At 42.9% G+C, this 107,447-nt stretch overlaps 2 protein-coding genes and 1 long non-coding RNA gene across 3 annotated transcripts in view; all 3 read right to left on the bottom strand.

Annotated features, from left to right (window-relative positions):
* The window catches only part of LOC111264365 (uncharacterized), a 55,966-nt gene extending 19,341 nt beyond the window's left edge, over positions 1-36,625 (bottom strand). The window contains exons 1-2 of the mRNA XM_022840206.2: positions 33,429-36,625; positions 18,727-18,868 (exon numbers count right to left, since the gene is read on the bottom strand). Coding sequence (XP_022695941.1) covers positions 18,727-18,868; positions 33,429-33,450 — 164 coding nt within the window. The 5' untranslated portion in view covers positions 33,451-36,625. The remainder of the gene's footprint in view (positions 1-18,726; positions 18,869-33,428) is intronic.
* A 13,463-nt stretch (positions 36,626-50,088) lies between these two features.
* LOC147752960 (uncharacterized) lies at positions 50,089-58,367 on the bottom strand. The gene is made up of 2 exons (XM_086970061.1): positions 57,626-58,367; positions 50,089-53,082 (listed from the first exon to the last, which is right to left on the bottom strand). Exons 1-2 carry the CDS (start codon positions 57,803-57,805, stop codon positions 53,035-53,037), a joined length of 228 nt encoding a protein of 75 aa, XP_086826187.1. The 5' UTR covers positions 57,806-58,367; the 3' UTR covers positions 50,089-53,034.
* A 9,634-nt stretch (positions 58,368-68,001) lies between these two features.
* Positions 68,002-106,661, bottom strand: LOC111264371 (uncharacterized). The gene is made up of 3 exons (XR_002682827.2): positions 106,412-106,661; positions 96,323-96,638; positions 68,002-68,308 (listed from the first exon to the last, which is right to left on the bottom strand). It is a non-coding gene; the product is annotated as an uncharacterized LOC111264371 (long non-coding RNA).
* Between the last annotated feature and the right edge of the window lie 786 nt (positions 106,662-107,447).

The following is a 107,447-nucleotide window of genomic DNA, read 5'->3' as shown; positions in this document are numbered from 1 at the left end:
AAAAAAATAGGTGAATACAACGGTGGGTGTGCTCAATACGAATCCTGTGTCTGTTTACTTGGCGCCTCACGAGCTGCTCATCCAGACACGTACAACCAGCAGATGTCATAGTTGTACCTGATGACACTGATGTTTCAAAAACGCATTGAGGCGTCTTTTCTACGACAGTTTATAATCTAGCATACGTTATTTGCCCAGTGAAGGCTGTCAAAAAGCCAATTAGTTCGGAGACATAACTATTACTTATGACATAGCTTTTTTTTCTAGCTTTTCCTCGTCGTCCTGGTGACAGCGTACAGGGTAACGTAGTTGCTTGCTCGTCTTAAAAACATGCTTTAGTCTAAGTTAGAACCCGGGTATAGACACACTTCGATTCGCGCTGGAACCCAACCAGCCGTTTCATGGGAGGCCTAAGAGCGATAGCGGAGGCCTACTTATTCAAGGCCGCCATTTACTCCAAATCATAGGCGTGTCCTTCAGGATGGCAAGGTGTTTCAATATTTATTTGACATGATGCCAACGCTGTGCCGCGTGTGCTGAACCCATTTACAAATGCCTGCCATTTCTACATCTACAAACGGGCTATTTGTCGACGTATAGTTGAATTCAATTTGCTCGATTCAGTGGTGACAGCTACGGTTATTTGCCTTCGTTCTGGTAGTTCATCGACCGTACGTAACGTCGAGTGCATTCTAAAGTCTAAAGCCGCACTAACTGAATCATTGGCTTGGTTCTTCTTCCGCCCAAACTGAAGCGTGTTTCTATTTCGAATCGTTGTCCTTTATGTGGCCACTTTAAAAAATGCCATTGTGCCTGCTGTTGGTGTTGTTGCATGGTAGATAGACAGTGATTTCTTTCCTTGCACGCTGGATAGCGATACATGTACATTGTGTAATGATCTTCATTTTTTCTTTCTCCCGTTTTTACTCAAGCCAATATTATCTCAGTAGGTTGCCTGCGGCAATTAAATATTATCTACGCACGCCTCGATGGTTCATCATGATCAGATTATTTAGTAGTTGTGCCATGCGACTCCATGCTAATTTAGTTAGCGGTACAAAATGAGCGAGTTGGACCAATCATCAGTAGAAACAGGTCGTCCAAAGGCCACTAACACTTGTCGTTCGTTACGTAGCATTGGGTGGTTTGTTGATTATAGCTGGCGTATACTTCAGATAAGAGTCAGGACCAATGTGCAGCTGGCCGGCTTGCGTTGTTCCAGGCGAATTACCCCGGTGCTGGAGAAACTAGAAACCAATCGGCTTCAGAACGCGGCCGTTGCCACAGAGGAAGCTGTGGCTTCGCTCACGTCGGTATAATCACGGCGAATTATCGCCGACCGTCAGCGCAGGAACAGCAGCGGCAGCCGACCAACGTTAAGTGACGCGAGTCCTGGTAGCGACGATTAGAGCACGACTCTATAAGGGTTGCATTCGTAACATAATTTTGAAGGTGTTTATGAGGTGGCGTGCGAGACGCTCCCCGTTTCACTGTTGGATTCTGTGTGTTATTGTGCAGAACTGGGATGGGACCGAGGTGACAGCGTAAAATAGTCCTGGCCTAAAAGTACCAGATGATCATTTTGCATGTAAGCGGCTGACACGAACAAGGCCAGCCGGTGACGACAAGAGAAGATCACGAGTATACCAGCCGCAAAGCGTTATATAAAGTCACTTTTAGCGTCAAGTCGTTAAGCAATTGCTTGCCTTAAAGGGGCGCCGTACTTAAATGGCCTAATTCAATATTTCCTTGCCGGAAAAAAACGAAGTTCGGGTAGACAGAACTATTACTGTCAGGAGTACTAACATATACGCTATGTATTACATATATATATGTAATAGACACCACTGGCACATCAAGCACACACAAGCAGTAGTCGCATAATATTTTTAGGGTATTACCAGGTGTCTGAGGATGGATAGTGCTGACGTAGTAGCTACCTTCATATATACAGTTTGGCTTATCGTGGACCACTGAAAATCTACTGTCGCCGCCATACATAGCTATAAAACACCCGAAAAGCGGACCATGAAAGATGTCGTGTCTTGCACGTTTCACTGCTCTGTTCTCCTTGATTTGTATTGAGCATCCAGAAACTGCATGATGAATAACTGTTGCTTGTGAGACAGAGGGAGAAGAGAAATGGACGAGGCAGGATTTTGTTGGAAGGTGGTCCGGAAGTCAACCCATAGTTCGAACAAGACTCTTACCTAGTTGAAAAAGTGTGTTAGAGAGTCTTCATTTCTCATCTGCTAAAATAGTAAAACATAAACAATAATAGTTGCAGTGAAAAACGGATTCAACTAAGGCACACATTTGCCACAGGGCATTTTAAGACCATTTTCTAAGCCAATAAAATTATTTGAATAGCCACAGTAATCGTTGTTGTAACTATTGCATTTTAGATAAACATTACTGCCATCGTATTGCAGGAATTATAGGGATAGTATAAGAATTTCCATATGATAAATGTGTTTGATACTACGATCCGTGCTTTTGGTCTTCGTCTAATGCGAAAAAAGGGACGAATAGAGAAGACTGATTTGTGTGTCCCGTTGCCTTTAGGTCAGAAATGACAGGTTATCGTCATCGTTGCGCCGATGCCCAATTTTTTAAAAAATATTTAAACAAATAAAGGTTTTGTTGAGAATATCACAATAGCAGTTGAAATGGTAGCTGTATTTGTGTGTAAAAATAATGAAATGGAGCAGGTAGACACTAGGCGAAGGCGAAGTGTCACTTAATTACGCCGATCGAAGCGTTCTTTGAAGTGATTGTGGCCATAGCGATATTATCCGAGCTGAAGAAGCGTTCTCTATTGCTACTCTCGGTGCTTGTATTACTATGGCAGCGGACTAAGCAGACTTCGAGTAAAGCATTTACGTGTCCGATGTTGCTTCCGTATAATTAAGCCCACTTGAGCTAAATTCACTGCGTATGATCATCGTTAAGACACTTCCACTAGCAATCATCATTGATTATTTTGTCTATTTTTTAAGTGTTCTGTGCTTCATATACAATACCCATCGATACAAATATAGCCTATATCTTATAGCACATCACCGGCTAGCTACCGGTTGTTATAACCCACATTTAAGCGATAGAATCATGGGTCAACGCTTGGTTTCTTTTCAGTAAATGATATACTTGTTGACTAACTGCTTATGCGAATAGGAAAGCCTAAGCCTGATTTAGGTGTGCCTTCCAATTAAAGTGATATACTACAAGACGTATCTGCGTCTTGGGAATCGATTGAAAACGTCAAACTGTTTGTCGAACTCGCAACTGGCGCGTATCAAAGCTCAGCAGCTTTTCTCGTATGTACACAAAATTTAGAAGAAAGAAAAAACGAGTGAATTTCAATTGTGGTACGGGCTACGAAACATTTTATGTGCGCAACTTACCGGTCGCTAGCGATACTTTTTCCCACTAAAACACCCACAACCTCTCACTCCATCGGGCAATATCTAACTTTTCAGCAGTCCCGTGCTCTGCTCCCATGCTAGACTCTGTTTCTGCGACTTCCGTTGGCCCGAGAAGGGTGTCAGCCATGATCCGCCAACTGCCGGGAACTTAAGAGTCCCTTAATGTTTCCCAATCTCGAGTGACTTTCAGCTTCAGCTCGAGCAGGAAAGAGGCAATGGGTAGTAACCGCAGCAACGGCAGCCCATTACAACCTCGTAACTAAATCTGGTAGTAAGTAGTTCAGTTGCGAGGAAGGTCTGAGAAGATTTGAAGGCAGAGTGCGTTAGAAAGTATACAAGTACGAAGAACTGCTTATAGCAGCAATAAAGCACCAGGTCTTACTAGCAGGCCCTCGCTACCTTTACGCCGTTTTGCCCCAGTCATATCGCCTTAGGCGATGTGGCGTCGCCGTCGCAGCAGTCGCCGTCGCAGCAGTCGCCATCAAATTGTCCCGAGAGAATTTCCTTCCTTTCCTTCCTTCCTACGTATGCATTACCATAGAACGACGTAAATTGATGATTATATACATAGATAAGTATATGAGTATGTCTACGTTCATTACTGGGTATATTGAAGATGTACATATATAATAGGTATATAGTAGTACTTGTAACGGCGTTCGACACTAAATGGCCGCAAGCTATATTTGCTGCTGGAACATTAGTTATATGCCCCAAGCATTGGATTCTCGGAAGCAATGAAGAACCACAAGCATTTACATGCGGTTTCATGAAAGTGAAATTAAGAAGGATCGAGCATAGTTAACCATACAATCGTTCTAATAATTACCCATAATAATAAATAATTTTTTAAAGATGTCTCAAAGCGAATTTATAATAAACGTATACAAAGGAGGCGTGTGATATCATCACCGAGGCCCGATAAATGTTACAGGATGTCGTCTCTTGACTCCTGGTCGGGATGATCTTTCCTATTACTTTGATTAAAAATATCACAATGCATAGATATAATTTGACTAGCTAGTCTACCTCAGGACGACCAGGCTCGCTCTATTTTCTGAATTTTTTTTAGTCAACTCTCTCTCGAAATATCTTTAGACTTATGTGTCATTAAAAACGCTATACAATAAGTGTGTTAATGAAGTAAAGCTGATTGATTATCAAAAATGTACGTCCGCAGTTTGACGCAGGCTGATACATGTTGTTTTTACATATCGATGCTGACTATACGTGTAACGTCTGTGACTGTTTTTTTCTCACGTCATATGATTAATAATACAACGCAACTAAAAATGCAGTCTAAAACGCAAATTCGGCGATAAAAGCCAGTGAGCGAACAACCGAGATTCTATTGGCTTGTGAATGTATGTGTTTACGTGTCGATATAGACAGTAGCTCAGCTAAATTAAGATGATTAGGACAGAACGATCGTGTTGTAGCATAGCATTTCGATGTAACAGATTCGAATGTTTCGCCTGCCCCATAGGCCTGCCACTGATCGAACCCTGCTAGAGACCTAACAGCCAAACAGGCCTGTGCGCAGGTGCACGTTGGGGCCCAGTCGCTGAATCCGGTCTAGTCTATACGCAACGCTTGCTATGTAGAAAGCTAGATAGACAGATGGTCGTTCATAGATACGCTAGATATCAGCGAGTATCACCACAGGGTGGCGTAGCTCAGATCAGGGTTAGGATATAGCAACCTTACGCAACGGTTTGTTGTGTCTACACAGCTTCCGTTGCGTCCACCATTATCGCAACGTTGGCAAGATTCTCATCGATATTCACGAACTGATTCTGTCTAATTGTGGACTATCTAATCTTGGGCCTGCTGTGGCTAGGGATACAGATCGCCCATTCAGGAAAGCAGGATTTAGTCTCGCCTATCGCTTCCATGAAATCCTAACTAACATTAGGGTTGCTATCTAAGGTACGCCAAGCACTTCCTGAAATCTCATCGTTCCTTTCCGTAAATCCTCTAACAAAACGCATTTGCGAAAAAAATAGCATCTCGGCAGTTTTTGTAAGCTACCTTAACTGCTAGGTTTATGCGGACGATGCAATTCTCCTCAGTTCTTTGCTTGCTGTAATAAACAGGTTCCGTTTTCAGAGAATCCCAATCTGGTAATTTTCCCAGGCGCCAGCGGCACGCACGACATAATCCTAGGCACGAAACAGGAATCACAATACGGTCTGATGGATCCTGTTTAATAATATCAATGGATAGTCTCATAAAGCGCTACGGCCAATGGTGAATATATAGCTGATGTCGTACGCGCAAAGACCTGCAACTAGTCAGTATAATAGCGTAATTGGTTGGTATAATAGCGAGGAGAATCAATACCTATGCGATCGTTACGTCGAAGTTGAGCTTTCGAGTAAACCTCCCGCACCGACAATCCGCAAAAGTGAACTCAACTTTTTTAAGGAACTTGTAAGATTAGGTGGCCCAAACACAAGCGCATGTGCGAAGTTCCTTGATCTGAGTTACGCTGGATCGGTCGCTTGAGAACTGCGATGCTGCTAACCTCGCCATGCTGCTTTCCTACCGACGTCTGTGATAATAGAGCTTTTGATACATCCACAAGGGTTCACCATATCGACGCACCACGAAAAATAGTAAAAGGAATTGGCCCTTGTGTGGTACGCATCTGTACGCAGCCGACTGTTTCGAGTCGATCCTGGTTTTTTCGGCGCAGTGTATAGTGGATATAATGCTTACAGTCATCTAATCGGCTACCTAATAATTAACCGTTACCTATTATGTCTCTCTGGAGACACTGAATATTAGAAAATACTTTACCCTCCTCTTCTGTTCTAACATATGTCCCGCGTTCGTTATATGTTAGAATCAAAAAAACGCAGGGAATTAGCTTTTTATTTATATAACTGTATGGAGATTTATATAGGTAACGGTAGCGAAGCTCCTTCACTGAGACATATAATAATAACTAACCTAAAAAAAGTGATAAAAAGAGGAAAACTCGATATTTTGGCAGAGCCCTCACAGAATTGCCGCCCATGACTTCAACAACGATATTAAAAACAAATTTCAAGCAGTATCAAGGGAACTGTATAAGTAATTATTAGTGTATTTAAAAAATGAATAATAACGTATGCAAGAGTACAAAACTGATAAAGAAAAATGACAAACACAATTTCATTAGATAGAATATTTGGCATTAACGATGTATCGGTGTATTCCACCTTAGTTGTGCCAGCTCTGTTTGTTGAACGTAGAACTGAAACATATAACAGAAGTCGGGACCATATGGATCAGTTATGCAACGATAAGGAACAGACATTAAAATATGTTAGAATATTGAACAGTGGTTTAGGTCCCTGTGAGATTGGCCTGGTGGAAGGGTTTCGCGGGTAATGAGCAGTAGGGCGATATCAAGTCGGGACTCAACGGCGACTGACTGAAAAAAGATCATTATGAATCATCATGCCACCTTTAGGCCATGTCGTAACTCTGCATCCTATGTAATGTTATTTGTCAAGACAATAATCTTATTTATGAGCAGCAAAGAAAAAAGTCTATCTAACGATAAACACATATACAAACACAACAATACATTAACAGTATACATATGCACCTCTGACTACCTTTAATATGGCCCTTGAGTTTTGAGTGTCAAACAAAGCGGTGTTCGGTCAGCAGTCATTACGAAGCTATTTGATGATTTAATCTTCACGGTATGCACCCTCCCGATTTAGATTTTCGGCATGTATTAATAATTATTCAGTATTTATGACGTTAAAGAGAAGACAATTTTTCTCGTATTTGTATTAGTTTGGATAGCATAGTCTGGATGCAGTGAAAGCGTCACCCAGGAACTTCGTCCATCAAAAATACGATCCTCGTGCGCACCTCACTGTATGGCCGGTAAATAACTATATACCTTCTGGCCTCCAAAACTTTTCCTCTTACGTTCGGACTGTGAAGCGTAATCTATCTGCCAGAGATTATTTCCTAGGTTGAGAAACGGGTAACGCGGCTAGCGACTATACCGCCGGCGGTGACTATGACCGGTGTAACTTGCGGAGTACAGGCGATTTGAGGTAGTCTTAGAACTATAATGGACATTTCTATCACGGACGTTGAGGCAATGACAGAAAGCCACGCGTGATGTAATATGATTGCCGAGAGTGGCAACGTTTGATATAGGTATATCACCGTTGCCATCAGCCGCCATTGGGCCTCGCATAGTGTACACGTGTTTGGTCTACGTAATCAAAAAATTCCCAATGTGACGCCACACCTATTTCCACAATGACACTTGTAGACTTTCTATGTGAAAACTGTTTTTGCTCAATGATATCTAGGAATAACAAAAGGAAAGTGAAGGAGTTCATCGCAGAGTTGCATGGAATCTCTTGGAAACTGTAGCGGAACCATTGTCCATTATAGATTCTCTAAAACATTCAGAAACACACAGTTGATTGCATATTTTATGAGTTACGTGCAGTACTGTGATAGAGCTTACGAAACGTTTACTTTTTTGTTACTCCCTTGCGATAGACCCTTTGGTTAATTGCCAATTTCTACAAGCTCCTTCTTCTGTGCGCCTTGCAGTTGCCCTCCAAGTCCCCAACCAACGATCCTCTTCCCGGATACGTATATATAGACTAATATGATAAGAAAGTTGAATCTGACACGAATACTTTTCTTCGTCCTTAATCACATAAATCAAATAACAAAATAATTACTCCGTGAGTCACCTCGACGAAGAAGGTGGCAGAAAAGTCAACTGCAGGTTTCGGCTGTGATGTGTGTCCGGAAGATTGGTTAATTTTCCGCTTGTACCTTATTCACCGCTCCTTAAAATGCCGCGAAACATAGACTTGTTACTACGCGCCTAGGTTTGACCCGTGATTCAGCATATAACTCGAGAATAGTACAACGATAATTTAGTCTCATACTGTATTTTGTAGGATTCAACGAAAAACTATCAATCGGGCTTCCAATAAGAATATCGTTGATCAAAATGTTATCGATATTTCGACAACAATTTCTGATTGCCGTGTATGATGCGCATGAATGATAACCTGATGCAGGTATATATGGAGACTGTCGGCACTGACATCTTACCTAAGGCCCGCCTAAGGACTAACACGCGGAGACGATTGCCGTCTGAAGTAGCTGCGGTTATGTGCCAGCTCTCCCACGCGTGAACTTACTGAAGTAGCCAATACGTTGAATATTCGTTTTATGCTTGTTGCTGCGCGCTTCGCTGTTGCTATTGTTGCTAGTGGCAATTTTCGAGGACGAGTGGCCTCGTGGGAGTGAAGGCAATAATTTAGGATATCTGCGAGGCATCGTTCTGGTATTCCGATGCCTGTTTGTCATCGGCGGCAATCTGTCTGTCTTAAGCAGAAAGCAGCTAGCAGCAGTTATCTAAAGCCGTCAGAAGCGACCCAGGGATGACGCCCAGATGCCTGCTAGTAACTGTTTGTCAGCCTTCGTTCGGCGTGAAAACGAAATAACTACGCTTTCCTACACTATAGACAATAGCAGCAGTAAAAGCCCCACGAACACGGTAATACTCGTCACTCAGCGATGTCTACTTTCCGACAAATAAATATTGTCTCCTTCTGCAACGACCGTATATATCCGACTGTAATGTTACGCTATTTGCTGGTTGCATACAAGTGTGAGAAATATTATTACTGTCGTTATTACTATACAACAAACGAAAGAGTAAACATATCGGAAAGCTCAATTTTTCAGCATCTTCATCGACTCTGTTATTATTGGATACTACGAGCATTTGCATGGAGGACTCGTTGCTACTACATAACACTATCGCAGCTACAGTAGAAAGTGCCACAGCATTCATCAAACTACATAACAAGCTCTCAGTGAATGAAGCGAATGAGTTCGATTTTTCATGCAGAAAAGCATAGAAGTCGCTAGCTGATGTCAATCCGAGCAGAAATCAGTTCGTCTCTATGTAACCGATACTCTCTCTCTCTCTCTCTCTCTCTCTCTCTCTCTCTCTCTCCCTATCTCTCTCTCTCTCTCTCTCCCTCCCTCCCTCTCTCTCTGTCTATATATACATATATATATACACACACCTAACTTTACCAATGGTCTGTAATGACACAACTGTGAAAAATTTGTAGTAGCAGCAGTGGCGGAAGAAGCCCCTAAAGGGCCACATACCGTCTGCCAGTCCGATTCTTATCCGTTTTGCTACTCACTTGCAACTATAATAAATATGCTGTGAACATATTGGCCGGCCCTATCTGGAATAAAGATAAGTGGTACTAGTAAAGGTCGCTACGTTCGCTTGACCGACCATATAGCCACCCTCCATGTCCAGGTGCTATGTTTACTCGGATCAATATCGACATCGAGCCATACCGCTTCGTCGCCTAGCTGATGAACAGCACGCAGCGTGTGCTCAACTTTCCAACGAACAGTGTCAAGTTATTGTTAAGTTATTTGGACCAGTATGTTGAATGAGACAAGTAGATGATCGGTCAGAACCGTATTACTGCCGCTACCACGTCACATGTCAGCGATGGGCAATAGTTTCAATTAAAAAAAGTAGCTAATGACCCACTGTGAACAGGGAAGAGAGCGAGTTTTGTTGGCTGCAGTTAACAAATAACTGCAACCTTGGTAGTTTCCTCTCGTGACCAGAAGCGCCCGAACGTTGGGAAGGCTCGCAGGCGCGTATGGGACGGGCGAAGCATCTATAATGGCCAAGTTACCGCCGACAATAATGAACTTCCATGGCCAGTGGCTGGCACCGTGCAGTTGTGTCGGCGCAATGCTAATCGGCTCAGAATTGTCGTTGGCGTAGATAGGACATAGCACCATCCCTTGTTTCCGCTAGCTGCACTCGGTGAATGGCGTTCTTTCGATGAGGACCAGGTATGTGCATATAATGTATATGAGAGTAACTTATCGAAATCGGTAACAAGTGACTATCGACAGGCGGTCGCTAGAAATGTGGCTGATGCTGACGGCTGCCCGGACAAATAATATTCGTCTCTGGAGGCTGGTCGTTATCAAAATGTTTTTCAATTTCACATCTGCTTGTGTGTTCCATAGGCACACACGGATGCATCGAAGGATGCACATGTGAATACACGTCCTCATCATCAGCTACAATGTGATAGAAGATTTTAAAGTAGGGAACTATATACCTGGTCAATAGTGAGGATCAACTCAAGCTCTGTTACTAGTCAACAACCGGTAGAAGCTCGTAAAAGGAAATCGACACACAGATCTGTCTCGTTCGGTTGTCACTTGAGAACGGTTCAAGTGGCATTCGTTCATATTTACTATATTTACTAGTTGCTCTCAGCAGTTCCAACACGAATTGACAGAATTCCGGCATCTAACGGTTGCTGCGGGAAATATTGAAGTAGGCATATTGCAATAAAATAGCCGTGCCATACGTTTGCAACTGGGACACTCGAATGACACTGTTATAACTGATATAATACTATTTTATCAGCTTAGTACATAGAATAATATTACGGTGCGGTGTGTTGAAGGAGCCATTAATCAGTGTTTAGCGGGCCTATTCAACTTACCGAAAATTTCTAATTGTATCTCTTCTGTATCCGAGCACTCTCGTCATGTCTGTAATCGGTACTAACAGGTCTCCACATAAACTACAACCGTAAATTTTGTCTGCCGGCTCATCAAATTCTCTCTCCAGATCCAATTGATCATTGAACAAATCATATGTAACGCACTGAATTGCGTGATTTCTCGTATCAACGGAGCTCGAAAGACGACTAATCGGCTATATATACAATATGGTACCCCTATAGGTTTAGCCATTGCCCTTAACAATTAAAGTAATTATGCATCGTTTGACAACCTCGATTTATATTTCCCTGCAGGTTTTTTAAAACTCAGATACTGTTCATCATGTGAATCGCTTCTAGTGTCATCGCATTGCACGTGCGTATCTGAGAAAAAAACTCCAGATGAACTTTACGAGTTCTACGAATTTTACTAATAAAAAGTGACTAACTTGAATCGAAGTACAGAAAACCCAATCGAATAGTGAATATGTACGAAAAACTGCTGGATATTTTCCAGAAAACAGCCCCATCGAGAATGCTAGGCGTGTCTTCAACTAAACACGTCGTAGCTCAGATGATCTACACGGCCTAATCTTAAAATCCGAGCTCGGATTCTAAGATTTCGGATCAAGCACAAACAACTAAGCCTCGCTGCTTTTGGTGCGTTTGTCGATCTACTGAAGTCACGCTGATACCCAGCTCTGACCTTTTGTGCTCAAAGTCGGAAACTAAGTACTTTACGTTGGCGTAGCAAAGGGATGTGCGTTGTTTTCACCGACAGCTGCAATAGCACTACAATATGACATCACGGGCCACTGTAAGGCTACTGAGGCAACCACTACCGATGATGCGGGCGCTATCTTTTTACCATACCAAAGCCGTCTAGCAGCCTCAGCAACTGCTGCCGTTGGCAACGCCGCTGTTTTTGCATCGTTCGAAACGGTTTTTTTTTAACGGAAATGCAGGCCATGGCTATGCGACCGGTCGTAAACGTGAAAAGGCAGTCAGAGCAATTCGAAATTCCTGCAAGCTCCACGCCACGAACGCCACAAGTAGAGGGTCTTCCCTTCCCGCGGTACATCCGTCGGATCTCGTTCGGTCGGCGACCTGGCGCTGGGGGAATTTCAACGGGAATCGTCGAAACAAAGAAACTAAAGCCCTGACCAAAAATGACCTCGCAAACCTTCTACCGCTGTTTTCCTCTTCCACGTAAAATAAAGTGACTCTTTCCACCACCACTACATGCGTGCACTCCTTCTTTTTTTTAAATTTTTTTCTATTTTTTGTTTAGTCTTTCATTCCACTTTTGACCTCTGTTACTATCCGTTTCCTGCTCTCTGTCTTCTTCGCGTGTTTTCTCCTGCTTGCTAAACTCATTTTATCCATAACCCTTTTCCCTGAACAACTTTGTGCTGAAGTTGCCCGCAACCACTTCGAGCCTTGCAGCGGCGGCGCAGACGCTCGAAAGAGCCTCGGGACCTCAAGCTTCACTAGGGCGAGCTGAAAATGCGTGTAAAACCTGTCGTGCACGGCCGCGGCGGAATCGAGACTACGGAAATACTACCTGAGCTATGGACGAATCATTGCTGGCGAATGATGAGGTGGGACGCTACGAGCTGGATATTCTTCCGAAACATTGAAGGCTTCCTAAACTGCGTCCGAGTGAAGCGACGAAAGACGAACGAGGAAACGAGAAACGCGAGGCCAGCCACGTCCAACGGTCTGCACAAATCGTAGTAAAACATCACGACTCAACCTGTCCAGGTTTTTTACTTTTCGTCCAGTGAACAACAAAAAAGACTGGAGAAGTGGCGCGGAGCAGGTGCCTGGCCTACCGCTGCTGCAGGAAGCAGCGTTGGAAGTTTTTAATAGATACGCAAATGTGAAACGCTTATTGGGAAGAAAGAAGATAACGTTAAAAGTATGGACAGTTGTATTTTGCATCAGTCAGCATCACGGATACATGTTTATCGTTAATGTAGTATTGTTGTTAGTATACTAGTTGGTGTTCACTCTCAGATCGTTAAGCCGAGGAAACTACGCAGTCGTCTATTTGAATATATGCAAATTATTCATATTATGTCGCTCGCTGGACGGAATTAGATAAACGACTTCGCGTCCGTGAGACGCTGTCATGCAAACGTAATTTACTATTGTATGTACATGATTGAACTTAATAAACCGAATGTGAGCGTCATTTTACTTCAGACAACATCACCCAACTGAGAGTCTGAACAATCTGCTTAACCCGCTACATATTCGGTGTATCACGAAGGACGTACATCGCTTTAAGTTCCTGTTCGACCCTGTGGAACGCCGAAAAAACACGGTCGAATCATTTTTGAGCGCTGTACAAAATCTAGTTAATCGTTTTGGAAAACCAGGAGCCGCGGATACATCGAATACGTTTCGCATTGTGACCTCAACCGTGAAAGCAAGTTCAGCAGCCTTGTGGGGCGTATCTATAGCCATGAGCACCACAAAATGTATGTCATTCCAAGAACTGCCTTTAGGTTAGAGGGTCATTTCCATACGGTCAGCCGTCTGGTCGTTTGCTAAACGCCTGGAACAGCTTTCTGCGAGCCAAAAAAATGCATATTAAGCATAGTTCAAATATTCATTCATAATAAATGGAGGTCATAAATATAGGACTAAGTAGTTATTCTCTGATTGCATCGAAGGCTCAGTTTAAACTCAAGCTCAAATTGGCATGTGGTTCCTTGTCCTGTCTCCGAGTCGTAATGTTAATGACGCTAGAACAAAAGCGCGATTAGACGGCGTAGGCCGAACAGGAAGGTACACAAAATCGAACTTTGCATATCGGATAACCCTGTCAGAAATGGCGTGGGGCGGCGTCCAGACCAGAACAACAGTGTATGATGAATGATACCACAGCTTGCTTCTGCTGCATCTAGCACACATGCCTCCGCATCATCTAAGCGGTTAAGGGCACGCCCCGGTAGAATAGGACCGGGCAATCATCAATTAGATTGTTCTCTTCATCTAACGTCATATGGAACACTGCACGATGCATAGTCCAGCGTGTTGCCATTTTTCAAATTCAGGTTTTTCTCAGTGTTAACGTAGATGATATCAGCTAATAATCGACTGTTTTGAACGCGTGATAGATTTAATTTATTTTCTATAATTTAAGTTTAGCACAAGTTTTCAAAGCTGTGAACGAATCGAGACTGTCGTTCGCTATATTTTTCATTGCACCAACGAAATACAGTATTATAACAAAGAAATATCCGGCCATCATGTACTAGAACATAGTATCTGAATTTTTTTTTTTTCAGTCAATATAACTCGATCTGGCATCAATCGAATTGTGTTGGTGTTTCTCGATTGTGTGGATTTTAGTAGATAACAACAATTTTATTAGGCAACTGACTGTATGATAGAAACGTGAAAAATGCTGTAAAGATATGTCTTCATATTCTAATTAATACATTCTCTACCTAAATGTCTCAATTAATCTGTCAGACCCGATTCTTCAGGCTAAAAAACATTTCCATCTTTAATAGGGGATTCGATTCACAACCTTCGTTTGACTCACAGTCGAGCTATAAAGGTTAGGAATCTACTAGTGCTTGACGTTCCTAGCTGAATACTTAGTAGAGCCCGCAGCTCGATTGCATGACAAGAGGTAGCTTATTTATCAGTCCATTTGAAATTTTTCGATGTGCACGACTTCCTGGCAGGCCCACGGTCAGTCGACGTAATCGCAACAATAAGACAAGGTAGATTTTTTTTAGTATTTGTTAGGTTCCCGTGGCAACGTGATCGACTTGTCCGACAATGTGGCCCTTCGGAAAAGTCTTTCACGATCATTGTAGTCATCGAGGTCGTGACCAACGGCATTGCTGCAGTGATTGTCGCCCCGGCAACTTCTAGTTGCTATGGCCCGCAACTGCACTCCTTACCGGTCAGTACTTGACCCACATTTCAGACTTCGTCGTGCTCTGTTGGCAGGTCCACACAAGATATGCCTTCCAAAATAACCATGTTCCTCTCCACGGTTCTCTTCGAATTATCTCCACCGACCTTACAATTTCCAATGGCCTCTTAACACTCGCACTCCTTGTCGTCTCCACCTGCTGTGTCCCTACTTTTCGGTTAGATATCGCTCCTCGAGCAATATTCACTTTGCCCTTTTTCCCACCAGTCTCCAGTTGCCTCTGGCTAATCAAACCAAGAATCCTTCCTATATTAAATTTTCACGGCCTCGTCGGCGTAGACGTGTACACTTCCCATGCACGGCCTTGGAAAGTAGTGAACGTGCCGCTGCAACTGTTACCAACCCGTTATCGCTGTAGCTCGCCGGCACTCGTTCGTACAGAAGCGTTCAATGAATATATCAACGGCTAGCCAGCGTAAACTTGGCGCCCAGGAAGGTCCCTCAGCATTGCCGCGACCTCACTAGCCAGCAGCCTTCGTACATATGATACAATATAGGGTAACTGAAAAGTGGGTGGCGATAATTGTTGTAATGTAGGCCAGCAGAATGAAAACTGCGAACAACAGGAAGCAGAAAACACAGGAATTATAAACAACGAGGAACTAAGAAAGGCAGCAAGTAAGAGACAGCTCTGCTATTATTACGGTAAAGGCCGTAGCAACAATAGTAGCAGCGGGCGTCAGCGTCATTGGTGGCTGCTGTTGACCTTGGCCAAGGCCGACAAAAGCTGCATTGACGGAAAAGGCACAACTATTCACTCTTGTGAAACATGCAAAGGCGCTCTGAGAAGTTGTGATCTACCGAGTTGAGTGAGCACTGACTTTAGGTGTTCCGGCTTGTCCTCGTGCGGCCACTACTGCAGCAACAGCGAACAGAGAAAGCATCTGCCGACACCGCTATCGTGCCATAGTGAATCGACAGGAACCGTAGTATCGGCAAAACGACCAGAACTATAAGAGCTACGGGACTCGAACGATGGACGGCTCAACGGTAAAGGAAAAAGGGTATTGAAGAAGTATTGTCGACGGCGGCACGGTAGATGTAGGCGGCACAAAGTAGTTGTATTGTAGGTCTGTGGCGGCCCGCTGAACAGCACAGATGGGTATGGGAAATGCGGAGCTAGCAAAAGTCAGTGTAGATGATAGCGTAGAGCTAGTGAGAACGGTGGAGAGCGAACAGCTACGTATAAAAGGCTGTACACCGACGAAAAAGCCGACTGAGGGTTAGTTGATAGAATCAAAGCCGAGAACGCAATACCCCGGATCAGTATAGGTAGGTTAGATATATAGTGGGAGCAAGGAACAGAGAAACGTCTCTGGTACAGCCGATTCACTATCTAACCTTTGGAAAGGCTCTTTGGTGTGCTGAGGAATGTGCCCCAGCTATTTATACACGAAGGTACTTGGGTATGTTGACCAGTTGTATGCCGAAGGTGACGTCGGGCGCTAAAACGAACGACACGTCGTCCGTGCCCCCTGCGCCACTTTCGGTGATATAGAAGGGGATGGGAACAAAGGGGCGAAGACCAGCTAGATATGAAAGAAAAAATAAATCCAGAACGATTCCCGTCTAGCTTCTCCTGATCTGTTTGTGCGAAGAAAATCTTACATACATTCGAGATATTTAAAAAGGCGTCCTCTTGCTGCAGAGGGCGAAGGGGGAGCGAGCATGAACACTGGATGCGCCGTAGCGGTATAGAGGCCAAAACGATTCGACTTTTCTGCTGCTCGAATAGTACGTCTATGGCAGAGCGGCAAAAGCTAAAGTCTGAGTAGACCAAATACTGCTCACTATTTTCTTAGTTATTCGATTCTTGAACGTTCCTTTATTTGTTATTTCGTAACCCTCCTCGCTCTGTGCCTCAGCTTCCAAATGATTGAGGACGTCGTGTTGCCTTTATTGTACTTTGATAGTACATAGGAACAAAATACGGTGTCATGACATAAATCCTCTGACGAGGCTGATCTTATCATTAATTTAAAATACCGACGGCAATTAGTACCAAATGCCTACCGTCTTTATTACCATGGATTTACGAGTCACGAAAGTTTGTATTGCAATTGTAGTCTTTTAACGGACCATTGTATGGAACAACAATAAGGCGCTGAACAAGCATCGAAGTCGTGTACATAGATGTATGCTATAGATGGAGGTCTTTTTCCTCATAGTATTTTGTATCCAGTAGAAGATTATTGTAAGGTTTATGGTTCGCACGGGTACGCAGTGATAACATGTTTGCATAAAATTTAATTTCCGATGACCTTTGCAGCGATAAGCTCCTCAAGAAGGCAAGCAACAAGTATATCTGCTATTCACATTACATATATCTATGGTTTAGAGGATGTCCATAGACGGTTCGACGAATTCATCTCTAGCGAAAAAATTGGATCTTGCCCGTACAAGTGTGTAGAATAACATGCTCAATAGTAATGGCAGCGGCAACAGCAGCCGATGTATGACTGTGTGCGAGGTGTTCGCCCTTTACTGATGGTAGGCCCATTATTTAGGCTTATAAGCGAATATACTTAGGATTACGGACGACGATAACGACTAAAGACGAAGTACGTCCGGAACGAACGCGAACGCCGCGCAAGGATAGGGGTGCGGGAGGGGGACGGGAAAGAAATGGAGGGAAGTTGGGAATGGGAATGTTGCACAGCTCAAGTGAGCCGGAGGTCGCTGCTACTACAACTCGAAGACTGCTGACGGCGAATGGAAAGGACCAGACAGATGACCAAATGTGGGAGATGGACAGTTATGGAAAAATGTTGCTACTGTGTGCTCTGGGGTTATGGCCATAAAGCTGGAACAGAAGCCGTAGGAGCACTGACAGTAGCAATGGTAGCGGACAACGGAAAAAGCTGCTTAGCCAAATTGACAAGTAGAGAGTCTGGTGCCTTCGTACACCTGCTCCGGCCACCAGATTGGGAAGCTGTATTCTCTCTCTGTTCTCCTCCCTTCCTATAGGGGAAAACCAAAAGGAAAGTGAATAGGACATAATTCTGGTAAAAGTAGCAGCTATAGTTGTACTACATTATTACTAGTGTGCTTCTGCCGTTGCCACCATTTGTGGAAAATTACCCTCCGGAGTGTGTGGACATCCATAAAACTGGCATGAATTGCAAAATTTAGTTGGAATCAATGCCCTCGAGCACAATCGGAAAAAATAGTACATTAAGTAATGTTGACAATAATTCAAGGTTCATCCTATTGAAAATTCTCAGTTCCACGCTCTCAAATACACCTGAAGAAGTTCGCATAGTGAAAATAAACATCCCGTCGCTGTACATATAGGAAACGATACGGCCTGCTGTGTACATTTAACTCCTGTATCTAATACGTATATTATCCTCTCTGATGTTAGCACGTATAGGCTGAGCTCGCATGATTAAATGAACGAAGAGTTGGCAGCTTTCAACATCAAACACATCTCTATGAATTAAAAGTCCAATATTCACTCAAGCTAGCAAAAGAAAACGTATATTCTTAAAAAATTATGTGTATTTTTCCGTAAATATGGAGTCGATATAAAATGCTTTCCTGAAATGAAAACCAAGTCGATGTTTTCCGGTTTCGAACTATGTGCTTACTTCTGATTGTCATTGATACACTTAACAACCTTCTAAATTATATAGGCCAAGCTTTTGCCGAGTCTCATTCATGCCTAGTCCTAAACCTTTCTACATTCAAACCATCATATGCATACAATACTCATTTACTATTCGTGAAGTTAAATTTCTACTGTAATTTGCAGCAAAAGAAAAAGAAAAAGAAAATCGCTACTTACGAGCAAAGCACACTCACGTCGCCTCCTGTAAAGTCCTGGCTATGTTGCTGGATCATCTGAAAGATCCTGTCGCGACACTGTTGGGCCGCCGCACTACGACAGGACTGGGCATCGGCCAGACTAGCGGCTGTGGCCGCAAGGGCTAAACACGATCAGGTCGACATGAGGTAACGGAAGATTAAGGTAAAAGAAAGACGGCAGGAAGAGACAAATCCAAAGAACAGCATCTTAGTTGAGGGGTTTCGCATTTTATCTTAAAGCATGAACATCTAATTTAAACTGACGAAGAATACAAATGCTTCTATACATCTGTGCGTAGATCTGCTAATGGGGATGTGGAACAGCGCTAAATTGTGACGGTGTTCTTGGTTACGATGGTCTTAAAACGGCAGGAAGCCATTGGTTGAGCATAAGTTGAAAGTCGGTGTTTATAGAAAGGCATTGTCCAATTGACCACATTCGGAAGACAGCTGCTTCCGTTCCAGTAGGTTGTTCTAGTTTACTTGCGGAACGTCTAAAATGGAACTAGACCTATAAATCAGCCAACGTTGTTAGTTTGCAACATTTGGCTTAGATCATACAATGTAAAGGCTGATCTCATATCGTAAGACTATTATTATAAACATGAGTAAAATGTTTTTACAGAACATGAAGAGCGAATGCGTCCAACTTAACACAGTACCTTTTTCAAATCCCCCAATGGCCACGCTCATGATCCGCCTATTTTTTGTACCCATCGTATATCTGGATATTCTCTAGGCATCTTCTAAGAACGTCCAACTCTTGTACAGACACGCACTGCGTATCTAATCCGTGAAGTTTAATTTGTCATACCTATACGATTCTGTAGGTAAACTTTCCTCGAACACTCAGAACTAGTGTTCTAACTAATAACTAGTAGATATTTTGCACAATGCCTGCTGTTTAGCATAGTCTACGCTATAACGAATTATATTTGCTGAAATAATATAAGATTTCTTAACAAATTCATTTAATAATTAGTTAAATATAAAATGCATAGCTTATACTTTTACCGCAGATATTAAAAAAATATTAACATTCAGCCGTCAGCGTATCAAATTGGTAAAAACAGGCCACTGTTTGACATGGCGACGTTTATCGTTAGGTTAGTACTACTATGAGCACGACCTGAATGCATATGGCGGCTATCATTCGATATTTCCTAAACAGCATCGGCGGAATACTAGTAGTCGTATTTTTCAGATCAGTCACGATCGACCGACATTTGTCAATCGGTGACTTGTTAGAGTTGCTTGTGATTGTCTCCCGCACCGGCTATGAGCACATTGCTCAGAGTCTTGCAGGTTAGACCATTATATTTCATGCACAAAAACTTCTTCCGCCTTTTACTCACGAGCCTAAATAATTCTAAAGATATTAGTAGCGGTATATTGAAAAGGGTCATGCAACCTAACCGAATATTCAAGTGATCCGATATAGCTTATAAGACAGGGTCTTGTGCCTAGGAAATATTTGTAGTGCTCATGATAACAGAAACCGTTTACTGAATTTCATTTTAAAAATAATAGGTCCAGCAAATTTATAGAAATGTTGGTATTGGCGTCAGCCCACAAGGTTCAGTACAGAGACGACCCAGGTTACGAGCCATGCTGTGTCACACTAACGCATAGAGTAAGTACAACATTTTTGTCAGCAATAGAGATTAAGCAGATGCCGCTACACGTCTACGAACTTTTGCTGCCGATTGCAGAAACCCACTGCTATAGGCATTTAGGTTTCAGAACGACCTGTGCAGCTCAGCCGAATTACTTCGCTGAGACTCGTTCGAAAAAGAACCCTAACGGACTCAGTCGCAAGCTAGCAATAAATTACCTTCTGGACATAAGCATTTACAAGGGTGTAATGATAAGACACAATGAGACAAATAGGGTCTCCGGTGAATAGCAAAAGCTAGTTGGCGAAGAACGTCAAGGTCGTGAGGTGCACAACAGCATTACCGTTGCCACCGTTTCTATTCAACGAGCAAAGGAAGAAAGGGCAGCAGATGTATATAGAGAAGACTTTGTCCCCCTCATTTAGGCTAGCTATCCTAGTAGTTCCATGGTACTAAAAAGCAAAGCGTGCGCTTTGCCCATTGGCCTAGCTACCGTTATAGTTCTAATAATAACAAAACGATGTTGATGACGAGATCATTATGATGAATGAGCAGATTGATGATAATAATAATATCACAGCGTAACGGTGCCTATTTTGTTTGCTCGACTGTACAATTTCTAGGACAACAGAAGAGGGCGAACGCAGACGCCGGTAACGCAGTCGATGGCAACAGGCGCCTGCCAGCGAAAGTTTAAGTCCACATCATGACTCGGAAGTGCCACTATTACAGGCTATCGTTTGACTACGGACGGCTGACAAGATTGTAATGGACGGTCTCGAAAACGTCACTATTTCTCGTGCCACCGAAAATTATTTTCGTCTGTCCAGTTCAGTAGAGCCCGAAGGTTACCGGCCATTTAAAAAGTAGAAGACAGAGTGCAAGTTACACATATTCATAGTGTGTGTAGTGTGCAGGTTAAGCTAGCGACAAAGATAGCCAATACTAGCACGGGAAAAACGCACTCGTCCCACGAATCTTGATGTTACTAGAAGCGGAACTATTCGTACTGTCTGGATAAAAGGCAGGGCATCTGGATGTGAGTAAAAAACGGGGAAACACATAATGCAAAATTAAACATATCTAGTTGAAGATTTTGGAGGGAGTGAAAATCATCCTCAAGGCGCAATTGCGAATATTGGCCGTCATTTGGCGACGACGACGGAGACGATGTTGAGTGTTTGGTTCTCGAACTGACGTGACTCAGCGCAGTGAAATGCATCTCCGTGTTTCAGTTTGAAGACCGAGTCCCTAATCAGGTGGCGCTTCGGGAGTTCAGGAGCAAAATTGGGCTTCGTACCATTGTAAACAGTGAGCCTTTGTTTCCTAATATAAGGGACATTAAGGTTGTTTTCTCTTACTGGTACACTGTATCAGCTAACATTACTTATACACTGTTAATATATATATATATATTAGACAAAATGCAGAAAGTAGCGATTCACCAGGACGCTGCCCCAGTGCGAAAACCCCTCAGAAAAACTCATGCGCGAACCTGTGCATGTTCCTAAAATGCGTGTGTAGAAGTCATAACCAAGGTCTTTGAACATGACCCGCCTGAGTTAAGTTTAACGGCCTGTGTCAGATAGAAAATTATTCATTGTCCAGGTTCACTCCAGGACCCTGCTCAGCGCCCATCGGTGTATATTTAGAGATTTCTGACGAATGTGGAGCGTATGTTAGTTGTGAACTTGCTAGTACACAGTTTTAGTCTTTTTGTAGTTTTATAACAGTAAACCTGTTTTCCGATGTGAGCGCTGTAGGGTGGTACATATCGGTTTTTAACAATATGTAGATTAGTGAAGAGAGCCGACGCTTAAATTTGCTCGTAAAGTATTACGATATTTCAAGTACTAAAAGCAGTACGCTTACCTATTCTAGGAGCTTTTGAATTATTAACTCCTAGAAATGCTCCAGAAATGAAAGTTGTGAAATCAGTTTCAAGTTCTAGAACGCTTGGGTTATTCGAAAATCAGTAGTGTGCCAGCTGTATTTCTACACTCAATTACTGCTTTTTTTTTCTTATTCCTTTTATAGCAGTCTATCATACATGATGTTAAATGTAGCGTTTTTATCGCCTTTTTTTTTGTGAATCTTTAGCTCAGCTAATAGAACACTGTGAACTTACGGAAAAGCTTACGAGTAAAAAGTACACTTTAAGCAGAAACAGAGCTAAAGCAAGCAGCAAGAACGCGTATGCCAGCCCGTTTACCAAACTCGCTTGGTCCTATCACAGCACTAGTCTACTTGAACTTCTCTAGGTTTGCTGGTACAATGGCTCTAGCGGTAAGGACAGCTGCTAAAGGAGTCTTTGGACGTGATCCGAATGTTGGAATGGACCATATAAACAGTCCTGTTTTTTAGCGCTTTATACGTAGCGCTTCGACACTGTCATAGCTTCTACCGTCGTCGCGCCCACCGATCGAAGAACATCGCCGGCGAAGGCCTTTCGTGGAGACCCATGAATCGTCATTCCTATGCCTCCGCCATTTTAGTACGCTGACTTTCCAATCGCCAATAGCAATATCCGCAACGACGTCAACGACAGCGAAGGCGACACCTCGTAGCAGTGACAAGAGCAGCAACAGCAGTCCCCGCAGCAAGGATAGGGGAAAGCAACGTAGCGGACGCAAAGAAGAAAAAAACGAAGGAGTAAAGAGGAAGCTGTTCTAGCACAAGTCGGGTACCGCTCTAAAGGTATGTGCACTACCTAAAGCTGAGCCGAGACAAAATTGCGAACGCAGGTACACGGACCGACTCCAGTCTCAACTGGGTTTTTGATGAAGGAAAAAGCGAAAGGGAGATGTCGTCTCGGTCGAGGGATCTTAATGCTCTTTCGCAATCTCATTGGCCGTGATCGAGTTCCTTATCGAAACTGTTCTTTTAAAGCCAGTTTTAATTCGGGGATATGCGCGCGTTCTCTCGCATAGCATGCTTACTCGGTAATAATGTTATAATGATATAATAATAGCAAGAGTGTTTTACTGATCAATAGCGTTGTGACGACATGCATCCGACCAAGCTAGGAAAGGGTATGACTTTTAATGTCTTGCTTATAAACATTTCAAGCTGTTAAACACTTGTAAGCGCATAATGGCGAAGGTTGCCATTTACCAAACTCGCTCTCATTGGATTACTGCAATAGCTCTCATTCAAAAAAGCCGCTTCGGTTACAACCTGTATAAGATTGAAGCAAAGATGAACTGCTCAGTAATAAACAACTTCAGCAGCAGACGGTTACGCATCCCACCGAGCATTTGATGTGCATTATTATTATTACCCTTATTTTTTTTAGACAGTGATCATTGCTTACGTATGAGCGGAGCTCTGCATATCAACACGTAAATGACTCAACGTTAGTTTGTTTTCCGCTGGGTAAATGAAAAATGTCGTTAGCTGAATGTTTTTATCTTATTTTCTGTCCACTTGCTGTGCTCCCTGGTAGATATTGTGTCACCTCATGACCCCGAACTCGAAATTTTACCTTCAAAGGTAAACGTGCTTAGACGAAAAATATAGGACTATCTGTGTTCCGTGTCCATCTTGCGCCATATTGCCGACAATTAGTAGGCGATATTGCTAAAATATGTACCAGAAAATGATTTGAAGCGCGACTTTTCGTTTGCGTCGTGTTTATTCTAGTTAGTTAGTAGACCGACGCAGACGTTCTCGGAATCCTTTGAAGTTCACACATCTACTGTTATTATTACAGCTACGAAGTGCCGCTACTGAACCATCTAGTGCGTTTCCACTTCTGCAAACGAACGTGCGGGATCGCACACTGAAAAACCCTGTGAGCGTTGCCCATGTTAGCGATCAACCAGGCGGGCGTACGTAACAGCAGCGTAAAGCCGTATGATTCGTTAGATCCAGTCGGAATCTAACACTAAGTTATTACAGTTTACTAAGCGCTACTTGCGACAGACAACAACGCGACATCATTCGTAGCCACGGTACCATCAAAAGGTAAACCGTTGCACATCATCCGTATCCGCACATTATACAATAGCTGCCTATTACTGCCATAATATCGTTTCGTAACGTGAACGATTCCTTTTGTCTGAAAGTGTTAGTGGGCGGAAAGTGAATTTCTACGTGATGCGACGCCGCCTGTCAGCTTTACCGATGATACCACGGAAGCAGTTTCAATGGCAAAGGCAAAAATAACACGTTGAGTTTGGCCTCGAACGATGGACTCCCTAATTTTTCGACGTTCTGGGAATTTACCCATAGCTTCTCTAGCTATCCCATAGTTCCAGATCAAAGCGTAGAGCCGAACACAAAGCTTCGCGTAAGCTACCTGCTACTATTAATATTCACCTCGTGTACCTGTGTCATTCTACAATAGTTGGTCTTTGACGGTGTACCCAACTGGTAGACCGATAATCTAGGGAGAATCCTAGGGCTGAAAATTCTCTGAGAAAGAGGACTAATAGGAAAAGAAATAGTACCGGACAAAGGACACCGCTGGACTGAACTGACGTCGACGTCCAGGACAAACCTGACAGTTGTAACAGAAGCTTAACAAAAGGGCTTACGCCGCGGTCAGCGGTGACAGTTGGAAGCAGCGCTTGATCGCGTGACTCCAATTGCAGGAAGTGTTGTGATAGTTGGCTCGTATGGCTCCCATAGAAGTCGACGAAGTCTCTTTACATCGGTCGAGTGGTCGGTACAGAAAAAAATCATGTCTCTTCTTTAAAATTCAGAAAGTACAAGATAGATGAAGATGGAGAGAAGAACAACGACTAACCTATCCACTTATACTTTCCTACGTGACTGAGGCTCTAATAAGCCAAACAGGGATTGCATCCAATCAGTACCGCCTTCAGATACTGCCCGCTTGTCAAAGCGGGTGTGGGTGCATTCTAATGATAACAATATATCTTTTATTTTTGTGGTAATAATCAGATTCATGTGGCTTTCATCGACTTGCTAAGACTTTAATTTAGATTAAATCAAGGAGTTCTCGCCTATTTATCTGATTGGCATTGCCTGATATATAGCACTTTTTCTGGTCATCTGGTAATGGAAACATTATATAATCTCTTCATTAAATGTGGGCGAACTGAGGCCGCTGTGGCAAACCACACTGAGAAATCAATCAAGGCTTTCGAATGAGCTATAGAAAACGACCAGTATTTTGAACCTCGTGGATGTTATCCATAGAGCTTGCCTCAACTTCTAAATGACGAAGAAAATGGGTAAAAGCTGTTACCTTAGTCGTTCTGCGAAACTGGTATCTGCACTGGTTTTGAATAGATATACTTGCCATCCTGGGGACGAAGTCTTTGTTGACCACGGTCAATCGATGATGTCTTTAAGGCATGCGGATTCCTATGCACACAAGTTCAAGTATAAATGCATACTCATTGCTACAGTCACATACCGATTCAATCAAGGGACTATACACTGAGAATCATTTGATGCTACAATTTGCTCGGGCCTCACCCCTTTGCTCGGAATAATTTATGGTAACACGTGGCATCGATATTGCGTGCAATCCAATTTGGATCTACCATATTACTTAGCAAAATTTTGCTCACTGTGAATTATAGGATTAAATCGGTTCCATCTAGCGTCGTTTCATACTGAAGTACCGCCAGCACTATGGTTAGTCGGCCGAACCGGCTTTGCATAGACATAGACCAAGTTGATCGACCGGTGTACGCCCTGTTTAGTTGTTTTTCTGTCGGCGATTTTTCCTGAAAGGGCGAAACGTCTCCGTCATCCTTACGTGCACGTGTTCCGCGTCGATTGCTTTGGCTGAATGCCAACGCATTTATTGTTACGACTTCCCCCTGTGGATCGGATATAAGATCAGTAAGTAGTGTCCAATAAACTACCATCCAGCCAAAACATTCGTAGTTGGCTCGAGAATCTTTTGCTTTGTTGACGGTTCGTTATTCGCCGGTATCTGGAGACAAAACGATTTCCACTAACACGAAAAGGCTGGTTTCACTGCGCTATCATCGTATCGTTGCCGTGCAACGTTATCGCCTTGCGGAACTAGACCAGAGCAATTTGACGATCGCTGACCTTAATAGAGTTCAAGGTCATTACAAGTCAGACGCACTCGATGCGACTCTACAGCTTTTGCATTTATAAAGAATTTACACAGTAACCCAGTCATGACGGTTGTCATGTTTTTTCCGGATCTCACACTCGTGCCTGTGGTATCGCGGGAGGAATCTCCCTGAATCAGAAGTCTTCGGACACACAGAGCTTGACGCTTACGGTGTCTACTGATACGGATTGATCGTCAGCCGTCCTTCTCCACCAGTCACGCGTTCCCAATACAGACGAAACAGGCAAACAAGCGGGGAGTTTTAATAATTTATAATGAAAAATCTTCGACGTGTCGCTGCTATACAGTTGTATGGTTCCCTTCCGCGTTTGTTCTTATCGGCATCGTAGCCCAACACGCGACAAGGTTGCCTGAGTTGTATCATCGTCATGCAAGTCTATTGTCTCTATACACACGCATACAGACACTAATAGAAGAAGATTAAGAAGGAAAAACACCATCATCGCCGTATTTACTAACTGAGGCTGTAACGCAAGCGAAATATAATACGTTATTCTATAGAAAATATTTTTGACTGCCTTCCTTTTTCAAGGATGATCTGCACTTTGCCAAATGCTTGCCCATACTTAGGTTCTAGTAAATGATTTCGTTTAAAATAAAACGCGACCATCGCATATTTATAGTGGAGAGGAGAAGCTCTCTGAAACCTATCGACGGTTTGTAATTATTGAAGCTCTATCAAATAATAGTTTATCTGAAGGCTCTATGTCCGGGCAGACATTGCGGCATAGATACTCCGTACTACTATTTACCATCCTACCTGCAGCACAACGCATACGACACTGCAAAAGTAAAATGGTAAACGTCTCATTAACGGATTAAGGTGACAAATGGGCGTAACGTAAGAGGCGAACGTAGCTTTTCTGCGCCTGCTCATGCACCGCCAGGTCTCTTGTTTATTGTCTCTCAAGAACAATTAAGAGGCCGCTATTGCCATTCCATGGCAAGCAGTGCGCGCATAGAGTCCTCTTGGCTCGGGCAGCTGTGTACTCGTTTCATTCGGAGCTTCCTCTGCTGGCTGCTTCAAGCCTTCGCTACCCCATATCTATACAGTATGATAAAGGACGCAAATATCCTCCAAAGTTATTGTAATGGTATAATGTTGTAATTATCTATATTACTATATTTTGCCATTGTAGTATCTCTACTCTTTCCAGCTCGTGCAAGCACGGCTTCGTCAGCATATATGTATGTTAGACCTTTGCTCCCCTATCGCTTGCATTGGTCACATTTAAGCAGCATACACATATTGCGTTTCAGTCCATACCTTTCTTGTAAGGTCCTATTTCAATCATTGCGTCTATGAGTTCAATAATTGCAGATCTTGCCATTACAGAGCTATTATATACAATGGCCGGTCTCGAAAGACACAGCTACAGTTTATTTTGTTTGGCTTTTTGGGGTATCGCTATGTTCTCATAAATGTTCCCCTGCTGAACATTTTTCCCAGTGTTGAATAATGGGTTCTTATCCATCTATGTAATTGTCGCTGCAGTAGCTTGGAACTGATTTCAAACTGTCAACAACTCGCTGCCGCCAAAAGGACATCCGCTTAAGTAAATCGAATAACATCGTATGTCCTGCCATTAATGCTTACTTCGTCGGCCAGTATTACGCTAAGGCAGTAACTGCATAACTTTGTATGGGCCTTCTATCCTCCCCCCCGCTGTCTCCTTTCTCTGACTTTAGCAGGATTGCCGCTCTCGCCGGCCGCGAGAAGAAACGTCTTGTCGCAGCTGACGCTGTAGTCACTGTTATTGTTGCTTGTACTGATGTTGTTCTTCGTATAATTGCCATGGCAAACAAACGAATGCACTGCCACGTTTCCTTGAAAACTGCAATTCACCATCTGAAAAGCTATAGCAAGAGGAGGAAAAGACCGCGCCAGTATGGCCATAGTAACCGCTAAAGCGGACCGAGCGCAGCCTGTCACGCTGCTGTCGTCATCGGCAGGCGTTAAATCGCGCGATGCGGAATGACGCGAGTTGGCGGACAGTGCTGCCGTTAAGGAGCGATAATCCTAAAAAAGTCATACGATGGAATCACCCGTCAGCGGCTAGAAATTGAACTGGAAAGGAGAGACTGATGGCCAAATTTTGTTAGCACATCAACATGAACATGAGTAGCACTCAACAAGTCCCGGTTCTAGGTATCGTTGTTCTATAAATCAAAGATTGTTCCGATTCTGTGCACAGACACCTATACAACGCACAGATATGACAGTCGGATACGGGATTCATGTGTATCTTTGAGGCTATCGTACTATTGTACCTTGACGTCAATTTTCTATTTATAATTATTACAAGAAGCATGGATTAGCTCTGGACCATAAAAGGGAACACGAAATTAATGAAGTTGACCGTTCGCCGAACATTTTCGCCGGAGTTTCCATGATTCTGCAGAAAGTAACGTACTCTATCTAAGAGGGCAGTTACAACGGATGATAGCATTACATAAGCGAAGTACTGTGACGGTCGATTAAAAATAGGTAGAAAAAAATTGGGTTCGATTGATGTTTATAAATCAGTGCGGCGACCAACGACGTTTGCGATGACGGCACGGTTTGTCTACAATTGTTTGCCAGAAAACATTCGGAATCAACTGCACGGTCTCTTAAAGCAAACAAGTAAACGATGGAACAGCTTTGCTTTACAAGTCTATCTCGTAATTTTTATTGAACGGACTGCTTTTCTAGATAACAAACCATTAAGAAGTCGTCACTTCGACCATATCGTCACCTCTAGAAACGCTGTGTTTTCCCAATTCAATTGTAACTTGAATAGCTGAACGGAACTTTCGGTCGATTTATCTGTATAATCGAACCGTCGTCATGGCGTCATGTAAGTCGTGGCGATGTATTTCTGTTCTTTTTTAATTTGAAATTATTAAAGTTTCATTGTTTACGTAACTATGCTTATTTCTGATAGTTGCACAAAATATAGAATTCCGCCTTTAGCTCTGCCATTGATAACAACCTTCAAATACGATCAGGGTTGGAAAATTAGATTCGGATCTCATAGAACTAATTCGGTTTTAAATTTGCCTCATTTTAAGAAACAGTTCTATTGCCAATTGCTCAAAAACGTTCGCTGCCGAGTTAGTCTCTGTCTGTTGTATATATAAAAAATCCGCCATGGTGATTATGTACGTAGAGAAGACTGGCAATCAACAATTTAATTGCCCTCAGGCAAGTGGAATTTCCTTTAGCTCTCATTGTTTAACATGCTACTTATTCACAGAGCACATAACGCTCTGGGTCCATAGAGTTGTTGACTATTCCGTCGTATGGGATTGCGTGCGTAGTGCGCTCTGCACAACGTCAGTCTTCGTCGTCGCCCGGGTCGCTCGTATTCGGCAAAGCCCAGAGAATAGATGTTTATTAATTCCGGATTTCTGTTTATTTTGCGCTTTATTAGCAGCAATCTTTCAGAAGGCACTGTTCGAAATTGTTTGCAATTCTATGTAAACTTACTTTCAAGCTCACCCGCTCATTGACTCGACTTCATAAATTTAGCTGAAATCAAACGATGTTATACCCAAGCGAATTCTCGTATCACCGAGTCGTGGTAGACAGTCTTACGCTACACAAACACGACAAAACACTACTTTCATGGGCTTCTCGACCCAGTTCTACAGTATCCAGATTGAACAAAGATAGTCGATTATCCAATCGGAGCAGCGTTCCGTATTGGATACAAGTCGCTTTCCTAATTAGTATTTCCGTTAAAGTCTTCATGTGCCGTTTTCTCTATTCGGGCTTGTCAATTCTAGCTGTTGCTAGTTAGCAGATGTTGTTATAGGCTATGATCGACCGAGTGGCATCTGACGATCAGAGTGAGGAACGTGTGATTACAATAGCTCGTATCATTTGTTGTAGCTTTCGGCGTTCATTTGGGATAGAAGCAAACGGACTTTCGCCGACTGTCGACCTGCTACTGTCGCGCGATTTGTTGGTGGCTGCTGGGTTGGAGGTGGAAACCCGCAGCTAGATGTTCATATCTTAACGGTGATCGCGACCTCGGCTATACGGCCTTGCTGTGCTAACGAAGCGCGTCATTTTTGCCAAGTGCAAGTCATCGACGTTTTGGACAACGGGACCACATATCGGCTAAGCGGCTACCTCGCCGAAGCCTCGCCCGGATCGGAGCCGCTACGAATGCAGCTACAATAGATCTGCAAGGGTTTGCTTTATCATCTATGGCGAGACAGCAGTTACATTACTGCAGTCATAACAAGGCAGCATGCGGCCAGGTGTGGACGCTAAGTCATATGAGAGAACAGTGCGGGTGAGTCGTGTTTAGAAAAATACGATATCCATGCTGTTACGTGCAAAAGGTATTGCGACCGTCTATCAGAGTAGAGACGAAGTTCTTGAAGGCATACGTACTATAACGTGTGACCAGCTCGTTCTAAATCGAAAATGCATGCAGTCGTTAACAAGATTTAGGTGACGAGAGCGAGCTTCAAGGGTGCCACCAATGAAACGTACGGATATACTACATTCAGCAAACGTTCAACGCCAACACACAGACTGTTACACGAAGTATGACTGCTTCGTTTTAGGTACAGTCTGAAATGGTGACAGTATGGCCTAGAATAGCGTTGTCAACTCTTTAACTCATATGTGCAATTGACTTATCACAATGCCAAGATCAATATGGTATCAGACAAACGAAACATGTTCAGGCGATGAACATAGTCGTGTATGGCCGAGACAAACAGAGACAGCGTGAGTCCAACACGCACATACATTTCTACACCTAATTTCTGCATGCATGCTAATCTATGCACGCAGTAAATTGTCTGCACCTATTTGATACGTGGAGCTATGATGATAGATAAACTCGTCAGAGTTCGCAAGGTTATAGGCCGTATAAAGGGTACCCTGTCACATAGGTAGCGGCGACCTTGTTCCACACTGTGCTTTAATGATTAGCTAATTGAGTGTGATAGTATGCTTAGATGCTTAATCCGCTAAGTCATTGGGGTGTGCTTTCAACGGGGGTAGCTCCACTCGACCGAGACATCGTTCTGGAAAAGCGTAATCGGCTCGAGAAGAAAATTCAATAGAGACCACATTTGAGGGACTCAACAGTCTATGATAATTAGAAGCTCAAAGGTTTAAACAATAATTAAGGAAACGAGGACGGCTTTAAAACACCATTCGAATCTATGAGCTTCGTCATACGGGTTCGGCCGAATAAACATTGTGCCGATTTGACAAAATAACTAAGAATAAGTGCTTGATTCACAGATAGTCAATACTGAGACCTATCTAATCCCGTGTTCTTCATGAGATTATCGGATATCCTGGCCGATGGGATTAGCGAGTGGTTAATTTCAGTACCTTTCCAAGATATATCATACGCCTGGCAACTACCGCCGAGACCTAAAGCTCGGCAGTGAGTGTTTTTCCGTTCACAAATTTATTTGAATAGCTGTTCTTGCCGCGTATTTTGCTATCTGAATATTAAGCTTCAATATTTTTATATGCTGTTTGCCTAAATATCAACAGATGGCCTGAATATGACCAGTATGACCATCGGCTTGAGGAGGCCTTGACCTTATCTCTTATATTTATCCAACAAGGACTTTGCGTTGATTGGAAACAAATCGTTATACGTGTGACACTGTTAGCCTCTGTAACTGGTCTTTAGCTGTGCTAGAGAATATATATATATATTATATGCTATTTAGCTATGACTCTGCTAATAAGCCCACACCAACTGTTCAAAGACAAATGGCCCTTACATACAAAATTAAAAATGATCTGCCAGGTTTATTAATAATTCCAATAATGACCGTAGGTCTGGAGAAGGATATTTACTATTATAGATCGGGCTAAAAAAATCTTTCCACTTTGCCCAGTCTCGTGTGGCACTTAGAGATGGATGATGATAAGTTCATTAGTTTCCAAATTGAGCAAAAAACACATACTCTTGTTCTTTTTCTAATGTTTTATCTTTTTCAATCTGTTCTTATCATCTTACTGATAAGCAATCTCGTTGTTCCCTAGGCGGCGATGATAAAAATTTATACCATAAGGGCTGCGGCTTACAATTATATTGATAAATTTACTCATATAGTACAAATCTGATATTCAACCAATAATTCTATTTTTAGCGAAAAGCGAGTATAGTAGGAGATAGATAGCATAATTGTGATTGATTGGCCACACTATACTGGGAGCGTTATTTCAAAACAAATGATTGTGCATCTAAGCTTAGATTTCCTAGACTAGGTAATCTAGGCTTTCAAATGATTTGTAAAATGGCGCATCGTCCAGAACTCTATAAATCCTCGCAAATTTACAATACTGTAGGGGCCGACAATAGCTTGGGAACTGCCGATAAGGAGCGCTTGTACACAAGTATGTAAAAATGATTGTAATAGAACCAACATTGCGCCAGCTAGAGGGCCGAAAGCCCGTAATCAAAATTACTTCAATTTAGGAGCGACTGCTTGCTTCTTAGAGCCCTGTTCTATCTTATCCCTTAGCCCTTTACGGGCCATTTTTGAATCCCTGTTCTCTATATGGCACCTGTCTTTTGGGTCATACCATAGAAGTGGCAGGGGCAAACGAATGCGGCAAACTGAAGCTTTCTGAGAAACTAGGGCAATTTAGCAAAGCCTTTTCGCAGACTGCCGGTAGATCCCTGATGCGTGGATTCTTCCATTCTGACGCATCAAAGTTTAGAACGAGTTCTCTTATTGAAGCTTGCTTGTTGTTCAGTTCCCCTTTGCTACGTGAGAGTAAGGCCACTTGAGCACTAAGTGGGAGAAGCGGGCCAAATTCTCTCTTCAACAACGAAAAGCTCGTTTTACACGCTGCGGTTCGGCCAGTGGTCGTTAGCGGGCTAAAGGCAAAAGAGCATGAAGCCAGCCTTTCTCTGGAGCTCGTGTGAGCAAACTGATATATATATATATATATATATATATAGCAATAAGGTTAAACGGTTGTTAACAACAATCCGGACTCACCTAATGCGATGACAAAGCACATCTTCGCAGGAGGACACCGATCAGTTGCCTCAAGATATAATCTTATTTTCTAGTTTGATCGTTTGACGTCGTCAAATTGTTCGTTCGATGTAACGACACAGAAAATTCCCTATGCACTGTGCTTGCTATTTTCAATGAAATTAGGTCGTAATTCTGCCTGTGAAGATGGCAACAGAGGACACGGTAGGAACGAGTTTGTGATAACTTTGGCAGATGAACTCTGCGCTGGCGACGAGCGTAGGTGAGACGTAGCAGTATAACTTGTTCCTCGTGCTACTGCTCCGAGCACAGTCGACGATACAGTATTTCCCGTTACGTTCCCGTGATTATCGACGCTTTATTATCTCGATAAGCCGATACATGGTCGAACACGGCCGATCACAACATCGATTGTCGCGCGGTGCGCACTATAGCTCAACGTGTATCACACTGAGTTCGGCTTTTCGAGAACTACTAGTTAGTATCAGCACTGCTTGGATGACTATAATGCAGTGACGCTGCAATGGAACTTGTCGATGGAGACGATCCGCGCGCTGTGGCGGGCAGGTGGGCGAGCGCTCCTTTCAGACGATCGGATGCGAGGACTGCTGCGCTGGCGTGTTCAAGGAGCCGACACGGCGCAGTCTGGGTGCGTGCGCGCTAGTGATGCAGCGTCGGCGACAACAGTGATGATATTCGTGTATGTTGATCGCGCGGATTCCATGGATACGCACGGCCGCGGCCGCCATCAGCGTTGCCGCTATGCTGTAGGAGCAGTTACGGCAGCTTGTCATCTTATATAGGAAAGAGAGAAGGCAGAAGCACCACAACATAGTGAGTAAACGCCCATGGAAAGTCAACATACCTCGACATAAAACAACAACCGGGGCAGTAATACGTCAGTGACGACAGGTGCGGCGGAACTACGCAGGCAGTTGGTTACCATTCCCGACCAGTAGCTGCTGTGCGGCCAGTGTGTCAACTGGTGCCCGTCACACACTGTCCACAGGCCGCAGAAACAGTGGCCTCGGCCTTATTGGTACAAGGGAGAAGACTTCACCATCAACAAAAGTAGCCGTTCTATTACCTGTGCTGTTGCGTATGCTGCCCTAGTCGTGCTTGCCGCCGCGTTTCTGGACCACACATAATAGAAGGCGAAAGCAATTTTGCTCATTCGAAACTGCCTCTGGACGGTGCTGTCCGCGCAACGAAATCTTCAGACTGTTCGCGCTCACAACGCAACGAAGAAAAGGCATCGTATGGCATAGTATAGACGAGCTCGCAGAGAACAAACGCTTAAATCATATAATGCTGAGCAAATGCTGAATTTTTGCGTGCGGGAAACAAAAATGTGTCGAATGGAGTTTCTGGCGGCCTCGGCAAGTCAATTCCAGCTGATAACTACAAGGGAAGATAAATATGATTGTGAACGGGAAAAAACAAAGGCAATTATTCCTAGTTTTTAGATCAACAAATAAATACCGAGCCAGCTGCGACAATAATGAAAACGCTAAATGAGCATTTTTTACGTGACAGGATAATGTGATATACTGAAACTAGTTAAGTTTAGGTCCGACACATGTACATGGATGCAGAAAAAATCAACTGCTAGCCTTTTTCACAGCAGAGTTCATAGAGGATAGCATCGAAAGGAAATAGCTTCAAAAATAAACCTACAAGTTTTTTGATTAGCAAAGTTCTTTGAACTTGCAAGGAAATGAAATCGTCGGTCTTCTCTGCTCACCTATACACTAATTTTCTACTAATTATAAGTTAATTCAGGATATCTGTGAGTACTATAAAAGTGCCTTTCATAATTTGTGGATAAGATTAAAAAAAAAAATTGGAAACACGTACAATGGTGGATTAGAACACAGTCCCACATATAAGGCCTGATTATAGCCACAGCCAGCAGTGTTATCGTCGTATAAGATTATGACCTTTTTGACATCGATGAAAAGAGGACCGGTGATGCTAGTAGAAAAGTAAAAGCGTTGAGAAACCCCTGGATGTCGAAGAGTTCGTTACTTATAACAAGTTTGTTATTTAAAAAGTTATTAATTAGTATAGCGAATTACTATTATATAAAACAGCACTTATTGATTATATGTTGCTCGTTAAGACCACAAAGGAAACGCAATACGTAAAAACTGCAAAGAACATGATGTCACCGCAAACGATCAGTACATACAGGTGTACTGCTGATGTCGTGTCGCACATAATCCTAAAGAAACCCTGTATGGAAGCTATTAGTGGATAACAACAACCAGGACAACTCGAGTGAACTAAATACGATTTGTCATAAAAATCTACACATTTTACTTTTTGATGAACATGTACAGTATACATAATTTCTTACAATGTCCTGAGGCGTACGTAAACACATATAAACTGAAACTCTGTGCCTACTTGTTTCACTGTTTGTTGCATGAAAATATTAGTACGTCTACGTGTTGTGTGCTAGCTGCTCGAGACCGGTGGCTTTGTCCTGCGACAGTTTTGCTTACGGCCTACTTGTCGACCAAATTGTTCAAGGTCACAGGTACTGCATATCTTTGTCCTATTTCCAATGAGGAACTTCAGCGGACTCTATACTATCTGACAGAAAAGAGATGTTGATCAGCGACCATGAATACCTTTCGGCTCTTGATAGTTCTCTGGTTTTAGGAATCTCGGCCTCACGAGCAGTGAGTTAATATGAAAAAAAATATCAATAGATAATTTGCTGTTAAAGATATAGTGCACATAGAAAGAAATGGTCATATATTATGCAAGACGGAGATAATTGGGTTAAGTTTAACTTAATTTGTCATTCAACTAGCTGTTAGTGGCTTCACTTATGGTGATTTCCGTCACAGTAAAGCGCGGATATTGAGTTTAATACATAAATCCTTTAGAAACTTTTCTATGGCGATACTGCCGCAAACGCGTTCTTCATGAAAGGGACAGATGATGATAACAATGCCTATTATGAAAATGACGTTATATATATATATATATAGCTTTCCTCAGAAACAATGTCGATGTCTGTCTGTGTCTTGAATGCGCCATTTTTAGTGTAATGTGGAACTAATATACATTGTTTACTTATTTTTTTTATCTGTATCAATTTTTACGTAACAAGTTCCGTATCCGATCGGTGTTACAGTTAAAATTGTCTAGACTATATTGATTCTAATAAAATTCCACCGAAGCTATCGCAATTAATTTACTTCAATGGAACAAACAAACTCTATGTAACGTGCAGAGATTCTGTAGAACCTATTGTATCCGAGCGTAGACGTCAGCTTTTTGTCAGCTGTTAGGTGCCAAACAAAAAACACCAGTGCCATATGTTCGATCTCACAAACGGCTAGCTTGGCATGCAAAATTTCAGAAATATTTTTATAGGATAGATTTGCCCCGGGCAAGCTTTTTTGTACATTCGATAAGGAAACTACTGCTCTGCAATAATCTCATCTAATTCTAATTCTGGTAGATAAAGGGACGCAAGTATAGAAAATCAGATATTTCGAAAGACAAATGAGCTAGAGCATTCAACTATTCTAGTTGTGTTCACCATTAAAAGCTGTTGCATAGCGTACAACTAATCCTGTCCTTCGTCAGCAAAAGTCGCTTTCGTCAAACCACGAATATTGTTGGGATCGCCGTAAATCGGTTTAGCGACGGCCAAAAAAGGACGAGATGCCATACTAAACTTACTACGAGACACCTAACCGCTCTAAATCGCTCAAGGATTTAAGAGTCACCCCGATAACATCATGTCAAGAGAACAGCTCATATGCATACGTATCTGTACAATTGTCAAGTCCCGCTAAATTAAGATAACACACTACTGTCATCGTTGTGTCCGTTTTCATGTCCTTTCTTTTTTATAGGAGGACCCGTGCGAAGTCAACGAAGATTTCAAAATTCTTCTAGCATTTTTCGTTTTTCTACCGGCATCGGTGACTCCTGATGCGACTAGGAATAGCAAAAATTCAAAAATACGTTTTCCTTCGTTTACTAGAAAACAACGGCAAAAAAGCAAAAGCAACTGGTGGCAAATTTCACTCAACCAAACTCCTGGCCCTACTTAAATCCGGTAAGACGTCGGTCGAGTAACCTTTTGCTATATCGCAACCCTCGATGCAAAGCATGCCGCCGGCCAGGGACCCAGGGGAAAGATTCAAGAATACCCTGAGGAAGTCGGCAGCGAAAGAAATCGAGTAGCCACGAGGGGATTGAGAACGTATCAACACACGAAAAAAGTAGCATTGAAACATACGTCATGGAAACTATATCACTCAGAAGGCATCCAATTTCGCAAGATGAAGGCAGCAGGTTGGGAAGCAAACGGACTGCCAGACGTGAACGACACCTCCCTAAGAAGTAAAAATGGGAGTAAATCCAAAAGTCCGGCGGCAAAAGTGAGGATTGATCTAACAGATCTGGAGCAAAAAGCCGAATAATAAGTTTGCATAGGAGAGCGCACGCCGAATAAGCAAGATACGAAACTTAAACAGTTAGGGCCCATTGTTTCTAGATGCGAGTGCCACTCATCGCGTACGAGACGGTAAAAAGACCAGGTTCACCCTGAAGGTCAGCCAGTTTTTTGGAGCTTAACTTTACTCGCACGCTACGGTGAAATGAAAGCGGTCGCATCAGTTTTGGCTGTTTACATTCGTAGGCGAAGAATAGTGCAGCTCATTGGAGTGCTTTCTTACGGGAACGAACCTCTTGCTAACACATATAGTACGCCAACGTCATGCCAATGTTACCACCGCTACTAGTTCGCCACTATGATTACTTCTTGCGTAAGCATCTGCGTCTCGAACGTTGCAGAAGAAAATTTGGTACGTCCGGTAACAGCGTCTTTCTTGGATCGTTGCTGTTGTTTGCGTTGATACAACTGCGACGTGATACTGTAGCTACGCAGGTTAGAGGACGTCGTCTGGACGGTCGCACGCTTAGAAGGCTATCCAGGCCCGCCTTCTTCTACAACGCGGTCCTTATCCTCTGTCCCAAAAAATGTCGCAGTTGATGCAGTTGTGGCTGATGTGACTCCAGCTGCAGCGATTCTAAACGTGCTATTGATCTTCTGACCCGGGTTTAACCCGGAAGGCTTTTTACCGCTGAGTTGGCTTCTTCCGCGTTGCTCGACCCAGCACTGTTGACTCCGAGTGGATAGCAGGCCCAGCGCACATTTTATCCTTGGATAAAAGTAGAGGCCATAGCTGCAACCACCGTCGCTTTCTGTGGAGCTTACTGTTTTCACGGTTCACTTCCTGGCCAGGATCTGTGTCAAGAATTTGGACTTCTTGCGTTCTACTAAAAGGCCTGAATCCTGCTATACGTTGCGTTCGTCTGAGTGGTAGACGAGTAGGCACGCTGCCGGATTTTCACGCATTCTCAATGAAGAGTACATCAATTGAGTTATAATTTAGAGGAAGCAGTGTCTGTTATTAGAAGTCCCATAAACCGCCAAAAAGGCAACCCAGTCGTCTACTCTTCTTGGAGAAACTTTCTTGGAAAATGGCAACATGACAATTGAATTTGGAAGGCTCAAAAAATATAATCGTCTGTGCCAATATAGATCGGAAATAATACAGCAGAAATGTTGTCATAGGTACCTTTCTTACAGTACAATGTCCCGACCCCAAATTGCTATGAAGTGATATAGAAATGTTACAGGGGCTCTGTAATTTGTTTAGTCAACGAGTTATAGCAGTAAAACGAACCTCTACCGTGTACATGTAGGATTCGATCTCGAACCGTGACAGTACCCGGCCGGGTAATCGTACTTAGCCATTCGCGAAGGATACGTATAGGAGATAAATAATTTGTTACACGGAAAAAAATTACACGCTTTTTTTGCGACGTTTTGCCATTCCTTTTGGCTATTAATGGACCTATATCAGTTGATACTTTACTTCCAAAGTGATCCATCATTCATCGTATCATAAAAGCAATCTTTCCCATTTGCATCTTGATTGACTTCTCAAATATGTCTCTATTTAAAGAAGAAAATTTTTAATGCGTCAAGCGTACCTGTCTTGCTTGCTGAGCAATAGAGGAAATTATCCCTATGTTAGCGGCTTCAGGTATATAATACATAGCTGTGCAAGAGGCATCACCATCAGAACCTAGTCAAAATGAATTGCCAATGACGAAATAAGTCGGGTTTTTAATAAGTTTTTCACTGTTCTCTTATATAGGTTATTGGAAATACTTTAGACAGGGGAATGACCGAAGCAACTGTTGAGAGAGTTCTCTGAAGCAAATTTTTGGTTTGTGTGTTTTTTATGAACATTATATAACTTCATTAAAATTATCCTGCGTTGCAGCGCTTTGTGTACCGTTCAGTATTGCTATATTATTGGGAAGCAATTTATTTTTCGAAGCTTGTTCCCTACTTGTGAACTAATAATTTACTGTTCAGTCATTTATAAATTTGTAATACAAAATGTTTATTGGATTTTTGCCTTAGAGTTGCAATAGCGATACAGATGTTTTTCTCACCGTCTCAACCTCATCGCTTCAACAATGTCAGAAAGAGTTCATTCGATCAGCCTCAAATAAAGCTGTCTACGAGATATTTATAGATACCGATGCACAGAATGTGTACCGCTAAGTTCAGTAATCATGAAGGTTCGTACTGATCAATGGAAACCCGGTAATATTGATAAACAGAAACCCAACCCGGCATAACTAAATTCTACCTTTCGACATAGCTATAATGGACGCGCACGAAAATTTGTCACGTCTGATAACTTTCACGCCGTTCCAGTCAATGGGACCTATCCGAAGGTAGTTATATGTTCTGTCGACAATACCCCCTATAAAGAACAGCATTTATTCAGTATTCGATAATTAACTCATACTCGCCTAATTACAGCCAATATACTAATTATATATGACTATTCGAGCAGCCGATTAACTTCAATAAAGTTACAATATTCACATATTGGGATCATATATTTACTCCAATATAACATATTTTGATCATAGCTTTCTGGTTAAACAATTTCAATTTTATTTGTATTTACTTTTCGACATGTTTCTGCTAGTCAAGGCGCGGCATTGATTTAAAACGTTTCAAACATCTTTCGCCTGAAGTACAATCGAATAGCCATAACTGTCATACACTGTTTGTAGCCTTCGTATTTCCAGTAGCAGCTGTCATGAGAAAGCAGCCTAAAATAAAAACGTAGGAAAAGTACGTCTGAAAAAAAGGCTAAAAATGTATCATATTTTATAAAGATCCTTCAATACTATGGAGTTTGTAAGAATGATATGTCTTGCCTAATCAGCCAAGCCAAATTCCTTTAGTAAACAGCTAATAAAACGCAAAATACGTTTCCGTTAGACATGAAAATTCATCAACGTATGACGGAATAGGCTATCGTCTTTGCGCCTGAAAAATATTTACGTTTTTAAAGTGTCATTACTATAGAAAGAGAGATCAAGCATCTTTTTTTGTTTGAAAAGTCCAATGGCGCTGAACGGGATGTATCCCATACTGACCCAACGCCTTAGGAGACACCGAGCAGCGATCACAGGACTTCGTTTCCCAGTACCACACCAACAATAATAGCAGCATCAGAAACAGCAGCTCGGGTCAGCGATGAAGCCGGCAGAAGCAGTATCAAAACTGAATCTGCACAACAGACAGCAATGGCGGCGCTCATTGTGAGTCCCAGCCGAATGGTCAATGAGGAACTACAGGGCGGTCCAGTCGAAGTTGGAAAAAATCAGGCCGCTTCCGAACGGGACTACCCCCACAATACGGCTACAGTGGCATTGTCGAAAGCAAATAGATGAAGAGAGCTATCGCGAAATAAGGAAACGGGCCTTCAGATACCATTGACGACTCTATCGTTACTTGACCTTGCGGCCGCCGCTACTATCATCCACTTTCGCTTTGCAGTGGAACTGGAAAGACAGTAGGATCAGGAGGCCGGCTATGCGAACAGTCAGAGGGGAGCTTAATGCGATAGCTAATGCTAAGCCAGCATGTCATGTACATGCTCGATTTGGTCGAGAAAAGCAGTTAAAACGTTGGCGGGGCCTAAGCTGGTCCGGATTTAACTGACCATGGCACTTAATTAGGTCATAGACAGGTACGCACACGCCTATGGCCACCCATTCCATGGGATTGACGCTGAGAGTACACGTGTGAGTCTATTGTCATGTAGTACGTTCACTGAGGGCATTCGCTCATTGAACTTATAGCGTTCGGGTTTATGAGCTTCTAAGTCGAGAGCCGTATAACACCGCGATTAGGGCATCGGCATATACTTAATTAATTCAAAAAAGCGCCAACAGTTTATAGAAATATAGGATCGAAGTATGACGTCAAATTATGGTCTAATCCAACACCGGTTGAGCAAGGTCAGATGGAATAGGAAATCTGGTTTTAAATTTGTCGGATTTTATTAATGTTCATGCTATTTAGGATTAATCCTTATATAGTTCAGGGTATAGACGCTCTTGACATAAACGCACGACGAACATATAGTGATGGTACGCGTCATCGCTAACATTTAAAGCTATGAAATTAAATAAAATGGGAAATAATTTTCTGTCTGGACAGATGAGTATCGGCTAGTCCTAGAATCAAAGTAGAACCTATATGGTACGGCGTAAATGCTCGACTGCACATTCGTTCATTGACATGCTTAGCATCAGCTTAAGTTTTTTGCATTAGTTTGGCAGAACTTAAGCCATAGTTTCTGGTTAATTGTCGGTCGAGGGATTCGCGTTCATCTATCCCTTCTCGGTGCAGCTCAAACTATAAAATTACGAAGCTAAGATCAATAGAAAAATAAAACCGAATTCAGATGATTTTTTTAGTGCTATACGTATGTTTAGTTATGAGTTTTACAAAAACATCTTTTCTGATAATGCACTTTTGATGAAATCTGCTGAAATCTATATACGATACCTTAAATAGGAGCAAGCCTAGTATACATAAAAACCATCGAAGTAGGACAAAATAATTTAACAAATTTCTGCTAAGTGATTGAATAAAGTAGGTAATAGTATCTGAGAACGAACGCCATCACTTTGCATTGAATCTTGAACCTACATACGATTTATAACATACATTTACTGAAAATGTTCGATAAATATAAAATCTAGCGTTTTTATATTTATCGAATATATTTGTCGAATATTTAGCGAGCTTATTAGCGAGATAAGTCTAGCATTTCTGTGCCATATGCGCTTCACAGTAGCTATTGACAGTAACTCTCTTACTGACAGAATCCTAGCTACGGTGTATAACCCACGCGGTCATTCTTAATAGAATTTCTAAATAATACACTTGATTTTTTTCACTTGTCGAAATTTATAAGAATAGGCTTTTACCTCAACATCGGAGCCTACGGCGGAGGTCTGTTTTTTTTAAGTAATACAACCAAAGTCAAAAATTACTGCACATTCTCTTCATATATACGGCCCTCCGCACAAAGATAGGATGCGTTATTCCGTTTGTTAAGGAAAAGGTATAATATGAAGAAAAAAATTCTTCTCTAGGCAAATCTTAAATGTTTCGAGTTCTACTGTCATTATTTAAGTTATCAGGCATTGCTTTTCACGGCTGACATTTTCCCGCTACGAAACGGAGCGTATCTACGCTCGCATTCGAGTCCAGACAACCACGCGTCCCTATATTTTGAAAGCAAACACATTACCACTGTACTGTCACGGAATAATCTACTCGTGGCCTGTTTCTAGACAAATCAACTTAATCTGAAACGATGACTGATAAGAGGATATGTATAACATCGACAATCTTCAAAACAATGGCCTAGTTAGGTTATCCGATAATCCACTAAAGTATAGCCATTACAACTGTCAAGATGGAATGTTCTCCGAAAAAACGATAAACATAACATTCTTCCATGTCGTTTGCAATTAAATTCGGGAAACGACAGACTAGCGAACCTGATTGGCGAGCAGGTAGGTGAGCGGAACGACAAAATGGCCTTACTCTCTTAGCCAGAATAGTTATGTAGAATATGTCGGGGGAAGATAGTAACAAGGGAATTGAAATGAAACTAGGCAAGAGGTATGAGATCACGATGGGCCTTCCAATATCATAGAAGAGGTCGTAACAGGACATGCAGGCTCCATCGAATAGGTTGGACCATATGCGGACGCGCAACGTTAAATGTCTGTAAGGATGAATCGGCAGCAGAAAAATGCAAAATAAGTTATTTGCCAAGACCATTGATGTAAATCTTAATATATACAGTTATAAAGTTCTTTTGGTAACAACCGAATTTTTCAAAGCAGTGCGAAGTTGACCGTACGCTTAATGGTGAGAAAATCGTCACTTTTTTTTTGAATGAAATACAGCAGGGAAAATCAACTACTAGCTGCAGCTGAAGGAGCTTTGCTGATGTCCGATCCCCTATCCTTCGTAAAATTCGGAAGCCCGGCCACACTAATGGGCGCACCGTTATACGAGCCACGTACGTTTGCCCCTATAACCGACCCCCTCTTCGACAACATTTCCTGCTATCATGGAGCCTGGCGACATATCGTCTTCGATATCCTTTAGCTTATGGATTTAATGGGCCAGGAAATCCAACAATTAATCAAGCGCCGTAGCAGTGATAAACAAATACAAACAGATACTTTGTAAATAGTTGTCGATTCTCTATGTAATGCTCTCAATTTATCCGATGCCGATCTTACAGGCGATTATTGAGTTTTAAAGATGCATACAAAACGTAATTGTTCAATTGTATATATTCAATTGCAGATCACTGCGACTATAGCAAGCGTATTTGGTTTCCGGGAAGTAAAAAGAAAAGAAAATAGGCATTATATTTTACCTATGGCACCCATCTTCCTAAAAATAATAACATCGTAATAACAATAATCGTGCGCAAACTGTGTAGCGTTATCATTTTCTTCATAGCGACATTTTTTTCTCTACTAGTGAATGACAAATGTGTCGTACAATGTAGTAGACCCAACGTAGCTGTAGTCCGATCAGTAGTCGATGTCTATCCAAGTCTGAGTAACCTACAATTCGGTGACTTAAGATACAAAAGTATGATTTCTATTCGTGTGAGACTGGGTAACGACACGGTCGTCATAATGGCGTAATGCTGTCAGCAGTAATTTGCCGAGACCCTTCATGAGTGAGGCCCGATGCGTTCGTGTGCGATTTCACTTGCGCTGCTATTTAGGCATTCGCGGAGTAAAGAAAACAATTATCCTGGACAACAATGGGCGAGATATTGGTATTTCGTAAAATCCTTTCGTGACATCCTGTCAAACACTCCTCTTAATCTCTCGTTCACAGGACGAACATGAGGCATCGTCACTGCTGCCAATAGGCCGTCAGTGAGCAGTGTTGAACGGTTGGTTGGATTGGTTACCTCTTGAAGCCTGCACACTAAGTGCTCGATGTTTGTGCGCGGGCAAGTGATGCTGTACGGCGTATTGTGACATGGGGCCTACGGATTCTTGTTGTTTCTTTTAACTATCTCCCACCCTGCTAAATGGGACCGTCCTCACTTCTGAAGTGGTTGAAGCTATTTGTTCTATTTCGCGCTCCCGTGCATAGAGGCCAGCTGTCTGTGATAATATAAGAAGAATACGGCAACGCCAATAGCACTTTCCTTTCTGGTTCTCTGTTCTATTGCTACGATGTTTTTACGTGTGCGTAATGCATCAACTCTGCGGATATATAGTTTCACCGAACAAACGCAAGCATCGCCATTTCGTTCCTATACGACAACACACGCCAAGCAGAGATATAATAATCACCGGAAACTGACTAATCAGCAACCGCACCATAGACGTCGCTTGGTGACGGTGAAGATGACTGGTTACTTTACTAGTCCATGTTATTTTATATCATTATTGGTATTCCTATCAGTCTGCTACTGTATACAAATCGACAGCATTTCTTTGCTCTTCGCCTCCACTTAAGTGACGATTAGAACTTATTGTTACTGCTCATCATTGCATACAGCTGAACAACGTCCTCTTTTCGATCCTGACGTAGCGCTATGAATTGCCACTTTTACGTTCAACTAGGACGCGAGGCAGACGCCAATAGTTGGAACTCTTTCAGAACTGGGCGCGATTATATGGCATTCACTAAATAAATTATGTTATCGTGCGGGAAAGAGGGATATTTGACAATAATAATAATAATAATAAGCGATAATAATTATATCGCGTCAGCCGATACCCGCTCGCCTTTCACTTATGCCCGGGTCTTCTATGTGCACTTGTCATCAATTTATGTATCTTATGGGTAGGTCAAGCAAGGTAAAGCTGTAGTTATTATCGTTAACTAGGACGAAGGCAAATGTGTTGTAGCAGGAGACGGGAAAGCTGACAGCCGTTAGTTGCTAAGTGATTGTATTCCCACCATTACTATCCATGATTAATGAAATAGAGGTGGAAAAGTATCACGTGCGCGCACGCGCGCAGTCGTTCCATTGCACGTACACGTGCTGATCTCCGGATGTCGCTGCTATTTGCCGGTGTCGGCGAGTCGGCTCAGCTTGGTGATGGGGACAAGAAGAGTAAGGCGAGATGCAGGGAGACTCGAGAGACGAGTCTGGGGAACCCTCGAGATGGGCATCAAAGTCGATACATCCGTTCCGCCATCCATGGCTTGGGATCAGGACAAAGTGTGCTGTGATTACGCTGTCCTGTGTATCGGTACGAACCATCTAATTGGTACTGCTAGAAAACCTAAAATTGAAAATGCAACCTAACAAGGCTGGAGAGTTTGAACAGCAAGACAGAGACAATGAAAAATTACTCGAAAATTACTGTTGTTAAACGCACACGTGCATTTGCGTATGACTGTTTAGTGTCGGTCGCAATAACTAAACCGTGAAACAGTGGTAGCTGTGGCGGCTGAGATATGAGATGATAATAATAGCAAACAGCATAACACCAACGGTGGTCTCGGTGCCATTTTCTTCGTCCTTAAATACAAAGCCGAACGAATCAAAAGATTTCTAGCAAACTTGCCCTTTTCTATGGAATAGTCGACCAGACGGACGGAACTGGTTGACAACTTCACCAGTCGTGGGCCTCGAGCCTAGATCCCGCCGGCGAGAACGGGCTTTTAATTCATCCATACCGTTCTATCGTTTTACTTTTACTCTGTTTCGTTGCCGTTGATCTAAATCTTCACGGTAGATTATTATAGATATTATTGTTTGAAGACATTCTTACGGCGATTTGCTTTCGATATAGCTCTGAAACAGTTTTGGCGGGGGTGCAGGTTCTCCTTGAGGAACGGCGTTGCGCTGCTGGCGGACCAGCGAAGCGATTTTTTCAGCTTAGTTGGCCAAGTCTAATGAAAATTATTTGCATATATTTTGCCTTTTTTTTTTTCAATCTTACTTTTATGTGCATCTGACTCAAACTGCCATTCCGTGCAGCATATGTGCCTGCTTACCTCCTGTGCTCACTATCTTTTTTTATTCGATAATTATTTCGTTTTCGTTAAGTGGAGATGTTGAATGAACGAGATGTTTTTTTTCGCTACGCAGTCGAGAATACGGTCGGACGCCGTCGAATAAGCCAACGTGTGTTTGCTTCAGACCGTCATTTATGAGACTTCAAACCGTAGATGAAGCGGACAGATGTTGTTTGGAGAAGCAATCAAGGTGGAACGAATGTTTATGATTGCTGAAGCTTCCCCTCCACAGCCATTCGGCACGTGAACCATTTCACTAGAGACAATAACTTTCGGTTTGTTGTTATTACGCTCTCATCTTACGTCAACTAGTTTTTTAATTTTCAAGATTGGCATCGCCTTAGTCCCGAACCGTGTTATTTCGAGTCTCTACGTACACGTACACACGCGCATGTATGCTGTTCGAAGGCTTGCGTACAGCAAGATATATTTAACGAAATAGACGGAGAATTATTGCGAGCGGATTCTAGGGCAGAGATTTCAATAAGTACCACTTATATGCATTGAACGGAAAGCCAGAAGACGATAGCATATTTATATTTGGATAGAGGTATCGAAGTATTTATGAAATCGTCACACGCTGATAACGACTGCATAGTTAGAGACAATTGCAAGAATATTCGTAATGATCACAAGGTTGTCACAGTGAGTTTGTGTCCATGGCACCGATGTGCGTTCCTTCATTTTTTTCATCCGACCACATTTCATTGCCTCTGGGGTAGCCATTTTTGGTAATACTCCGAAATCGTTGCCAAATTCATAATCTCTCAAGGAATTTATGAAGATATAAAGGCATCGGTTAAGGTAAGCTGCGATGATAATACAACTATCAATCATACGTATCGGCGTATCGATAAACTGAATAAAGTAAGATAAAAGTGGCGGATAGCATGTGCGTTTTGCTTGAACACTATGGGTATTTCGTTCATCATAATTTAAAAGTGTTCTTTTCTTGCAAAGTTCTCCGTCGGCTCGACCCTGTACTAGCCCAGCGTCTTTCGTTTCTGGAAGTTGGCTTACATATGTCTCTCCAGTATGCGTATGTCTGTGAAAAAAAAACAAGGGACAACTTCAGTCTGTTTCGGCCACACTTAATTTTCCTCTATAAAATGATACTGCCAGCTGGCTATATGGGCATCCTTGGCAGCCTATAGAGATATTATTATTTAGAACATTTATAAGATGCATAGATAACATTATATTATTCGTACTTATAGCAGTCAAGAAAAGATGTTGAAACCGATATCCTAATCACACCTAACTACATACGCTTAATAATATTTCTAACAACGTACGACCGCTACTATATTCTAATAAAACAGGAACGAAGGTGATGATGTTGACATGATGGATAAATTATGTCTCTGCAAGTCTAAGAGAGGCGCTTATCGTGAAATACTTCGGCACCAGACAAAGTTCCTGAATTTCGTTTTTGATGGGCCGAACAATCCTCTAGCGTTGGTTACGTAGCACTGAATAGGTGTTTAGTTATCTCTGCTTGTATTTGTATGGCCTCAATATAACACCGACGATATGAATCGTTCAGCGCGAAATGACTCACTACGAGTCTTCTGCGAAACGTACGGAAATCGACGTTTTCATTTTTGATGGTGTGAAACCATAAAAATCTAGTATATATATTCAATGGATGCTTAGCTTGCAGAGACTCGGCTTGAAGCTAGCTGGTTCGTCTGGCAATGGTTCACCTGCAGTTTTTGCGAACTCAAAAAAATCTTCACACAAATCGAGTAAGATTTAGTTGGCAGACTGTGTAATATGAAAAACCATACGGACAGTATTATACAGAAATAACATAACATGGTAGTTACACATTTCCACAATCAAATTATTAGCCTTAACTTGAGGCTTCTAAGTAATTATAAAGGTTCCGAATTCGAGACTACTGGGCTTAATCGGTCCGAATGGCTGGCTAACTGCAACTTTTTCTCGAGTAGTATAGATCCCCTTTGGGAGCGCTCTGCTCCTGTACCCGATCCCTAGACTCCAACGGCTACAATGCAATAACAGTTTAGTGTAGCTTGTAGATGACCTGAATACATGCGCAGAAGTGCGCCCCAGAGAAAAGAGAGTATGGAAAGGTAATTATCTTTGGCCTCCTCTGATACTTGCAATGATATATGATCAAATTTCGATCAGCCAAACTCTGGCAAAAAATGTTATCAATTGATTATCAGTTTTCTGCTTTTATCAGATTTCTGCTCTCATGCTTGACTATTAGCTATAAACTAGATAATTAGTTAGGGAAAAAATCGAATAGATACGTGGGACGGTTACGTAAGAACCAATTCAGTCGTATCTACTCTGACGCGAAATTACACGCAAAATATGCGTAAACAGGTGCAACGATAAGGCATTGTAAACGACTTTACCTGAACGGACCCTTAGACATAACTGACAAACAGTATTCTACCCATAAACTAGAAAAAATTATTTTCAGGAGATGCGGTATATTTTTGCTATTAGTAATGCAATGTTGTGATAATTTTTCCGCCGTATACTTCTCCTCTAAATAATTTTCACACTGTTGATTCACCTCGGAAAAGTCAGATCATTTCGATTCGTGACGCCCTTCAATCGGTGAATATCTGACAAATATTGGAGAGAACAAAATATAATTCATGTATATTAGCTCCTCCTATCAACAGTTTGTAAATGTGGTGCCTCTTGAAAGTCTGATTCGACTTCTGGCTTTCTGATGTTCTTTCTAAGATAAATCAGATTTAACAAACTGTGCTGTTTGTTCGTGCTTATTCCTCGACGCGTACTTACGTAATATCACCTTAGGCACCACCATTCGTTCCGAGCCTCGGCAGCCCGAGCATACACAACGAATCCAATAGGATTTTTTTTTTCTATTCTATTCATTCTATTGCGGCGGCTGTATTGATGACTCAGTACAATGCACCATAGTTAACATGATAGAACTATTCCAATTCTTATGAGAAACACAGCTAAAGTAAAAAAATCTGTGACGAATGAAGAAGGCCGTAGCTTATCCTTTTGCATCTATCGTACCTGATACCTGAAATTTTATTTGTCACGTTGCTAGCTTTTGCTATGGAGAATTTTATCTAGTTCGCAAAAATAAAATTCAGCTTATTACGTTCTGTATGATAACTAGACCTATGCTATTCCTGTTTAACAGAGTGATAAAAGTAGGAAATCTTTGCTTGAAGAAAGAGCCCACGCTTGACACTATGTTGTACGTTCGTTCCATTTCCACATCTTTATATAGACATATGTATTTCCAGATAAAGGATAAGAGCGTTTGTTTCTCGCCTATAGTTTTACGTCAGCCTTTACTTACGTTGTCTGCCATGCGGACATACTCTGCTCGTCATTGCGTTAGTGAGATTCCTGATGTGCTCCGACATGAGTGCTAATTGTATCTGATAGGAGGCTCGGTCGTTTATTTGATACTTCATTGCAGAAATTCTGAGATCTACTATCAGCTTTCTTGCGATAATTTTTGACGATTCATGCAGTTTTGTCCTAACAAACGAAGGTTTTGATAATGGCACTCGATACAGGTATAAAGAAAAACTATAGTGCTCATTGTGAACGGCCAGACAATATCTTTGATGTCCAAGCTGGAAGCCAGAGAAAAACGCCGAAAAGCAAAGGGAAATGCTCTTAAATAATTTATGTTTAGCAGTAAAATAGCGAGAAAAAAAAATGTCAATATAACAAATGTGAAACATCGTGCGTGCACACAGTGTATTGATAGCTTCACTAATTCACGATACGCTAAGCTTGCTTCGAAAACTTAGCATCCAGTTACTTTTCAACTAGATAAAAAAAATCACCCCGCAGCATAAATAAGTTAATTGGATGCCGAGATTAAAGTACACCTTCTTGGTACAGTAACGATCGTACGTCCGCACAAAGAATTCCCATTGTACTCGGTCCCGTTCTTTAAGCAGATCATACGTTTTTACTGCCTAATAAACGCACCCTTTAGATGTCAATCCATTCAGTATTCAGTGAATCAACTGACACTATTCCTTCTGAAGATGAAGGTATAAATGAAGAAGCTTCATCTTCAATATGCGCACAATAAACGGTTTGGAAGAAACAACATCCAAATATCGTGTCTCTCTATTTGAGAGACCGCGAGTTCTGACATTTGTAAACACCAGCATCTATAAAAGTTGTTAGTTTACCTAATAGCCAGTTTTCAAGAAAAAAAAAAACAGCGTTTCGCGCCTTTTGGAACAGAATGCACTGTTACGTCAGGTAGTGTTTCGGTAGCCAGTGTCAGAGAAAACCTGGTTGAAAATCTATTCATTAATATGTAACATGGCCCGCCGCTTATACACAGGGGTTGGCTAGATGATCCACCCGTCAGTTCACTCCTTTCAAGATATCAATTTAACGGCTTGATTGCATGGCACAACAGAAACAACTGTACTTATTCATTTCTTAGTATAAGTTGGTACGGGAGAATCCCTTGCTCGTTCTTGCAGGCGTGGCGTATCTTCCCATCAACGTCCATTCGAATCATGGTTAAAGGTGCAACGGCAAGCTCGGTTCCGTACCTCTCATTGCAAGCTCTAAGAACCTGTACTGCAAGTACAAACGGGTGCCATATTTGTACTAGTTCTATAGGAGTCGTCGATGATGAACAGGAAATTACGGTGTCTGTGCCAGGAGCGTATAAAACGTCGTCTGATATCGAAGCATCTCTAGAAAAGACAGCTTAACAAGCTCGCGCCTTTAATAGCAAAGAAACAGAAGATAAACAATTAAAAAGAATGAATATAATCGACGCTTCTATTTTTACAAACGCCAATACCGGAAAGCAATTCTGCAGTTTTGTGCGAACAAGCCACGAAGGGGTGCTACCTGCATCAAGAAAATATCCACTTGCGGCTCCATCTAACGTTCGAGACACCTGTCAGTATTATAACACGATACATTGTTTGCTGGCCGTCAATTGAGGAACATTTTTTTCGAATCTTTGAACTTTGAGAGTTGTTTTGGACAAGAACGGAATAATACTCCCCAGTTGATTGGGCCAGACTATCCTGGGATCAAATTGGGAAGCAGCTTGGAGTCAAATAATAGGGCAAAATGATCATGATCCATATCGCAATGATATGAGAGCTAGGTAGGTGTATAAAGTAAAATAGCACGCTGCCTGTTCGATAAATGTATTATCTATACACTTGCTAGGCAGGAATCACAGAACTTTTGTATCGAGCAACATGCCAGCCGTCTCTTAACAAGGAGAAATGTGCAAGTACAAAAAAGAAAACCAAAGGAAGACATATAGTATGGGTAGGAACGTCATTACTGTTGGCAATATTTCATTTAACTGCAAGACATTTATTTAGGTCGACTCAAGATCGCCTTTTCGGCCTTCTTGCCTTAATAACGGATTGTAACAAGCCATTTTCCACACATTCGTTCTAAATTATACTCCTCATAGCCTTTCCTATTCATAACTCTATTAGCCTTCGCAAGCCGTTGCTGTTATCAGTATTGTTATCGTTCTGCAACGATGCCCACTATACGATCATCTTTTGCGTCTCAATAGAATTTTCAGCTGTCCTTTATTACTCTCAAATCATCATTATTAACTATGAGTATGTATATATATATATATATATCCTGTATATTATTTCTGTCATCCATTGTTTAGGTCTTCTTCTCGCTACGCGGTTGTTAGTAATTTGTTCTGCTTTTTCCCGTTTTGAATTGTGCTGTTTTCACTATTTCCGCTTTCGCGGTTCGTTTTGCCTTTCCGTGTGGATTAAGGACAACTACGGTGGACTTATGGACAGTCCCGTTTTCTTATTCAGAGGCTTCGTCAGCGCTCGTATAGTGCGAAGACTTTGATCGTGGTGACAGCGGCTGTTTCTGCGGTCTCAAAGGCGATCCGGTGATCCCTTTGGTTTTCAACGTTCTCGTTCTTTTAGATCTTCTTCGTTCCATTTGCCATTCGGTATCTCTCGGCGTACTCGGCATAGCTCTTTGTTTACCACGACAAGTTGCCCTCTTGGATTTGGCCGTCAGCTTGTGTCCTACTACCCTGTCCTAGTCGAGCACCTGCAGACTCTTCTTTCGCCTGATGTCCTTCCCTTTTTTCCGTCTGTTTCTCATTGACCGACCGACCGAGTGTCAAAGCACACTTTACTCAAGGGGGTCGCTTCGACATTGCAGTAGGGCTATAGCCTCCTTCTGCAACAGAGCAGAATTAGAAACAACAACAGAAGCAAGTTGAGACTACGTCAAAGTGTTATTCTTTATTTCGACGCTATTCCGTGTACGACAGTGTATTTACTTGAATCAACGGAGCTATTACACTTAATTCAGCTAACGCTGACTGAGATGAACATTTTTACCACCACAGTCGCCTCCGTAGCATATAACACAAGGTGATAATGCCGACCTTAAACCCTCTCTGAGATAATAGAAGGAGTCAATAAAAATGGTATTAGTATATTCGTCACTTTTGTTATAGATGGGTTAATGCACCAAAACGGTAATTCAAAACAATCTGAATGGTCATTATTTCCACTAACCGTTATAAACTGATGACCTCGCAATTTAGGTTCAGTGTTTTTGCTTAATAAAGCTGGGATTGTGTTAAACTTTTAGTTGAAATGATAGGTATAGCTTTATGCAATACACGCATAGGATTAGGTAGGGCTATATGGAATAGGGTCTATGTGGGCTACTTCGTTTTTTTTCTAGTAAGGGAACACTAATTGGAATATTTAATACCTTCAAATTTTTTAGAAATTTAGTGCAACTTGCATCACTGAATTTTCTATTAGACCAACTGCTAAAAAATTCAAGTGTAAATATGAATCCACATAGCCCCAGACTCCCCTGCATATATTCACATATACCACAAGACATTGCAATATATTAAAACCAATGCGCCCAATTTATTAAAATGGGCATTACGGTTATCAGCTTTGTTCCTTTTCTCCGTTTAATGCGTTCTTTCATTCTCCAAAAGCTTGATGTTATGACGGTTTTGGCGATCCTACGAATGGTTACCCCTGGTTTGAGTGCCAGACTTGTTTCTTTTTACTGTCTTTTTGCCTATTAGACCGCACCTCTTCTGTTGTGTGAAACAAATCCGTTCCAATATGTTCAGAACCCCTTGGCCCACGGGATCCGCTATGGGATATACGGAGTCTACGGCTATTGGTAGAAACAGTGCCCGCACAGTGTTTTCTGTCGTAGTTATCGTTAGTGTGGTTGCTGTGAACGTTATGTGCTTGTTATATTCAAAGGCATATATTTCAACATGTTGCCAATCTCTCCCGCTGTATTCTGTCATGGACGTCGCTTGGTGTCGTCTATACAAGGAGCCGCCGGGGATGTTTCCCATTGAAGGGTAGGCCTTTACAGGTGGCCCTCAGGAGAATGACGCTACAGCAAGAATAAAATTTTTCTCAAGTGAAGGTAGCTTTTGTATTGGATACGGAAGGTTTGCCTTTGGATACTGGGGTCTTTCTCTTTTCAGTCCTTCCCATATCTCTTCTTTATTCAGACGTATTGGTGGTTCGCGATCGCAAGTCAGTCTTAGACCCCAGTGTCGCTCCTTCGTTCGCCGCTAGCGTTGGTTCGTTGTTTGTTTCTAACCCTCCCCCTTTCTCCACCTCTGTCTCTCGCTCTCGTCATTGGAGCATCCTACAGTATTCTTGCATATCCTTGCATTCTCATAGTGAGGCCCGCTTGGGGCCGCTGTGGTCGCACGGGTTCGAACGACATGAAAGAATAGGAAGCAGACAACGAGACGCTAGCTAGGCAGCCAGCGCCGTAATGCCAGTAACAGCAGCATTCTATGTCGCTGCATCTATATACACATCACCACGACGGAGAATAGCGCATGTCTGCATTCACACAGCGCGTGCCATATTCCAATGCCACTAGCGCGGTTCTGTTACTGAACGGACATACAGACGCCAAACGGTTACGCTGCAGGAGGAAAGCAGAGAGTGTCTAAACAGATGGGGACCACTTTATCCCATGCCACCATGACGGCGGTAATAGTGGCTGCTGTTGCAGCAGGACTATGCTTCAGCTTCAGACCCACATCTCCTTCTACTGCGCCGTACTTGTGCAACATGTACATTCACCAGGGAGAGCAACGGAGCTGCACGAACGTGGCCTGGCAGCAACCGCCGTCTAGTGATCCCCATGACGAGCCACAGCTTTGAAGCCTGTAATAGCTAGGTTCAATAATGGTAGGAAAAGTTTCAGCCACAAAAAAACAAAGGCTTTGTCCCTAAAGAGGGAATTTAAAAAAAATCAATGAAACAAGCTTAAGTTATAAGAATTTTCGGAAGTCTACACACGCATACATATATAGGTAGGTAGCGGCTAGATCCATTTTGCCCGTCATCAAAATTTCAATAATCTAGATGACCTTATATATATCAGAACACATAGTCAGAAATTTTTATAGCTTTTAGAATCCTTGTCGAATTTGATAGAGGTAGCGCGTGCACACGCATCGTCTATAGATTACCGAGAACAAGGCAGACGTCACGTAAAAGCGCTGAACGACAACAGGGCTATTTTACGTATGCGTGACGCGAATGCGACGACAAGCACCGCTCAGAAGCATGCCTACTGTTCACTGTATACCTGGTAAGGCTGAGACGGATCTTCAATAAAAATTTTCTCTGGGACAGTGAACGAGATGTTGACTTAAGAAGATAAACGGCTAATGTCTGCGTTTAAATAGGTCTAGTTATTAACGAAACATATATGTTATAGCGTTTGTCGGACGAGACCATTTTGTCAACGTGGTCTGCGGTGGTCACCGACGCCGTTTCTGGCGAACAGACGCTGTACGGCAAGAGGCGTAGTATCTGGAACGTTGCGCGGGAATTCAGATTTGTCATACAGGTGGGTACTATGTAAACACTTGAGTGTGTGGGAAAACAAGTTCTTCAGAGTCATCAAAAACTGGACAGTTAAAAAAATATCTCTAAACTGGTAGGATATATGCAAAAACATGTGCGTGTCTTTATTCTCACTTTAGCTCAGCTTAGGGGAGATAACTTGCACTACGCAAGCAACGTAACTATGCGAATAATATTAGACAAACTTCTTCCAAGGATTGTTTGCTTGGTAACTTAATCCGCTTCACGTAAATTTAAATCACAGTTTGGCGTAGTATCGATTTCACCAATCACTTCGCGAATATAGAGTCTTTTGAATACAGTGTTTCAGTGAGTCAACTGTGTCCTGGGCGCCCTCAGTATCTCTTCAGGAATGAAGATCCAACTTTTAGTTTAATAAGGTCACAGAGCGCTTCTCGAAAGCCTGAAGATGACATCACTGGATCGGTATGGACACTATTTCACACACTACAGTGATGCTCTATGGCCTGCTTGTCCGGATGGTAATTTTTCTGTTCCTATAGTGTTGCCTTCGTCAATGAGAAGTATGACGTGTAGACTTTTATGAAAAAATAATTATTGTTTTAAAATTAAATTGTACCATTTTTATAGCAGTCGATAACTCCATCTGAATGACCATTGTAGTAATTGTTGCAGCTAATGTATTTTATACATATATTAGCTCTATGGGATCACAAGACACTATTATAGAAATAATAGGGGCGTTATCAGGCTGGACCCTCATAAATATTTTGTACAGTTGAATCCGCTTTTCATTAAAAGAACCTGTGTATTTCTCGTTACTTCTATATACGTGAAACGATGACCCTTCAATTGTCAAAAGATGTTTCACCCTATATAAAGAAATAGTATACGAACTTAGAAGAATGGGGAGGGGGGGGGGGGGGGTAAACATAACGTTTTCTACCTCCTATTAGTGAACCTATCTAGCGTATTTTTGATTGATTTTTAGTGCTCTATGTCACTTCATCGTCTTCCTATTGTTCCGGTGATACTTTGACCCGCTTTTGCACAGGAAAGCACCAAGTAGCCGTCCAATGGCAGGCACGATATCGTTTTAACTCTGCCAACCACAGGTAGCTAAAAGTGCCTACGAGGGAAGATCGCATTTGTTATATTACGTTTGTATGAGCCAGTTACACATCATCTTGGCCAATCGTGGCCTACACAACAATTATAGCTCAGCACAACAAACTGACAGTGGTTAATTTTAACTAAATTATGCAACTTTAATAAGAAACCGAACAAAAACTCACGCGTTCTTCCTGGAAAAGTAGTTCGCTTTAAGCCTACTTTAGTTTCAGACCATAGAGGTCAATGATAACTATGACAACTAGAAAATTCAGTCTAAGGTTACATCAGTGTCTTTCTTACTTTGTAGAAAAGAAAAACGATGGCTTATGGGTAACCACTAACAATGAACCCCCTCTTGCGTGTTCTTAAATTTTGCAATGCCAGTTCGTTCGACGATCACTACAAATTCGACAGTTTGTATTGATGAGACAGCGATAAAATTGCGAAAAAAAAAAAAAGGTAATCGAAATGTTAAGAAGCGATCTGTGTATGCTTATCTATAGTCGGACTAAACACACGGCGGTTCCATTTTAGTTGGGAAAAATTCTTGCCTGCTTTAAATGTTCCTTTGCAGTTGGTTGTTCGTGCTTTCGGCTCAAGTATACAGCTCAGACAGACACGTCTTAAACACACTATCTACGGAACGTCACTTTAGAATACATTAAAAGTATACATTGTGCAAGTGCGAGCAGTTACTGTTACCACTGACCAGGGTAACATTTTTCACCGAACCAGTTAATGCTTTTCTTTTAACCACTTACCGTAATCAGCTGCTTAATGCGGTTGACGCTTTGGAGTTCCTTCTGGGCGCATTCGTCCAGGGCACGCTTTCCTGCCTGCCAGCTCTTACTGAAAGTAATCTGGGCCGTAGCGGGCTTACTGATCGTTACGAACGTCAGGGCCATCAATGCAGTAGCAATAATAACTACACGGGCATTCATCGTCGAGCGGGAGTAAGGGAACCTCACTAGCACAGGAAAGATTCCTCGTTTATATGATGACCGTAAGCAGTTGAAACGGCGGGATGCAGGTCTTTAGAAACTGCACGATAGACAGCAACTGAGCAAATACTGAGGATAGCGTCTCTTTTATATCAACCCAGAGAGCTGAGATCAGGAGGTGGTCAACGGATTTACGTCAACAGAATAAAATTTCATCACCAATCATATTAGCGAGATTATCTGTCCTATCAGAACCCACAAGCCCCAGCCCGGCACCGTTAGCCGAATACTCGTGTCTCTGTCTCTTCGTGGCAATACGTTCCTTTTAAAATAACATCTTAAAATCCTTTGACCCAGTCGGTGCTCATGATAGATCGTCGTACCGTATACGATTCGTGGGCGTCCCATATACGTTAAGAGAGAAATTTGTGAGAGGGTTCGGGGCATAGATCAAAACGTGGGTTAAGAAGCTAGTGTCAGTCCTGCAGATTGCCATTTTTTTCAAAAGCAAGGCGAGTTTGACTTCGATTTCTTTTTTTTAGTACCTGACCGTATTTCATGAGCCGCGCTCCGATGTCGATTTCGAAAAGAGGAAATACAGTAATCAAACTTTTCGCTTCCGCCCTCCTCCCAGTCTTGCACTTCCTATGATGTAAAGCGTCCGTGTGATATATTTCGAATGCACGAAGTTGCCTGCTCAAAGTGATGTCAAAATCGATCTGGTCGGCGAGTTCCCAATGTCTCCACAGGGTCATAATGCGAAGATTGCCGGTGGAGCTGTCGAAATGTTCACAATGTTGAGCCAAGATTAGGGTATAGGACACCGGGAAGGACACTTACCCGTTTAATGGGTGGCAGCGGTAACCTGAACGAAGAATTTTGTTGATTTTGCCATTTTATGCATTTATTCGTTAATACGTCCAGTCTGGTGCTTGATAACTGAGAACGCAGCGGTGTTGTGCTGATCTTATAGGACGACAGAGGCTTACGCCACAAACGGCTGTGCCCCGTAAGCTTTATAGAAGAATGTTTGTAAACGCTAAAGTAAGCCGATGATTGCGCAATTTTTTTTTAGAGAGGGGAAAGCTTGGCTTCGCCTGTTTACAAGGGTTCTGCCAAAGCAGGGCTGAAAGGAAGAAGGTTGTGCTCAGGATATACTCATAAAACTATCTGCACGAGCCATCATGCCTTTGTGTCTGTTTTTTACAAGCCTTTTCTGAATTGGGCCTCAATCAGGTTTTAGTCAAATGCGTTCAAAGATATCAACCTACGGTATATCGAGGGGTAGAGCTCCGGGAACATTATATTGTTGGTTAAGTGTAATATCCGAAAGGAAAATATCATAAGGTTAGAACTCATTAGTGTTATGCTATCATTCCTTTCCTGCCTGTATTGCTAATAAAACATAAAAATAAAAATTAATTTCAAAAACATACATCCGGCGCTATATATTTTTAAGTATGAAAAAATCCAGGGTCAATTGTTTATTTAAACTTCATTAGATAGAGTCGGCTCAGACATATATCGAGAAAAGCCATAAGAGTTGTACCTTTTCTTCGTTTTCTGTGATGTATATCTAAAGATGCAGAGCGTGGCCAAAGCAGGATAAGAAAAAGAAACGAAGAGCTTCTCCGGACGACGGCAGCGACATTTCGAAGATCAGTAAGAGACAGTTTGCAAGATGTCATACATGACATGTGCACACTAAGACGATGGCAGCAGAAGGTTGTTGAAAGATAGTCCGAACGTCGCACCGTCCGCATGGTCGGGGGTATAAGATCGAAATGTCTTCAAAGCTGAGGCTAGCAGGCGCAGGGGTAATTTAGTACAGGGGTAAGAGCTGCGGGAAGAGAAAATTGCAACAAGGAAACGAAAACGAAGGCCGCGCCTAGGACAGGCGGATCTAATGCCCGGCAATGTCGGGAGTGAATCGCGATCGAGACGAAGCGGGCGAGTCCCCAATACGAAAAAAAGAAAGGACGTAAGCATTCAGTCGAGACAAGAAGCGGCAGCAACAACAGGAACAGGCATCGCTGCAAAGGCGCCGGCACAACGACGGATGGATGAGGCGGTTGGGGTAGGGGTATTCTTTTAAGGGCAGAAATGGGAAGAAAAACAGGCAAAGCAGGCATCCAACGCTGGATTGGGTGACTCTGGTAGAAAGAATAACCAACCCAAGACGAAAGAACGTCGTTGGGCTCACTAATGCGTCGGTTGCTGCCGCTACTTTAACCGGCAAAGGATCAACAAAAACATTTTCTATCTTTTTTTGGGACTCTTATCCTACTCCCGTCGCCCCGCCGTCCTCAGATCTTTACTTGTACTGTATGTGGGTGGCTACGTCAAAGGACACAAAAAACCATAGTCTCTTCTTATGAACAGGAGCCTGGCAGCATCGGCAGCAACTACGCAGGGTAGCAGTGAAGGCACAAAGGCAGAGAAAGGCATGCTCGTCCTCTGACGCCTCCCGAATGAGATACAAAAGCTGCATGATTTGACGCCACCCGCGAAGGAAAGGTTCATGAAGGAGAAGAAAAATTCGGAAGGGTTGTGTCCGCCCAGTAACAACTCCAGCACCAACTCCTCGGGATTTCGCCACACAAAACGTCATACAAAACCAGACAACTTTACCTTCTGATTCTTCCACTCTTTTCCGCGAGGCGGGAACAGAAAAATGACGGCCGCAGTGAATTCTACGGAACATATCGACGACCCGAAAACGTATGGCACGTGCATAGAAATCGAATTTGGAACGCCTTCTGTCCTATGCCAAGCTCGCACTATAGTTGCTGCTGCTGTTGCAACGCAGCTCTCGTATTTTCTCCACCACTTACGTATGTAAGTTACTCGGGTGCTTCAGAGAAGGAAAAGTCTGACCGACCTCATTCGAGAAAGGGGTCGGGTAGAGATCGAAGGTCGACGAAAGTTGTTAGAAAACACCAACGTGAGACACTGTCGCTTCTATGCATGCACATACATATGCACGCACACAGCCAGAAACACACATGTATACATATATAGGCCTCAAAGCTGGCTATTCAGGCGTTGGCTAGCTTGATGCTACGATAAGAAACCTTAACCTTGACCAAATACGAGTCAGTCTCCAGAAATAGCTCAAAAGGGTCGCTTCTTGCGCCGACGTATCGTCAACTGCGAGCCTAGCTACAGAATACGTTCCATTGAATCGTAAAGCAGTCGATGGCTTTCATGTTCATTCGCTTAAAAGTTCAACATGTTCACTATTGCGCCATATAATTAAGAGCACTCTAAATCTAGCTATACAGTTGAGTATCCGTGTCAGGGTTTTGTTGAACTGATTTTATTGCCAGCAAAAAAAATTTGATATTCCCGCATTGAGCTTTTGCTCTTTTTCCAAGCCCCTTTCACATTGATCTTTGACAAAATCGATCTATTCGACTCCATGAAAGCCTTCAATTTTACACAACAGAAGAGAAATATGGTAATAGTTGCGGATCAGATTAAAGTTGTTTTGTATTAGATATTTAAGATAAAAGCTGTTATATTGTTGACCAGGCAAGCAATTAATTAGTAGTTGGATCATTTATCAGTAACCGTTCAACTGTGAAAATGCATATAGGTTTACCTGGCTTGTTACTCCACTACGCTAGATTATTTAGTATCAATATGGTAGCAATATAAACCGTTTTCTCTTCGTTTCGCTGGATTGTCCCATTTTTAGCTGATCTATTATAGCCCAGAGTAAAAATACCGAGAAGCTATGTGACGCGGTTTCAAAATACTCGAAATTGAATACTCTTCAGTAGTATCGTTTTCAGCAGTGAACGGTACTCCAATTATTGCACCACTGCAACGGTGAGACTGGCCAGTGAATAGTTGGTCCGATTAAAGAAACAGGGAATAGCGTATTTTGCATACATTTAAGGTCTGAATATGCATGGAGAATCGGCCACATGACCGTTAGAAACAAAAGTATGGCATCGCAGCTCAGACGGCCGCGTGATACGTACGTGCGTGTATTTTCCTGGCCAGCGTACAATAGGCGAAAGGTCAGAAGGACAACATGCTCCGGAAACATTTGAAAAAGCTTAATGATTCCATTGAAGTAGACTTTCGTTTTGCTGTAGAGCCTCTGCTAGCTAATTAATGGAAAAAGCGAAGCGTCATTTTATGATAATCATCTCTAGAATGCGTTGGGAAAAACTCGACCTTGAGAGTCCCGGAACCCCCACTTCAAACAGAAGTTGGTACGGTAATACTTGTATAAACGTTTGTTGAAGCAATTAGCTGCGACTCTTCAAGTTCGCCATCGAAGTTGAGACGGCAAATGTCATTTCGTTACTGTTATTTCAACACGAACCGAACAAACACATTCGTCGTTCTAACTGAGACATAAAGGATCTGTATTGCATCTGATGCGTTCGCTCAGCAGTTAGTTGACTGCTAAACATTCGCGCGGCATTTTGTACTTAAACATTTGTATTAAATTTCTGGTTGTGGGTCTGAGCGGCATTTAGGATTGCATTTGTCTGATCGCATATCAGTCGCGGACGATCGTATATTTTCGTCAATAAACTACCTTTGCGACGGTGGGATACTTATTCTCTCTGTAGTTTGATTTAATCCACTGCCAAGTATACACATTACTTAGCGCGCTTGATTGTTTATGATTAACAGCTATAGCGGTGTCGGGCTGGATAGGGCACCGAACAGCAATAAAATCTCGATTTCATTCCCAACATACCCATGACTTTCCAAGTTAATGGGGCTTTTTATCTCCACAAACCACATAGTGTCTTGTGAAAATCAAAACTCTTATTACGCCTTCTCTGCCAACTGTATCTTGAAGCCACTGCCCACCGATCTAAGAGTAAGTTGGTACCGTCGTTAAAAGGATACAGTACGATGGAAGATAATCTCTTTTACCATATACAAGAAATCACTGATTATAGGCAGTACCTGCAATCGTTCGTTTCGTTCTGTCAGCAAACAAAAACCAACTGCTGAAGCAGAAGCAATTTATCATTTCGAATGGCAATTTAAGGAGCATGAATCTAGCCCTCGCTAAACGTTCTCAAGCATTTACGGGACAAAGGGGCGTACTTGGGACAGACAACGAAAAAACCCACGTGGCAACTACTCAATACGTATGACACCGGAAGACTCTGCAAAGAAATTCTAGGCATTTTCCGTTTTCTCTCCCTTTGTTTGTTTTTCCAACGCCGACAAACGCAGCAGGTATCATCACGCTGCTCATATATTAAGTCATATTGTCATGCGATCGGATACTGCCTACAGGTTTTGCTGTTAAGCGTGCAAAAACGCCCGCTTTTGGCTAAATCTGCCATGGTATAATGGCGAAGAAAGCAAGCGGCGAACGTCAAATGCCGAACGTTGAACATTAAACCGCGAGCAGGACTAAGGTAAAAAGAACACTTTTGCGTTCAACGTTGCTGTTATAGCTGTCGCCTTCGCCGCCCCATGTCTGCGGGCACTTTTGCTACCAACTAACTAAAACTTGACAGTACCACATCATTAAGCAGTTGGGAAGAAAGAAAAAGTGAAACCGTTGGACATCGGCAGCGCAAGACTAGAGATTCCTCTTCAGCGTTGCCATGTCGCTGGTTCGCAGTGCCGGTGCTCAGCAATTGGGGAAATCATCGACCTGTTCCTGCTCTGTTCCTCCGAGCAGATTACAACACCCCGCTCTTGCGCATAGCATAAGACGGCGTTTACCCCGTTACTACTGTAGACGCCGATGTCAAAACCCTTCGAACTGTTAATGACGTCAATACCCAACTTACGTGAGTAGGAGGCGTGTACTGTAACAGCCATTGTTGCTGTTGTAGGTACACAGTTATAGCATTATTTGGTTGCGTACGCTGTTGTCTGTTTGGATTTGCTGATCGTCGCCTGCGACGGCTGCCGCACTGGCCCAGGCGAGCCGGTCCCGATGACAGCGCTTCAGCCATGAGCGATCAGTGAGTGCTGCTGCTGTGGCGTCAAGCTAGTGGCTTGCTAAGCCTGAGAGGGGGGCCAGAGAGGGTAGCGTAACAGAGTGCTCGTAACACACAATGTAGTGTTTTGGTACTACCGATGAGAAAAAAAGAAGACAGAAATGTGGAGATGGAGAAGACGTTCGATCTAACGGCGTCGATCTAACAATGTCGCTTGTGTTTAGCCATTAGTCCGCATTCTTTGACGTTAAGCCGTGCGTGTGCCGACGACTCGTCAGAGATCGAACGACGAGCCATCGACAAAAAATTTTCAAAGTGAGGTCAAAGCTGAAAACAACACAATGCTACGTTGCGTTCATTGGTGAAAGACAATTATTCGTCGTCTATCAGCATTAGCTACGTTTACGTTTAGTTCCGTACCCGCGAGTTTGTGGTACGCTAGCGTCCGCGGCCCTTCTCTATCACTAGACCGTACTATATAATTCCATGTATGCCAGTGCGTGTTTCCATTACCTTTAATGCATTATTTAGCTGCTGTGCAAGCATTCATCGTTCGCTCGTGCTTCGGCGATTGTGACTCTAAACTGTGACGACTTTTCGCTACTAAAGTAGTAATAATAATTACTACTATTACTATTGTTTTTTTATTATAATGCCGCGTGCTGGTGAATACGCCAATTGAATCGGATAAAGTTATACAAAACTAGTTAATCGCGACATCTCATAAAGCGTCAAATCGAAGAACTACGAGGTTATTAACTTGACATCAGCGCAAAAAAGATAGATAGCAAGATCACTGTGCATCACCGCTATCATTCATTATTGGTTGCTTCAGACAGCGAAGGAAGCGGCATTAGCAATCTGTGCTTCGTGTGCCAGCTGAAGCTGCCTGCATATCGTATATGCCCCTGTTTTATCGTGAGTATTACTTCATTTCTAATTGAGCCGAGTCTAGCTGACAGATGTCCATAAACAGCGAAAATTCAAAAATGCTCAACGCATATACATAGAAGGTTGAAAACATTCACCTGATGGGATATCTCGTTAACTTCAAGTCACTACTGTAGAACAACAAGTAACTTAATGCAGATCGCATTTACGTTGCCAACTTATACATGGCCGCCGCACTTCACTTAGACTTAGAATCACGTTAGACGTAACGATGTGTTTACCGTTCAAAGACAGATACAATCGAATCAAGTAACAGCATCTACTGGTTAGACCGACTCTAGCTAGAAAAAAAAGAGCTAAGGTCAGTGTAAAAACAATATAAATACAAAATAATTTGCTTAATAAAAACGGTTGCAATTTTTATAGATCCTTTTCCACATCTGTTTTCCGTGCTACTAAAAGAAATCGGTACGAAAGAAGACATGTTTCTCATATCAGAACGAATAATCGCGAAGCTTACTAAAAGTGCAATCTACTTGCGATCGACACGCTGATATTTATAGTTTAAAGCGCTATATATGTATGAAATCGAACGAGAAGTACACGCGAGAACGAGCAAGAAAATACCTCAGCTTCAGTAAAACAAGATCTTTGTGGGCAACAGACGCAACCGTTAGGCGAACGAGCTCCCCTTTCTCCAACATGTCCTTACGTTTCTGCCGACGATGAGCCGAGGGGTTCTAGAATTGTTTATTTCTGCATTTGAATGCTCGCATAGATAAACGTCCACAGTTCATTCGTGTAAATTTAGCCATTGCTACATTAGGTAGGCGGGAACGCGCTACGAATGTGGGCGCTAGCAGACCCTACTGGCGCTAGCAGTAATCCAGTAGCGTCAACTAGCAAACGTTTGCAAGCTGCTCGCATGACGCGTCAGGCGTTTGCATGTGCTAATTTGGGCGCAGTGGCTTCGCACGTATTTTCTCCTATTGCTTAGTTTGTTTCCAGTCGAATTCGCTCCGGACGCGAACCATGTTGCCGTAAACATTTTTCGTATGGAAAATACTTTAAAATGAAAGCTATCGGGGATAAGGTTTCCCGTTGCAAAGTTGTTTGTACGAACCACACACTCGTTCGAGATTCATGACATCTAAACAGAACAGCTAGATAGAGTACTGCTTCCCTGGGAAGCAAGCTTCAAACTTAAGTGATAGTAGCATCAGTTACAACTTCAACTGGTACGCTTGCTAGTTGGGTAGGATGCCAGACGATGTACTGAATCCAATCTAAAAATAGAGCTTCACAGCAACTGGTTCGGATCGATTGAGTCCACTGAAGACACGTTTGCAGGATAGATGTAATACATCTCATTTGATAGGCTAGATTGAAATGTTATCGTAAAGGTGATAAGCAAATTAAGTGGGATCTGGAAACGCTTATTTATGGCATGCAGCATAATATAATAGGTGGTACGTGCTAAATGAGAAGCCTTATTAGGACAGACAAGATATATCAACATTACGATGATAATTCAGATGAAAATAGACCTTCATATAAATGAAGCATACCGGTGAGGTGGATCACAATGAAAGCTAGTCGTTGTTCTAAGTAGCGCTACGATCTATAGTCAAGGCGGCGTATAGAAAAAAAAAAAAAAAAAAAAACTATCACTCGATAACGTTACTTTCTCATCATTACGTTTTGTGGCTATAAAAAATTCATTCAGAATAGTTAATCCACGGCTTTCAAACCCAACGCCCGCCAACTCGTTCTAGCAATGACGGTGGCATTTGTCAAACGTATAGGATTATCTTTGTTGTTTCAGTGACTGATTATAGCGTGACGGTGAGCTTGAGATACAAACACATATACGATATTATTTTTTAATGAACAATATAAACGTTGTTGCTTGCATCCCTATATATCTCTCTATATACACATATATATCCCCTGCATACGTAGCTGTTATGTCATTGTATACACTTCTAATGATCCGAGCCAGCGATCTAGAGAAGAGCGCCTACGTCGAAGCCATTTGATTCTCTATAAATAGTTTGTTAACGTCAAAACAATTAATTCTTTTTTCTACACATCTATGAAAGCTGTAGAAACTTATTATTAGCATTATTATTTAATATCTTTTATTTTTATATATATTTAATAGTGGCACAAGCGTAAAACTAGCAAGAATCAATAAGTTTACATACGTGCAATATTTTATTTACAATTTTTTAAAGATGGTTCTTTTTCTGTAGGCGACGACCTGCAACTTTAGTCTCATCCGTTCGTTAGAGTCAGTCTGAATATTTGGATGTCTGACTATTTCAGTCGACACTTATAGCTGTTATTACTGTTCATCGGAATAGCTCATCTGCTCAACCAATATCACATATTAGACAAAACGCTTACCCCCCCCTCCCCCCATAGCCATGCGGATCTCCGCAACGTAAAATCAGTTACCATAGGAACAAACTTCACGAGGCGCGTAGTAATCTCGATATGAATTGAATACAATGGAAAGAACAGAATACTTATCCACACAGCCCAAATCGCTATGCAACAGCGTCTTCTTCCAATATGGTTTTTTGTGCAATTTACATACGGCACCTGAATGTGTTAGCAGCTTAATATTAAAATATAAACTCTGTGTATGTATGTATGCCTGTTTCGTTCACTTTAATGGGGCCATGCCCTTCATCCGGTGGCCGCGACACTCTATCGGCATCTACCTATCTTCATCCGCCACCTCGCCGAAGACGGATCCGTTTTACAGCGGTGGGACCATACGGAGCGAGGACCATCCCCGTTTACTGACGCGTATAACCCATGTACACTACCGCGCTGGTGCAACAGCAGCTGGCTATAGCAGAATCTGTGTGTTTGTAAAGCATCGAGAGGGAAAACGAGGTATCGGTATACTGGTACAAGCAGAGTGCGCTACAGCTGCCGTTCCAACAAGGGCGACTGTGGATCGGCTCTTTTTTTTGACCGAAAAATATGCCAATTTTCTTGAGGGGTGGATGTCAGGCTCCTTTATATAGCTGTATTACACTAGAGTGATTTAATGATAGACGAGCAGCCAAACTGCCAAGCAAATAAACATGAACATTCATTTTGACAATAGCGCGTCAGTTGGACAAGGTCAAAGCGGCAACGATTCACCGTTGATGCACCACCCACCGTCGAAATCGTCGTAACTCGTCCGTGTCAGAGAAAGCCCAACGCGAAAACGTTATCGACGCCAGTCGATACTGTTGTCGCAGCGCTGAAAGTCGTTCTTGTTTTTGTTGTCCAAAGAAATGGTGCACTTTGGTCGATTAGTTAATTTTTGTACAAATATACTTTCCGATGTTCTTCAATAAATAGTCGTTTATACATAAAACTGGTTTATTTCCCACCTGGCGTGATTTAGAATATGAGCAGAAGCAGTCCAAAAATACATTGAATCATACTTATGAATGAAACATAATTGTTATTAGTGTCTCGATAATAATTCACAAATACGCACATTACTAGGTCCAGACAAAGCGAGATAACAATAGATTTAGTGATAAAGTCCTGTGTTTATAGTTGTACGTCTGGTGCCGCCGTTAGGGAGGCAGGCAGACGGCCGGCTACCGGCACGGAATGAGCCGTGTCTCTATGCCCGGGTTCAAACCTAGACTACAACGTGTCCCTGAAATTAGCGACAAAATTCGACCAAAGTCATGTGACCGGTCATATTAGTGTTCTTCAAAAGGAAGCTTTCAAACTTCTCCCTAGAAAATCTGAAAGTGTTCCGTATATACAATAAGAACGAAAACGTGGTAAAGAGTTTGGAACGTACGTCAAAGTAGTGTATTACCAAATACGTTTAATCATATAGAATGTACATATACTATCCAATTTGGCCATTGTAAGACAATTACGTAGGCTAATTAAGGTACCTGTTTAAATTTAAGGAAGGAGAAAGGGTTTAGCTCTAGAAAAATTTTCTCAGGTGAACGAGATTCAAACGCTTCGGTTTACTGATGCGCGGCTAATCCCAACATGAAAGTGTTGTTTCCATAACGACTAGTTCCATCTAATGTTAGCAGGTCTGGGAAAAACCACCGTGCCATCGTAGGGGGCGGCTTTGTTCAGGACCAGTAAGATCCGCTGAAAGTAGTTCTGAAGCTCTCTGTGCATTGCGTTTTCGTTAGTTGTTTGCTCGCAATCATCCCAGATTCGGAAACGTTCGCAATGGGTTTTCCCCATAATCTCTCCTTGACGTTATTCTGGCATCCGTTCTGTTCGTCACGAGAACAGGCCGATCTGTCTGTACGGCTAGTCATCATTTTGTTACAGATACGTTACATGGACTAAGCAGACCTCTGATAAACAGGCCAAATGACTATCACTACTAGCCTATGCCTTTGGACACGAATCTTCGTTTCTTTTTTATACATTCACATATCTAAACAACATGTAGATTGACGGTACCATACCTCTGTCATGCCGACGTTTCTTTAGGGAATGCCTAAAGACGACAGTCAAATTCGATTGTGCTGCGAGAGTAGTCCTATTAAGCTGAATACAAATTAGATCACACTGAAATGACGTAAAGCATCTACTGAGAAAAACTACAGGGTACGTGCAGTTCTTCTAACGTTGTCCGGTCAGCGTTGCAAGGCATTACATCACAGATCGTTTTATTTATCAGCACATACTATAACGAAAAAGGCAAAAAGGTCACACATTTACAAGCAAAAATAAAAAGCGAAATGACCTTAGATGCCTTTACATACATCATTGAAAATTCGAAGTCATCTGATATATAAAAAAAAAAAAAAAAAACATTTCATTTAGAAAATGACAACCTTTTAATATGAACGGCTGTTTAGGATCAATTATCCACATTGAATTAATGCTTAATAAATGAATTGGTCAATCGGTTATGGACACGCTAGACACGATGTAACTTAGTTTTAAAAAATAAGTTCGAGAAAATGACAGAGTACATTGGTACGTCCGTATGTCTGCAATATATATTCGGCTTCATGCTGTGCATCCAATGATACTTTCTACCTATCTCAATGTAATGTTGTCTTTGAAGGAAGTTCTCGAATTGCTACGAACAATGTAACATAATAATAATAATAGGAGGGGCAAGTGTGGTCTATACAGTCGATACTTCTGTCGTATCTCCAACTTTCTTTTTGACAACGGCTGGGATTTGGTCAATTCAAGAACTCAGAATAATAGGATAACGTAAAACATTTACAATTAGGCCGTCAAACAATCAAATTAGAAGTAAATGTTAGACAATTTATTTGAAGGGGCGCAGCGTTGTTAGCTTAGTGAATGCCGGAAGGGAATACAACGCCATTTTGATGAGCGCCTATTGCGGAAGCGTCGTGTAAGAATGATGACTGCAATGAAAGGCTTGTACAAATAGTAACATCGTACCCCAGAGAAAATTTGACTGAGACAATGTGACACAGTTAGATTGTCAGAGAGCCAATGCGTACGACGATGCTCTTCAAATCAGTTAATTTGCCGAAACGATGAATCTAAATTCTCAATATATACGGCTTAACTACTTTAAGGTTCTGTGCCAGTCCCAAAATGGGGGTTAAACGCACGTCAGCGTTTAGGTTGGCGATTGCGCCTCTGGGTAGGTTTTGGGTTTTGTTATTCGAATCGATCCTTCAACCGCTAAAACGAACTTGATGGCATTTTTCACCCAAGCGAGCATGGAATACCATAGATACAGATGGATGGACATAAGAAGTGCAGCCATTCAGCGACATCGAAAATGCCAATTTAATGTTTGAACGTTCGATGTAGTAACTCTAGCTTTACTGGTTGTGCGCATATTTTGGGTAAACTCGACTAACCGTGTTGCCCTTATTAATACATAAAATGCACCGCCAGAATGTGTTGAAGCAGCGGAAAATCGGAAATAGCAGGTACCGAAGTATCGACTTCAACGCTGCGTCTATCCATATTATTCCTAGCGGAAGAGAACGTGCTATAATTCATGGTTATGTGTTCACTGATCATTTATGTAAAAAGAGCATTCTGTTCTGGCACATCTGGATAATTACTTCGCGTTGTTGTACTGCTTCCACAGGTGGCATATAGTAAGTCTATGGTGGAAGTATTTGAGGCCGGCAGGCTTAACTTACAAGTTCGGCTGATTGCACATCCTGTTACGATCTGTAGCCTAGTTATAGAGCCAGCCTTGATCTTACGCCACCGGCAGTTCTCGCCGATGGCAGTCCGCAGTGAGCGGATGGCAACATCGCTTCTAAGAGGCACTAATATAATCGTGACATATCAATGTTAATGGTTCTTTTCTAGTCTTACCGAAGTGCTCAAAAATATGGAAGTCACTGATGCCGATATATGATCTAATGCATCATTCAGAATTCGTCAGGCACTGACGTGTACGGTATACGTTCCAATGAAAGCCGCATTCATTTAGGTATAGTAGATGTTACGACACTCATTATAATGACTTCAAAGTTGGCATAGTGAAATACATTTGAAAGTTGAGTCCACTTCCTGCTCCACAGTCTATGACGATCGGTCTAGCGGGCTCTATTGGAAAACAATTTATATGATGGATTCTAAGTCACCCTCACATCAGGAGACAACACATCAGGAGACGTCAAGGTTCCATTCTATTCACAACATCCATCAGAGCAATGGCGGCACCTTTCTGTCAGCTTCGACATGTGACATATACATAGTAGTAATCATATATCTTTAAACTCATAACGACAATCTGTTAGCAAAGGCTGTATATTTTACATGTCAGTATTTTGATCCGTCTTGTTACAATGATGTACACCTTCCTTTCAAATAAGGTGCTATTTTGGCGACGATTGTTCTAAGCGATATGTTTTTTTTTAATCGTCTTAATTATGCCTTCACTGCTCCTCGCTTTGGTAGACAGCAATTATTTTTTACGGTAGTCGCGAAACGTGCGTACTAGTATCTATTATGAATATCAAACCAGTAGTGCGGTAAAGGAATTTTCTGCTTTTTCTGTGTCAAGATCGCCGACGGGACGAAGGACGAAACGGCTTAACAATCGCCTGGCGATGGTTGTGGCCGAGGGTTAGAGGGGCGGGGGTGATGAAGTCGGTGTGGAGTTGCAACGAATAGGGAAGGAACGCTGTTGCTAAAGTGGTGAAGATTTTCCGTGGATCGGCCGTCGTGTGCATTGTCATCGTTGTTCTCGTGTATCGTTCGGCTGGACAACGTACGTCCGATAACGGACGAGAGCCTTTAGATGACTTTGTGGGATCCATCTTCATTTTTTGTCGACCACGCAACGCCACGCTGTTACGTCTATATGGCGACCTTTATTCAAAAGGGTACTAAGTGGCATAAACAGGCGTAGATGTTCGTTATTATGATCGTTGTAGTTGTCGCCATCTTCGTTTATGTCAATGCTTGTTTCTGTTGCAAGCGTGACTACCGCTACCACCGCGCACCGCCAATGGAGAACACACGCACAGGTATGCCCTCGAAGCACAAATGCAAAGATACACTCGAAAGCATAGACAGATAAACGGCCTGATAGCAGCGGGTTATTAAGCCCTTGTCGTCCATTTGTTCGCTCACGCATTCATCTATCGACTGTTTACTAAGAAAGGACGACAACGCAAGCATGAAGGGACGCGCCCGTGTTCCTGTCGACGTTACCTAATCCTGCTGCTACTGTACTGCGCAATGGTAGGCGTCTGCCTCTTTTTTTGCCTTTGTTTGAAAGATGACATCGATTCTGTTGTTGGCGAAACAAGTTAATTATTGCTAAGCAGATATCGAAATAAGGTGGTTACGCTCAGATGATGCCCCGGTTATGCAGTATGCGCGAGATAAAGTCGCGTAAAGAAAACTTAAACAGCAAAGTTGAAACTTACTAACGGGTGACATCGAGCCATCTCATACGACCGTCTTACATGCGACAGAATATACAGAATTAAATAACGGCTCATTATTACTATTGCTTCTCTCTACACTGTGTTAGAAATGTCTAGTAGCTAGTTAACTGGCGAAAGAATGTAAACTTCAAAGGATTTTGTTATCGTTGGTAAACACGTGATGGACTTCACAGCCGCTGCTAGACTATGACCTGGGGCAGACGTCACAATGTAACCAATAGTCAATAACAAGAACGATGCAAAAAAATGTCATTGACAGCCATTTTTACTATGCCATTATCATATCACTGCTATAGCTATTACATCATAATACTAACGGTACTACACTTGATCATCGCCGTAGTAAATAGTATTATGTCGTTAATGATGAAAGTAATAATAGCACTGGCAGAGCAGTAGTGGCCATGCTAGCGGGAAATGATCGGCGTCAGGAATCTACGACTGGTAGCTCCGTAATCATCTCTGTGTCGGTTGAATGTTATCTTGGCCTCTGTGTCTACGCATGTATGAGAGTGAAGTTTGGCCGGCGGAATTTTCGTTCGTTTTAGGCTCAACAACGTTCGCTATCGTGACGACGACAGTATTACGAGCTGCTACGATTCCATTAATGTTGCACTTTTTCAAAAATAGATAGACACGTATGTATTATGTGCACTTTATCTCCGTCTCATGCCATATCACTCGCAGGGACCAAACTGCAACGAATCAAATCGGCACGACCGCCAGCGCAGTAATCAATAGCTATCGTTAATAACATCTAGGGGCTACAATATAGGACTGTTTAGTAAAACATCACGTTGCCGTGTCATTGCCTACCACCGCAATGTTGTACCTTACGCCGCAACGTAAAACGCTTCGTCACTTAGCGGTGAGGGTATGGGAAAACGAGTAATCATTATCAACGCTCCTATTTGATTGTGTTACGGCACATGGTAGAACATGTTTTAATGATGGACGCACGTCTAAGTAACCCACTTATGGCGACGGGTGCTCAGCCTTGCCATCATCAGTGTTTCGAGTCGTGCCACGTTTGATAAAGCTGATGCCGACTATGAGTAGCAAAGCTTCAATTTGTCATGAAGCTGTCGGATCACACAGCGCGACGAACAGCTAATAACGTACGCTTAATGATTCCGGTTTGTTTATGTAACAATTATTTTCGATGAAGTGAATTTGGCATAGGTACGTCCTATCGGAATTGCTGAATGCGCATGTTACAAGATGTTCCGCCGCTATAGACCATCTAAGGGAGTACGTGTTGCTTGTGTCATCCGCCTAAAATAACTGCTAGAAGGATTGTAACGGCAAAATCGTGCGCTTATTTATTGGCTACCGGTTCCCACAATGAGGCCTGCTGGCCATTGCTCCTTGCCTCATATTGGTCCTGATGTAAAAAATCGCTATCTTGAAGACGATGTTGGATAAGCTTCTGCACAAAGGCAACAACCGCGTACACCTTGAGTTGCAACATCTGGCAGCCATTTGTTGCTCTTGTGGCTATAATATTGGCAACAGCCTGCCCAACTCTGCTGACGACTACCCTTTTCATGATGTTGCACTGGCAATAGCGGAAAGCGACGCAACTCTATTGACAATGATATATATATATTAGTTTTACCGACCTTAAAGAGTAAGTAAGGTAGAAGTTGCCCGTGTTACAATGGTAAGGAACGCTACTAAAGACGACTAAGGTCAACATACCAGTTGCACGAAGAGGGTGTTTGCATGCATGCACACCTGCCCGGCCGAAATCGCCGGGGGCTAGTGCTGCAACACTTATCCTTGCAACGACTGCTAGCAGTACGACGACGACGACGACGATACAGCTGTGAATATCGAAGTCGAAGTCAATATCCGTTGGTGGAGTCGACTGATGCCGCTCCTGCGGTGTCCCAGATATAAAAGCATTCGTGATCACTGTCGCCACTCTGCTGCGAACGAACTATTAGCGGGATAACGATAAACTTAATCGAAGGATCAGTTCCATTAAGTTGGCCGCATCTCAGCGGCGATGCGGAGAGTTCGACAACGCAGTTTTCTCACCGTTTTTTTTTCCTTTTTTGTACGGATAGATGCGACGCAATGAACGAAACGGGCATTTTTTGGACCACCACGGGTTAAGCAGTAAGCTATCTTGCACGCAGCACGCTGGCCAAAGCACCAGCGAGAAAAAGCCAAAAGAGAGATTTATGTACAGGAGCGACACGTATCGAGGACCAACTCCTATCATAGTGAATTCTAGTGCTCCTGCTTTTAACGGTGCTACTTCACAGATCGTCTTCGCTGGCAGGGTCCTGGCAAATTTAACGCACTTCTGCACGGCAACAGTGACGAGTCTTGCCGCCGTCGCTGTCGACGTCGACATATGCCCACTTGTGTAGCCAGTTTTGATGCCGGCCACCCACTGCTAAGTCGACTCTTTCCGGACCGCCACAGCCTAGAAGGTGACTAATTTTGCATCTTTTGCGCTAAGTTCTTCCTAGATTTCAAACGTTGCTGGGCAATTTCAATTTTCTCTGCGTTATTTTGTTCACTTTCTCTTATTGTTGAGTTTACCCATCCAGAAGCATCAAGAGATCTTTGCCGATAATCCCGAATTTGCTGCCGTTCCCCTGTTGCTACACTTATCGCCACCACAGCGTCGAGACTGGCTAGTGTGAGTGCGGTGATGCCCCAGCAGGATCACCTTGTCAGAAAAACGGGAGAAGGACTAACTAGGACCTGAGAAGACGAAACGCTTCTTTTGTCGCTTGCCATTAGCTTCATGTTATTGATCCAATATCTTTTCTCCCCTCAAATGTCGCCGTATAATCAAACAGGGGATCGTCGGCCATAAACCATGGCAGCGGAGGAAAGTCGATCTTCTTCCATAAGCAAGAATTTATTGGTGGACTCCGGGCTAAGCTGGGCTAGCCGGCTGGCTAACTAGCTGAAACTTAAAGAGCGTTCCATGATGTTCAGGAATAACTTAAAAGAATTCAGGACAATCAGATTTCTTCCAATTCACTCTTTATTTGTATGTGTAAGTTTGCATTTTCGGAGTATCCGAGCCTTGAATAGGCATCACTTCGCATTACATTGCCCACGGCACTCGCTACTAAAAAACGCTTTGGCGTTTTTTCACCTCGGGCAGTCAAAGGAGTAGAAATTTTTAAATGTTTCCCGCCAACACTGCCGAGGCAGCAGCCAACTAACTACAGTTAAAAATTGGGTATGTCGCTGCGAAGGAGGACAGGCGAAGGCATCTGCCTGGCGACTATAACAGCGGCAGCGAACGCTAGCATACGGAAAAATGTTTTAAGAAAAATTCTACTAACGCTTGCGTTAGAAGCAACATCATCAATAACAACGGAGGTATGAAATTGACAACTACAACGACAAAGATATGAATTGCCTGTCAGCTGGTTAACGGCTTATCGACTTCGACGACAAATCAAGCTAAAAAAAAGCTTCCTCGACAACTTCAGCCACTCAACGGCAGACGGCAGCGCCGGACGGCATGACGCTATGCAAGATTAATACACTGTGCTTTTTTAGAGTGGGTGTCGGGCATGTCTGGGATTATATGTTCTCGTATTCCTGAAATAACTACTAATTGACGGCGATAAGAAACAGCAGATATTTGATTATAGCATTCCTTCTATGCTCAAGAAGTATGTATAAAGTGTCGCGTTCACGCGGCTCGTGAGGCGATCGTTGAGCAAAAATCAATAGTCGACTGTCTATTCTTCTTTACCAGTTTTACTGCAACTGTTACTCTACTTTACGCTACAATTCCTGCTAGATATCTGATACTACTAACAACATATATTATTATTATCGCTACTAATCAATGTACCACTACACAGTGTACCTCTGTGTATACATCTGGTCCATATCTATGTATATTTTCACAGATAATAAGATCCACAGATTACAAACTTAGTGATCATATGAAGATTCTTTCTCTTGATGTGCTTCCAATTATTCTCGGTTATTGTCGTGAAGAACAAGGAATCTGCCTACAACCTCTCCATCTTTTGTTAATCTATGAAGATACAGAAAGAGATCTTTTCGAATATCCTCAACAAATGAGAAGATATCAGCAAGCACAATTCACTTTTCCGGCGGTGCTTAGTTTATATAGGGTGGGTTAAAGGTGCCGAGGTTATTTTAGTGCTTTCGGAATACAAAAGAAACGTGAGTTTCTGTGCGTGTGTTAGCCCTGCGTCTTCAGTGGATAGTTCAGATTAGGTAAGGTTCTAACACTAAGAACATTCGTCATATCTTTATAAGAAAAACGAACACCTACCGATTAAAGCATATAAGCATTATGCTAACAAACTGTAGTAAACCCACGGAACTTTTAATAGATAAAAAGCAACATATTGCTGAAGGTGTTTTATAAAAGTTGCAACTTGCAGGATCGTCAGTCTTCATTCTGAAGTTACTCGAAATGGGTCTTATATCACTCGCCGTTATTTTATTTTCGTTTACCATCCGTGGACTTTTTCTTGTTCCGCATCATCTGTAAGCTCATCGACATCGCAATCGTAGCCCAGCTGCAGCACAAAAAAGCAGTCAGCAAAGCGGAGGCAGTGCGGAGTCGTTGGACTTCTCGATTATGGGCGGCTTTCGATTTCATAGTCGACTGGCTTCGGAAGTGGTCAAGCACGACTGCCAGATCTGGACTGATAAGTTACCACGCCAGACGTCTTGTTCCAACAAGCCACAAGCTGTGTTTGCAGATGCGGCGACTTTAGTCAAACGAATGCAGTACGAATCCGTCCAAAATATCGCCTTGATTGGATCTGGTTAAATAAAACTTCTATCTAGACAACTTAGCGAGTTTGTCGCCTTACGACTCCCCGGACCACACACAGACACTCTATTATCCACGTACAAATACAAATACACAGACGTACAGATAAACAGACTCGAACCAGGCGGGTCGATTAGCTATAGGCAGACACAGTAAATCCTTGGAGCCCAAGATCACACCCAAGGTTAAATCTTAACCACACAGAACTTCCTGGACGAACAGGCAGTTTTTCCGTGTCGTGCGTTTGCCGATTTCAGGACTCAAAAACGGAGCAAGTTTTTTCTCATTCTCCGCAATAGCGGCGGGAAACAAAGGCACTGCATCAAAGAGTCACCAGAGTTGGAGAACCGTTGGAGTGCGTTGTGCCGTTAAGGCACGCATCGAAGCACCTTGGAAGTCGCCGCAACCTAAGATTCCGAGTTGCCTGGTAGCACAAGCTAGCAATAAGAACGAAACGGGATTTTCGTCTACGACAACGTCACGGCGACGCAGGATTCAAGTCAGCAGCTGTAACAGCCGTCGAATAGCGAAACAAGCAAAAACTAGGCACGAACAAGCATCCGCACACAGCGCGCGGCAGAAGGACCGTTTGACGGTACACAAAATGGCAGCGAAGACGGTAGCTCATAGAGGCAGCTCGTTCGAGGCCAAATGAAAGCAAAATTCCCTTGAGACAATGCTCACAGCAGGATAGGACAGCTCTAAGAAAGAGAAAGAATGTTGCCGATGAGTTGCTTGCTTGCCTGCGTGCTTCTCTGCATCCGTGTGGCCATAGATCCTAACCGCCGCTGCTGGTGGTACCGTTATCGGCACCATTGCCGTCTTGCCTGCCTGTAGTAACTGCCTGCGTGGCCCCGAGTACAATATGCCAGTGAAAAACCATCAACCGGTTGACAATAAAGGCTGTTCCATGAAGGCCGAACGAAGATATTGACTATGATATAGACGAATGTCTGCCTAATGCACAATACCCGATTACTTGATCGGGTAAACAGAACAAGCCTGATAAGCACGGACTGTGTATTAAGCATAATTATTTATTTGATATTTTTGTTGTTAAATAACACAAATACATGCGCAGTTGCTGTTATTGCAAAAGATGACCTTCGTTTCTGGGTTATTGCTGTATATTGTGAACTTTCTATATAGCTCTGTATATTTTTTTCGATTTATTGTTGTTCATCGTGTTTATATTACATATATTGTGTATATAAAGTGCACTATAAAACAGCAGGTAATTGTTTCGTATGCGAGTTTGGCCTCATGAGCGATACAAGATGTTGTTGAGTCTACCTTTCTTCATCACTGTGCATTTCCAAATCATTGATACCTTAGCCAAGGTCACAATAAGTTCCCCTTTACATAATAGTGACGATAGTAATAATGATTTACTTTATTGATAAATTAGCAACTATAAAACCGCATCAATTCGCGTTTATCCAACTAGATTACAACTCAGAACCTTCTGTTTCCTAGCCCCCAATGCTCTGTCCATGTATACAAAGCTAGAACAAAGCAGAAAAATATAGATTCGGTCTTAGAGAACCTGCATGACTTACTAGCTGCTCGGTAGTGACGCTGCGATACATACGTTCAATACTATAAAAAAAAAAATTGTGCATACCACCTATGCTGTCTTAGGGCTTTTCCTCTGCCGGCTCTTTTATTCTGCTAGCAAATACACTATTAGCAATATAGCTAGTGTTGGCGTAGCATCACTGCTCAGTGACTTCTCCTTGGACCAGTGCTTTCTTGCCTCGATTTCTCTCTCCTCCTACCTTATTTCTCTGTATTTATATCCGGATGTCTGTCTTAATTCGACCTATCACAGTGGCTGGCTCCCCCCTCCGGATTTATCCAATCCAGTGGAGCAGTTTCTGCCGCTGCCGTTAGCGTCACTACCATCTTCCCCAAATCTATACAGTACATCCCCAAGCGTGTCGGGGGTTCAGTAGCAGGCACTGGCTAGTGTGTGGCTGAGCAAGCAAATGTATGCGTGGCAGCTGCGAATTCTGCTTCTCTAGCGAAACAGCCGCCGTCGGTAGGGGCTGCATGTGCGTCAATTATCAACTCTCTCGGGATAGCTACCTCCAAGTGGTTTCCCGAGTCGGTCTTCGAAGCTCCTGGTCCTTGCACTTCATAGCTCGGGACAGAAAGGCAGCTCGTGCAACTCTGCTATCCCGAAAGAGAACCTCGAAGAGGAGTGGGAAAGCAAGCGAAAGCCATCCTTAAGCAAAAATATGTATGGTATGATACTATACTACACAACTCACCTATCTCATACTGCGCGCTCACTAATACAGTCACGTTCCCCCTCCCTTAGATGCGTTTTTTATTCGCAAGTCTGTTACAGAAAGAAAGTCCTCTCGCACCTAATCAGAACGCGATATGCTTACCTATTACGAGGGGACGTCGATAAATAATATAAAATTATAAATAGAGAACATAAACTTAAATTTAATCCATAATAAATAAAAATAAATCATTTTTTTTTGTTGTTAACTTAGCGAAAACTTTAAATTGAACGTTCGAGCTAAAAACGTATTTTTACAAAATAAAAATATCTACAGGGAGTCACCACCAGTTAATTCCAGTGACACAAAACGCGCTAAAGAATAGTACAGATAGGCAAATTTCTGTCTGTGTTTTTTGATCATTTTGTTGAACTTAAAAGAAGGCTGTTGAATATGCAGCGCGACAATAAGTACGGCGAGATTAGTTCAAAAATAGGTGACTTTGTATCACTTAGAGTTTATATAGCAGTTTGTCATAACTTTTGACTCAAGCTGAGTGCAGAAATTGTAAAGTACACAGCCATGAGCTCGTGAGCATACGGCCTAAATGATCCCGTATTATTAAGCATTCTAGCCAACGTACAACCCCGAACAAATTGCTTTAGTTATATCTACAAGGATCTGTTAAATAAATAATACACAGAACAATTAAATGGTACACGACCTGTATCGTAGCTTTGGCAAGCAGTTTCCCCTAGTCAAAAGGTGGGCCTCTTTTCGTATTATCATCGCAGCAAAGACTAAGCAATGTTTCTATCTGGCAAGCACAAATCGTGATGGCGTAGATGACGAACTTTGCTGCTAACTGACCCGTTTATAACACTGGCTGACTTCCCCCGCTAATAGCTTAGTTATGGCTATTACTAGTAGGGACTGAGACGTTTGTCGAAGCGGTATTTGATTGGATCTTACATTGTGGGTGTACCTTATTGTCAAAAGATGATCGACCCCACTATAAGTACGGTTGCCCAGAACGCCGAACCTCCTCATCCCCGCAGAATGCTTGACCCCCCCCCCCACCGGCACTATCACGGTTTGCTGTCCCGTGCAACCCCTCTGTAACTCAACTGGACTAAAACGAACCAGTTTAGCCCAGCTAAACACTGTTCCTTTGTCTTCGCTCGCCTTCTCGTTTTCCGCTGGGTGCAAAAGTCCACGATGCCTGATGGTCCTACGCAGTGACACCGCCTCATTCATTATTGGCAAGACTATGTAAAATAGGGAGAGAGACAAAGAACGAAAAATGAATCAAGCTAACGCGAAACCCTGCCGTATAGCTTATACCAACTTAATCAGTCCATTGAAGCTTTTCTGTTCTGTGTAGGATGTTCCGAGAAGTAAAAGTGAGAAATATGGAGTGGAGAAATATGCGTGATGGAGATCCGGACGGATAGGGAGCCATTCTGCTAAGTAATGTCGCCCACCCTCGTTGCGTCGTTTGCGTCCACTGCCGCTCCTGCTGGACTGATATCAGGCCACAGATGACGGTAGACAGGCGAATACATGGAACCACTCGTGAAAAGTGGTCGTCAACCGCCAAAAGACCCGTAAATGAATACTTCTTGTTGATGAGCCGTTGTCAATGGGGTTACATTAAGGTACGACGGAATACGGAAGTAGCAGAAGACAACGTAGAAGAGCCAGACAGAGCGCGGCACGCTTTCTGTCTATATAGAACAACAAAGACATGCGAGAATTTGTCATCGACATGGCATCCACTAACTACGCGGCCTTCCCGGAATGGAATTGGCCCAATCAGCGAATCATCAAAACCCAATGGTTGAAGAAGTACGCATCTAGAAAATTATTTGCCTTCTGAAAAGGTAGTAGAAGCAGCAAGTCGAATGTATATGATAGCCAATTATATTTTGCACGAATGCAGCATGCGCCGTTGGCTTGCGCTCAGCAAATAGTTACCTTAATTTTAAAAGGATCGTCCCGTTCAGCAATAGATTTTCAATGTGATTTGCTAATGCGAGCGGACGTGCCCATGATTAATGAACTAGTAACGGCGTAAAACAACTTTTTTCTGTTCATCGATTGATATTTGCCCCCTGACCGAGTAACCAGTTAATGTACAATTGATAGGTGAACAATTATCCTGCCAGTGTCATTTATTTATTTAGTATTCGACCATACTGCCCCTGTATGTTCTGTCTAGTATCAGGCTACGACTACCCCTTGAGGAATATGGTAAATCGGACTGCTCCCGTAAATCCAGAAAGGGGGAAAGCAGACAATGCTAATGGCAGTATCCCGAATGTTGATTGACCGAACACGGTTAGCTACGGGCGATACGTCGCGAGATTTTGATATCGTTCGTTCATTCTGGCCAAATAAATATTTATTGAGGTATCGCTTACCGTTTATTAATCTTACAGCGAATCGAGCAGCCAGCGCTATTCAGTAACCATTAACGCTATAATACCTTTTGGCTTGTTGATAAGTATAAGGCTAAGACATATCTACCATTCGTAACAGAATTAGGGAGCATTTGGCTTTTCACTCTTTCTATCCCATTCTGTTCAGCTTTGAACTGTTAATAGATATGATTCTACGCTGTGTGTTTGAACGCCATCTAAGCATGCTTGCGTTCGGCACTTGGTCCTTTGTACTCAAAGTTCTACAGGCTGCCGCTGGTGCTGCCGTTGCCAGGTTGGGTCGGTCGCAGTTGGGCTTTTCTTGCTTCGGCCAGAACCGTGGGAGCCGGGCGTTGTGTGTCACTACACAAATCAACGATCCCGTGCATGCAATACCACGATTGCCGCGGCATTAACTGTATCTAGACAATGGCAGACGGATACGGGGAGTACGCAAACAACGCGCTTAGATGGCGTCGTGCTCCGGTAACCATCTACGTCTAAAAGCTTTTCCAGCCGCCAAACCCACAAATCAACTGCATGCCATCAACTAGCGACCGTCAACCAACCACATTTTGGCAAGCACAAGGGAGTTTCTTTGCCAACTTTGATGACTCGTATCCATAGAGAGGGCGCGTTTTTTTTGGGCCATCTTCTGGAGTATTAGTTGGCAGTAACAATAAACGTTATCGCTTCTCAAATACAGTTTAAAAGCAACGTGACACGGAATAACGGTCACTAACACAGATATCTCGCACAGTGCGTACGTTCGTGTAAGTGTATGAAACTACCACAAATTCTACGACCAACTACCGAATACATTGTCTGCATAGTAATCTTGTAATTACTTTACATGTCTGTAGCGGCAGACGTACCTCAAGTTCTTTTTGAGTCTATTCCGAAGATAAAGGAGTGCCGGAGGTTGTCGAAAAATTAGAGCAATCATTGAGGATCGGTCAATCGGCCTAAGCGGCCAGACATATAAGGGACATACTTATCGCATCAACGAATCTGTGTTCTGCAGTATTTAAACAAATAATTTTTCAAGGTATCTAGACAAACGATATTTGTATTCATTTGAAAATTCTACATTTTTATTGATGATGCGATCGCATAACACGTTATTGTTACGGGATATAGGTTTGTGTGCTTCCGCACAGTTTTCCATTGACGATTGAAAGCTGCCATGCCACCGTGGTACTTTAATTCTCACCACTGGGCTACTGCTATTTCTGCTACAGATAACATCGGAATCCTCATCAGTAGCAAGCTATTTGTTCATGGCTTTGATCTGCCAGTTGCTTTGGTGGGGGTAACCACCCTCTCTGGTTCGAAAACTGATGGAGTTTTTGTAGCTTTACGGCTACGTTATGCGCTTCAGAGCGGCTAGAGTAATAACACTAATCAGGATAAGCAAATGTAACTTGCATACCTTCACACAATGAGACAAACATCTTTTTCCATTGCCAAGCAAAGGTATCACCCAAGACGGGTTACGGGGCAGGCAGACAGAACGCAGGAAGGCAGGGTGGCGTTTTAAGCTCCTTAGTAAGACTATCGGCAGTGGGGAGCCTGGCACCTCCCTAAAATAAAGCTGGCACCACTCCCTATGATTACCACCATTTTCGCCTCCGCCACTGTCAGGACAGCGGGAGCTCCTGTCTGTTCATGTTAGTCTATGCGAGCTGTAACTGTAGAAGAAGAATACGGAACAACTGGTTCAGAATGTATGCACATAGTACTACGACGAGGGAAAAATGGATAAAGCAGTACAGACAAGCAGGGCAGCTGAAAGAAATACAGAAAAAGAGAGAGAATCGGTTTGAGACGCAAGCGTCTGCCACGTTTCCCTTAACATCTGCTAACGTCTTTCACTTCAACCCCTTATTAGCATTTTTCCTTTCACGAAAATGCCAGGATTGGAATCAAGGGCTTGCCTCTAGGTTCGTACCACCCATTTCAGTTGGTGCTCGGCTACCTGACGTGAAAAAAAAAGAGATGTCAGCAGTACAGATGACGATGCCCTAGTGGCCATGATTACGATTATATCACGATACAGTCACTGCTGAATTGATGCTGAGGTTTGTTTGCTGCTGGTATATCCAACCATCCCTAGGGTAAGTAGTAGTAGACGGTCATCAGTAAAGTGAAAAGTAAGACAAGAACATTGTGAAAGAGTCGTTCTCTAAGTAGTGTTCTATACGCGGATCAGGGTGCACCCGAAACCCAGATTATGTGAGCTCGTTGTTTTGTATGCCTACATTTGCTGGTCTGCGTAATGCTATTCGAGAATTGTTATATGCGCGTTTCAATTTCAATCGAAAAGAAGGCTGCGAAAGATGGGATCAGGAAATATGGTGAGCTTGAATGAATGACCATTAAAAACACTGCTAAAATATAGTACCAATGGTGCTTGAAGGAACTGAATATTCAGTTTGTTGTTGGCTAAATCAAAACTTTATTTTATCTTATAGGAGCAAGATACATTCAGCGATATGCTAAAGATCAAGTCTAGAATGAAAAAACCTAGATGAAGCTTAACCCTCGATAGAGTTGCGATAAATACCACTTATACCTTCTCTGCTGTCTTCCCACAAAGATCTCTACGCAGTTCCTTATTCCCATTTTCCCGCTGGTCCAATCCGATTCAAGACTGCGTTCCGAGCCCTAAACGTCTGACGTTGGTGGAGCTTACCCACGGTGGGGCTCATTTCTCAATGTCAGGAAAAAAAGATGGGTGTAGCCGACCCGACAAGACTTGGAGGGAGCGTGGAGTCGGAAGTGAAGTAACGAACAGTATTGCCCGGTAGTGGCCACTGAGCGACGGGCGAACCGGTCAACTAGCTACGGGTCACTCAAGGCACCGATGAGTGAACGAACGGGCTAGCGCTGAGCAGGTTAAAAGGATTTCCTTTGAGAAGCTCTAAAGAGTAACAAGAATAAAAAGTATAGTTACGAACTTATGTGAAAAAAGGAACAATCAAGTGGTATGCGACTCAACCTGAGCCAAACCCAATGGACCTTCGTAGTGTCTTTCAGTCGATTGGCTAAGACACGAGCCGATCTACATAAGCATCTCCGCAGTAGGCCCACAAGAACAGAAGCAGCAACAACAACAACAATGGCAACGCTAACGCTTCGACCTTTTAAGCAAAGGCAAAAAGCGATCAGTCACCAGCAGCTGAGCAGTATGGAAAACGAGTTGACGAAGCGAAAGCACCAAAGCTTTTCTTTCTCTTTTGCCTTTGCACACACACAAAACGCCTATAAAAGTAAAAGATCTGTAGTTCTCTCACTCGACTTTCAGCCGTCTTTTGGTACTTGAAGGTTTTGCGTTTTCCGCATCCTGTTTGCTTTTCTTCTATCTCTTTGCGTGGCTGACTCGTCGCTTATTTCTCACTGTGTCTTAGTGCAGTACACACAAGGCAAGCCGTACGGCGAGCTCGAACTGGAGAGCTGCAAAAGCTGAGAAACAGGCTGGTCCAATTGTACTCTCTTCACACGAACGCAACTGGCACACATGGACAGAGGGATAGAGTTAGCAGTTCTTTCTCAATGTCGTTCCTTGCTTGCTGCTTTCGTTTTCAGACAGTCTTCTTTATTCGGACTATTCCATCTTCTCTCACACATGTGACGGCGGAAGGGAACCGCAACGCAACCAAGCAACCACGTCCGCTCGGGCTGTTCGAATTCGTTTTCGAACGCTTTCCTCCTCTTTTCTGAGGTGTTCTTCTCCGTTTTCTAGTCATCTTCTCACATATCCCTGTTTTGCGATACTGATACTATTTCGTTTTTGGAGCTGAACGGCTTCTGATGCCTGGGGCAATGGCTGTGGCAGAACCGCCCGTGTCGCCTAGATACCCAGACGCCCTCATCGCTACCTCCCTTGTGGATTGTGGTTGCGGATGGCGAATAGCCTTTTGCCTAGTTGGACAGCAGAAGTAAGAACGGAGTTGCGAGAGTGGGGACGTCGGAGAAAAGAAAGCTCAAGGAGAACAAAGGCAAAAGACGAAGAGATCTGGATAAGGGAGCGCTAGGGCGGAAGCCTTTTGGAATGCTGGAAGAACTTTGGCGATTTTGTCTGTCGAATCAAGCTCGATGGCCACTCTGCATGGCTCTGGCCACCTACAGCGGTTTGACTTTCTTCACAATCTTCCGTTGGAACCTATTCTGCAAACGCAAAATCGTTACTGCCTTTAGCTCGTCTTACGATCTCTAAAAGCCTTGGAAGGATGTTGGGAAGGTAGAAGAAGTAGAATATGTGCAGAAAGCGATAGACAAAGCAGCAAATCTTTCAGTCAGCAGATCTTTCAGCAGAAGCAGTGACCGACACTCAGCCGAAGTCAGTAGAAGGGTAGCCAAATTTAACCAGTCGAGAGATAAATATAAAGGCAGCAAGCAAAAGAGTGACAGAGAAAAAGCGTACCTTCCCGCACAAGCTGGGTAGGCCACGCTCTATGCTATTCAGGAGTATTCTGATACTCCTTGGTGCTTAGACAGGGCTTTCACGGAACCATCGCCGCACTGGAGACTAACCGGACGGACGGGAATTGTCAGCAAGGTGACTGCCAGCCAAAAAATTCAGATCGTTTTCCAATCTACCGAAATGTCCAAATGCGCTGGCCGAGTGGAATGCTCGTTTTAACCAGAATAGCCCCCACCTGTCCAAATACACTTGACCTAGCTAAATTCACAAAGAAACAGACCTGGACTCAAGCACTTTGAACCTTTTAACCGAGTTGGGTTAACCCCAGAATCAAATGACGTAAGCAACCCTAATTTTGTATTAAGGCAAAGGACAGCGAAGGAAGCAGGAGGGACGAAAGGCCACTATAACTGAACAAAACCTTCACGGCGGTCGTTTGGCCGGAACGATGGCAGCCCCTCCACTCAGACAGTTGTTTCCATTTTAAATTGCTTGCACTTCAGGTGTGCGTAATGATCAGTGGTCAGTCAAGAGTCATCGAGAGACGAATGCAGTGGGCGAGATGACGCTAAAAGGGGAACAACGGCAGTGAGAGGCTGAATGGGGTGACCACAGTAAGGATGTGACAGATTTAGGAATCCCAGTAACAAACCAAGCGAGGACCATTGCAAAACTTAGCCCGGTAGATTCGATTTTTCCTTCTAAGCCAATTTCACAGACAGGGTAAATTGAAACGTGGACGTCCAGGTTCATTTTACTTATAATTAAGAACATGTATATAGGGTATAGAATACGAAAATCTATTGGCAACCTTGCCACTGTTCTCCGTACTGAGTCGTTGTTGTTCCGGCTTGTCCTCGTAGAATTCAAAAATTACAAGATTCAGTTAAAGGAATTTGTCAGCAATGATACTTTTTCGCTTCCTCCAAGTAACCTTATCACAAACGATTGCGTGAATTTAGAATATTTGTTCCTGTTCCCACAATCACTTTTGAAAAGATGTAGAGTTCGTGAGGTGTACAAATGGCGTCAGCAGCAGTAGCAACGTTCATCAACCTCGTTCAAAGTTGACGCCTCATGAGCTGGTAGAAATTTTCAACAAACGAGGTTGAGCAAGTGATATGCCATCGCTTTCTCACCCAGAGCGAAAACCAAAACAGCAAACTTCGTTTCGATTCTTTGCGCCGTTACATTCGAGACTTGAACCTCATCAACCAAGTACTGTGATCTCGAGGGGCCAAACGTAGGATATGGAAGAGCAAGAGAATGGAATGAGAAAAAGAACGTAAATACAGTTGATAGCAACTTACTATTTCATTCAAATTCAATAGGTGCTTCACCGCCACTGTTGCTATCAGCATCACTGTTAGCCTAACGGTGAAAAACACCACCAGCAATGGTGTTCTTCGCCATGAGGCTAATATAGCAGTCTTCAAATCTTCAAATCTGCACGGCTAGGTTTATGCTACTTTTGTATAAACACAAACTGAGTAAGGCTGTCGACCCGGTAGCAGACAGCGAACCTTCTATCGCCCGTACAGACTGCTGAGTGGCTGATTCAAGATTAAAGTTTAGTCTGTGTGCGATGTGGTCCAGGAGGCTTGCCTTTTGACACCCCTGTTTTCTTGTAGTCAACCCATCCAACCCGTCTTGCTCAACCCCAGTCTCGCGTCGGATTCCCGCTAGCTGGCGCTCATCGTGCTTGGGATACAGGAACATCTGGAGTTCTTTGCTCTACTATGGCATGGGTAATGGCATACACGAAGGAACATAGCAAAATGTGATTCCTGCGTCCGCTGTTACAATCAGGCTGGGACGCTGAGTTAAATGTGAATAGCATTTCGGGGGTGCGAAGTCACGTGAAGCAAAGTGAGACGATTGATGCGGAAAACACGCTGAAACGAGGAGGCACTTTAGTTCAGATCGGCTGAGCGTCGGCCGATAAACAGTTTACTTGGTAATGGAGCTTCGCCAGAAAGCATCAAGCATGTGCATAGTAAATCTCGTCTCGCACCGCATTCCCTCTGGAGCGTCGGTCTACGATAGAAGGAGCGGAAGCGCGCGCTAAAGGGATAAAGGCTGAGAGGGTACAGTGCAAGAGTGAGAAATAGCGAAACACCGTAATCAACGGGCGACGTCAGTGCTATAATGCTAAATTGCACCCTACAGTAAAGCCTATAGTATGCATTATACAATGCATCTATGTTTGTTTGTGATTACCTTAATGTTTCCAGCCGAACGTCCACAGATGGTCTAGTGGTAACGCATTGAAACTCAGATACACGTGACGACCTGGGCGTAGACACACGTTATTCAGTGCTAGAAGCCAGCCGCTTTGAGCGATCTTTAGTGCCAATGCTGGGCGTAAAAATCAACACCTTCGTTTTTTTAACTTGAACTTTACGTTCTTGACAGCCAGTTCAGGTATATTGTATGGACGAATGCAATATATGTGCTATTAGATATAGTGCTGATACCAACTAGACCGTGCAGTTTCCAACACAGTTACACATCTTTGAAGAGTACTACACTCAGGCGTAGATCAATTATTCGATAATTCGCAAACAATTTTCAATAACAATATTAAGCACCTCTATCCTAAAATTCAACGAATCTAAATGGCTCCTTGACATCAACAGTTTAATAACATCGGAGAAATCTGAACTCAGGGAGGTGTTACCCCACGCTTTCTGATTAACATAGTCATGTGACTCGTAAAATACATCTCATTACATACAAATAATTATCTCCGTTAACAATGTATTATATTCTAGACTCTGCTAAAAATGAGGTGAATATCAGCGTTGATTTGCACCAGCTACGCGTTTACAAGTGTATCTGAATTAGGATTTCCTAACGTTACGGCCTCTGTTTCAGGCAGATGGGCTGTAGTTACTATTATAAGTAATCAGCATATTCTTGGACACTCTAGAAAGTCAATAACATCGAAAGAGCAACGGTACACAACGAAAAACTCGTACTGTTTATCTATAACCTATCTAGGAACAACAGAAGATACCTGACGCCTCGATGTACACACTTCTATATACCCGACGAGGGCTGAATGCGTCTTCACAATGTCTGTTCATGCGCGTACGAGCACGAAAACTTGCAACGTGCTGAAAGACTATTACTGCATGGAGGAAACCTAATTAGGACTCTGTTTCGTCGGTGCATTAAAGGAAGGCAAACAACGATACAGACAATGTTCAATTCTTTATGCTTGAACCGTTTCTCTAGTAGCAAAAGCCCTAACGCGAGAAGATCGTGTATTCGTACGAACGTGCAGTGGCAGGTGGATGCGTTCACGCATACCATGAGCCCACCAGACACTACAGCCAGCGTGATGCTGCGTGCTCACAATAGCTAGCAATGATAATGTCTAGGCAGAGTACAGTGCAGCTCCTGCTGAATCCGAAGACGTCTACTTTTAGAGACAACACTACTGGCAATAGAGAAAATATATCGGGCTCACAACTGACTGTGAAGGGTCAGTTGAAGTTTTATTTATTTATTTTAAATAGTTGTCATTTAATGGGACTAGAGCCGGGACGATTATCACAAGCTGATTTATTTTGCAAGTAGTACCTACGGAATTTAGTGTGCAGCCTACACGAATAAACGGCAAAATAGCGATGTGGCCTGCTCGATCGAGTACTCTAATATCATTCAATTTATATTATTCGCAGAACCCACAGGACTGCATGCCAAATATTTCCTCGGCATGGCCTTTAATGGATACTAATTAACAAGTATGAGCTACCAGATGTTATAATTCAATATAAAAATTTTTCTTCCTTTAATGCCAAAGTAAGGGGAATATGGCCTTCCGATCGAATTTTGACACCGAGTGGCTGCACTCCTGATTCGACGAGTAACTAGGCAGAACAAAGAAACACACCACAACCTAAAATGCCCTTTTTTAAAGTACCCCACTTAGTAAAAAACTATTTAAAAGCCCGCGCCTTCCGCTTTAGTGGTATTCCTGATTGCCATCTTTTTAAGCACCTATAGCTTCTAATGACACGCTTTGTCTGTCGTTTTTGGTTATTGATTATTTTCCAATTTCTACTGCACTTTTGCTCACTGTACGGACATATCTAAACGTCTGTCTTTTCCTGAACACCACTATTACATTCAATGTTTGAAGAGGCTACCGTGCACCCCACTTTATGTCTTGTTCAACGCACGCCCTAGCAGTAGGTAGTAGACAGTAGGGTACCTATATTTATATTCGAAGAACATTTGCTTTGGATGATACACTGGTCTGAAGCAAGCCATTGAAATAATTACATTGGCTCTTTTTCCATGTTAGTGGGTTAGCAGATTCGAACTAAATTTTCAAAGAAAATACACATGATTTCCGTTTGACCTCTGACTAGAGCTTCCTTCGCAGGCAACAATAATAGTATCTCCTGATGAATTATTACTTTGACGAAATATCCAGCAAATACATAGGGATTAATTTTTACAGCCAGAAAGAGAAAACTGTTATAAAAAGAACGAAGAGTGCACCGTTCTTGATCTGCTCTCAAATATAATCCTCCGTTTTTGCATTAAAGTCATGCAATTCTGTCGCTTAATGACAAAGTTAGCTATCTCATACGTTTTGAGAATTACACGACATGACTAAGGACTTCGCTTGCGTTACTAGTTCTAAATGGACGGAAATAAGTAAAAACAAAAAAAGAAAAATTGCCCTGTGGTTTTTCTTCGTGTTCCGCAATGAACAATTATCAGCCCCCTTTCCGTACGTTCGCAAAACCACAAGCTCTGTTACTTCGGACTTAGTGCACGTCATCACTCAAATAATACACATCTGATAGGGCGCTTCAGGGCGAGAGTTCAGTAAAGGCAGCGGTGGTAATTCGAGAGTATGAGAAATAACAAAAATGAGATGCTAAATCCGCTCGACAAAGCAAGCGAACATGGAACATTTCGTTCAAAGATTGTCCTTGCCGACGTATATCGCGATCCTTTCTGTTACCCCTCGGGCATCTCCATTAAGATCATCCATCTCCGGATTCTCTTCACAGCTTGTCTGCTGCATTACCCAGTGTGGGACAATGCAGCGATGTGACCCAATCCCCCCCCATATCTTCACGAACGCAAACACACATATTTTACATTACTCAGTGTTCCACCTTCGATGACGCGAAGATAAGTAGCAGTAGCACGATTTGGGCGGCGCACCCATGGAGAAAAATAAAGAGAGATTAGCGATAGAAAATGGCAGAGAGAGAGAAGAGAGAGAGAGAGACCGTGGGTGGGCTCGGATGGCTGTTAGGGAAACCCGCGTGGCTGATATCCTGATGACGATGTCGACAAATAGGTATGGCAAGCAGAATCAAGTAGCCCGCCCAACAAAACTTGATATACGAAACATGGCAAAACTGCTGTCGTCGCAAAATTTACGAAGGACTTACAAAGATCCCCTAAGTCTCTGCTGAGCTATTAGGGCCAACACAAATTTCTTTTTTAGGTAATATCGGTCATATTGGCTACTGAAGAACCATACCTTCGTTGTGAGTATGCGTAAACGAATTTTCGAGCATAAGGAGTACTAGACAAGGAGAGACACTTTTGGTGCTTCTAATGATGTGTACCCTGTCTTCGTCCCTGCGTATATATTAGCAGTTTATCTATACCAAAATTTAGTTGCGAAAGGGCGGTTTAGGTAAATACCACCTAGCTAAACCATAGGTAACATCACATGCCGTTCCGCATTTCCGACTGGGTGCATATCATTTCTTCCAATCCTTTTGCTCTGAGCGATTCTAGCTAATCGTTCAGCAGAGTCTTTCAACAGAGATATTCTTGTCGAATGCGTTCCATCACCAGTTGCCGGCACTGCGGAATGGGTATTGGGTTGGAAGAAGCGTGTTTTGTCTCAACCGTTATAGTCGAACTTACTCTCCCGAAGTCCTTTCCGCCCCTACGACTATGTCCGGAAGCACACACCGACAAGTTCTATTTTTGTCTGCAGGCCGGGAACCCAAGAAGGACGAGTTAAGCGTACCCACTTCTAACAATTTCATGCTCATTAAACTTCTTAATTAAACATCTGCCCGCTTTGCCCACCGACTGCACTGAAACGCAGCAGCTTCGTCATGCGGCCCGCTTCCTACCGCTATTCGGGCCGATCGAGGCGAGAGAAGCTCAAGGGTTCGGTGGCAGCAGTGCCAATGCTAGATCTAACGCTTTTTACTGTAAGCGGTAAAGACGGGATAGAGGCGAGCAGATAGCGAAAGGACAGCGATAGAGAGAAGGTAGCTGACGCTTGACTCAGCTTGTAGGAGCAGCCGATTGCAACGGCCTGAACCATTGGTGCTGGGTGGACCTTAAATGCCTCCTAGGGGTCAGCCACCCGCATTGCGATCAACACCATTGTCATCGCCCCCGTGGGCATCCTATATTTAGTTGTTCCTTAGGACGGTTCTCCTGCGCCCGCTCGTTGACGAAGTCAAGAAGAGAATAACCCACCGAGAAGAAGCAACCTTCGGTTAACTTGACTTCTTCTCCCTGCCGTCAGTGACTCTATCGAAGACAAGCCACGTGCGGGGCTCGTCGGAAACTGGTAGTAGATCGAGATAGCAAAGGAAATCTGGGTGGGAGTGAAGTAGCTTCTGTTTATGACTGCTGTTACCGCCGCCGCCGCAAGAGTAACCTAGGACTGTCGACAACGAAGTCTATGAGAGTGAATACGTGGCCTGGATGACCAAAGAACTACTTGACTTAGCGAAGTAGTGCAGACGCTACGAACGGGAAGGGAAGCGTAACGGGAGCACGAAGCATCACACGAAGGGTTAACTCTTTGACACCGCCTCCATCGTCGACGGATCCTCAAGTGTCCTGTCTTGCCGCGTTTTCGCGTTTTCCCGTAGGATCCCTGGTCCGTCGCTTCCCTGTTTCTACGACACTTCCCTGACAGTCAACTTTAATATGAACGCTGGCTCTCCGTTTCCAGCGTTTCTTCTATCCTTCATCCTCTTGCTATTTCACCAAGCGAATAGCTGCGCAGACCATAGTAATAGTAAGAGCCTAATATAGTAGGAATGGAGAAGTATGTCAGGATCTGTCAGCCACTGTCCAGGACAAGCTCCGACAAAAGATCCAAGACTGTCGTTCGAAGTGCAGTGGCACTAGTTTCCCTGACGTGAAGGCACGATCGGTGAAGTCTAAGTTTCCGCCTTGTCTTGCTTCTATGTTATCCTTCTTCTTTCGCCCTCTCTTATGCGTCTCTCTTCGCTCGCGTCCTCCATTTCCTCTGAGGCGACGCGAGGGGTGCAGGAGGCTTGCCGGGTGGTCCCAAGGGTTATTATTTTCTTTGTCGTCATTATTCTTTCTTAAGATGGGAGGGGAACGTGGATCGAAATAGGGTATAACTCGCGAAAGGGGGGGGATCTGAGATGTTGTCGTGATGGGAAAGAAGGGCGAAACAGGAATAAGCGTCTCTGGCGATTGAATCATAGGCGCCGGTCTTCTCTAACCCAGTAGCTTCTTGCTCATCCAGAGTTATCCCACAGACTATCTCGGCAGGAAAGAGAGAAGCCATGGATGCCTGCACTGTTTCCAGCTATTTTTTCCCGTAGTCTGCTTTCTTAGTCGTTAGCATGGCTGACTGCCATCCAGTTCCGCTGCTCCGGGACTACCTCTGGCCGAGCGTCTGCAGGGGGCCTACTGCTGCCTGGTGGCAGGCGTCGCTACGTCTTCGAAAAAACGCACTTTCCTCTGTATTACCATCATCATTAGCTATTATCAATGAGTCCCATGGAAGTCTACCTTTATCTGAGAGAGGTGCGTGCTGCGTGTCTGTGTGCGATGACTATGTGCTAGTTTGTTAGTCCGCATCCGCTACATTGGTCCAGATGAACTGTTTTAAATACCGCTGCGGATCTAGCTCCAAATTTCTTTGCCTCCTTCTTCGCAGTCTTCTCCATCTTAATTTGCCTATGTATGAGCCAGCCACCCAACACTAGCAGACGGGAATATAGCAGCAGCAGTGTATTACCAAGCATACGCCCAGAGTTGGTCGCAGCTGCAACGACAGTACGCTTGAGATACCCATCACGCACCAGCCGTTCGTAGCGTGAAGCACTGACGACGCGCCTAGACATCGCTGCCAGATGAGATCAAGTTTTCCTTTGCAAGTTAGCCCCCTGTTCGCGCAAACCTTGCCACTGCTGCTGCGGCCTGAACTGGGCAGGCAAGCGGGCAGGCTACTGACCAGGAGCCGTGCCAGACCCATTGAGAGAATATTCTGAACTCACATCATGCGACTGACGCGTCTCGCCGTTTTATCTTTTTTTTGACGTTCTCGTTGACTTCCGATAACCGAAGGTCGCCATTGCTGCGCGGCGGACGCGTTATTTCGGCAAATTTGTCAGTGGTAGAATTTGATATCGTTGTCCTGTTTAAAAATTCTGAATTTGTAATCACGCTTTCATTGTCGCGGTAATCGCTACTGCATTTGACTGTATGCGAATGCGTCATGTGGCATAGGAAGATTGCCAAACACGTAATTCTCTCTACGTTAGCTTTACCGACTAGCAATCTTTTACACACTGCAGTGAAATTCTACCATAGAAGTGCTTTAAGAATTGTACCTCAACGCAGCGCATGGTTTACGGCTGCAGTAGATATGGTTTGTGTCAAAATATATTTTTGCGTTGCGTTTGGTTATTTCCTTACCATTTCATTGAAAAATCTAGGTATGTAAAGTACGAATTTCGATTCTTTCTTTAGATAATCGAGTGAAACATTTTATACGAGTCCTTGCCTACACTTAGTCGTATTGTAAAGCAGTACGTTCGAGTTAATTAATACGCATGAGTGGCAATAGATAAAGTACCATCAAACTTTAGGGTCATTTTTCCTGAATGGAAAACAATGCAGTTTACTTTATTCTGCTTAACATCGTATTATTTCTGCCGGCTTCGTGTTTTTTACGCTCATCTTCCGTTAGACGGGTGTCTTGACGACGTTTATTTACCTCGGCAGCGACCTAAATGGCACGCCAAGAAAAAACAGTCAGATTTACCTCAATCCATAGGGTATTCGTTTATTACTGCTGCCACAAGGTGATCACCGGGCACTGCTGAAGGCGAATTTGCGTTTTAAATTGATCTTCGGTCTGCGCTCTTTAACGCTGCAGCCGTTCGTACTCGTGGCTTATTTTTTTCGTCTCTCCTCTATCTGTCTACCGCAACGTGAAAGAACCGAGCACGCTACATTTCGAAACGCTATAACAGAGACGGCTGCGATAGTGACGGAACAGAGTGGCGAATCTCTGCAATCGCATGACTGGTGCGGCTAAACAGAGAGCAGCTCTTCTTGTCGGATAAGCAAACAAGGACAGGTGAAAGCCGAAGTGACCAAACAGGCAATACTAAGTGCTCACAGTCGTCCACAAAAAAAAAACAGGCAAAATATAAAAAGAGATGGAGTAGAAACACAGCGAGAGAATGACTATCGACGAAAAAAAAGGGAGTGACAGTACAGGGAAGCTTCTTCTACTCAGCCAAAAAAGTCAGCCCTTTCCGGCCTGATTTTCTTATATTGTCCTAGCCAAGCCTCCATTTCCAATTTATCCTTCTCCGATTCCGCAATCTTTGCCAAAGAAAATCCGACTGGTGGATTCAGAAGATAGGGATGGAGAAGGCTTGACATGTGACGCTAAAATGGTCGTGGGTCTGCGGGCAAATTGAGCTCGCCCCTTATTCTGCCCCTCGATGGGTTTACGCATTCTCGTTCAGGGCAAAAATGAAGGCAGGATACCGCTAGTTGTTCTTTATGCCCATGTCTTTGCTACACAAAATTCATTCAAAGAGAAGAACCGAGGAAGGTACACGCGTAAGATCACATCGACAGAGACCTTCACCTAAAAGACTTACCTGTACGTTGATCAAGGAGCCCAGAGAACAGCAAAAAAACGGCAGACAGGAACTGGCGTTCGTCTTTATCTACTCATCGTAAAAGAAAGAACGAAAGAAACATGAAAGAGCCAAAATCGGACAAACGTTGCTGCTCTAGTGGAGGCTCTGTCCAGCGTCCCTATTTCGTGACCGCCAGTGAAGAGTACAACCAGAAAGAGGCTGCATACGCCAGAGTCACTTTGTCGTTCTGTGTCGTCCTGGTACACAACGAAAGCGAGCAGTGCTTAGAGATGCTGAAATGTGCTGAGATGGCCCACAACGCCCACGGACGCATCTGAAAAGCCGAGATCGAGGCAGCGATCAGGAGAGGAACGATGTTCATTTTTAACACCGTGTCGCTGTTACAGCGTTAAAAAGGAGAGAAGGAACTCGTGGGATCACTATAGCCAGTATTAGCGGATGCTGTCAGTGGTGGCACAAAGGAAATATAAAGCTGAAAGAGCACAACCTTTCGTTTAGGCGGCGGTGGTGGTGGTGGTATTCAACATACTAACAGTAACAGGCAACAGTAGTAAGATTAATACGGATCAAGCTAATCAGAGTTAAATATGAAAGAAATAGTTGAAGCTCAGGAAGCTTCATTACGGTCCTGTCTATAATAATCTATTAGACACAAGTCAATGGGAATCGCGGCATATATATTCTTGCAAAATACGTAATAGAACATTGAGGTAGTTTATTTATTATAGACATTCGGCTTTCGCAGCAATGTACCGCTAATTGCGACTGTCTAGAAGCTTAAGTCTACTACATTCTGTATTATTTTGCCTTAACTCAAAAACCGCATATATCTATTAAGGTATTATATTTTTATATAGCATTATATTATACTATTATATTTGTACGCACGTCTGAGCATTTTATCGTTTATCGTGCGCTGGTATGGAAAGTTTATTTCCCCAGCACGTCACTTTTCCCCCTCAAACCGAATCTTAAAGACTTCCTTAATATATATCGACTTAATGTATGATATTGTACAATGCGTGTCCCGACTACCTGAGCTTAGTTGGACACCGTTGTTCACTGATCAGTAGGGGGTGGAGCAGACACGCCATAGATGAGGATAATTAACAACAAAACCAACCGTTCTCTCTTAGTCTAAGCCTAAACAGCACACGCAGGACTATTTTGTGTTCCCAGTTTATGTGGGCGCCATGTACGATTTGCGACATGGCTGAGTTTATCGCTGAATTATTATTAATAGTCCGAGCTAATTGCAGCCCCGAAGGGCCGCCAATCTCCTTTGAACGCGGCATATGGAACCGGTAGTATAAGCTAAATCCTCTGATGCGGATTACTTCACACGCAGTGATAACATTGTCTATTGTTAATTTGGTCGGATATTGCTCTATAGGTATTATTTATATTACCGATGGCACTGTATTGTATATTGCTTTTTTCTTTGGTCCTAAGACAAGACGATGCTTGTTTCAGTAATTATTAAACGCATCGTCGACCACTTGGTCTAGTTGATGGCAATTTTGCTAGTGTTGCAGTGTACCAGTGCCCCTCAGCGGCCGTCACTTTGGCTACCAACATAAGCGTCAAACAATTGCCAAGTCTAAAATATTACAATGGATCATTGCTGTGACTATGCCTAGGTGTCCGAACGCCCGCTTGGAAACAAAATGTACAATATAACGCTAACCGTGTTAGGTTAGAAATAAAGCTATTTCTACTAACGATATACGAAACGTTTAGCGTTGCTTAGCTGGAATCACGCCTCGGGCACCTCAGTAGCACCAACGTATAGCACTGGTAATAGTTGCATTGCTACCTGTTGGTACCTGGTGAAACGCAAATTACCCCCAAAAACTTCATTGTAGGAGATGGAGCAAGATGAAGCAGAAGAGACGAAATCGAATGAAACTTCGTTTTCTATCGTGACCTGCTGTCACGCTGCTTCTTAAGCAATCGAGCTAGGCGAGACGTTTTCTCTTCGGCGTCACGTGGTCGTCATCTGTTCTTCAGCTATCGACAATGTTACGACTACCACCAGCATGGTCATGACCAGCAAATGAACTTTGATCTACCGCTGCGGCCATTCTCAGTTGTCATTGATATTATGACAACGCATGGATCATCGCTTACGGGCTGTCGTGCTTGCAACTGGCACAGGCGACAAAACTGAAAATGCGTCAATCAACAGCCACAGGGAAAAGGCACACGCACAGACACATACACACAGGTACCTATACATATTCACACCAGCAAAGGAAGTAATGTTACTAAAAATGTGCAGAATGTAGGTGATTTACATGTGTGCCACATCTCTGGTAGAAGCCAGGGAAAAAGTACTTGGTAGATTTTTGCTGCCGAATTTTCGGACGGTAATGCAACTAACTAGGACACACTGGCGTTGTGTATTCCTTTTTTTTTCGTTTTTTTTCTTTTTTTTTTTGAATGTACCAGTATTCAGCTTTAACCAAGGCGTTTTGTTTCCAATTTTAACTCGATTTGATAAGTGGTTTTATTATGCTGAGAGCTGCTCTGGGTGTAACGATTTGCAATCTCTGATCTCCGACAAAACGTAAATATAGTACATCTGCAAATGGAGACCTCTAGTTTTTCCCACAGTAACTCAGTTCTGCTTAAGGTTATTATTCCTGCTAGACATTGGTCTGCCAACTCTCCAGCTACGTAATGCGTACAAATCGTAAGTATAATTGATGCTGAACGTCAGGTTTGATTTTTATAATACATAACCCGAAAGCTCAGGAGACCCGATGAAAATGGGAACAGTTGCATCTGTCAACAACAATAATAACCATAACTGGCTCTCAATACATACATGATCTATGCGGTTGGTACGTTACACTTGCAAGCTGAGGTTAATTATACAGCAAGCATGATGTGCTACAGTCAGACATAAAATAAAAGATGCCGTAAATCACTTTCATCATGGCTGAGAGATAGTCTTTCGAATTACTGCCGTTATTTCTAATTACGCTAACAATTGTTGATGATGATAACGTATACACATCAACGGTTAAAGTTGCGACAGACCCCAAAACCCAATTCGCGATATTCAACGACGTGGCTCTGTAACCCGTAAGAAAGTTGGTCCATATAATTTACTCAGAACGAACATTTATAGGGGTATGGTATTTGTAATTAATTTTCATTAGCTTTTACTCAATTTTTGTTTGGACCACTTATTACCTCCAGGCCATCCGTGCTTTTTCGCACTCTCGCATCGTTTCACAAGCAACATCAACCCACGCATTTGTCATTTCTGTATAATACATTTTAATATGCGGATGGTACGCTGTTTACTTACAATAGGGTTTTTCAAATTTGTTCTGTAGTAACGTTACGAACTTGTGGAGCAGCTCAATCGAGCGTATAACTCACGGATGCTATTTGTGACTTGGAAAATATACACACGCAGCGTTATAGAATTAGAATACAGTAATTCTAAATTCAGGGTATCAGGGGTTAGATTCACAAAGAGATATTTGTTAAATGAACAATTCTAATACACGCCCCAGGTACCGTTGTAATCTTAGACAATATTGATTAATCGCCCCCATCGCTTTGCCCTAGACGTACGGCTTTCTCTCATTTGAAGGGAAACTATCGCATGGACTAATCGATTAACGTAAAACCTTGCTCTAGCATTGCTCCGATGTCCCACTATCCACATTCAATTTCGGCGGCTTTTTTTTAAAGAGTTTCGTCGTCTTACGGTTTCTCACACCGTTGTATATTGACACAATCGTAGTTACCTTTTTTCTTTGTCCTTTTCCAGTGTTTTGTTATGTCTATCATCGCCAACTACGATTGAATTGACGATTCGATGAATATGCCATCTTTATGCTTTCCCTTTCTTTTGCTCTCCTCGAGGTCACCGCCGCGACCAGCATCATCGCGCGGCAGTCGCCATCATTAGTGCTGCCACTGTGGGGTGTCGATTCATCGTGAACAGATGACCGTTCACTGTTACACGTCATCCATAACCTCTACTCTTCACTATTGATCTTCCCCCGTTTTCGGCGGCCCCCACTGGTTCACTCCAGTTTTCGGTCCGAATCGGCAGTCGCGGAAACAAGTTCGCTGCAAATCGCGTGCTCGTTATCTCTTCCTCTTCAATTTCGCTACTAGTAACAGGCAGGCTCAATTACGTGCGACACAGACTGACACTGACTCCCTCACCGTTACATTTCCCCTACTATCGCTGCCTCGGCTGCTGGTCGGTCGTATTGGTTCCATCCATAAAAGGTAGCCACTTGCATCCTACACCCCTCAGCAGCGAGACGCGAATAGGAAAGATGAGGCAGAGAAAAAGTGAAACTGACCTCTCAACGTCGACTGCCCCTCTATGCGACGTAGGCGGCGTCTTTCTCGGCACGTTTCTCCGTTAGTTGCTTGCTTCTCGTTGACCCCTGCAGAAGCGGTACGGTTTGCGACGAACGTGCCTGCAGCCTCGTGAATATTTTACTTTTTTTCATCCTTTTAGCTCTGTTTCAATGAAAAAAAAAGTCGCAAAAGTAGACCATTCCGGTAGGGTGAAGCAGAGTAGAAGAGAAAGGGTTGACGAAGACAGGTTGGGGACTGTCGGGATCCCATCTCGTCCGATTTCGTCTCTTCTATCCTATTCAATGATGCTTCAAGACAACCGGACAGTGAAACCCCGTAGCTCGCAAGGCTGTTCACCATGTCGCGGACTATTCTACAGTTCCTGACGAAACTCCTGCTGGTATCAGCGCCCCCTTGCCCTTCCTGAGAAATGTTTCTTGAACACCTTCACTGAGTCGGCGCCGTCCGGTCCATAGTTTGCCCCCGTTTCCCTCAAATGTCTCGCGTTCAGTTTGCATGTTGTTTGCTGGCCAGAAAAATAAGTTTCAGCAGCAAGTAGGAGATCGAATAGGACGAAGAGGAGGAAAAAGCGAGAGGCATAGTTGGCCTTTTTGTTTGGAAAAGATAGGCACGTATATGGTGGTGGGTGGACGGACACCCGACATCTTCCGACGAACGCCATCGCATTGCCTAACTCGCTGGCTCATCGGGAACCTATGAGTCAATAAGTTATTTTATCGACCAGAGGAAACGCACGATGGCGTCCACCGTCTTCTGCGCGTGAGTCTCCGTTCGACACAACGCACTCAACATCGTTGAATTTAAATGTCAGCGTCTGTTAACTTGATATGTGTACTTCTCTTGGGGGAATGTCACGGATATATTATATACAGTTAGCTAAACCTAAACATCCTGTGCGCTAGTTATAGTAATGGTGGGTCGAGCATGCTCTATACAAACTCATCTACGCGCTTTGAATTCATGTCTTTTTTTTTTAATCTGAACTCAATCTCACCATCACAGGTACTAATTCGAGTTTAAGTCCGTAGCCGTTATGGTCACGCAATTGTGGAACTATGGCAGTCCCATTGCCAGCGGCGCTGTTACGGAAAATAGGCAGGCTATTTGTCCTACCCAACCCAATGTCTAGAATTCGGACATATTTCGCGATCCTGCCCTTAGAACGATCCTGATGCCGCTGGCAAGTGCCTATGCCTGAGGCGATCTAAGGAAAAGTACACAATCGGATTACACTTTCAGATTGGACCTAGTAAGCCGAGCTTTGACTTTAGTGCAGTGTTGCAACTGCTGAAGTATATCAAGAGCATAGATTAGATCGGTTTCGGTTTCTATTTCTTGATGAAATCAGCCCTTTTATGCGAGTTGATTTATTGACAGAGCATCATTTCTAACTTTTGAGTTTGACATGGACCTGTGTGAATTACACATACGTCTTTGATTTGTGGTAAAATTACGACGAATTAGACAAGCACTCTCAACTAATGTTACCATCAATGAGTACCTGTGAGGTACGATGGCACAATGGTGTACATCTAGATCTCTTCCGTCACCGGTCGGGCATAAAATCCTCTTGCTGGAAACAGATAATTTAGCTTTGTGTCATAAAGAAATCTACTATGGAAGAATAAAATAAGCAGTATAGAAATATAATTTCGTATAACTATCCTATTTTGTAAGTAATAGAAGATCTGTACCAGCGAATTGTCAGTGCTTAATCGTCCTTGTTGCAAACAAGGTAAAAAGGATATTGCATCGAATTCCGTCTCGATTTGGTAGCTATAGCTGGTGGTGCTGCTGGTGGCGTCGTGTTATACCGTGTTGAAGTTACACGTCACTTATGCTGCCGACGTATTTAGCGTCTCATGGACAAAGTGAATCCAAAAACAATGGGAAATCAACCACTGTTTAGTGTGTGTACACTAGGCAACTTATTGCGTTCTACAGGTCTGAAACGTAAAGCTTTATAGTTGTTTTTTCTCTGGTTAGTTGTCTTTTCCTTCTCTAAGCTTCCATGTGCTTAAAGGTCTCTTCATTTACAAGCAAAAAGGCACTAGTACTTCAAAAGCAACTCGTACAAACAATCACTTGCTGATCGATAAATAAACAGGTAACCCATTTGCTGTTAAATAAATAAAAGTTTACAAAAAGCAATTGCTTGATGATTAACAAAAATGACCAGAAACTGCGCGTGGGCACGCAACATAGACAGGATAGGGCAACGGCGTTTCTCGTTCAGGATTTGACTAGCTTTTTTACGATAATCAATGTTTCAATTATAAAATACTAGTTAATAAAGTTATCCACCATTTTTGTTGTGTATGTGAAAAAGACAGCTCACCACAACAGGAAAACATCGAATGAACCGATTATACGCACAGTCGTCGATTGGCGATTCTTATAACTATAATTTTGAATAAGCAGTAGCAAAAAAAATTCTATATATATATAAGCCATTAGCCAGAATGGCTCTAGCTTTCATGATGATAAGAGAAGTAGTGATTTATATTATTCAAAATTGTGATCTTTTCCTTGTATCTTTTCGCAGCTCTCGCTTGCCATTCGCCCGTTTATGGTCTGAAAGCAGTGGCACTCATTAAGTCAAATTATGTTACAACAAGTTGCGTTTATAGGCTGGCGCTGACTCCCTTACAACTATATTGGGGATAGCAGAGAAGATGGCTCCTTCGCTGGTCGGTCGCCGGTGGGGAATGGACAAGATTACGAAATGCCTGATTCTACTAGCAGAGGCAGCCCACCGCCTTCGTCTCCGCAACAAATGATACTGCATTTTCAGAATGATCGAAATAATGAACAGCAGTAGGGACAGTGCGTCTATAAGAACTGAACGCAATGCACCGCAATCTACGGTAGGTGAACAGGATGATGATTTCCTCTTCCACCCCGTTCATCCAACTCTCCCCTTATTACCGTCACAAAGGACCAGTGAACTGGACCCTTGCAACAGGGACGCCCTAAACCCTTACAGCAGAACCTGCAGTATCGGCCGTGTATAGTGGCGCCTCTGGCACAATCGTTTCGCGACGGAACAGTAGGCTATGACGTTGACGACGAAAAGAAAAGCGAGATAAAGACGCAAAAGCAGTGGCTCATCGTTCCCCTTGGGCTTGTTGTCAATACCTGTCCGGCGGCGCCGTTTTGGCTTGAGCCCCCGTGCCCTCTCCCGATGCCCCCTGCTCCATCGTTCTTCGTCTGCTCGTTCTGCTGCTGACGACGCCAGCTTCTTGGTCTTTCGTTATTACTACGCGCCTGTTCGTGGTAACTTGAAAGGCCAACGTGACTATCATCGTCGATGGATGACGATGGCATTGAAAGGTCAAAAGGCGCGACAGCGTCATTGCTGCTGCTAGTAAGCGTTCGGTTCGATACCTTCTTTTTTTTTACAGCTGACTGCAATTTCAGCGGCTGGTGCCGTCTTTTTAGTTCCGCCGATCGTTTAGTCAATCGCTGGCTGATCCTGCGTTGCTGTCCGGAAAGCTTTTCCTAGGGCAGCGGCCTCGGCTCTATTCGGCTACGTATAACGGCGGTGGTCGATTATGCTAACGTTAATTGATGCGTTTGACACTTACAAGTCTTACACGTGTAGAAGCACAAACAAGCACAGATTCAAGAACACGAGTTTACCCGGCACTTACAACCATCGATCCCAGCGCTAAGGGTGATAATGGTAACTAACCAGACTTGCAAGTGCACGGCGTTGGGGGGAGGGGGTGAAGGTAGCATATGACATGAACGCGGTGCTGGCTGCTGCTATCATCGCTACTACGTTAACTGCTATTGGAAATGCACACTCATTGAGTAAAAGCGTGATAGCATTTCGTCAGGGTTTCTTTTTTGTATTTTTACGAGCGTTAACATTTGACACTATGATGTACATATGCTTGCTTTAATGACGACTGAGTGCACGGACCGCCTGGACACCTAAATTTTGGATTCCTGACTAAATCGTGAACGTTAACGCTGAACGTGGGACAACTGACACAATGAATGAAAGACACAATTCATATGGTACCGCTTAGACATAATTATATCAGTACTATCTCTTAGCTGTAGGGCCAGGAGCACGTAACAATGCCGACCAAGAGCAGCACTCAACAACAGCAGAAAAAATGCCTGCAGAAAACATAAGGGGGAATTTTATGGGGTTCAAAGGATAGGGGCATTATTAAACCATCTTTGCCGTGCTTATGTGTAGCTTCGACATGAAGAGGATCTGGCATTTCGCGTGTACATGTAGCTGTGTGACAATGCACACCATACATTGGTTATCAGACTGAACCTAAAAAGGCAAGCATTGTAATGTACGGTACAAAGCACGAGATTTAAGAGCTACAGTCAGAGACCAACGTCCTATTAAACCAGAAGGTAGCTTATTATTTGAAATAAGTGCATCGTATTTAACTATATAAATATGACGCTTTGCAAACCCGAGCGGAGATACTTTTCCTCTGGCGCCAGGAGACAGCCGTTAACAATGGTGCCGAACGTGAAAATTAAGATATCTATGTTAAATCGATCTTCAGAAATCCAAACTTTTTAGTAGGTTTGAAATGCCCTTTTTTTTTAATGCAAGGCCGCACTTTTTTTTGCCTTGCTTTCGACAAGCGCGGCTACGTTGATCGTATTTTGTTAGGCAAACGGTGCACGCAAAGTTATTGACAAACGCTCAGTCTGTTGCTGCTTTGAACGGGAGGCGCGATAATATAACGACCCTTCTTTCGTTCTTTTTTTTCTTCATCCCACTCCGTGTTATGGTTTTTTTCAGTGAATAGTTTCTCGCGTTTGTTCGTTGTGTGTATTATGAAAAGAAGTTGCAAAGATGGACTAGCTATATTTCGTAAGCAGCCTACTAGAAAGGTCAGATAAAAATTAAATGATGCGTGTCTATCGAAAAACTGAAGCTCAACCCTGTGACATAGCTGCCAGGTGTTCTTGTCTCAATCTCTTGAATCAAAGGGCCATGACGTTCAGTTTTGACTCCCTTATATTGCCACTTCTTTTCTACCAGTAGCGCTAACAATGGCTCCTTTCGGGGCTCTTCGATCTTTATCTTCCATACGAGAGAAACCCTCCGATGCCACCACCATCTTAACCTTAATCAACGAAAACAACACTAGCGGTTAATAATACAGTTGAATCCGTGTCCGCATTGCATTGCAGCAGTTACCTCTCTGTCTAGTTCTCTTGCATCGGTCGACTCTACGACCTACTGCTTGGGTACACCCTCATAGGACACTGGCATCCCTTATTTGTCATTACAATTGAAACGTTGAAAATATTTCCATTTATATATATATATATTCCGTTCCCTTTGAAAATGTCCTATACTTGACACATGTTACATAAAAAATTGTTTTATTCCGAATAATTTCATATGGGATTCGCGGTAATGACATCAGCGATCCAGAAAATCACGCGGTTACTATACAACACGTATAATACTAGTATAATGATTACGTACAGTATGACGTAAAATCTATCTGTCCTCGAATCAATTATATACGTCGATCAACGTACAGCAGCTGTATTTGATGCAATACTCAAACAGGTTGCTGATTAACGGTGTGTCATAGATGACTTAAGATTGCTCTGGTTCTTATGGTATAATTTGGCAAGTTTACCTTTGCGGATGAGGTTAATCTGTTTTCAGCCGCAGATCTAGGTAAGCGAACTATTTTGGAAGGTTATTAACTAACAGATATCACTTACTTTTCAATGTCTGCATCATTGTTTTTGAAGCAGCCATTATATTGACGATATCTTTAGATAATCGTGGCATTTTTTTTTTCTTTTTCCGTGCCTACTAGAGCTAAACGATGCGTCATAGGGTCTTGAACGGCAGCACTACATTTGTACGTGCTGGCAAAGGCAACGCCGAGCGTCGACTAGTGTCCCTGATCGAAATTCACAGCTGGGATCATTTCTCGCACATACACTTTCTCCTATTATACTTAATCAGGATGCGTAAATGACGGCTTCTCGTGGCGTATAGTAGCATAGTGGTGCTTTAAATACAACTTTCTCTATCCGCACAACCAGCAGAATCGTTTTAATGGCATAAATAAAAAAAAAAATCAGTAATGGAGGCAGATCTGTGGTCATGTAGCAGCAGTCTCAATCCCACAGTAGGGCCTTTTTGATTGGCGCCGGCGTTATCGCTCAAGGCGTATTCGCTCTATAAATGTCGGACGAGTCATGGCTCGACCGTTGTCTGCCTGTTGCCGATTTACATACAATGGCCCTGATAACAAGCCGAACCCACGGATATATCTGGGTTTACTCGTTGTCTCCTTCACTAGGAGTCGCTTAACATCACATGATACTAAACCGTGAAAGAATTACCCATACAGATCCAGGCAAAATAAGAACGAATAAACAAAATACTTTCCGAAATATATCGTACTTATCCGGGCCTATAAAATGGGCGTCTATGGTTTTGGCAAACAAATATTTACTGCTCCTATCCTATAACAATTAGAAATTCGCTAGAAAAAAGTTCGAGATTGGCTGAAGCGCGATTCATTCAACTTCCTTATATAACTCCTGCAATATAACTTACTGAAGGAACAAACTTCTTGGAATACATAAGTATTTGAACTGGATTGAGGTGGACGAGAGCTTTGTCAGCTATGTTTTTAGAGCTCACAACTCCTTATTCTCTATGGAAGAATACCTCATGGACTTTAGTTCTACCCGCAGCGGCAACAGTGGCATGGCTCAGCGCGATGCTATGTAGATTTTCATT

Source organism: Varroa jacobsoni, unplaced genomic scaffold (assembly GCF_002532875.2).
Source record: "Varroa jacobsoni isolate VJ856 unplaced genomic scaffold, vjacob_1.0 scaffold_851, whole genome shotgun sequence".
In the NCBI taxonomy this organism is placed as follows: Eukaryota; Metazoa; Arthropoda; class Arachnida; order Mesostigmata; family Varroidae; genus Varroa; species Varroa jacobsoni.
Note: the sequence above shows the minus strand (reverse complement) of the source record. Positions and strands in the feature narration are given on the sequence as shown.

Coding starts and splice junctions, on each gene's coding strand:
- LOC147752960 (XM_086970061.1), bottom strand. CDS start 57,805: ATGAATGCCCGTGTAGTTATTATTGCTACTGCATTGATGGCCCTGACG. Junction 53,083..57,625: donor GCATTAAGCAGCTGATTACG/GTAAGTGGTTAA, acceptor GCTCTGTTGCAG/AAGGAGGCTATAGCCCTACT.